The sequence below is a fragment of the Schistocerca serialis genome, chromosome 6 (genome assembly GCF_023864345.2).
Source record: "Schistocerca serialis cubense isolate TAMUIC-IGC-003099 chromosome 6, iqSchSeri2.2, whole genome shotgun sequence".
NCBI classification, from domain to species: domain Eukaryota; kingdom Metazoa; phylum Arthropoda; class Insecta; order Orthoptera; family Acrididae; genus Schistocerca; species Schistocerca serialis.
The window spans coordinates 748,297,105-748,441,283 of record NC_064643.1 but is presented as its reverse complement, the minus strand read 5'-3'; the positions used below and the strand labels follow the sequence as shown (position 1 = coordinate 748,441,283).

General features: G+C 40.0%; 1 protein-coding gene across 7 annotated transcripts; it reads right to left on the bottom strand.

The window, feature by feature from the left end:
• Positions 1 to 41,049: 41,049 nt before the first annotated feature.
• On the bottom strand, positions 41,050 to 137,755 carry LOC126484458 (dTTP/UTP pyrophosphatase). Of its 7 annotated transcripts, none has more exons than XM_050107983.1 (6): positions 137,320 to 137,554; positions 132,486 to 132,581; positions 77,375 to 77,478; positions 59,343 to 59,584; positions 50,735 to 50,881; positions 41,050 to 41,370 (listed from the first exon to the last, which is right to left on the bottom strand). In XM_050107983.1, the coding sequence occupies exons 3-6, from the start codon at positions 77,462 to 77,464 to the stop codon at positions 41,223 to 41,225; spliced, it is 627 nt and encodes a 208-aa protein (XP_049963940.1). In that variant the 5' UTR covers positions 77,465 to 77,478; positions 132,486 to 132,581; positions 137,320 to 137,554; the 3' UTR covers positions 41,050 to 41,222. The 7 variants fall into 7 exon arrangements, with proteins under 7 accessions (XP_049963940.1, XP_049963942.1, XP_049963941.1 ...); XM_050107985.1 differs by having other exon boundaries at positions 132,486 to 132,513; XM_050107984.1 differs by lacking the exon at positions 132,486 to 132,581 and adding an exon at positions 127,741 to 127,836.
• Between the last annotated feature and the right edge of the window lie 6,424 nt (positions 137,756 to 144,179).

Sequence of the window (144,179 nt, the reverse complement as noted above, 5' to 3'; positions counted from 1 at the left end):
CACCACATCATACTGTCACTTTACTAGCGAGTAAAGTGCGCTCATGAACGTCATTAGAATTTGTGTTTGCCCAGTAACAGTAGTTCTGTTTATTCACATAACCTGTGAGATGAAAATGTGCCTCATCTGACATCCAAAACTTGTTTAGAAATTCATCGTCATTGTTTATTTTTGTTATCATTTGTTGACAGAATCCCAATCGTATCCGGTAATCGATGTCCTTCAATTTTTCCACCATCTGTAGTTTGTAGGGATGGAATTTTAAATCAAGATGATGAATTCTGCAAACTCTCTCCTGGGACATTCCAACCGTTGCTGCTTGCTTACGAACTGAACGCCGTGGGCTCCTTAAGACAGACTCGCATACAACATCAATGATCGCTGGAGAATGCACTCTTCTTGGTCGTCCTGTTAGTTTCTTCAGTCTCTTTAAAGTTCTTAATCCAACATTTTATCGCATGTTTCGACAGACTGGTATCGAGAAGTCCTAAATTATAAAAATGTTGAAACTCCCTCTACCCACTACCAACCTATCATTGCTTCTATAAAACATTTTTGTGGCTAACGCACGCTGTTGTCCGTTCCACTGATCCATGATTACTGAAATGGCGGACTGTTTACTCGCTATCTGTCACGAACCCGCAGTGCTGCCACCTGCTCATGGCTGCGACTCCTCATTCCAAACATTCCTGTTGTTCTGTGTCGCTCTGTATTTTCGCATATTGTGAACAAAATTGGTACATTGGTACAGCTGTAGCTGAAAGTACTGTTCTGTGCACCTGAAGCACCCACTTTAGGCTGGTAATAAAAAACTTCTAGCACACTTTGTCACAATAAAACAAAGTAGTAACTGGCGACACAAGTGAGGAGAGGGGGATGGAGGAAGCAGAAGTTGAAATGCTGTTCAGAAAGCACTGGAAGCCATGTGGTTAACTGTTTTCAAAATGTACAGTTCAAGCTTGTACTGAGGTGTCCCCATAGTTCATTGACTGATAGCGATCTCCTGGCGCATCGTATTCTAACTTTTTTGGTACTGCCATCGACGTATTCAGAATGAAGGACAGTAGAAAGCAAGATTAGGTTTTAACTTCCTGGACATCACGTCATTAGAGACGGTGCACAAGCTCAAGATTTTTTCAAGAATTGGGAAGAAAATCAGCAGTGCCCTTTCAAAGAGCCATCCCGCCATTTCCCTGAAGTGATTTAGGGAAAGCACGGAAACCGAAGTCAGGATGGTCAGGCACGAATTTGAACAGTTAGGCCCCCAAAGGTATGTGCAGTGTGCTAACCACTGTGCAATTTCATTTGGTACATGATCAGAAACTCATTCCAGTGCTTTCATGTTTTCGACCACTTTTGAAGTGAGTACGCATTATATTTCGAATTTTCAGCAGTGCCCAAAAGCCAGGACAATTGGCTTATGACCGAGCGAGGTGGCGCAGTGGTTAGCGCACTGGACTCGCATTCGGGGGGACGACGGTTCAATCCCGCGTCCGACCATCCTGATTTAGCTGTTCCGTGATTTCCATAAATCCCTCCAGGCAAATGCCGGGATGGTTCCTTTGAAAGGGCCCGGCCGACATCCTTCCCTAGTCTAATGAGACCGATGACCTCACTGCCTGGTCTCCTTCCCCAAAACAACCCAACCCAATTGGCTTATGACACCCCCCCCCCCCCTCCTAAAACTCAGGACATCCTGCGAAAATCGGGAATCTGCCATTACTAGGCATACCTGTCAGGCATGTTGGTTTAGTGGTGAAGTGCTTGTCTGGAAACCGAAAGGTGACAGGATTGAATCCCAGTCGAACATGAACATTTTTCTGTCTGTCTTTAACCTAGCCTTTACCTCTCAATTATGTCAATATTACAAAGGAACAATGTGTGTTTTAGATTCCATGTTCAACTGTAGGCAATACTACTGGGGTAGATTAGGAACACACCAGTAGCCAAAGTACCACCCAACTGAAAAACCTGCACCAGGCTGTTGGGCCACAGAAAATTACAAACAACTACAGATGACAAAATTTCTAGTTGGTGAGATAAATGGCAGCTAGCTCTAAATTTGGAAAAATGTAAGTTAATGTGAATGAGTAGAAAAAACAAACCTGTGCCGTAAATTAATGTGGGTGAGTAGGGAAAAAACCACTAATGTTCAGCTACAGCATTAGTAGTTTCCTGCATGACACAGTCACATTATTTAAGTATTTGTGTGCATCGTTTTAAAGCGATATGAAATGGAACGAGTACATGACGATTTTTGTAGCGGAGATGAATGGTTGACTACGGTTAAATTGGAGAATTTTGAGAAAGTGTGGTTGATCTGGAAGGAAGACAGCATATAGGATGCTAGTGCAAGGTATTCTTGAATACTGCTTGAGTGTTTGGGATCTGTACGAGGTCGGATTAAAGAAAGACATCGAACCAATTCAGAAGTGGCCTGCCAGATTTTTTACTGGTAAGTTCAAACAACACACAAGTGTTACGGAGATTCTTCAGGAACTCAAATGAAAATCCCTGGAGGGAAGGCAACATTCTTTTTGAGGAACACTACTGAGGAAATTTAGGGAATGGGCATTTGAAGCGGACTACAGGATGACTCTACTGCCATTAACGTACATTTTGCATAGGGAACATGGAGATAAGTTATGCGAAATTAGAGCTCACCCAGTGACACAACATGCTTGAGTTCAACAACTGCTTCACATTCCAGGTCTTCTATATCCTTCTCTCCAGCACCACATTTTCTGAACTACGCAGATGGGAGTTATAGTCATAGCACATCCTTAGCTCCCATGAGAGAGAGAGAGAGAGAGGAGGGTATGTCTATTTTATACCGTAGCTTGAGAAGTATTTGTTCCAAAAGCTAGCAAGTTTTCTTTCTCTTATGTGTGTGCCCACCAACAACTCAAACACTTTTGCTATTGAATGAGGGGTCTCCTTTACTCCTAAATTATTTACATTCTACCAGAATTTCCTTTACTATATTTAGTTTCACTGTGATTTTCCAATAACTTAAGGCAAACGCCAGCATGGTACGTTTGATAATGATTTCCCTGTTATGTTGTTCACGTATTTGTAATCACCAGCATTGTACAAGTGTGTTTACATGAGTAGACAAATGTGTGATGAGTGTGTGGCAATTCCATTCTAAAGTGTTTCCCAAAAATAATGGCAAAACTGAACATATAAAAAAAAACAGAAATCTACCACTTCAAGTGCAGTAAGGATCATTCTAGCAGAATATTTTACATATAGAGAGAACGCAACATGGAAAAAATCATTACTTTTACCAAACTAAGCACAAAACTGCTATAAAACACACAGACATGTAAATCATAAGGGTAAGTAACGAGAAAGATCTCACCACTCACAACAAATACACTATATCTGAGACGGAATAACAGATAATTAACACTTCTCAAATAAGCAGATAAAAGCAATCCATAAATGTTTTGCATAAAGTTCATCTATGGTACAAAATTAGATACAATCACATAATGCCACCCTTCTGTCCTTGATCAACACCACTGCAGGATCCATTCCAGTGACCCATATTCAACCAATGGCAGTTCAGGACTGGTATGGTACGTCCCCAATTATATAGAGAACCAGCCATACATGAGTGCAGGCTGTAATTATAATGGAGTCACCACTCCCAAAGGCATTTTAAAGCTATGCCAGTACCACATGGGAGGGTCTCAGTACATCGTGTGATAAAATATGATAACTGTGCTGCGAATTATAGCCCATTCAAATTCCTGCCCACTTGTTGGCTGTCTTGAATTATACGTGATGTTGTGGTCACCCAAAGGGCAGAGCTTGAGCATTGCCTCTGTAGACAGCGCCGCTGTTTAATGTCATAGAATGGATGATCTGACAGCCAGCTGTACCACTTAATTTTGTTGTTGTTGTTGTTGTTGTTGTCTTCAGTCCTGAGACTGGTTTGATGCAGCTCTCCATACTCCTCTATCCTGTGCAACCTTCTTCACCTCCCAGTACCTACTGCAACCTACATCCCTCTGAATCTGCTTAGAGTATTCATCTCTTGGTCTCCCTCTACGATTTTTACCCGCCACGCTGCCCTCCAATACTAAATTGGTGATCCCTTGATGCCTCAGAACATGTCCTACCAACCGATCCCTTCTTCTAGTCAAGTTGTGCCACAAACTCCTCTTCTCCCCAACTCTATTCAATACCTCCTCATTAGTTATGTGATCTACCCATCTAATCTTCAACATTCTTCTGTAGCACCACATTTCGAAAGCTTCTATTCTCTTCTTGTCCAAACTATTTATCGTCCATGTTTCACTTCCATACACGGCTACACTACATAGAAATACTTTCAGAAACGACTTCCTGACACTTAAATCAATACTCAATGGAACAAATTTCTCTTCTTCAGAAACGCTTTCCTTGCCATTGCCAATCTAATTTTAAAGAAGTTTATATCCATAGACTGAACATGAATTGGCAGTTTATTGAACATTTTGAGTGGGTTTACTTTGTGGGAATTTCCTGTTATTGCTAGTTTGTGGTGTGGTATGTCTAAATTACCCTTAGCCCTGGTGTTGTGTTCATTTATTTCCCCTCGGTATAAGTCGCAGAAAGGAAAAACCATGGATGTAATGGAAGAAATCGAAATTTACATACATCTACAAGATCAGTCACACAGAGTTTTAAATGAGCAAAAAGATCTGTAAAATTGAAAATTCCTAGACTACTACTTCTTACAAGTTCTACGACGAAGTATTACAGAACCATTTAAAGTAAAATTAACTCTACACTCATTAATAAATATGACTGTAGTGCGAAACATCAACCAACCATAAAGTAGTTTTTACTCGACTATCACAGTTTTTCAGTACTGTTTCGCTGGAGCAGTGATAGATTCCACATATGAGATCTTTGTACCAAGTATTCAAAAATGACGTGCTCCTACAGTGAAAGTACAAATATGTACAAGTTATTTTAAAGAAGTTACATATAGTCATATTTACACCAATGATAAACAACAATTAAATCTAATAAAGAACAAAAGCATATGCACGATAATTAGCAAATTTTTGTAAAATAATTATAATCTTCCTAGTGTTACGTACCTTAATACATCGGATAAATTCTATTATCTGTTCATCATAAGAATAAACCTGATGTAAACATTGCACTATGTATTCTCCCGCGTTTGCTGGAACCTCATTGGATTTCCGTTTCACGTGGGACTGCAGCCAAGCTGTCTCGAGTACTGCCAAGTTTTGTTCAGTGCGTTATGCGCACATCGACTTGGTGATGATACGGGACAATAGCTTTACCGACCGAGCGAGGTGGCACAGTGGTTAGCACACTGGACTCGCATTCGGGAGGGCGACGGTTCAATCCCGCGTCCGGCCGTCCTGATTTAGGTTTTCCGTGATTTCCCTAAATCGCCTCAGGGAAATGCCAGGATCGTTCTTTTGAAAGGGCACGGCCGACTTCCTTCCCCATCCTTCCCTATCCGATGAGACCGATGACCTCGCAGTTTGGTCTCCTTCCCTTAAATCAACCCAACCCAGCTTTACCAGCGCATTTCACTTGGACAGCACTGGCCGGTCAGCTGGTACAGCTAGCCTGCAGTGACGTGGCCAGCTGCATTTCACACGTAAGAAGAGACGAGCGGCGGAATAATACAACTTCGAATGACAATTTTTAAGCAGAATGAAGTTATACACTGCCAATCTCCCACAATACGCTCCTTAGACAACTAGATAAAAACCGCAAGACGTTTTCTTTTTAGCTATCGTACTATTGTAATTAAAAACAAGAATGATGAAAACTCCTGACTTAACCACAGGGTAATTTTTCTGAATAAGCCATGTGTAACGTAACAGAGTATTGAAGGATTTCACCGTATAGTTAAATATTGAAGCCACCAAAGGTGTCACTTACAGTCAGTCGACTGGTAATCTCTTAGCTCCTTTATCCGAATCCGAGAAATAATTTCAGTTCTGGAAGTGCCTCCTGCTACGTTGATAATGAACCTATCAAAAACACAATCCACAAAGCCAATCGGGCACGGCATTTTCTCTTCTTCTTTTATGACAAGCCGTTGCACATCCCGCCAGCGTTCGGCATTGACGTGTGAAAAAGCTGCGTGCGTTAGTTCCAGTACGTCTGGCAGCATAATTGTCTTGTTACTAATCATCTTGTGATGTTGCAGTTCTTATTATGTCCGTGCTTGCTCTGAAAATAGGACGAGGAATTCCGCCTTATGCAAGACACCTTTTTCCTGTTTTGTTTCACCCGTACATATTTCAGCACTTTTTTGCACTATCTTCATTTGGTTATTTTTCGTTTTCTAACTTACATGATGCTATTGGACATATATTTTGGTGCATTATTCATAGAAAATGATGAGTTTTATAAGTACCAGACGTAGGTATTTCAAATTGAACGAGGAAAAAAAAAAGATATTGGAGAGATTTGAACTAACGCACTGATAACCCCAGTCCATTACTCTGTAGCGCCCACTACTCACGTCGACTGCTGTGTCCGCACACGTTATTAGTTTCGTTCGCGCCATCCGTAGATACTGTTGTGTCGCAAATTCAATGACTGCACGGCAACAAATGAATGGCGAAAACCGCCAAGTTTGATCCGCCGCTTGGAGCGCTGAATAATGTTGTTGCCTACTCCTTGGAGTTATAACTTTCGTTTTTATGTTTATTCTGTTCCTTGGTTACTGTTTTATTGTTTACAAGTCACATATAGCAACTGTGCTTCCTCTTCTGTAATACCAAGCAATAAGCCGTTCAAGTATATTCTCAGTGCGTGTTTGAATATTTATTAAGGGGCTCCGGAACGCCCTATACTTGCAATGTTAAAATAACGCTTATAAATTACATCTTTCCTCACAAAGTATTTGAGGTAGGAAGTTGAACTTTTTACAGATTATTTATTGGAATATGGGCTACAACTTAACACAGGGATTTTACAAAATTTTAGTTCAATTATTAAAGATGATTTTTTTTCAATTGTAATGAAAATTCACAACATTTTTTTGCAATTTTTTATTTATATATTCAAAAATATACAGTTTTTTGGAAAAAGGCTGTGTTAAATTATGCAGAAGGTACTGTGTAACATTTACTGAAAGTTTGAAACAAATATGTTTGGAAGATCCTTAGAAAACATGTAATTAGTATGAGAAAATAAAAGTTTTGGGAATCGAGCGACAAAGATTGGATTAACTTTTTAGTGCATTCCAGGTCCATAGGATGGATTATCTCCATCCTCTGCAAACTCCTCCTCCAGCTTCCTCTTGTTCCTCCTCCTGTTTACTCTTGCTTGTATTTCTAGACTCTTTACAGCCCTGTCTGCAGCCCGAAGGCGTTCCTTGTCTAAAGCAAGCATCGCTCGTTGTTGTGTTCGTAGATTTTGCCACCATTTTCTTCAGTTGCAGTTACTGCAACACTGTTCCAAAAGGTGGTCATGTATGAACACTTATCACATCTCAGTTGTATTTCACTAGCAAGTCCTACGTGCTTTATTATGGAGAGTTCCAGACCAACTTCACTACAATGAATACATCTTATACAGTTTGAAAAAATTCCTTTGAGAACCGACATATCAAATATTTCATTCACATCCGATTCGCCCATAAAAAATTCATAGTTTTCACTCATTGAACCAAGCTTCTTCTGTGAAGTATTTTCTTTCCCACTTTGACTGCTATGGGCAGGTGTACTTGAGAGGTTACGTTCACTCACTTGGTTATCGTCTTTATTGTTTACAGTAATAACACATACCTTTGGCTTTCCAACATTTCTCCTTTTCTTAAAAGCCTTCAGAGGATTTCTAATAACTTTACTTTACTCATTATTTTACTTCAACAAAACAGAGACTCAAGAAACAGAATTAATTACGAATATTTTCGAGATAACGACAGAGTAAATAAACATGAAACAATCGACAATCACACCAGCGATATATATTGAACCATCACAGGTTAGCCACAACACATACTTTATCTCACATCACTAAAATGTACCTGATGAACACGGACGTTAATAATAACACCATTTGACAGCAGTTTAACAGCGCCACAGTGGGTCACGCCCATGTAGAACACATTTCAAAAAAATTTAAAAATAGTTGTAGTCTTCGGAATTGAATAAATTATATATCTATTAAAAGGTAATAATAGTCTGCAGATTCAGAAAACGCAAAAAAGTAAAAATTGAACTTTTCATGATTTTGAGCCCTTAAGCAAGGGTAGCTCTACACGGCCAAAATATACCCGTCAACGCTATCGACTGCGCTACACGTTTAATGTGCGCTTGATAATCGACTGCATGACATACAGCGCTGGGAAAACTTCAAAGCCGATAGTCTCTCTAAATTTATGAAAAAACATTTAGAACAGCCTATTTCGCGACACTTTTTAACCGTGTTCCACGCGCAGATTTCACTACGGAACACCAAAGCAGCCTCAGTCATTTTTATACTGCGCATTAACAGCGCGACAATCAGAGCACAATGCTGCAGAGGGTGTGACTGCACATGATTTTTGAAATAACCGTGACTAAGAAAAACGTTGGTGGCTGTTAATACATTTGAATATCTTAACGGTTAATTTACGTACCTTAGTAATAAGATATCTAATACACAAGCAGGACCTACTGCCAAGAGTGTAACAACACCAGTGTACGTGTGCTACGGCTTGTGACCAATAACCGCGTTTGTGTTTGTTTCATCAGGTTTATTCTTATGATGTAAATGTCGTGTGGCTATGCACTCCCGTCGGGTAGACCTTTAGCCGGGTGCAAGTCTTTCGACGCCACTTCGGTGACTTGCGCGTTGCGGGCTTTCAAAATGAAGAATGCATGTGTGGATGTGGCCCTCAACTACGTACCCTCCGACTCAACGTTGAAATATCAAAAGTTTTGGCTGGTTTCGTTGTCTAGGAGCTGGGATACGTAGTTGCCGCATTACAGGCCAAATACTGCCGAGTCTACAGTATACGCTAAGAATATACATATGTATCGAATGGTCGAAGGTTTCTATCACTCAGCGATTGCGAATTATGAGAGCAACAAATAAATTTATAAATGAAAGATTGCAATCAAATAAAATCTGCAGATACTATCTTTACGACTTTAAATGATGAGTACAATGCAGTATATTTCTGCAAAACTCTTATTGGTGTCGATGGTCCAGAAATTAAATAAAATATAAGTTGAATAACAAGGAAACAATAGATTCCTACTTCATGTAATTAGTTATGAACAACAACATAGCTCACGAGATATTAACTTCTAAACTCTACGTCTTCACTGTAGACGCCACGGAAATCTCACAAGTGCACAAGTCGGCACTCCGAAGTATTCCTATCTGCCGCGACCACGGGCAAACCACTCCACACCGTGCGTCCCTCGCGCCGCCGCGTCCAGCACTCACCCCCGTGTCCAGTGCCGTACTCCCCCGCGCCGCACTGTTCCGAACTGCCACATGTCCTCTCCGGAAACCATGCTCCTCCCCAACCCCCATACCCCTCTCTTAGTAACGAGTGCTGTGATTGGCTAGAGCGCTCGTGCCATTTCTTCAAGCCAACGCATCCACACACATGTAATGAAACACATTCGAAATATTGGATATACATTTAAATAACATTAAATTAAATAAATATTCCTACGGCTGGACGATAAACACGCGCTAACACACATTATTAGATACATAAACAAATTAAATAAGCATATAAAAGGAATAGAACAAAAGGTAGGCCTAATGTCTCTGTGCTTTCTAAAACACGGTAAATATTTAACCAATTTCTTCATGAATAACTATACCGGATATTAGCAAAGACATAGACGAATAAATATATTTACAAGCATGCTGCGACCGTTTTTTCGTGTAACTGTGGTGTACTTATGGCCTGACGCGATTAGTCGTAATCAGCCACTTTGACCTCCAATAACTCATCTACTATTCAAGTTACACGCCTGTAATTCGTACCAATTTAGGTTTACACTAATAGCTTTCTAAAGATACGTAGATCGAAGAAATCGGATTAACTGTTTAGATTTTGGAAATTCTTTGCTGTGTGTTACTTATATAATTTACAGTCAGATACTAAACTTTAAACTAATAAAGATATTGAAAATCTGATTACACCATCAGAATTGTCCCGTGCAAATAATGCAGAGGTACGTGTTTCTTTTCGAGGTATCATGATTCACCTGGCTACTGTTAACTTCTATACAAACTGTGAAATGTCTGCCATTAAGGTTTCATAAAGTCCGCCGTCTTTGGCACCGTGGTTATAGTGGTTATAGTGGGTGGGGCAGGTAACAGTATTGACAGAGATCCTGGGTACAGCATAGAGTGTGACCTGGCGAAGATTGCATCAGCATCGAGGCATACTAGTGTTGAGTTTGTATCTGTTCTTGGGCGCCATGACCGACCTCATTTGAACTCTTCTGTCAAGAGAGTTAATTTGGAGCTGGAACGGCTGCTCATGTCGGGTGCGGGGTCACACATTGGTGTGGTTCATGTTGATTCTGTCAGTAGGTGGGATTATACTAGGCATGGCCTTCACCTCAACAGGAAGGGGAAGGGTAAATTGGCTGGGGAAATAGCAGGAAAGTTAAAGGGGGGAGGCACTGTCATGAGTGGTAAAATACCAGTGGTTATAGGATTCAGAAAAGACCCTTTTTTAGGGTAGGGAGGACAGAAAGAAAACAAATTTTAAGAGAGGTTAGAACTGAGACAAACCTTCAGTTTGAGAAAGAAATCAAAAAACATAATTCCAGCTTATTACATCAACATAAACAGCCATTGGTTAAGAATTTTCAACTGTCAGCAGATATTTTAACTCCATCCAATTTTAAGTCAGTCAATGTGAAATGTCAGCTATCTTTATTGCATCAAAATATTCGAGGACTGAGAAATAAAATTAATGAATTAACTATCTGCATAGATGAATTAGAGTCTTCAAACCCAGCTGACATAATCTGCCTCTCTGAACATCATGTGACCACTGGTATAGAACTTTTAAGTGTTACAGGGTTTAGGTTAGCATCTCACTATTGTAGATCAGAAATGGAGAAAGGAGGAGTTGCCACATTCATCAGGAACTGTCATAAATTTAAGAACATAGACATTCATAAATTTTGCCTAGAACAGCATATGGAAGCATGTGCAACAGAATTAGATTTTCACAAAAAATCTTTCATAATATTAAGTGTATATCGAGCACCTGCAGGTAACTTTAATCTGTTTGTAAACCACCTTGAAGCTGTACTGGCCCATTTAACAACCAAAAACAAAGAAATAGTGGTTGCTGGTGATTTCAATGTAGATTTCCTTAAAGACTCTCCCAATAAGAACCTATTTGAGTTAGTAACACTATCATTCAACTTAATTCCCACAGTAAAGTTCCCCACTAGGATAACCACTTGCTCACAAACAGCCATTGATAATATCTTTATAGAAAAGTCAAATGAACAAAATTATATTACAAAACCAATAGTCAATGGCCTCTCAGACCATGACATGCAGTTCCTTCTGTTAAATGTTAATACTGAACAGGATATAAAATCTGTTAAATCTGAGCTCAAGAGGGTAATCAGTAAGCCAAAAATTGATTATTTTAGGACACTCCTCAGAGACATTCACTGGACTGATGTTTACAGTGCTCATGGCATGAATGAAAAATATAACATTTTTGCTAATAAAGTGCTTACCTTATTTGAACACTGCTTTCCCCCAAAACTTACCAAGGTTAGAGCAAAGTCTACAAAGAAGCCATGGATTACTCGAGGAATAGGGGTATCTTGTAAAACAAAAAGAAAACTGTATCTGTCAATCCGAAACATTTCCAATGTTGATGCTATAGCACATTATAAGAAATACTGCAAAATATTAAAGACTGTAATACGGATGTCAAAGCAAATATATTACAAGGAAAAGATAGTCATATCAGATAACAAAATAAAGACAATATGGGATATAGTGAAGGAGGAGACCGGTAGAACCAGACATGAAGAGGAACAAATAGCATTAAGAGTAAATGATGCATTGGTGACAGATGTGTATAGTGTTGCAGAACTTTTTAACAAACATTTTATAACTGTTACTGAAAAGATGGGGTTGTCAGGTTCGGTAGATGCTGCTATGGATTACCTTAGACCAGACATTTCAAGTAACTTCCATAATATGAATTTGACCCTCACTACCCCAACAGAAATAATGTCCATCATAAAATCTTTAAAATCAAAAACATCTAGTGGGTATGATGAAATATCAACAAAGTTAATTAAAGAATGTGATTCTGAGCTAAGTAACATATTAAGCTATCTGTGTAACCAGTCGTTTATCAGTGGAATATTTCCCGAATGGCTGAAATATGCTGAAGTTAAGCCACTGTTTAAGAAGGGAGATAAAGAAATAGCATCAAATTTCCGTCCAATTTCACTGTTGCCAGCATTCTCAAAAATTTTCGAAAAAGTAATGTACAGTCGTCTTTATAACCATCTTATCTCAAATAACATACTGTCAAAGTCACAGTTTGGATTTCTAAAAGGTTCTGATATTGAGAAGGCTATCTACACTTACAGTGAAAATGTACTTAATTCATTAGACAAAAAATTGCATGCAACTGGTATATTTTGTGATCTGTCAAAGGCATTTGACTGTGTAAATCACAATATCCTTTTAAGTAAACTAGAATATTATAGTGTAACAGGAAATGCTGCAAAATGGTTCAAATCTTATATCTCTGGCAGGAAACAAAGGGTGTTATTAGGAAAGAGACATGTATCAAGCTATCAGGCATCATCCAACTGGGAACTAATTACATGTGGGGTCCCACAAGGTTCCATTTTGGGGCCCTTACTTTTTCTTGTGTATATCAATGACCTTTCATCAGTAACATTACCAGATGCCAAGTTTGTTTTGTTTGCTGATGATACAAACATTGCAATAAATAGCAAATCAAGTGTAGTCTTAGAAAGATCAGCCAATAAAATATTTGTAGACATTAATCACTGGTTCCTAGCCAATTCTTTGTCACTAAACTTTGAAAAAACACACTACATGCAGTTCAGAACTTGTAAGGGGTGTCCCAAGAGTATATGTCTAACATATGATGACAAGAAGATAGAAGAAGTGGACGGTGTTAAATTCTTGGGATTACAGCTTGATAATAAATTCAACTGGGAGGAGCACACCACAGAACTGCTGAAGCGTCTTAACAAATCTCTGTTTGCAATGCGAATTTTGTCAGACATAGGGGATATAAAAATGAAAAAGCTGGCATACTATGCTTACTTTCATTCCATAATGTCATATGGGATTATTTTCTGGGGTAATTCATCAAGCCAAGCTAAAGTTTTCCGGGCACAAAAACGTGCAGTAAGAATTATATGTGGTGTGAACTCAAGAACATCCTGCAGAAGCCTGTTTAGGGAACTAGGGATACTAACTACAGCTTCCCAATATATTTATTCCTTAATGAAATTTGTCATTAAAAATATATCACTTTTTCAAACCAACAGCTCAATTCATGGAATCAATACTAGAAATAAGAATAATCTTCACAAGGATTTAAAGTCACTTAGTCTTGTACAAAAAGGTGTGCATTATTCAGGAACACACATTTTCAATAACTTGCCAGCAGCCATAAAAAGCTTAACAACCAATGAAATTCAGTTTAAGAGAAGCCTAAAGGATTTATTGGTGGCCAACTCCTTCTACTCCATTGATGAATTTCTGAGGAAAACCAACTGATTTGTATATAAGTACAACATAACTTCTGCACAATTTCAGTGCAGTAATGTGTTCACTGAAAATTTGTGTGTGTGTGTGTGTGTGTGTGTGTGTGTAAGTATAATCTAACTTCTGCAACATTTCAGTGCAGTAATGTGTTCATTGTAAATAAGTATTACAGTAGTTGTATTACATGTTTCTTACCTTATAAATAAATATAAAACTTTTTTATTTTAAATTCAGTGCAATAGTATTTGTAAAATGACTCTTAGTGTTCATTAAAAAATGACGATCATTCCACTTGGGACCTGTGGAATGGTACATTAGCTTATTTGTTTTAGTTTAAATATTTGTCATGTATTGTTGTTTTTCTGACATGTTCCACATCCTGGAGGACCTCCTCACTACGGATCAATTGGAATGAAAGTAAATCTAATCTAATCTAATCTAAACCCGGCGTGTTTCCTTCATCAACACAGCGTCACAATGGAATTCCCAGTCACGTGGCTGGACCATGCGCTGGGGCTACCCCTCTCGTCCGGCTAACATTCCCCATCATGCGTTTGCTGCCTGCCCCGGCTGGCCGAGCGGCGACGCCAACTTAGAATATTTTCACTCCGCCACAACTCGCCCATTACCTCACAGCGTGCTGGGTGCAAGTCTTTCGATTTGACACCACTTCGGCGACTTGCGCGTCGTTGGGGTGAACGGCTTATAGTCTCAGAGTCCACTCGTCGGCTTTTTGCAACGAGGTCACATCTAGGGCAAAGACGCAATGTATGAAGAAATCTATGAAAGCAATGGATCGTACACATAAGCAAACGAATTTAGCATACGATAACATTACAATCACAGTTCACACAGCTATTTAATTAGTCATGAATTATATCTAAACGAATTGAAGATAATGGAAATAACAGAGTACAAGAATTAAAAACAAATTTTCATGTCTGATAAGACGTACTCTCGTAATTTATGCGAGTAGAAAAGCACAGAGAACCTTTAAATTACATTACAAAAGAGCGCATGTTGAAGTCATACTTTTATAAAATAGCGTTAATTTTACTATTAATTATTGAATCTAGTGGGAGAAGACAGGAAAGTTGGGATTTTGGGCGGAGAGGAACTAAAATGTAACAGAAAAACAGGGAAAATGAAATGAGTGACAACAAATACGAAACAATAGCATGAAATGTGGAGGACCCGAGACACTAAATTCTAAAAGAAACGCCAATACACAACTAATGAATACCAACAAAAAGTAATGAATATTGTGATCGATAACTAGAATGAACTAAAAGACTCTGCTATCCAAACAATGAACAGTGTAGAACAGTGGTTCAGCTACAACAAGCTAATTATAAACAAAGAAAAGACAGTAGCACTGAACTTCTATAATGTAAAAGGAAGACACCACCCAAACATAGAAATAGAACTTAGGGACAGAGTCCTTGAAAATGTTGACAGCACTAAATTTCTGGGACTCTGGCTCCAGAACAACACAAAATGGGAGGTACATATTGAATATTTGCAAAGAAAACTAGGCAAAACCTGTTACATGATACGGATCTTAAAAACTTGTTCCAGCAAAGCCAACCTGTTAAATGTATACTACTCCTATGTGCATTCTGTAATTAAATATGGCATAATCTTCTGAGGCAATATAACAACAAATATTAAACTTTTCAGGATGCAAAAGAGAATACTAAGAATTATTGAAGGGGTAAACAATACGAAATCGTGCAGACCCATATTCAAAAAACTGTCAGTTCTTCCTCTCCCTAGCATTTTTATCTGCGAAACATCAGTTTTCATCAAACAATATATCGATAGACACCCGGATATCTTACTAAAAAATGAAGATATACATGCACACAATACAAGGCAAAAATCTACCATTCATGTGAAACAGGTGAGAACATCATTGTGCCAAAAAAGCACACTACATACTGGGATAAAGATTTTCAATAATCTACCTAAACATATTAAATCAATAGGTAAACTCTGAAGTTTCAAGGCTGAAGTAAAGGCATATTTAATTGATCATTGCTTTTACAGTCTGACAGAATATATAAAAGCCAAACAACAAAAATAAAGATGCATTATTAATATTCTACTTTGTACGTTGCCTGTAATGTTTGTTGTATTTATGAATCTGTGCTAAATTACCTCAATATCTAGTCCATAGGATTGCAATACAAACTGTATTTTATCTTGTAAATACCTAACCATGTCCAATATCCTTGTATATATTCTATACATATAGGATTTGAAGGACTAAATAAATAAATAAACCTGTTGTTGTTGTGGTCTTCAGTCCTCAGACTGGTTTGATGCAGCTCTCCATGCCACTCTATCCTGTGCAAGCTTCTTCATCTCCCAGTACCTACTGCAACCTACATCCTTCTGAATCTGCTTAGTGTATTCATCTCTTGGTCTCCCTCTACGATTTTTACCCTCCACGCTGCCCTCCAATACTAAATTGTGATTCCTTGATGCCTCAGAACATGTCCTACCAACCGATCCCTTCTTCTGGTCAAGTTGTGCCACAAACTTCTCTTCTCCCCAATCCTATTCAATACTTCCTCATTAGTTATGTGATCTACCCATCTAACCTTCAGCATTCTTCTGCGGCACCACATTTCGAAAACTTCTCTTCTTGTCCAAACTATTTATCGTCCATGTTTCACTTCCATACATGGCTACACTCCATACAAATACTTTCAGAAATGACTTCCTAACACTTAAATCTATACTCGATGTTAACAAATTTCTCTTCTTCAGAAACGATTTCCTTGCCATTGCCAGTCTACATTTTATATCCTCTCTACTTCGACCATCATCAGTTATTTTGCTCTCCAAATAGCAAAACTGCTTTACTACTTTAAGTGTCTCATTTCCTAATCTAATTCCCTCAGCAGCTCCCTACTTAATTCGACTACATTCCATTATCCTTGTTTTGCTTTTGTTGATGTTCATCTTATATCCTCCCTTCAAGACGCTATCCATTCCATTCAACTGCTCTTCCAAGTCCTTTGCTGTCTCTGACAGAATTACAATGTCATTGGCGAACCTCAAAGTTTTTATTTCTTCTCCATGAATTTTAATACCTACTCCGAATTTTTCTTTTGTTTCCTTTACTGCTTGCTCAATATACAGCTTGAATAACACCGGGGAGAGGCTACAGCCCTGTCTTACTACATTCCCAACAACTGCTTCCCTTTCATGTCCCTCGACTCTTATAACTGCCATCTGGTTTCTGTGCAAATTGTAAATAGCATTTCGCTCCCTGTATTTTACCCCTGCCACCTTTAGAATTTGAAAGAGAGTATTCCAGTCAATATTGTCAAAAGCTTTCTCTAAGTCTACAAATGTTAGAAACGTAGGTTTGCCTTCCTTAATCTTTCTTCTAAGATAAGTCGTAAGGTCAGTATTGCCTCACGTGTTCCAGTATTTCTACGGAATCCAAACTGATCTTCCACGAGGTCGGCTTCTACTAGTTTTTCCATTCATCTGTAAAGAATTCGTGTTAGTATTTTGCAGCTGTGGCTTATTAAACTGATTGTTTGGTAATTTTCACATCTGTCAACACCTGCTTTCTTTGGGATTGGAATTATTATATTCTTCTTGAAGTCTGAGGGAATTTCGCCTGTTTGATACATCTTGCTCACCAGATGGTAGAGTTTTGTCAGGACTGGCTCTCCCAAGGCCGTCAGTAGTTCCAATGGAATGTTGTCTCCTCCGGGGGCCTTGTTTGGACTCAGGTCTTTCAGTGCTCTGTCAAACTCTTCATGCAGTATCGTATCTCCCATTTCATCTTCATCTACATCCTCTTCCATTTCCATAATATTGTCCTCAAGTACATCGCCCTTGTATAGACCCTCTATATACTCCTTCCACCTTTCTGCTTTCCCTTCTTTGCTTAGAACTGGGTTTCCATCTGAGCTCTTGATGTTCATACAAGTGGTTCTCTTATCTCCAAAGGTCTCTTTAATTTTTCTGCAGGCAGTATCTATCTTACACCTAGTGAGATAAGCCTCTACATCCTTACATTTGTCCTCTAGCCATCCCTGCTTAGCCATTTTGCACTTCCTGTCGATCTCATTTTTGAGATGTTTGTATTCCTTTTTGCCTGCTTCATTTACTGCATTTTTATATTTTCTCCTTTCATCAATTAAACTCAATATTTCTTCTGTTACCCAAGGATTTCTACTAGCCCTCGTCTTTTTACCTACTTGATCCTCTGCTGCCTTCACTACTTCATCCCTCAAAGCTACCCATTCTTCTTCTACTGTATTTCTTTCCCCCATTCCTGTCAATTGTTCCCTTATGCTCTCCCTGAAACTCTGTACAACCTCTGGTTCTTTCAGTTTATCCAGGTCCCATCTCCTTGAATTCCCACCTTTTTGCAGATTCTTCAGTTTTAATCTACAGGTCATAACCAATAGATTGTGGTCAGAGTCCACATCTGCCCCAGGAAATGTCTTACAATTTAAAACCTGGTTCCTAAATCTGTGTCTTACCATTATATAATCTATCTGATACCTTTTAGTATCTCCAGGGTTCTTCCATGTATACAACCTTCTTTCATGATTCTTAAACAAAGTGTTAGCTATGATTAAGTTATGCTCTGTGCAAAATTCTACCAGGCGGCTTCCTCTTTCATTTCTTAGCCCCAATCCATATTCACCTACTACGTTTCCTTCTCTCCCTTTTCCTACTATCGAGTTCCAGTCACCCATGACTATTAAATTATCGTCACCCTTCACAATCTGAATAATTTCTTTTATTTCATCATACATTTCTTCAATTTCTTCATCATCTGCAGAGCTAGTTGGCATATAATCTTGTACTACTGTAGTAGGTGTGGGCTTTGTATCTATCTTGGCCACAATAATGCGTTCACTATGCTGTTTGTAGTAGCTTACCCGCATTCCTATTTTCCTATTCATTATTAAACCTACTCCTGCATTACCCCTATTTGATTTTGTGTTTATAACCCTGTAGTCACCTGGCCAGAAGTCTTGTTCCTCCTGCCACCGAACTTCACTAATTCCCACTATATCTAACTTTAACCTATCCATTTCCCTTTTTAAATTTTCTAACCTACCTGCCCGATTAAGTGATCTGACATTCGACGCTCCGATCCGTAGAACGCCAGTTTTCTTTCTCCTGATAACGGCATCCTCTTGAGTAGTCCCCGCCCGGAGATCCGAATGGGGGACTATTTTACCTCCGGAATATTTTACCCAAGAGGATGCCATCATCAATTAATCATACAGCAAAGCTGCATGCCCTCGAGAAAAATTACGGCCGTAGTTTCCCCTTGCTTTCAGCCGTTCGCAGTACCAGCACAGCAAGGCCGTTTTGGTAGGTAAATTCCAGTTACCGATTCCAACCGCTCCATGATTCATATGTAAATTACTTACATTTGTAATTGCTCTCTAAAACTACTGTGGTGTATAACATAAACTGGAATCGGTAACTAGAACGAGCTTCTATGTAAGTCAATTCTAGTTACCGATTCCAATATTGGCAACATTTTTGCAGTACTTCAGGGAGCAATTACAAGTGCAGAAATCCTGTTAGCCCTCAGTTCAGTGGGCACAGCTGCTGCAAAAATTACCTAATTAACGAATCATAGAATTGCTGGAATCAGTAACTAGAATTGAGCTATATAGGAGGTCAGTTCTAGTTACCGATTCCAACTATTCGATGGTTCATAATTTTGGACATTTTTGCAGTAAATCTTTGAACTATGTTTTCGTAGGATTTATAGACTTCTTATTGAATGAAGTCAAGTTCTGAGAAAAGTAAAGATTGAAACAAACCTTCAGTTTGAAAAAGAAGCCAAACAGCCTAATCCTGGCACATTGGATCAGCGAACACAGCTGTTGGTTAAAAACTTACAGCAATCAGCAGAAATTATATTTTCACCCGATTTCATCTCAGTAAAGGTGAATCGCCAATTATCTTCAGTGCATCAAAATATTCAAGGGCCTAGAAGGTTTGTTTCAATCTTTACTTTTCTCAGAACCTGACTTCATTCTGTCCTGCCTATCCTAAAAAAGATGCTGCTCCAACACCTATGACCACTGGTACATAGTGCATGATGAAGTCATAATACTGTGAAATAATTTTAACTTTTAATAATGATTATTAAATCTGACAGGACTAGTGCACAAGTAACAAATTCTAAAGAAGTTGCATCTAACAAATACTGGAATCGATAAGTAAAATTGACCTGTGTAGGTTAAGTCTAGTAAGTGATTCCAGCCATCCCACAGTTTGTTATTTAGACCGTTTTAACAACAAGTGTGTGCACTAAAGTGTTAAAGTATTTCTATGATTGATATTACTCTCTTCACTGCTATGAAAAAGAGAAAAATTTGGAAGCTGTACCTACAATATTTGTTATTTAGCCTCTTACTTCTGTAGATGAAATATGTAGAAAGGAGGAGTTGCCACATTTGTTAAAAACAGTTTTAATTTTAAGAATACTGACATTAATAAATTTTGCTTAGAGCAGCACTTAGAAGCATGTACAACAGATATAGAATTTCATAATAAGTCCTTTATAATAGTAGCCATATACAGAGGACCTTCAGGAAATTTCAACCTGTTTATAAACGGTCTTGAAGATTTATTACCTCATCTAAAATTAAAAAACAAAGAACTAGTAGTTGCTGGTGATTTTTAATATAGATGTCCTGAAAAACACTGTCAGTGAACAGTTACTGAAATCAGTTACACTGTCATTCAACTTAATTTCTACTGTAAATTTCCCAACTAGGGTATACAAATGTCCTTAGACTGCCGTTGATAATATCTTTATAGACAATTCTGGGCAACTAAGCCACATTACAAAACCAGTAGTAAATGGGCTATCTGGCCATGACATGCAACATCTAACATTAAATTTTGAAAATTGTCAGGGTGAAACATCTATCAGAACTGAGTACAAAAGGCCAATAAAACAGTCAAAAACTGAGAAATTTTGGAGATTGCTCAAAGAAATTAATTGGATGGATGTTTACAACATCAAGATATAAACGGAAAATACAAAACATTCATTAATAAAGTTAGCACCTTATTTGAAAATTGTTTTCCCCTGAAGGTAACTCAAATTACACAGAAGTCTAATAAGAAACCATGGATCACACAAGAGATAAAGATATCGTGTGAGACAAAAAGGAAACTCTCTCTGATATGTAGGGACACCTTTGATACTAGCATTATAGTTCATTACAAAAATTACTGCAAAATATTGAAGAAGGTTATCCAGAAATCTAAACACCTGCATTATGAGAAGAAGATTAATACATCCAGCAATTAAATAAAAACAATACGGGATATAGTTAAGTCAGAGACAGGTAGGACCAGAAATGAGGAGGAACAAATAACTCTAAAAATAAATGAAACCCTGGTAACAAACACATGTTGTGTTGCAAACCATTTAAATAAGTATTTTGTCTCTGTTACTGATAGCATGGGGATGTAAGGTTCAGTAAACAATGCAATGGAATATCTGAGACCCATGCACACAAGCAATCTCAGTAAAATGGAATTGACACTTACTTCACCCAAAGAAACAGAATCCATCATAAAGTCCTTGAAATTGAAGCATTCTAGTGGTAATGATAACATATCAACAAAGTTAATAAAAGAGTGTTCATGTTAGCTTAGTCATATCCTAAGTTATTTGTATAATCAATCACTTATCACAGGAACATTCCTGGACTGGCTTAATATGCTGAAGTTATACCTCTCCACAAGAAAGGGGACAAGGAAATGCCTTCAAATTACCGACTGATCTCACTTTTGCCAGCTTTTTCAAAAATCTTTGAAAAGATTATGTTCAAGCGTCTACTTAAGCACCTTAGTGAAAATAACATACTGCCAAAGTCACAGTTTGGGTTTCTTAAGGGTTCTGATATTGAGAAGGCTATTTACACTTACAGTGAAAATGTCCAAAATTCATTTGACAACAAATTAGAGGCAACTGGCATATTCTGTGAGCTATCAAAGGCTTTTGACTGTGTGAATCATAGCATTATTTTAAGTAAATGAAAATATTATGGCATCACTGGTACTGCTGCAAAGTGGTTTCAGTCATATCTTACTAATAGAAAAGAAAGGGTGTGATTACATAACACTTCAGCAGTAGGCAATCAGACATCATCTGACTGGGGAGAAATTACATGTGGTGTTCCCCAAGGTTACATACTAGGTCCACTACTTTTTCTTGTGTATATTAATGACCTGTCATCTGTTACATTACCAGATGCCAAGTTTGTCTTATTTGCAAATGATACAAACATTGCAATAAATATTAAATCAAATATAAAATTAGAAAGGGCAGTTAATCAAATTTTTACTGGAATTAATAAGTGGTTAATAGCCAAGTCACTGTCATTAAACTTTGAAAAGACCCACTATATGCAGTTCAGAACTTGCAAGAGATTTCCTTCTAGTGTGTGTATGAAAATAGGAGAAGCTGAGAGTGTAAATTTTTGGGATTACAACTTGATAATAAATTCAGTTGGGAGCGACATACTAACGAACTGCTAAAGCGCCTAAACAAGCCTGTGTTTGCAAAGCGAATGATGTCAGACATACAAGATATAAATATAAAAAACTGGCATATTTTGCGTATTTTCACTCCATTATGCCACACGGTATCATATTTTGGGGTAACTCCACAAACCGAGAAAAAATTTTTAAAGTACAGAAGCGTATAATAAGAGTAACGTGTAGTGTAAATCCTAGAACATCACGTCGAAACCAATTCAAAGATTTGGGCGTACTAACCACAGCTTCTCAGTATATTTATTCCTTAATGAGGTTTGTTGCAAATAATACATATCTTTTTCCAACTAACTGCTTAGTACACAGTATCAATACTAGGAATAAGAACAACATACATAAAGATTTAAAATCCCTTACTCTTGCCCAGAAAGGAGTCCAGTATTCAGCAACACATATTTTCAATAAGTTACCAGCAACCATTAAGAGTTTAGTTTCAGATAAGGCACAATTTAAACATAATTTAAAAGAATTTTTGGTGGCCAGCTCCTCCTATTCCATCCATGAATTTCTCAACAAGTGCAGTAAACCATTTTAATGAAAATTTATTATACTTTAATTTTTGACAATACTTGGTTGTAACAGCCGAGTAACTAGTTACTGTGTGAATGATGGATTTATTGAAAGCAGATGTAAGTATTAAACCTGTAAATATTAGAAGTTTAATTTTAATTCATGTACATAATTTCACTGTTTATTGACTGAGGATCATTAAAATTAATGAAACTAAAGTTTTTCTAATTACATTTTTGTAATGTGTTTGTCTGACATGTTCCACACCCAGGAGGATCCCCTCTTTTGTGGGTCTGTGGAATGAATAATCTAATCTAATCTATGCTGTAAAGGATTTAAAGGTTCTCCGTGCTTTTCTTACTCTAAATTACGATAATAATTTATTTCAGACCTGTATACACCTCTTTTTCTATTCTTATTTATCTTTGTTACCTTTAATGCTTGTCGATGTAATTTTTGGCTAATTAATTAAATACGTGAACTGTGATTGTAATTTTATCCTATGTTACATTCGTTTGCTTATGACTATGATCAGTTGCTTGAGTGGAATCTGACAAGAGAATTGCCCAAAACATCGACCTTGTATGTAAGAGCCTTGCAACAAATGCCCAAAAATAACGTGCTCCTAAAATAGTGTGAAACCTCTCTAATTTATTTTATGAGCAATACATGGAGTCATGGGACCGTCAACAGATATGGCATAATTTACTACTAAAAATCATATTATAAATAATAATTCAGAATTTATTGGCAAAGGGGAAATACATGAACACAACACCAGGGCAAAGGGTAATTTAGGGATACCATGCCACAGACTAGCAAGAACAGGAAATTCCCACAAAGTAAACTCACTCAAAATGTTCAATAAACTGGCAACTCATGTTTGGTCTATGGATATAAACTTTTTTTTTTTTTTTAAATTAAGTGGTACAGATGGCTGTCATATCATCCATTCTATGACATTTTTAGAATTCTTTGACATGCCTGAGGAAGATATATAAAAGTTGTCTGTAGTTAAAGATATTATTGCATGCTGTGGTTAATCGTGTGTAATTACAGTGTATACAATACACAATACAATACCATATTATATTAGACGATAGTATAGCTTATTGCATTAATTTTTGGATACCATCCTGGTGTAATTTGGTACACTGCCATGCTTAAAATATATTCTGTAATTTACTGACACTAATCTATTTTATTATTGTGTATGTACTACTACATCCTGTATGATGAAGCCAATATCATTGTAAAATGATCTATGGTGAATAAAATTCTTGATCATCCACGTTGTAAGTTATAATGCACCTAGTAAATTTACAGGTATGACTTGTTCCTAAATCAAAGTATCCAAAGTATAATGCTTCCATTTAGATACTTGAAAATGGCTTAAGGCCGATATTGAACAATCGTACATTAAATAAAGAGAATGGCAGCTGAAGGCATCATGAAATCATTCAAAAAAATTCATCGCACCTGCAGACCCTATCACATTGAAAATTATCTATTGTTGTTTTCTGCAAACTTGTAAATTGCTTTGGAATTAAGAATGAACATGAATAGTCACAACCACAGGTTACTGGTTTCGGTCTGTTATAAACTACCTTCAGGCCTACCACCATGATGGTAAATGGTGGTGGTGAAAGAACAAGTGGTATGTCTCCACAAACGCTAGGTTTTCAAAAATAATTTCTGAATTCTTTGTGAAATTATGTCTGCGTGCACAAAAAATTGCACAGTATTATTTTCCTATGTATATGAATTAATTTTGTTACACAATTTAATTGTTATTTCTTAAAATTTGTAATTTCTGATTGTCAATGACTGTTGTAAATCATATAAATACCCCCAGATACTGTACAGAAGAGGGAGGGGCAGTTTGTTAACAACCATCAACAGCACAGTATGTAAAAATTTGTTTATGTATTTTTCGCTGCCGAACATCTTGCGTGCGAATAAAGACAATTTTGTGGAAAATCTGTACCTGTAAGAGCTCAAGAGTATTTGAAGCGAAGCAACATCTCAAGAATTAAAATCTACAAACTATGCAAATTTCATAAACATTTTTGGTAACAACATTTCATCTCTTAAATTAATGAACAGTTCTGCATTTTTCAGTTCAATTAATTTGTTGATGTAGTTGCATCTCAGCTGGTGGAGGTCCATTTTGCAGTTCTTGTGGTTAACATTGTTACTGTGACCATGAAACTTTTGACATAAACTTTCAACTATTGTAAGCTTGCAAGTATTTGAATTATTAGCAATCTATATATACATCCCTCACCACACTGACTTCTTCGCCATCAGCAACTTCATTTTAGAGACAGCAAGCCTTTTTATTATTATTGTTCTATACAGTTGTGTATCAATTATTTCTAGGTTGCTCCAATTCATTCAGCATGCTCTCTTTCTTGTGAGGCAACATTCTTAGTGTTTATCAAGTTTTTACCCCGAGGGCATTTAGTGCAAAATCTCTCTTCTCTTTGTAAACGAATACTTGGTTTATGATTTTGACAAGTGATGATTGGAGAATTTGAGCACAAGCAATTTTCTTTCTGCCTCCTTTTGCTGCTGCATGGATTGTGAACAGATATGTACCAGAGATAGTGTGGCTTCAGAAGGATGAATTAGCCTCTGCATTCGCAATCTGCAGACTGTCGTAAATACAGAGCCCGACTTGACCTAACAGTTTTGTCAAGTGCTGGGGTAGCCTGTCCAGTTATTAGGGGAGTGGCAGGATGTAAGTAGTGCAAGTGCTACAGTTCATCTAGTATTCACTGTAATTGATACATTCATTACATTTTTGGAATTGGGGGTGCCCTCTCAGTCACAGTTGAAGGAGTTAAAAGCCAGGGAAGCACATTACTTAAATCTAGTGCATGACTTAATGTTCCTAAGTAAGAAAGGGGTGAATAATGATGTCCTAGGGGAACTACAAGCAACAGCTGTCCAAATAGAATTGATGTTAAATGTCAGCATCTTCAACACAGGATGCAGTTGATGTTTTAACCTACAGATATTGTATCCATACAATAGGGGGAGCTTGGTGGAAGGTGTAGTCAGGGCACTAATATCACATGAAAGTGTGGAATACTTTCATCAACAGTTGTGTCTACAATCGAGCAGTTGAGATATTTGGTAGATATTCATCATGGACATGATCAAGTTGTAGTAGAGCCCTTTGTGGAATATTTTAGTTAGATGGGAGTGGCAGTGGAGGCATTGTGTCTTCCATACATTGAACTGGTGCTGGTGCTAGGCCTGGTGGAGGAAATCTTGGCGATGCTCGGCAGGCAACAAGCTGTTGGGCACTTCTTACTGCTGTTTCTTGCCTTCTCAGTTTTGTTACTCCTATCACAGTGGTGCTAATAGTATTTGCAACAGCAAAAGAATTGTAATTGCAACAGCAAAAGTGTGTTGCACCCCATGTGTTACAGGTTAAGACGGCAGAGGATTGACTGTTATTATGTGTTGTATTCCATGCCCTGGCTAGGGGCAGCCCTGTATCTATCTTCTAATTGTAAATGTGAGACTGTTTGATAATGTTTATTGTGCTTGCAGTGGTATTTGCTTCTCTCACATTACAATGGGACAGTAAGGGGTTGCGGTGGGGAGGGAGGAGACTGTGCAATGAATTACGGAAAATGCAAATTTACACCCACTTTCTGGTCATCTCAAAAGGTATGTAGTGCCACAGTCACCTAGAGAGTGTGGTAAGACAGTTACGAACTGTGGACAGCTTCAAAGCAGGTCAAGGTGGTTGGTTGCCTGAGGTGGCAATGGACATATTGTGGTGACCAGCAAATGCGTCAGATGGGTCTTTGATTGACTATCAGGTGAGCCATAGAGGCACTCACACCTCAGACAGCAGTACTGACATGTGGTGTACTTCATTCAGGTGCCGGACATCCAGAGTTGTCTTGTGGAAAGCAGGGGCTGTTTGTAGTGCTGTGTGTCCCATAGACAGGGGCAATCACGCAGTCTGGTTCTTGGCCATGGAGTAGCTGGAGCAACTCGTCAGTCAGTGGAGAGTCAGGGAGCAGGGAAAGCAGTGAATGTGGTTGGACAGCACAGGCAGAACTCCAAGTTGCATGGTAAGCAGTGTGACAGCCTTAAATGGACACCGAGCCCAAACCAGCAACTGACAAAAACTTGTTATCAACATGCTGATATCAGTTCCTGAGCCAAGCGGTGTTGTTGTTGTTATTCCTGTCTTAATATTGTCTCTGAATGTATTTTCAGAGCTGTAATTGGAGGCGAAGGACGACACTGATGTTACTGATATAGTGATGCTACTGATCAGGAGCCATTGTTGTGGCCATAAATACATATTGCATGATCAATAAAAGAATCTGTCTCTCTTCTGAATTTGGTTTTTGAAGTCTGATCCAGAATTTGATTTTTGAAGTCCAGTCCATTTAAAGAAGTAGTGCTCTTCTACACTAATGCTGTACCTACATTGTGTGTATTAAACTAGGAACCTAGAAGCGACAGAGAAGCTTCGTTCAGGCGTAGCCCTCCTCAGTGGTTCACAACCCCACAACAGGCCACAGTAGTCCACCCAACCACCTAACCACCCATCCACCCCATCACTGCCCCACACCAAACTCAGAGTTATTGTGCAGTTCGGCCCCCAATGGACCCCCCCACCCCCGCGGAAACATCACATACCGGATGAGTGTTACCCCAATGTTTGAGTGGTAGAGTAATTATGGTGCATACATATGTGGAGACAACTTTTGCACAGCAATCTCCGACATAATGTAGCTGAGGCGGAATAAGGGGAACCAGCCCACATTCACTGAGGCAGATGGAAAACTGCCTTAAAAACCATCCACAGGCTGGCTGGCCTACTGGACCTTGACACTAATCTGCCAGGTGTATTCATGCCTGGGACCAGCACGTCTTCCTCTTCGGAAAGCAGCACGTTAGACTGCACGGCTAGCTGGTCGGACTGTACCTACATTACTTTCCACGGTTATGCATCATTTTATTAGTAGCAATCAGTGCTGAAGTCAGGAAAATTTGTCCCTATCATTAACATAATTCCTTCTTCTCTCCTTTTTAGCTAATCATATGGAACAAACAACATTTAATCATCTACTAAAGAGGAAGGAGGAATTACAATGGCATGACCATGACATGACTTGTGAATGTCTTACACTGTTTCTTTCCATTTGATGTAACATATGTGAACAGGTCAGTAAATTTGAGTATGATTGAAATGAGGGGAACTGTTCCACGAGTGGAATATAAGAGGATCTTCTTGAGAAAACTTTAACAGGAACCATGATAAAGAAACACAGCATACCACAACTTAAGGTACGGACGTCAGAATTCTTTTTTATATTAAAGTGCATACAACTTTTGATATTAAGATGTTCATGCATTACATGTAAGAAATTTCAACTATATGCAAAGTAAATTGTATTATGAAACAATTTTCTGGTCACAGCTTGGCCATTCTTGTAATATGTTTAATGTAATGGCGAGCTCACAGCACACTGCTTTGTACACGTATTTCTTCATTGTGTCCTAGATAAAAGGAGTATATGTTGAGCACTGTTACCAGGCATATACTTTTTCAATTCATAATTTACTCAAAATTCTTTTACATGTTTGTTGCTTAAATTTTGTGTTATGATCAAAATAGGAAAGAAAACAAAAATGGCAACGGAAAAAAATAGTACTACAGAATTTAATGCTGGGCAAAGCAAATTCACTGACACAGAACCTGAAAGTTCAGAACACGATATAGAATCATGCTCTGAAAGTGGCAACATGTTTCAAATGACAATCTTTTCTGTGAAATTGATGCTGACCTACACAACTATTTACATAATGTACCTGTTTAGCATGAAGACGCTTTACAAGAACTGACAATATTTCATGTGAAATGAAAGTACAAATAAGTAATCAACCAGCTGATACAATGGCTCCATCGTTACAAAATTTTAACACAATGGAGAACAACATAACAGTGCAATTACAAAAACAATCCAATGAATCAGAAAAACAATCCCATGATTTAGACAAATCAAATACTAATTTTAACAAATTGTTAGTGCACTATAATACTTTAGCAGATGATGTTTCACAGTTAAATAAGGCTTATCATGGTCTCTCAGAAGACTCTGTCTCAAGAACACAAACATCTAAAAGGAACAAGATGCTAAAGTACAAAAGCAATTTAACGATCAGTGTAAACACATTGTTGATGATTTTTCAGAATGGCTTACATGCCTCCAAAGATTTAAAAATAAATGATCGATTAAACAGTGCTACACAGGATTAGCCGAGCGATCTAAGGCGCTGCATTCATGGACTGTGCAGCTGGTCCCAGCGGAGGTTCGAGTCCTCCCTTGGGCATGGGTGTGTGTGTTTGTCCTTAGGATAATTTAGGTTAAGTAGTGTGTAAGCTCAGGGACTGATGACCTTAGCGGTTAAGTCCCATAAGATTACACACAAATTTGAACATTTTTTTTTATTAAACGGTGACAATATTAGGAAAAGGGCAGTGGCTACTCACCGTATAGTGGAAATTCTGAACAGATAGATATAATAAAGAAAAAAAAATGCACACAAACATGAAAGTGCAACTCATACACATGCGAGTTGTGTTTGTGTGAGTATGTTGTCTATTTTTTACGAAGGCTTTGTTGACCAAAAGCTCACTTTCTGACAGGCATAAAGAAAAGACTATCTGTGACTCAGCTTCTCCACTATATGGTGAGTAGCAACTATCCTTTTCATATTATTGTTACATTCCATTCTGGATTTTACAGTGTTTAAATTAAACTGTGAATTAGAGCAAGTTGTAAGTGAAATGGTTACAGCCACTGTATCTGAGAAAGACAATTCTGATGAGTCGGTCATGTCCAAACTGGCAAAAATAAACACTTTAAGCAGAGATTTGCCAGAATGGCGTGCAAAAGGAACTGTACACATTACAACGGTGCAACACGAATTGTCTGCAGTTAGGGGCATAGTTCAGGGAACCTCATCATTTACTCATGAAGTATGTGATAATCACAGAAGTCGCGCTGTATATCACACAATGTACAGTAACAGAATGGATTCTGGTGATTTATTGCCAAACTGTCTACCATACAAAGTCAGAGTAATGCCTACACCATCCTCAGTACCACTAGAAGAAAGTCTAGAAGAATGTCTCTCCACCAGATATACTTACACTGCATCCTGTTGTGTCCATAAAGGTTTTCAAGGGTGTGCTACCCCAGTCCTGCACTGAACAACAGAAGATCCATTTCACCATAGCGTACATACAAGGTGATGGAGCCCTTCGGGCTATGGACAAGGCAGAACTTTGTCAGACCTACGGACAGTTTGAAAGAGCATTTTTACCTAAGTACTAGTCATGATGCGAGCAGGAAAGACTTAGAAACAGGTACTCCATCAGTACCCTTTCATATTAAACAGGGTAGTCTCTATACATATTTTGAAAAGTATTCAGGCAAAACTCATTATTGGGACAATAAAGACGCGTTAAGAGCCATGGAGGTGAAGGTGCCTCTAGATATTCTTGAGTAACTAGTGCTTGTACTAGATGACATCAGTACTAGAATCAACAGACCTGATATGAGAGGGCATAAAGGCTACTAATGATGGTAGTAATGGCCACAACAACTCATCAGCAGACAGAATCAGCTGTGCGTACAGACACACAGCTTACCTTGGCATGACATCACTCGCAAACATATGTTTTTCCATGTAACTAGATAAACCTGACAGTAGAAAACTCCAACTATTGTAAAATGGCATAGTATTTGTTGTTCGCAAATAAAAATATTTTCTCTGTGTCTTTGTTTGTAATTACATTTTGAAATACAAAAACAAGTGCAGACTCTACATTAATCATTAAGATATTCTTTGAGTAATTGTTGGCTGGTTGAACAGGTCAGTAAACAACTGAAAGTAATAATATCTCTCAAGCAGAGGACAAAACGTAAATTTTTATGGTTTAGTTAATGTTTTGGTATAACAGTACTAATCTCTAATGGCTTGCATTTGTAAAATGAAAACTCACGAGCCTGAATGAGGGAAATTTCTAGTTCTTTAACTGTAATAGATACATAGCTGTAGTTGAGTGATGGATGAATATTTTAGTGTGGAACTTAAGATATGATGCTTCTCTGATTGAGAATTCTGATCAAGTTTCTGGGATTTTTTGCACACACATATGATTTTTCTGCTTTGAGCAGATGAGTCCGTATAGTGGTAAATCTACAAACAAGGAATCAGCTCACTCTAATCAGTAGTTCACCATAAAGAAAAGATACTTTATAATTGTAAATACTTTTGTAAATAATGACAAGAGAATGTGGAATTAATTACCTTCTTGTAAATATAGTGAAATGGCTCTTGGTTACAAAAAGACTAATATGACCTGTGAGCACTCGTTTGAAGTACATTCATGTAAGACACTAAAGTGAAAACCGATGTTGGGGATGTTGTGAAATCTGCTCATACATTTAAAAAAAAAAATAATGCTTGTGACTGAAATAAAGGGGTTAATATCCCAGAAAGTGTGCGAGTGACATCCAGTATCTGGTGAATGCTGTGTAGTGCAAGCAGACAGTTTTGCTGACATCGTTGCTGTAAGGTGGTGAAAGCATCACTTACCTGAGTTCAGACCATGAGCTGCTCATTGCCTGTAGATTGGTGTGTAGAAAATGATGTCCTCATGTTTCTTATGGGGAATCCTAAACAAGAACGCACACGAGCACAGTAGCCACCACACTGTATTGCCAGCTGACTGTGAGCTCTAGCTGCACACACACACACACACACACACACACACACACACACACACACACACACACACACACACACACACACACACACCTGGCAACAATCCCAGTCTTGCAAGAGTAATCTGATTATTGGTGCAGTCAGCATCACTAAAACATGTTCAAAGGATATGAGCAGAATTGATATGAAAACAGGTTTATTGGGGACACATATTGTGCCTATTATGAACCCTAGTGATCTGTGAGACTGACTGAATGCACGCTGTGATGCGTAGTAAATAAGGAACCAATGACTTCCACTACGAAACAAAACAATTAGACTCTTACAGCAGACAGACTCTAAACACCAGTTTATGTGCTGACCACAAATTGGCCATGTTGATTGCATCTGGTGTCACCCTCATCTCTCGCTGTGCATATGGTGATTGGTTGCATGGTGTCATCAAATCAGCTATCCCAAACTATTCCTGCACCATTCAACAGGCCATTAAAAAACTGAGAAGATAAATCCACAGCCTCTTACAGTATCGGATTCTATGGACATTTAGACATTACATTCTCTGTAATTTTTTTTTTTTTTTTGTATGAAAACATTTGAGACTCCTGGCTGCTTCCTTACACTTCTCATCTCTTAGCGGCTTATTTGTATGTATGGATGGCAGATGGTAATACTGTTGTGCCAGTTGGACTAATTGTTATTACTCTTCTGTCCTAACCTTGACTTTCAATATATGTTCAGAATAGTAATCAGGGGCAAAGGAGGACATTGGTGCTACTATAATACAGTAATGCTATTGAACAGTAGCTGTGCATAATGCATGACTCAAAAAAAAAAAAAAAAAAAAAATTCTACGCTAATACCAGCATTGCAATACCTATATTACTTTCCACGGTCATGCATCACTTTATTAGTAACAGACCAAAAATTATAGATTGTGCTGATGCTGAGAAAATTCATATTTGTCATCAATATAATTCCTTCTTTATTCCTTTTTTGCAAATAATATAGAATAAACAACCTTTAATCATTTACTAAGGAGGGAGGAGAAAGATAACTTCCGACCTGGAATGCACTAAATTGAAGTAGACCCCCTTCAGAATGTTGTCATATTGTTGCTAAGCTTGTATTAGGTGGTTTGATTTCTCCTGTTTAGTCCATGATCTAGTGTTTCTGCAGCTATCGAACCCTTTTCATTGTCCCCATATTCCAGCATCATGTGGTCTGTCTCTGAACTACTTGAAATTAAAATTGTTGCAATGTTAAATTTGGACTGCAGAATTAATGTAAGCTTCTGAGGGATTTTTTGTTCTTCTTGGTTTATTTTATAAATAATGTACCTGAGCATGGGCATAGCAGGATTTTTTAAATTATTACAGTCCTTTACAGTAATATATTAATTAGTTATACTTTGCTCTGATTGATTCTTTGTGCTCATTTTATTGTGAGGAACATTCGTAGATTTATTCATTTCTCACCAAGAAGGCATTTACTGTAAGTTATCCTGTCTCTTTCTAAAGCAATATTTGGTTTATGATTATGTTGAGTGATGCTTGCAAAATTTGAGCACAAATAATTTTGTGTGTCGTCGATTCTGAGCACTCTGATTAAAGGTTGTGTCATTAATAAATAATAATAATAATAATAATAATAATAATAATAATGTCTGTAAGTATTTATGCCTCCACACCTCCCAGCCATTTACCACTTCCATCATTTTCTATGCCTCATAACGCTGTACAAAGTGTCTGAAAATCGCGTGTTTAATGCAGAACTTGGGAACCAGTCCAGTATTTACCTCAGTGGTTGTAGAAAACCACCTAAAAACAAGACCAAGGATGGCTTACACAGCAGCCGCCATTGTCAATCTTCCAGGTGTATTTTACTTGGGAATTCCATGCCTCCCATGTCCTAGAAGTGGATGTTTTAACATGCTCAGCTATCTACTACTGAGAAAAACAAATAAACGAAAAATAACAAAACACATGGTGCAGGATACTGAAATCCATTTGAAATTTTGTATTCTGTTTAAGTCCTTTAGGAAATAGTGAAGTGTGCATAGAAAACGGATGCGATTAAGAAAGAAAAAGAAAAACTAGATGTCATTATAGCATACTAAAGGAAGGAAGGAAGATTAGGGTTTAACATCCCATCGACAATAATGTCACTGAAAATTGAGCACAAGTTCAGATTGGGTAGGAAATCAGCTATGTGCTTTCAAAGGAACCATTCTGGCATTTATCTTAAGGGATTTATGAAATCACAGAAAACTTAAATCAGAATGCCTAGATGGGAATTTGAACTGGCATCCTTCCAAATATGTGACCAGTGTCCACCATGAAACCACACTCACACATAACATATGGAAAGGAACATTAATACTTTTAAATAATCTGTATAAAAATATTTCATACTTCAGCAAAACTATTTTAATGTCTGCAATAATACGATCAAAGAAGTACGTATAATGTTTTCATAAAGTTTATATCAGCACTACTCAGGGGGGTTTGCCAATAAAAGTGAAACCAAAACAGAAATTATTATTATAGCAACTGTGAAAGATGACCACCCATGTTGCTGTTGTGGTCTTCAGTCCTGAGACTGGTTTGATGCAGCTCTCCATGCTACTCTATCCTGTGCAAGCTTCTTCATCCCCAGTACCTACTGCAACCTACATCCTTCTGAATCTGCTTAGTGCATTCATCTCTTGGTCTCCCTCTACGATTTTTACCCTCCACGCTGCCCTCCAATGCTAAATTTGTGATCCCTTGATGCCTCAAAACATATCCTACCGACCGGTCCCTTCTTTTTGACCGGTCCCTTCTTTTTGTCAAGTTGTGCCACAAACTCCTCTTCTCCCCAATTCTATTCAATACCTCCTCATTAGTTATGTGATCTACCTATCTAATCTTCAGCATTCTTCTGTCGCACCACATTTCGAAAGCTTCTATTCTCTTCTTGTCCAAACTATTTATCGTCCATGTTTCACTCCCATACATGGCTACACTCCATACAAATACTTTCAGAAAAGACTTCCTGACACTTAAATCTATACTCGATGTTAACAAATTTCTCTTCTTCAGAAATGATTTCCTTGCCATTGCCAGTCTACATTTTATATCCTCTCTACTTCGACCATCATCAGTTATTTTGCTCCCCAAATAGCAAAACTCCTTTACTACTTTAAGTGTCTCATTTCCTAATCTAATTCCCTCAGCATCACCCGACTTAAGTCGACTACATTCTATTATCCTCATTTTGCTTTTGTTGATGTTCATCTTATATCCTCCTTTCAAGACACTGCCCATTCCGTTCAACTGCTCTTCCAAGTCCTTTGCTGTCTCTGACAGAATTACAATGTCATCGGCGAACCTCAAAGTTTTCATTTCTTCTCCATGAATTTTAATACCTACTCCGAATTTTTCTTTTGTTTCCTTTACTGCTTGCTCAATATACAGATTGAATAACATCGGGGACAGGCTACAACCCTGTCTCACTCCCTTCCCAACCACTGCTTTCCTTTCATGCCTCTCGACTCTTATAACTGCCATCTGTTTTCTGTACAAATTGTAAACAGCCTTACGCTCCCTGTATTTTACCCCTGCCACCTTCAGAATTTGAAAGAGAGTATTCCAGTTAACATTGTCAAAAGTTTTCTCTAAGTCTACAAATGCTAGAAACGTAGGTTTGCCTTTTCTTAATCTTTCTTCTAAGATAAGTCGTAAGGTTAGTATTGCCTCACGTGTTCCAACATTTCTACGGAATCCAAACTGATCTTCCCCGAGGTCCGCTTCTACCAGTTTTTCCATTCGTCTGTAAAGAATTTGCGTTAGTATTTTGCAGCTGTGACTTGACCACCCATATAAACATCTAATTAATGTAACTCTTTGAATATGTTTTGCATCCTGGATGATTTCAGATGTTCAGATGCACATGGTTCAGTTTATCACTGAAATATTGACATATGGTTTGTGTTGACAAAAATCTATATCTGGTGCCATAGTCTGCTGCACATGAAAAATTCTCCTACAGTGTGATTGTTAATATCAGTATCTAATTTACTGTATATGATGTATTAGGTGAAGGTACACATTATGCATTCATGATGTCTTAGGAATCACTTGACATGATCAGTGAGATTGGTTATACATGCACACAATGAAAGAAAAGAGAAAAAAAGGGGGGGGGGGGGGGACAGATAATTTTGTTCTGTGCTACATCACAGTATAAAGTAACTGATTTTCTGGTCTCAGATGTGTGTGCAACTTGCATTTATGTGAGTGTGTGTGTGTGCGCGCGCGCGCGCGCGCGCGCGCGTGTATGTGTGTCTACTGCTGACAAAGGCCTTAATGGCCGAAAGCTTTAATTGTGTGAATCTTTTTATTGTGCCTATCACGACTCAGCATCTCCGATATATGGTGAATAGCAACTTTCCTTCTCTGATATTATTGATTTTCTACTTTTATGTGATAATTGCTATCTCGATCTTAACCTTCACTGGCTATTTCTTCTGTTGTGCATCCTTTTACACCATATTACTTTTGAATTAAGATTTACAAGAAATGTTACTGTAATGATTCTATATCTACATGTGACACTAGTAATCTGTGTACCATATCTATCTACACTAATAATAAATCTGTAAAACTGTCGTGTCCGTGTGTTTGAACACACTTTTTCAAAACTACTAGGCAAATTTTCATGGGGTTTTTGCTGGTACCTTAAACATAGCTTGGGGCAGCATGTAGGCTTTATTTACATCAAAAGCAGATCACAGAGAAAAATATATTACAATCGAAAATTTTCTGCATGCTAATATTATAAACGTGAAAGTAACTGCCTGTTAAATTTTGCTGCTGAACTGATTTCCATGAAATTTGATATGAAGATAGCTTAAACCCTGAGAAAGAACACAGGCTACTTTAGAAATTGTGAATTACAAGATATATATTGATTTGAAGAAAATTATGTGAATTAGGGAAAAATATTTAGTCTTTTGAAAAGCTAGTTACTCTCTGACTTTTTATCTTTATCACATTTGTGAAAATGTCTTAATTGTTGATATGTGCTACATTATATAATTTAAAGCAATTAATACAATGCTTATACAGTCTTCAGTGTGTTTGATCAACACTTCCACACTATTTATTGCAAAATATACATGTTGTATAATGTACAGCAACTTCAATAGCATGATGCATATTCCTGCTCATGTTTCTCTGTATGCACTGCTCAGCTGCAACACTGTGCATGATGATGCATCATGTGTTGGGACAGCTTGGAAGGGAGGGGGGAGACAGTGAGGCACACAACATGAGCTATGTTTACCCAAACAGGCAGGTAGGTGAGGGCACATACAGTACCTAACTTCCTCTCTATCACTCATCATAACAAAAACAGCCACCGATAACAGGTGTTGTTGTGGTCATCAGTCCAAAGATTGTTTCGATGCATCTCACCATGCTATGCTATCCTGTGCAAGCCTCTTTATTTCCAAGTAACTCCTGCAACATGCATCCTTCTCAATCTGCTTACTATAGTTATCTTGTGGTCTCCCTCATGATTTTTATCCTCCCCCCCCCCTCCCCCCCAGTGCCAAACTGGTGTTCCCTTGATGCCTGAGAATGTGTACTACCAACTGATCCCTTCTTCTAGTCAGGTTGTACCACAAATTTCTCTTCTCCACAATTCTATTCAGTACTTCCTCATTAGTTACACGCTCTACCCATCTAATCTTCAGCGTTCTTTTGCAGCACCACATTTCAAATTCTTCTATTCTCTTCTTGTCTAAACCATTTATGGTCCATGTTTCACTTCTATACATGGCGACACTCCATACAAATACTTTCAGAAAAGACTTCCTGACACTTAAATATATTCTTGATGTTAACAAATTTCTCTTCTTTGAGAAACGCTTTCCTTGCCATAGCCAGTCTACATTTTATATCTTCTCTACCTTGACCATCATCAGTTATTTTGCTCCCCAAATAGCAAAACTCATATACTACTTTAAGTGCCTCATTTCCTAATCTAATTCCTTCAGCGTCACCTGATTTAATTCAACCACATTGAATTATCTTCATTTTGCTTTTGTTGATGATCATCTTACATCCTTCTTTCAAGACACTGTCCATTCTGTTCAACTGCTCTTCCAAACCCTTTGCTGTCTCTGACAGAATTACAATGCTGTTGGCAAACCTCTACATTTTTATTTCTTCTCCATAGATTTTAATTCCTACTCCAAATTTTTCTTTTGTTTCCTTTACTGCTTGCTCAATATACAGATTGAACAACATCGGGGAGAGGCAACAACCCTGTCTCACTCCCTTCCCAACCACTGCTTCCCTTTCATGCCCCTTGACTCTTATAACTGCCATCTGGTTTCTGTACAAATTGTAAATAGCCTTTCGCTCCCTGTATTTTACCCCTGCCACCTTTGTAACTGATAGAGAATATTCCAGTCAACATTGTCAAAAGCTTCCTCTATGTCAACAAATGCTAGAAACATAGGTTTGCCTTTCCTTAATCTATCTTCTAAGATAAGTCATAGGGCCAGTATTGCCTCACATGTTCCAATATTTCAATGGAATCCTAAATGATCTTCCCTGAGGCTGGCTTCTGCCAGTTTTTCCACTCATCTGTAAAGATTCATGTTAGTATTTTGCAACCATGACTTGAATTGATAGTTCAGTAATTTTGACATCAGTCAACACCTGCTTTCTTTGGGATGGAATTACTACATTATTCTTAAGTCTGAGGGAATTTCGCCTGTCTCATACATCTTCCTCACCAGATGGAAGAGTTTTGTCATGGCTGGCTGTTCCAAGGCTGTCAGAATTCTAATGGAATGTTGTCTACTCCCAGGGCCTTGTTTAAACTTAGGTCTTTCAGTACCCTGTCAAATTCTTCACGCAGTATCGTATCTCCCATTTCATCTTCACCTAAGTCCTCTTCTATTTCTGTAATATTGCCCTCAAGTACGTCTCCCTTGTACAGACCCTCCATATTCTCCTTCCACCTTTCTGCTATGCCTTCTTTGCTTAGGACTAGTTTTCCATCTGAGCTCTTGATATTCATACAGGTAGTTCTCTTTTCTCCAAAGGTCTCTTTAATTTTCCTGTAGGCAGTTATCTATCTTACCCCTATTGAGATAAGCCTCTACATCCTTACATTTGTCCTCTAGCCACCCCTACTTAGCCATTTTGCACTCCCTGTCGATCTCATTTTTGAGACCTTTGTATTTCTTTTCGCCTGCTTCATTTGCTGAATTTTTATGTTTTCTTCTTTCATCAATTAAATTCAATATCTCTTCTGTTATCCAAGGGCTTATACTAGCCCTCGTCTTGTTACCTACTTGATCCTCTGCTACATTGACTATTTCATCTCTCAAAACCACCCATTCCTCTTCTACTGTATTCCTTTCCCCTGTTCTTGTCAGTTGTTCCATAATATTCCTTCTGAAACTCTCTAGAACCTCTGGTTATTTCAGTTTATCCAAGTCCCATCTCCTTAAATTCCTACTTTTTTTGCAGTTTCTTCAGTTTTAATCCGCAGTTCATAACCAATATATTGTGGCGAGAGTCCACATCTGCCCCTGGAAATATCTTACAATATAAAACCTGGATTCCAAAAAGTCTGTCTTACCAGGATATAATCAATCTGAAAACTTCCCATGTATCCAGGTCCCTTCCACATATACAGCCTTCTTTCATGATTCTTAAACGAAGTGTTAGCTATGATTAAATTATGCTCTGTGCAAAATTCTACCAGGCAGCTTCCTCTTTCATTCCTTACCCCCAGTTCATATTCACCTACCACTTTTCCTTCTCTTACTTTTCCTATTATCGAATTCCAGTCCCCCATGACTATTAAATTTTTGTCTTTCTTAACTTTCTGAATAATTTCATTTATCTCATCATACATTTCTTCTATCTCCTCCTCATCTGCGGAGCTAGTTGGCATATAAACTTGAACTACAGTGGTGAGTGTGGGCTTCGTGTCTATCTTGGAGGAAAGAAGTAGTCTATACTAATAATAAAACTTTTGTGCCTATCTGTCTGTCTGTCTGTCTGAACACACTAACCTTCAAAACTACTCAATGAATTTTCATGGGGGTTTTCACAGGTAACATGAGCACAGCTTGGAGCAATGTATAGCCTTCATTTCATCAAATTGGATCACAGAACAGAAAATATTGTAATTTAAAGTGTTAAGAAATTAAAAACATAAGAAATTAAAAACATCAACCTCTAAAAGGGTGAAGTAAGGAGAGGAACATTCTTCTTTTTTACAACAGAGAACATAAACCATGTTAAAAATTATTAAATTTGTTGCATGATGCACACATTGTATAATGCACAACTCTTTCCATAGCAGGATGCATAGACATGCACTCCTGGCTGTACATCTCTGCACACACCACTCAGAAGTGCTGCTGTGTTGTGCATTGGGTGGGGAGAGAGGGGGGGGGGGGGAGTATCACAGGCTATGCTTACCCGAACAGGCAGACACATGCGGGCAGCTGACATTATTGCACATACAAATGGCTTACCTACTCGACATCACAAAACTACTGATATATGAGAACAGCTGTGCGTAAAAGGTAGTATGTTACTAGATGTGGTTTCTCATTCACTAAAATTGATGGTACAATATGAGCCTGTTTCCAGAAGAGTGTACATGAAGTGAATCTGATTTACCCACTTGTTTTATTGTTATTGTTAGTTATTATTTCTTCTTCTTCTTCTTCTTCTTGTTCTTCTTCTTCTTCTTCTTCTTCTTCTTCCCCTTACCATTCTTGTTCGCTTCACTCTTGTAGTTACCTCTTATGTATACTGTTATGGTAATACAAATGTTTTTAGAGTCACTGTTACTCTCAAATTTCATGGCCACTTAGAATGTTTATTTTATGTTTTGCACAAAAAAGTCTTGATGCAAGAGAAACATAAAGAAGAAATCTTCTTACATACCTTATGCGAAGAAACATATGTGAGAAAGCTGTGTTCACTATCAGTTAAAAATGTTAAAGTGCAGTGCCGACTAACAGATGTAACAACGCACGTGGAAACGCAATCTTTCCATATCAAACATTAAGCATATATTGGAGATGTTGAGTGGCAGAAAGGCACAACAAAAAACTGCTAAACAAGCAAGCTATCGGCCAAAAAGCCACCTCCTGAATTAGACATCATACAAACACACATTCATGCAAACACAACTCATACACACATGAGCACTGTCTCTGGCTGCCGAGACCAGTTGGCAACTTAACATCTACTTTATATTGTGAATAGCAATCTATCCTTTTCAAGATATTAGTTACTCCATCTTGGATATTCTATTTTTTAATATCAAAATTATGTGAGCTACAAAGAAAAGTGGGAGAGAAATTTAGGTGAAAATTAATATGGTACAACAAGAAATACTAAGAAGGTGCTGAAGAAATGTATTGTTGTGATTCTTGTTCTTGATAATCATAAACTCACTCACATCAATTGGCTGAACAGCAAAAATTTGTACATCACATATATCAACTCTATAAAATATCACTTACACTTGCATAGGCTCAGGCAATGTGAAATAAGCAATGACCTCAAAAGAGTGGTTATATACTATGAAACTTCTGCATCTTTATAAAGAGAAAGGATGTGTTTACACAATGAATGCAAAGGTAGTCCCATAACCGTATAATAATCTCCTTCTATTTTTTCAATTAAACTTCCTCCCAGACCTTGAATCCCATAGCCTCCAGCTTTATCCCTGAAATTAGGAGGAAAAAAATTAAAGAAATAACACAATTCACATACTTCTTTAAAACATATATCTATTATATTGAAATACTGTAAGAAAGTTACTTTCTGAAAAGAGACAAAGGCCATGAAAGAGCATGATTACGTTAGTTACTCTCAAACCTGTTCCTTTTAATTTTCTCTATCCTTAATATCTATCCACAAAAAAATATTTCCCTTATTCTGAATGCTATAATTAACAGTTCACAATCTCATTAAGTTTGTTTAAAGTCATTCACAAAATACCAGGTGGAAGGATGTAGTACAGAACATGGAGGAACAAAATTTTGGTCAGACTCTTTCTTGCCATAGACTCCTGAACAGTCCATTGCTTTTCACCTCAATCTCTCTTTACCTAACTTGCTGCATAAAGAAAACACTGATAATATAATAATTTCATTTAGCTCAATTACCTGGTCCAAGTATTTCAATTGGACACGACTTTGGTGACTTGTGTGTCCCTAACGTTCCCCAGCTGTCCAACCGGGGAAAGGAGACCTACAGTTTAACACTGAATACAAACTAAATGTCATTTCTGGTTACTCTTCACATCAATGAGACATGAAGTCTACACTAAAATAAAGACTGAAAAATCCATGGTTAGACCAAGATTCGATCCCATGGTCTTCGGGTTTCCAGGCTTACGCATTACCGCTACACCATCAGGATTGATGTACACTGATTATGAGGAACTGTACAGCAATCACCTGCTGCACAAAACTTTTATTTTTCTCCTATTATTTTTACCTAAGTGTCACTTTCTGTGTATCTACTCTATCAATATTCTGTATTTACACAATTTTTTTTTTATTTTGTCAATAGCTGCCATATCAAATATTACATTACACATAAAAAGAAGACATTAATTTTAAAATAGGATTTTAATTTATGATGAACTCAATGTCCAATAAAAGTAAAGTGCTTTAAAGGTAATTTTATACTGTCAAAATTGAATTGTGATACTGAAAATTACGAAGTACTGTGACGATACTGTCTTTCACTCTTCTCTCTCACACTATGCGCTCTGCTCTCTCTCTCTCTCTCTCTCTCTCTCTCTCTCTCTCTCTCTCTCACACACACACACACACACACACACACACACACAGAGAGAGAGAGAAAGAGAGAGAGAGAGAGAGAGAGAGAGAGAGAGAGAGAGAGAGAGAATGTCCAACAAAACCAAAACTTAGTATTTATGAGTAGTTTTGTGGGCAGATGGTATAGGGGAGTGGGGCAAAGGAATTTTAACAACTGTGAGGGGGAAGATGTATAGGACAAAGAAAAGGTACAATAGTAATAAGAGCTCTCAGTGGTAAAATGCAGGTTAGAAGAATTAACTGACTGCAGCTGTTACATGGGGGGGGGGGGGGGGGGGTTGGTTGGTGGGTTTTGGAAAAAGAGAGGTCATCGGTCTCATCGGATTAGGGAAGGAAGTCGGCCGTGCCCTTTCAGAGGAAACATCCCGGCATTTGCCTGGAGCGATTTAGGGAAATCATGGAAAACCTAAATCAGGGTGGCCGTACGCGGGATTGAACCGTCGTCCTCCCGATTGCGAGTCCAGTGTGCCACTGCCCCACCTCGCTCGGTGGTGGTGGTGCTGGTGGGGGGGGGGGGGGGGGTGGGGGGCTGTTGGAAAAGGAAGTACAATGCCACGACATGCATGGAAGAATGGGGTTAAAAAAAGACAGCAGAAGAAAAAGTAAGTGCAAGAGAGTGGGAAGGTGACACATGACAATTGCGACTAGCGGAACTTTAGGCCATGGGGATGAAAGAATGGAGAATGTGCTAAAAGTATAGTTCCTACCTTTGCAGTTCAGTTCAGTTCGAAGGATCAGGAGGAGGGGGGGGGGGGGGAGGGTTTGTAGTTACCCATGCATTACTATGCCTCCACCACCACTCCACCACTACTAGCACTAGCATGCAGCTTGCCACACATTTGAGTAGTACGCTGTTTGGCTGCTCCCAGCCCCCACCAGAGGTTGGCAACCAAGGTCCAGCATCTCAATTGCCTGCAGCCGATAACCAGCAGTCCCTGATGGGCAAATATTCTTTATATTATCATGCACTGGCTCTTGCTGGCAGTCTTGTACATGTCTATAATCTGTGTTATACTACTTATGTTTATGCTATCATGCCATGATGTAATAAACAGTGGATTTCTTATAACTGTGTCTTTTACTGTGTTTTTAATTAGAACAGCAGTGACAATGAGTGCACATTCCATGTGCCCAACTTCAATTATTGTTTTTTCATGTAACTTCAATCCCCTCTCCAGCAGCAACAACTTACTACAGCCACACTGGAAAAATTCGTGGCTACACTGACTGTTCCAGCTGCGCTGTATCAGGTGCACCCACCAGTATGACGACTGAGCTGAAGACTGGGAAGCTTATAAAAAATGTCTCCACAAAGCACTTCATTACATTTAGCATGATGGATGTGGATACTTGGAAAGCTTTGTTTCTGCCTCACATGCACTAACTATTGTGTCAATTAGCCCTTTTGCAGGAACTGGCCTCACTTTCTTTTGATGTCATTTGTAGTCTGTTATCTTCTTATCATTGAGAGTGCACACATGTCATTGCTGCTCATGTAGAATTTTACCAGTGCTGAAAGCAGCCAATCAGGGTTTGGTAGCACAGCTGCAGGGTTTGAGCTGTAATAGTCACTTTATTACTATACTTCCAAGGAATCCTATGCAGACGCTGTGATTAGATATGTGATCATCTGCCTAACACCCGATAAGGAAGTTCATCACTGAGCCCTTCAGTGTGAGCATCCATCCTCAGATTAAGTTTTAAACATTACTCAGTCCTTTGCAGTTTCCTGTGGTGCAAAGTACGGGGGGATGTCACCTTCATCAACAATGAACCACATCAATGCGTAGGAACAGGCTCACCAAGCAAAAAGGAAGTTGATGTAATTCAAATCACCAAACCTAGCCGCAACGGGCAACCCCATCAGCAACAACAGCCCCGGCACTGTGCTGCAATTCTGTCATACCTGTCTTGCTATGTGCAGCATGAGGAAGCAGCATGCTCCAGGTGGCGGGTGTCATGCTACATGCATTAAAAGAAAGGCCACGTTGCTCCAGTTTTTCATGCTCAGTTTTCCTCAGAAAAAAAAAAAACGAATGTTGACATTCATTATATTTCATCATTGTCTGCTTCATTCTATTCCCTCATTGTCTGCAGGTCAGAGTAACCTCTTTAATAGTTTCTGTGCTGAACATATAATTGTTATTTCACGTGGGCACCAGAGTGGTTGTTTCGCTCCTCAACTATCAAATATATGCAAGGCTGGGCTCCCCACTTTTGGCTCCCATCAAACATCACTTGGCACATTACAATAAACAGCATATTCCAGTTCTTTGTCGATTTAGTGCCACCATGACTTACAAATTTGTAATCTATCCTATCACATACTTGGTTGTTAATGATACTGATACTGAAAATTTATTTGGATTACACACTTCTGTTGCTTTTGAATTTTATTTTACTGACAATGAACATCTTGTATTGCACCAAGTTCACTATCAAGACCTAGATTCATTGTGTAGCGGTTCACCTACTTCGTTTCTTGATTTCTTGTCCTCGGTGTTGACGTACACTTAAGACCTGTGGTTTGCAAGACTATTGATGGCTATTGATTAACAGCACCAGGATTGCATCTGCAGTAGCTGTAGACCTAGAGCTTAAACAAGTGGTGGACATGATACGACACAGGTGGCCTGATCATCCTTTGGGCCAGGTGTCCCACCCAAGCATAATTTCTACACTTTCAGTCATCATCTTTTCCTGTTAGATGGTGTATTCTCTTGTCGACCGAAGGGGGTACACTCCCCATATTATGATTCCAGCAATGTTGTGTAGGGGCTAGGGAGGTCTCAACCTGTTACATCAAAGTCACTGAGGAGCCTCCCACACTAAACAGTTGGCACATTGTCATGTGTTCTGGTCTGGTACTAATCACGAGGTGGAGTGCCTGGTTGTCAACTTCCACAAATAATCAGATCAATAGACAGCACTGTGCTAGTATCCATGCTACCTCAAGAAAGAATTCATATCAACTCTGTGGGAGCATTTAGACACTTTCTGTTTGTTGGCTGTAGGTGCCTTTTCCAAGTTTCCTTGTGCTTTTCACTGCCCATCTACCACAGAAAATGCAATGGTCAAGGCACCATCAGCCATTTTCTCTATTGAAGTCCTACCTAGTACAGTGGTTTTGTGGACAATGGTCATGAAGTTTTGGCTCGATCCTTTCAGTATTTTTGTTCACGCAATGGCATCTGTCATGTCATGGCACCTCTCTTTCATTTACAAGCCAAAGGCAAGGCAGAATGTCTCATGCAGACTTTCAAACCCCAAATACACAAGTACACCACAGAATTTCCAGTGGAAGAGGCCCTTACATTCTTTCTCAGTTCTTACAGAATGACTCCAATCAGGCACAAGAGCCCAGCCAAACTCTTGCTTGGCCGCCAGCTGTGGACGCTGCTCCATCTCCTGCTGCTGAACAGGCATCCTGCAGAGGTACTGACATCACTGTAGTCTGCACCCGAAACACTATTCTGGGCCTGAGGGTTCAGAAGACACCAGCATTGGACTCCAGGTATCATCCACAGCCAATGTAGGAACCATGTGTTCATGGTGTGTACAGACAAGTGCCTTGTGGCATGCCACTACAATCAGGTGGGTGCTGATGCCTCCGGGCAGACTGTCGTGCCAGTATCTCTTCCACCAGCATTCCTATTCACTGTGGGCAGCATGCCGGCTTGACCATCCCCACCCCCAGTCTTACCGTGGTCTCAGGCTACTCCACCAGTGGTGCGGCCCCGTATGGACAATGTGGCTCTGCCTCTCAATGCCCCTGCAGAGTCTTCACACAAGGAGAGGTGTGAGGGGATGCTGGAGCTTCATCGGCACACCCACAAGTACCTCCTACAGCAATGCAGGTGCCTCCTACACTGATGCAGATGATGCCTGCACTGACATCAACACACACTGCCCTCCTGTCGATGCCACCTACTTTACCTCCAGACACCACAGCTCCCCTGCTCACAACACCTAATGATGAGCCTGAAGTCAACATGACCCCTGCCTACAGGGTCACTTACTCTCCTGCAGGTGGAGGAGGGGGAGGGGTACATGTCTATGTTCATACTGCTTACACCCCTACTCACTGGTTTGCACGGACCAGGAACTGTTCATGCTCAGGACAACCACTTCATACACTAAGAATGTATCTAATCACCAGTGCATCGTGGAGGAGAAGACATCTAGTGGTCACTGCTGTTCAGCTGCTTCTGGCTCCCACCAAAGGCTGGTGACCGTGATCCAGAAGCATGATCATTGGTAGCCGATAGTGAGCAATCCTTGGTGGGCAAATGCTCTTTATATTATCTTGTACTGACTCTGGCCGTCAGTCTTGTACATGTTTCTAAACTTTATTATACTACTTATGTTTATGCTGTCATGTAGTGACCTAATAAACAGTGGATTTCTTATAACCATGTCTTTTATTATGCTCAGAGTTAGACCACGGGCAGGAGTTAAGACCTAAGTGATACTAGTGATAGAGAAAACTGGCCAGTGGGTGGCACAAAATGGCCATGCTTTGTTGATGTCAGGAAATAAATATAGCAAGAAATCTGATTTTTGACTAGCCGTCTTGTAAAGACTATGAAAAGGATATCAACATATTTGATAACTCCTATTTCTCATTGCAGATGCAGCACCCACAGATGTCAAGGCTGTAGGGGACGGACTTCTAAATATGGAACAGGTGACAGTTGTCAAAATGGAGGTACTGTTCATGGGCAGAGCTTTTGATAAGGACAAAAATGTTCATGAAGCCACTTTCATCTATTCTATTACCAAAGTGTATAGATGAAAGAAGTATCATATTCTTTTTCTTTTTTGGCACTTACAAGATGACTGTCAAACCATTTTGATATCTAAACTACTGTTTATTTCATGCTATTTCCCGCTCACAAATTCAGGAGGAAGTTCAGTTTTATTTTTATGAACAGTTCCAATCAAGTTGAGTTTCTTCTTGCTTTTTTAGATATTTGTGTTCCCTGTCACCCGCTTCATTTGCTGAACTTTTATATTTTCTCCTTTCAACAATTACATTCAACAATATCCAAGGATTTTTACAGTGCTTTGTCTTTTTTAGTTGGAAATTAACAGTGTGAATATCTCCCACTCGAGCAGTCATATTCAACTACCATTTCAATGACTTATGTGGATATACTGGTTGTTATGATGATGAAGCAATCCTTTAGCCAAGCTGCAACTAGTAAACTGCTATTGTATTATGGTTAGTCCCCTCAGTTGTCTTCCTCAGGTGAATTACCACATATTGCAGTGAAACTTTGTAGGGCTCAATGGAGATTTCCTTGGCAAGGGCATACCAAGTCTTGGCATCAAAGAGCATTAGATTTTTCAGCTCATACTTCAACGGTTTGCTTGACTTATATTGGTGAAAACTACGCTTTCAGAAGAAAATAACTAACCATTCATCCACTGTAGTATATTCAGACACTATATAGTTCTTGTTGCATTTTGTCTCTAACAGTTCAAGTATTTACTTAATAGGTACAAGTTTATGTACTTTCCTTCTCTCTTGACAGTTTTGAATGTCAACAAACCATATGTATCTGAACAACCAGTACTCATCGTAGTGTGAAATCTCTCCATTCCTAAACCATCCATATCCCAAAGGTAATTTAGATTCATATTTCCAGAGCAATAAAAAAGGCCTGGTTAAGTAGTAGTAATATTAGTAGTAGTAGTAGTAGTTGTTGTTGTTGTTGTTGTTGTTGTGTTTGATGCAGCTCTCCATGCTACTCTATCCAGTGCAAGCTTCATCATCTCCAAGTAACTACCGCACCCTATGTCCTTCTGAATCTGCTTAGTGTATTCATCTCTTGATCGCCCTCTACAATTTTTACCCTCCATGCTGCCCTCTAATACTAAATTGGTGATCCCTTGATGCCTCAGAACATGTCCTACCAACCGATCCCTTCTTCTAGTCAGGTTGTGCCACAAATTCCTCTTCTCCCCAATTCTATCCACTAACTCCTCATTAGTTACGTGATCTACCCATCTAATCTTCAGCATTCTTCTGTAGCATGGCAATTCGAAAGTTTCTATTCTCTTCTTGTCTAAACTATTTATTGTCTGTTTCACATCCATACAGGGCTACAGTCCATACAAATACTTTCAGAAAAAGACTTCCTGACACTTAAATCTACACTTCATGTTAACAAATTTCTTCTTCAGAAACGCTTTTCTTGCCATTGCCAGTCAACATTTTATATCCTCTCTACTTCTATCACATCAGTTATTTTGCTACCCAAACAGCAAAACTCATCTAGTACTTCAAGTGTGTCATTTCCTAATCTAATTCCCTCAGCATCAACTGATTTAATTAGACTACATTCCATTATCCTCATTTTGCTTTTGTTGGCTTTCATCTTATATCCTCCTTTCAAAACACTGTCCATTCCGTTCAACTGTTCTTCCAGATCCTTTGCTGTCTCTGACAGAGTTACAATGTCTTCAGCAAACCTCAAAATTTTTACTTCTTCTCCATGGATTTTAATTCCTACTCCAAATTTTTCTTTTGTTTCCTTTACTGCTTACTCAGTATACAGATTAAATAACATCAGGGATACGCTACACCCCTGTCTCACTCCTTTCCCAACTACTGCTTCCCTTTCATGTCCCTCGACTCTTATAACTGCCATCTGGTTTCTGTACAAATTGTGAATGGCCTTTCGCTCTCCGTATCTGACACCTGCCACCTTCAGAATTTGAATGAGAGAATTCCAGTCAACATTGTCAAAAGCTTTCTCTAAGTCTATAAATGTTAGAAAGGTAGATTTGCCTTTCCTTAATCTGCCTTCTAAGGTTAAGTCCTGAATAAGTAAAGCAGCAAAAGCCTCAATTTCAGCCACATCTGTCTCTTCGGCATTTTGTTTCTGGGCAAAATTCCCCAAAATGGATTTTGTTCATATATTAGATCAATTTCACACACCTGGCTAAACCTCTTACACCTGTCAAGTGGATAACAGCATTCTGAAGTTGTGTCTCTACATTTCTTGGCGGAGAGTCCTTTGTAGGTAGTGAGGGCAGGCAGGGGAATTACAAGGATAAATAATCACTCAAACTCCCGTCACTTACTATGAATACTTTTATTCTTGCAATGTATACACAATGCATTTAGCATAGAGCTCGTACTACAGAGAACTGATCTGGCAAAGGTACAGTTGTTCTTGCTGTGGTAGGGCAGCGATGTTATTGGGGGGTGTATGATTATGATGATGATGATGATTATGATCTTTTACACAGTCCAGTTTTTTTACTCAATCCAATCTTGCCACTGTTACGAATGATGATGATGCAATGATGAGTACAACATAAACACTCAGTCCCCGGGCAGAGAAAATCCCCAACCTGGCCAGGAATCGAACCTGGGACCCGGTGATGAGAGGTAGCAATGCTTGCCACTAGACACTGGGGAGGGGGGTAGAGCCAGCGGTTCTACATCCCCACACCTTCATCCATTTCATTGATTTTTCTTTTCCCAGTTGAAATTGTTATAGTCAAGAATTATTTCATTCTCATCGCCATTCATCTCTATATCAGTTACATGTTCCAATTTTCAAATCATGAGATGACTCTGAAACTGATTTATCATTTTCCATTGTTTGATTTACAATACATTTTTTCTGCTTCACCTTCTTCAAGTAATCTGTATTCATCTTTCATTTTCCTCATATGTGCACACATGTAGATTGAGTTGTTACCATACACTAAGAGAAAGCAAACTAACTTCAGGACTTTCTCACTTGAAAAGCAGAATTGTAGTACTAGACAACAATAAGTTCATGTAACATAACATGAAATGTGACAACAATGAAACAGTTGCAAAATTTTAAAAACTTGCAATTGGTGTTATTTTGATTTTTGTTACAATAGGACAGGAATTGAGTGTCCTGAACACCCCAGGGTATGTTTTTGGCAACTCAATAAGAATGAAAACTGAAACTTAGTGTATTCTCATGTTGTTACTTACATAACTGTTAGACAGAAATCAACTGGCAGAACTTTTACAGAATTATGAAAATTTAAACTAATAATACAAGTAGCTTTTAATTTGCGTGGTGTCCACAGCACCTTATGACAGCACTTAACAGTTAAGGAGGAGAAGATGATGAAAATTTATGTTCTGTGTAATTACATGAGCTATTACTTATGTCTATGCTTCAGTCATCAAGGTGACTGGTTCCTTAATTTTTGTTTATCGAAAATCATGAAGTATGTACTCACATTGGCTCTCCTGTTTTTACGTAGCCACTGATTATCTCAGGTGTAAGGTGACCAAAGTAAACTTTGGTGCTTTCACAAAATTTCACAACTTTATCCTTTTTGACTAGAATTATTCCTGTGTACACAGTGTGTGGTCTTCCACTAAGCCTACAAATAGAAAAATAGTCTATATGACAAGGACTCAAATTAAGTAATTTGTAATGAGAAAACAAAAATCACTAATGAAGATGTTTGTTGTTATTTTTACCTTCACATTTTTGAAAGTTAAATGCTACTCTTCATTATCCTCTAAATTGTAGGACTTGCTTAGTTTTCAAATTATTATTTCAATTATTCTAATCACAATCTTGTTTCATTTATTCCTAATTTTTCTGGAAGATCGTTCAAGGAGAATGTGTTGGGTGATGGGACACAAGTGGGTGAGGGCATAAAGGAGGCAGAGTGTGGAAAGGAGGGCTGGGAAAGTGTGGCTGATGGTGGGAACAAGAGGTTCCCAGCAGTTTGGTCCCATAAGCCCTGGGAAGGAGGGAGAGGGGGAGATAGAACAGGGAAAGGGGAGATGGGATGGAGGTGGGGGAGGGGGGGGGAAGGTGTGGGTGCAATGTGAGTGAATTTAAGGAGAGGGACAGGTGCTAGTGGAGACTGAAACAAGGAAAATTACGGGACTGAACAATGTGTTGCGAGAACAGCTCCCATCTCTGCAATTCAGGGAAGCTGATACTAGAGCAAAATATCCAGGCCATATAGGTTGTGAAATAGCCACCGACTCGAGCATGTTGTGCTCAACAGTGTGTTCTGCTATTGGCTACACTACTTTGCAGGTGTCCATTCAGTTGAATGGAGAATTTGTTGGAGGTCATGGAAATTTCTGGTAACGGCTTATGTGACCAAACTGCTGAGGTCATCGGTCCTTAAGCTTACACACTACTTAACCTAACTTACACTAAGGACAACACGCATACACACTCATGCCGAAGGAGGACTCGAGCCTCTGACAAGGGGAGCCACGCAGATTGTGACAAGATGCCTCAGACCACACAGCTACCCCGCACAGCTTTGGAGGCCATGCCCACATAAAATGCTGTACAGGAAGTGCAGCTGAGCTGGTATATGATGTGGTTGCTTGCACAGATGGCCCTCCCTCTAACAGGATAGGATGAGTTGGATGTCCTGGGTAGTTTACTGGACAGCTGCTAGGACTTCCCACATGGGTATGACTCATGTGGCAAGACGTTAGGAGTGGGTGTGATGTAAGAACTGATGAGAATGTAGCATAGACTGGGTGGATGGCTTCACTCCAGACCCCAGTGTCCAACACTGCGAGACCACAAGCTGCGGACACTATGTGGGTAGTTATCTTCATTTCTTAATTTATTTATAAAGCTGACCTAGTTCTCTTTGCTTATGATGCAAGTATCCCAACCAAGTCCTGCAGAGTGTCTGCACCAAAATCACTGAATGGTTTTCAGTAGTTAGTCTGTACCTCAGTGCCATATAGAATATATCGTGAATAATAATAAAGCATGGAAAAAAGAAAATCATTATCAGTATCACTCTGCAGTGATGAACAAGTTAACAGTTCACTATTGGACAGAGAAACAGACATTGGATTCAATGTCCCACTCAGAAATTATCTCACTATCCAAGTCTTAGCTACACACCCAGTAGAACACTAATTATGATCAAGCCAAGCACTTGTGGCAGAGAAAAGTCGAGGAATATTTCCATGAGAATAACATACAAAGAATCGCCAAAAGAAACTGGTATAGGCATGTGTGTTCAAATACAGAGATATGTAAACAGCTGAATATGGCACTGCGGTTGGCAACACCTATATAAGACAAGTGTCTGGTGCAATGGTTAGATCAGTTACTGTTGCTACAATGGAAGGTTATCAAGATTTAAGTGAGTCTGAGCACAGTGTTATAGTCAGTGCAAGAGCAACGGGACACAGCACTTCCAAGGTAGTGATAAAGTGGGGATTTTCCTGTTTGAGTGTACCGTTGAACACCAGGAATCCGGTAAAACATCAAATTATCGACATCACAGTGGCCGGAAAAAGATACTGCAAGAAAGGGACCAACGACAACTGAAGAGAATCATTCACCGTGACAGAAGTGAAACTCTTCCACAAATTGCTGCAGATTTCAATGCTGGGCCATCAACAAGTGGCAGTGTGTGAACCATTCAATGAAACATCATCAATAGGGCTTTTGGAGCTGAAGGTCCCCCTTGATGACTGCACGACACAAAGATTTACACCTCACCTGGGCCCATCACCTGTTGATGACTGCAAACGTGTTGCCTGGTCAGACTAGTCTCGTTTCAAATTGTATCGAGTGGATGGAAGTGTACAAGTATGGAGACATCATCATGAATCCATGGATCCTACATGTCAGCAGGGGACTGTTCAAGCTGGTGTAAGCTCTGTAATGGTGTGGGGCTTGTGCAGCTGGAATGATATGGGACCCTTATTCATCTACATATGACTCTGACAGGTGACATGTGCGTAAGCATCCTGTCTGATCGCCAACATCCATTCGTATCCATTGTACATTCCAATGAACTTGGTCAATTCCAGCAGGACAATGCAACATCCACCCCATGTCCAGACTTGCTGCAGAGTGGCTCCAGGAACACTTTTCTGAGTTTAAAAACTTCTGCCAGCCACCAAACTCCCCAGACATGAACATTATTGAGCATATCTGGGATGCCTTTCAACGTGCTGTTAAGAAGAGATCTCTACCCCCTCCTACTCTTACGGATTTATGGACAGCCCTGCAGGATTCATGGTTGTCAGTTCCCTCCAGCACTACTTCAGACATTAGTCGAGTCCATGCCACATCATGTTATGGCACTTCTGTGTGCTTGTGGGTGCCCTACACGATATTAGGCAGCTGTACCAGTTTCTTTGGCTCTTCAGTGTACTTGCACCATTAGTGAAATTCCTGCGACTTTGACAAAGTAAGTTGTGATACAGTCATCAAATCTGCATGCCACATATGGAACCAACCAGTAGACCACACACAGCTGGATTTTTGTAATGTTTGATGTTAATAATATTTTCTTCAGAAAATCAACTTTGGAGTTTTCCAAACGTCTATAATAGCCTGAAGGATGTTGATATTTCAACAGGCAGCATGGCTCTATGCTTGCCTGCCGTGCGAGTGATCCAGGTTTGATTTCTTGCCACACAGCATGTCGAATAAAAGACCTTTCTCTAAGGTATTAAAGACCCTCATAAAAATGGAAAGTCCATTTTCTCATGAATTTTCGAGAGCTGCATCATACTGCTTAGGGAACTTATGAACTTTACGTACCATAAAATAAAAAAAATACAAAAATCCGATTGCCATTTGGTCTCCTTGTAAGACAAACTGAAGACGAAGTAATTCCCTATATAGACCGAAGAAATACAGAGAGAGAAGTGCATGTGTTTACTGGGGATAATAATTCGTGAACAAATCAGTCTACCAGAGGCAATTTGGAGCAGTTAGTCAATGGGTAGTGCTTCTTCCTCTGCTCTCTTTGTGTGACAGCACATGTTCTAAAAAAAACTACACAGTTACATGGAGACAGAATGGCTGGCTCACACTGCTGATAGATACCTAAAACTATCGATCTTCCAGAAATAGTAGTTCCTTCCTCAAGGAAGAAAGAGGACAGGTACAGGTAGGTTAGAAAGGAAGGACAAGTCACTCAGACCCCAAATTATTAGTGACCAACGTCTTGTGAGGATGACTACAGGAGTACAATCAGCAACAAAGCAAAAACGTAAGACTAAACTTGTAACCAAAAACTTCAGAAACTAATGCAGGTCATCATATTTGCCTTTTAATATGTCTGCTTGTGTCTGTATATGCGTGTGTGTGTGTGTGTGTGTGTGTGTGTGTGTGTGTGTGTGTGTGCGCGCGCGAGGGTATACCCGTCCTTTTTTCCCCCTAAGGTAAGTCTTTCCGCTCGCGGGATTGGAATGACTCCTTACCTTCTCCTTTAAAACCCACATCCTTTCGTCTTTCCCTCTCCTTCCCTCTTTCCTGATGAAGCAACCGTTGGTTGCGAAAGCTAGAATTTTGTGTGTATATTTGTGTTTGTTTGTGTGTCTATCGACGTGCCAGCGCTTTCGTTTGGTAAGTCACATCATCTTTGTTTTTAGATATATTTTTCCCACATGGAATGTTTCCCTCTATTATATTCATCATATTATCTGTTTGATTTCAGTGTATTGAAAGGAAGCTGAAATTATATATTTCCAGAAAACAAGCAAGGGCGCATCAGACTTCCGTATAAATGCAAATTGCAGTATGTCTGAAGAAAATTCATATAATGCAGCATTAGGAAAATATTATAAAATAAATAATAAAAATATTTTAACAGTTGTTGGCTTTTTCTAGAACTCTAATGTGATGCTGAAAAGCTTTTCACTGTCTGTCAAGCTATTAATCTTCTTAAATTTCAATAACACTGAAATAAGAGAGCAATCATAGCCATTGTAAGGAGGAAAAGTAAGTGTCTCTAAAGAAACATTAAGATTATGGAAACAGTTTCTAGAAGAACTATGAAAGATTTTAAAATTTTGAACTTTGCTCACATGTGAACCATGATGGAAACTCAGCAGCTTATATTTTCTCAGCCAGATATCAAGACTAATTTTCTATGACACATTTATATAATCTTGGACTACTCTCTCATTAATTAATTTTGTGACTAAATTACGATCATGTCCATAAATTAAGAGATTTTTGAGATCTATGAAGCAACTTGTAGCACCGTGATAGTGGGTGGCAACATTTCGATATGAGACACAGTGATACTGGCCATCGTCCATGGGTAAAATTAAATGTGACTCCAGTGACTGTTGGCAACTGTGTCAGTTCTGTAAAGAGTTTTCAGATGAGTTAGCTACCATTTTAACTGTAATAGGGCACAGATCTCTGGAACAAAAAACTTTAACTAGTGATTGGAAAAATGCACACATCACACTCACCTCTAGAAGGGAAAAATATTTATCTACAAAACCACAATCCAAACTTATTGACAATCATCTGCTATAGAATCCTAGAATATATTCTAAGCTTAAACGTAATGACCTGCTCCATGCCAGTCAGCATGGAATCTGAAAACTTGTATCATGCAAATCACAGCTTGCACTTTTTACACATGTCATCCTGAAATCCTTGGGTCAAGGAAACCAGGTAGAGGCAGTATTTCTTGACATTTGAAAAATCTTTTACTCAGCACCAACACAATGTTTATTACAAGAAGTATGCTTATGTGGGATATCAAACAAAACTTGTAACAGGGTTGAGGATTTGTAAGTAGGCAGGACACAGCATGTTATCTTGTTTGGAGAGTCCCTGTCAAGTGTGTTGGGATCTTTGCTGTTCATGTTATGTATTATTAACTTGGCAGACAATATTAATATGAAACTTTTCACAAATAATGCAGTTATCTGTAATGAAGTAACACCTGAAAAAAGCTGGAGAAATGTTGAATCATATCTGGATAACATTTCATAGTCATGCTAAGGTTGGTGTTTTGCTTTAAATGTACAAAAATGTAAAATTGTGCACTTCATAAACCACCAAAATATAGTATCCTATAACTACAGTAGCTATGATTCACATTTAGAATCAGTCAGCCTGTATGCCCACAGGTTGATCTGATTCACAGAGGAGTACCAAAAAAATGTTGAAACACCTGAATTTTGAAGGTAGATGCAAATTATCCCACACAAGCCTACATTCATCATTTCAAGATATTATTATAAGTGAAGAATCTAGGGATATTCTTCATATCCATTCATATCACACCCCCAGGGACTGTGAAGACAAGATTACATTAATTATAGCATGCACAAAGAGCGGTCATTCTTCCTGCACTTCATACAACATGGTGCCATGCTGCATATCCTTTGCATTACACAATGGTTTGCACAGTGCATATGTAGAAATAGATGGTGTCTTTTTCTGTGTCTAAAGTGTTTAATAATGTAGATGTACAGAAAATTCTTACTCATAACATTATGTATAAGAATAAGTGAGTAACATTCCCTTGACACTGTCATTGTAACTGCTTAACTTCAGCATTTTGAATTGTAGTTTCCAGAGTCTGTGTCACATTTTATTTTATTTGTACAAATAACCAGGTTCACCATACAGAGGAGATGTTGAATCACTGACAAGTACAACAAAAAGATTCTGCACATGTGAGCTTTCAGCCAAAAACCCTTCTTCCGAAGTAGGTGACACACACACACACACACACACACACACACACACACACACACACACACAAGCATGACTCACACACACGACCACTATTTCTGGCAACTGAGACTGCACAGCAAGGAACTGCGCATGATGGGAGAAATAATCTGCATGGAGGTGGTGAGGACGAGGCTGGGGTGAGGAGGTGGAGGCACGGCAGGGTAGGGCTGGGGGATGGTAAATTACTGCTTGTGAGAGCATGCAGGGACATGGAAGTAGAGACAGTATAGGGCTGCTATGTGCAGTCAGAAGGCTTGAGGATGGAGTGGGGAGAGGGGGGCGGGGGGGGGGGGGATGAGAGTGGAAAAGGAGAGAAATAGAGAAGAGGAAAAAGACTAATGGGTGCATTGGTGGAATTGAAATCTGTGTAATGTTGGAGTGAGAGCAGGGAAGGGATACATGGGGAAGAACAGGTAGTAACAAAGGTTGAGGCCAGGAGGGTTAGAGGAATGTAGGATATATCATAGGGAGAGTTCCCACCAATGCAATTCAGAAAAGTTGGTATTGGAAGGAAGGATCCAGATGGTGCAGACTGTGAAGCAGTCACTGAAGTGTAGTCAGACAGCATGCTTAGCAACTGGGTGGACCATCTGTCTCTTTTGTCAGTGGCCACTAATGTGGACAGACAGCTTGTTGGCTGTCATGCTCACATAGAATGCAATACAGTGGTTGCAATTTAGTTTGTGGATTATGTGACTGCTTTCACAGGTAGCCCTGCTGGATTGGGTAGATGATTCTTGAGCTCAGACTGGAGTAAATGGTGGTGGGAGGATGTATGGAGCAGATCTTGCACCTAAGTCTATTACAGGAATATGATCCACGAGGCACGGGTTAGGAGCAGGGGTGGAGTAGGGAAAGATCCCCACCATCCATCATGCACAGTTGCTTGCAGTGTGGCCTCAGTGGCCAGACACAGTGGTGTGTGTGTGTGGGGGGGGGGGGGGAGGGGGAGGGAGGAGGGGAGAGAGAGAGAGAGAGAGAGAGAGAGAGAGAGAGAGAGAGAGAGAGCGTATTCCTGTGAATGTGTATGTTGTCTACTTTAGAAGAAGGCTTTTTAGTCAAAACCTTACATGTTAAGCAGTCTTTTTCTTCTTTTGCCAATCTGCAACTCAACATCTCATTTATAGGGTGAGTAGCAATCTAGGCTTTTCATAATACTGTTATTATTCCATCCTGGATTTTCCATTGTTTGGTTTTTATAACCAGGTTCAGCATTACAGCCATTGTCAGATCTTACAAGGTAACAAAACACAGTATGCAGAATTTTTATTGGCTATATGTCCTTGGTATGACTGCCTTATAAGCTAATAAGCTTATTCATTTTCTGTTTGCTGTAATGGGTTGATGTTCATATTTCCCAAATACTGAAATAGCTTCACTTTTATTCCCTCTTGCAGATCTGATGATGGCTGTAAAGCTGAAGCCAGTTACCTGTGCAAATAAAGTAAAATGTGGTCACACTATGAATTATACAGTGGCTGTACTTTTGCTAGAAACGGAACAAGAGCCCAAAAGCTAGTGTGAATACTGTTTCCTTTTATGTGTGTCTGTGTGTGACAGATCAATTTGCTATACAGTAAGTGGTTGGCCTTTCCCTTATTTTAAGTATAATTCTACAATTAATTGCTTCAAAAAGAAAATTGTCTAGGGTAAAGTACAAAGTTATGAGACAGAATTTCTGGCCAGAACTTACCTATAGAAGACAGATACATATTAAAGTACATGACAGTCTCCTACCTTTTGGAACTATTAGTTCCTTTCTTGGAAAGGAGGGAAGGATATGTTAGAGAACATTAACAGGAAGAATAGGTCACTCAAACACCCAGGATATGAGGGACCTCAGCCAAGGAAAACACAAGAGGAGACAAAAAAAAGGGGTTGAGGAGAGCAAAATATTTGTCTCCCTTCTCCCCCCAACACATTTAGTCCCTCTCATCCTTGAATTTTATGACCTGCCCTTCCTTTACGCCTTCCCCAATCTATTCCACTCTCCTTTCCAACTGCAGAACTAACAGTTCTACAATTTATCTGGATGCCAAGGTTGCAGGTCTCCTCAAAAGGTCAAAGCTACCCAATTTTCTTCAATCATTTCATATTCAGTTTGTATAGAGACTTTTTTGTAGGCTTTTGGTTTACATACCATGTGGCTAGCAAAAGTACAGCTCAACTGATATCTCCCAAATATTTCACTTAACACAGCATTGCTCTGTAAACCTCATAGGGATTTTTCAGTGGATAATACAGTGCTCTCACAGTCAGTTAAAATTGCAATGATTCTTGTATGTCACACTGTTAAGTGTTAAGTTAAACAAAAAACAGAGGAAGAAGGATGAACTCACTTTTCAAGAGTTTGAAATGCATTTTCTTTGGTTTTTGGTTTACCAAAAATTTTTCCATCTAGTGAAACAACTGTATCTGCACCTATTATTAAATCAGGTGGCCTAGAGTCTGTTTTCAATCGGTCTACTACTTCCATAACTTTATTGTAAGCTGTTTCCAAAACAAAATGTGAGGGGTCAGGAAACTGTGATGGGTCTAAATTTTCCTCATACCTGGAGCCACAAATTTCAAAATTTAAACCCTGAAAAATAGGAAAAGAAAAAAAAAATTAGGAAACTTCATCAGACGTAAGCAGAAATCACAAATGTAAATGTAATAAATGAATTATTTTAAAACTGGCACCTATATGTTCAACCATTATAGAGTTGGTTGAAGACTGCACACATTCATGAATGATGATGAAGACAAGTGTGGGTATTACTTACCAAAATGCTGCGCAGGCATTGGACAGAATAATGGTGGGACTGATGACTGACTCATCCGATAAGAGGTGTTCAATAAGCCCCCACCCATCTCAATGCACTTAATGCATTAAAGAGTGTGTTGTAATGCACGTCAATCGTCACCTCAGCGAGCTTCAATGTAGACAACAGCATCAGTGAGGTGAGCCCCAAGTTGTTCCTGTGTATCCACCTTCGTAGGGTACATATCCCACGTTAACCAGCCCGGTCCGCAATGGCCAATCCACCATTGAGGTGATGTGTTATTCAGATACTAGGATACTCGTTTGGTACAGTGAATCGGTGATACATCATGATGCAGATATATTTGCCATCATTGGGCTAATGCTGCATCTTCCAAAAGTGCAGGTACGTCTTCCCTCAGAAAATTTGTGTTTGCAGTGGCTGTCAGGCAATATGGCAGGAACACAAGCCCTATCACTAGGCCACCTATCATACCACACCAGATGGTTACTGAGAACCTAACTTGGTATCTTGTTTCACCAGCATCATGTGCATTATCCTTATGTAGCCTCATCTGTAAATAAAGTGTATTGCACAATGTCTCTATGTACAGCTAACCATTCGCAAAATTATTGTCTGCTTACTGAGTCGTGGATACAGATGTTACATGGGCAGCACATGGAATGGGTACAATCCCTCAGAATACAATGTATGATACACTCACGTGGTGGAATATCGAGCTGATTGCTAATGCGCTGTGTACTGGTGGTGGTACTGCAGTGTATCACTGAAATAATGTCTTACCTTTCCTCAGCTGACTGTGTGGCTTCATGTTCTGATGTTATGTGTACAATGGGTAGTGTTCCAGATTCACATAATGTTTGCAAAATCCTGGGAAATACCCTGGCACAGTGGAATTTGTCAATCAGGGAAACGTCTCTGATATTCTGCCACAGCTGCATGGGCATTGCCATTACAGTACCCGTACACAAACACCATGTCTGCATAATGGATAAAGGTATGAGGCATATTGGTATTCACAGACACAATGGAGTAGCTCAATTAAACAACACTGAAGCACGTTACACTTACGGCCTCACAACTGCTCACTGATCCAACCAACGACTGCACACTGGTTATGATTGCAGCTGTTGGCCTTGGTGCAACATCACACTGCTGCCATCTGTTGGAGAACCCCACATCTCTTGTAGGATGTACCAGTCATCTGTCCAACCATGATTCTGTCAACCACAGCACCTACACAGCATTTCAGTACATAATATTCACATTTGTCTTCATAATCATTCATGGAAGTGTGTAGTCTTCAACCCACTCCAGTTCTGTAACAATCGGAAATTGAACACTTGTTCACAGGACATTTTTGGTTTATTTTCTTATGTAGAATCATCTCAAAAATTATATGACATTCTCATTCTCTCTCTCTCTCTCTCTCTCTCTCTCTCTCTCACACACACACACACACACACACACACACACACACACACACACACACACACACTTGCAAATTCAAGCAGCCTGCCAGATAAAATTAGTGTCAGTTGTTGTAATAATGCAGATGATAGTGCATGAGACTTCTCAGCCTTTGGTTTGGATTCAACCTTTACCGCCGTCTCATATCCAATTTTTGTATTGCTCTCTCATTCGGTTTTCGGAAACCAAATGAAGACTGCATTTGGCAACACCCCATTTGGTGGGCTGCTTGAATTTGTGTGCACAATGGCCTGATTGTCTAAATTCAATACTAATTAATTTGGAAACAGTGTGACATATCACTTTTTTTTTCTTAGCAGTTGTTTCTCAGCACAACCTACCCTACAACACCCTCACAAGCTTTACAGAGTATTTCTGACCACCTTGTATACAAGAGAAAAAAGTAAACAGAATTAAAGTCCATGTCTTATCAGTATAAAACTGTTTTCAGTTCGAAGAATATGCAGCAGTAACAATCTTTGAAACTGTCAAAATAAGAAATCCTCGATAATAAGAAATCAGTCTGCACATGAGTACAGAAATAATGAAGTTTATATTCAGCAATTATCACATACAGCATTACATTACAAAGATTAAAAACACACACTAAAAGGCTACAAGTTGCATCTATGAAGAATGTCTCACTGTACGAAGTCGAAAGTCTAAGTTTCAAAAAAAAAAAAAAAAAGTGCCATTGTTATTGATCTATTGTAATTTATGGCTTACATATTTTCAGTTTGTATATAAACTCTCCCTACTTGATTTTTCTCTGCTCCTATTCACTAAGCTTGTCACTTTTACATCACAAGACGATCCCACAAGCAGTATATCAAAAATTACACATGAATAATAACAAAGCATAAGAATGTGGATATGAAGTCTTTCACAATGGAATCCTTGGATAAAAAATTCTTGGTAAACATGCCAAACCGAATTTGAATAACAATCCAAGTTTTTGATGATGGACCCCGTTATCATGGTCAAGGACTATGTCTCATCATTGAGAGACTGGCGAGGCTCCCACTTTTATGCTCAAAAGGTGGCACCTGATTGGCTTGATTACACTATGGCAGCAGCACAGAAATGGAATGTACTGATGCGGTACCCACTATGTCCACAGATTACATCTGCGCACTATCCAGAATCGCTTACAGTGCCATCATTTGCATCGGGTGGTAAGCTATAAGAAGTCTTCCCCTGTGCTCTTTCTTCATTAAATGCACACTTCCATGCACTGCTAAGTGCTTAATCAGTGTTTCTACTGAAGTCTAATTTCCACTACATCTCTAATCACACAGTCCCAGTAGTATGAAGTGTGGACCAGAATTCTCTTAGTTCAAACACAGTCTTGTGTTTATTGAACAGGCTGCCTCAGCCATCAATGATTTTTCAAAATTTTTGTACTTCATGTGATATTGATATTCAACACAGCGAGCAGTGTCAATCAGTACAGATTGAGCCACATAACAGCTTCGACACTCACAAGGAATATTATAAATCCCTGAAACTCCCTAGCTGACAATCTTTCACAAGTCATTAACATTTCCTTAATTTTCCTGGATGGGCAATATACTGGTCTGATTCTTTGCCTGTTTAGAATTCCACTTATCTTACTAGTTTTTGCACCACAGAACGGAAGCTGCGCTATGTGTTCGTATGCCTGACTTTGTTGAATGGTATTGATCTTGGTACTCTCAGCAGCATTGACCTAACATCACATCATCAAATGATTCATCTCAGAGTCAAGGTGTTCCTTGACCAAAATACTCCTGGATCAGTGAATTAGTGTGCTCAGCATATATCTCTTCTCTGTTGGAAGATGAAAGCTGTGTCTACTGAGATACATGTCTGTATGCATCAGTTTTTGATATACAGAAGGTATTGTGTGTATCAAAAACAAATTCATACAGACCTGTATCTCAATAATAGTAAGATAGGTAGATTCCTAAAAAGGCTAGGAATTGGAATGATGTTTTTCCCACACAAGAATATTAAGGAAAAGTTGTGACGTGTTAAAGATAACCTCAGTGCGAGAGTGCCACGGATTCATAATATTCCTTGCAAGTGTGCCAGCAGATACATGGGTCAGCCTATACAGACTGTTGCTGATCACTTTGATGAACATCAGTGTTGTCTGAAGTACATAATCTATGGACACAGAGGGCACCGCCTCCGTATGCTGCATTTCCGTGATGTCACCATCATGTAATCTAGCCAATCAGATGCTATCCTTTGGGTGTAAAAGTGGGAGCCACAAAAGTTTTACAACAGTCAGATACATAGACCCTGATGATGATGATGATGATGATGATGATGACAGAGGTAGCCATTAAAATCTTGGGATTTAGTCTGAACTTGACACAGAAAATTTACAGAAATTTTTATCCAGAGTATGAAAATGGTCCATAACATTAGCAGCAGCATGCAGCTATTTGGTAAGACATAATCACAGATACAATAGTTTCTCTAAATATACCAGTTCCTTCCCTCTTATTGAAACCCTTTGTTGAAGAGGAAACAATAGTACATGGCAGTTCACTATGCGAACTTACGTAAAACATGTATGGCTGGGGAATTGCATCAATGGAAAAATAATGGGTGTAACCAAAGTGTGCACAGCAAGAGGCAAAATTATACTCTCTGTTCATTTGAAAGACACCTCTGCAGCTAAAGCAGCATGAGACAAAATAAAAACCAAGTCTACGAAAACTGTGGCCTCTTCCAACTAAGAGGATTACTAAATATGCTGCTCTAAGAGGATTACTAAATATGCTGCTAACAACAAGCTGTGAAAATTCTTCATCAGTAAAAGAATATGTCTCAAAGATGATTTCTGTATCACAAATATTAAATGGCTTAAAGTCTGAAGTTAATTAAGAATTGCCTAGGTGTATTCTACTTGTAGAGCTACCAGACAAATATAAACTTATGACTATTGGCTTAGAAAATTCAAACTTTATAACCACAGTAGACTCAAACAGTAATTTGCTTCAAGAAATAAACAATGACATCTGTAATAAACCAGCAACACTGCTCTGCAAGTTAACAGGAAGAAGTGTGATGCCAATGCATTATGAAAAGTCCCAGGCGCTTTAATTACAACAAGCATGGACATCTGTCAAAAAGACCAACACTGATGAAAAATATTCAGCAAAAAAAAAAAAAAAAAAAAAAAAAAAAAAAAAAAAAAAAACCTAGAATACACTGAAATCAATTACAGCATCAGGTAAAGATACACAGATGGAATGGTATGTAGACTCTGGCAATTCAGAGCCCATGTTCCAATATCTGTGTGATGAAAATAATGTGACACCTGTGATTAGCTCACAAGTTGTAATAGAGAATAATGGCAACCACCTGCAAAAGGAATAGGATCTTCACATGCATATGTTATCATAGTCAGCACAAAAGATACGATTAACATAGAAGATAAGATATTCTGTACATACCTCAATGAAGCACAAGACTACTATCTTTTAGTAAAATATTAGAAAAAGATCATTTGATTTTATCTGACAGGCAGGACTGTCATTAGACACAATCAAAAATGTGCTTGCTAGTACATCACTAGCAAATGGAATGCATCACCTCAATCAACCACATGATCAGATTTTTGAAGCAAAATCAGCAGTGCAGTCATTCAACACAGTTTTGTGGTGTAAGACCTACGTAATTGCATTATGAAGCAATGCATGCACTGTGCAAGTCTGACTAGTGGAATTTCATCTGAAGGAGCAGTTACTTTTCCAAGTGCAATTTCCTTCGAATGCAAATAAAGACTTCCTTTTTCATAATCTAACTCTAGAGCCAAGGAAATTCTCACACTTCTACATTCACTTTATTTTACAGGACCATCTTGATCGCACAAACTTTTACAATTCACTATTACCAGTTTCAGCTACTGCTATCTTCAGATAAGTTTGGTTTGCTGGAGATAAAACATAAAGGAATATCTTCAACCTGTCATTTCTGTGTTAGAAAAGCAGCTGGGGAAAAAAAGAGAATGCTGATATTGTTGCAAAGTCTGTACAAGGTGTTCAGCAAGAAATGGCACTCTAGTACAAAGATCTTCCTGATGAACAAGGCCCTGGACAGTTAGTGATTTTGATGTCCCAGAAGGCTATGAAGCTTAGCCTGCACCTGCAAGGAGGAAGCATACATTTTACTGTGCTTAATTATATAGCAAGTCTAAGCACACTATTGCTTAAAAGTGAGGAGGGTGATCGGCGGGGATGCGGCTCAGGATGTTGCAGGGCCTCATAATGATCCAGAACAGCTTTTGAAACGTCTTTGTCCAGCCTTGGGGCTGACTGGTGGTGCCACATGGTAGAAAGAGGAATAACATTTCCAGCAGCACAGCTGATTGCATCAGAGACGTCTTCTACAACCCCATCAATGCAACCTGACAGAAGACATGAAGGTGACAGCGTATGCTTACAACTCCCAGTGGCTCCTCAAAGAGCCCATCATGGTAACGTCCATTGGGTGGTGATAAGGAAGTGACAAAATCACCAGGAAGTGGTCACTGTCACAAAGATCATTGTGGAGTGACCAACATGGCAAAGCTACAAGTCTGGGGGAAGATATCATAAGGTCAATAGCTGAAAAGTTGCCATGAGCAGCAATGAATTGGGTAGAAGTACCATCATTTAGGAGACACAGATCACGATTGGAAAGGAGTAGGTGAATCTGAAGCCCCTTGCCACACAAAGTGTTAGCCCTCCACAGGGGTGGTGTGCTTTGAAATCACTGAGTACGAGAAAAGGGAGGAGGGCTATTGGATTAAGACAGTCGTCTCATTGGAAGTAAATGCCCCGTCTGAAGGAAAATAAATGTTTCAAATGGTGATTGCTGGCACAGTTTGCACTCACACTGCTACTGCTTACAATGTGGCATGGAGGAGAATTCACTCTCTAACGACATCTGTGCGAATCTGTGCCACTCCAATTGACCTCCAAGGGCCAATACAATTCCAACAAAATGCACAGTAACAACAAAGTGTTGGGGAATGGTCATCAGTGACGTGAGTCTCTAGGATGGTGACTCAGACTGCAGGATAGGATCAAATTAGTGTTGCAGTTCAGGCAGGTGACAGTAGTATACATTACAGTTCCACTGGACCAGAACACTGAGGGTGACCTGGTTAGGCACAAAGGGGTCAAGTTGACTGGTGATGTCCTGTTTCAGTCACCGGTTTGGGTAGGGTAACATCAATGAACATCGGCACAAAATCTGACAGCATAGGGAAATGTGATGCACTGACTGTGAGCAGGCAGCCCTTGGACCCACAGGCCACAGCTCTTTCAGCCACTGGCTGGTGTCATGCCACTGATCAGTAAGTTTCCAGGGATACAGTTGCTTCTCTGGCCAGACAGGAAGTGGTTCCTGAAAGTGGTGCTGTGGGACTAACATTTTCTGGGTGGACATTTCCTTCAAAGACTAAGATGAAAGTGCCTGTATTTGTTCAGTTATCCTTGGGACCTTTTTGTATGTGTCAGACAAAATGGGCACCTTGCTGTTCCACATTAGCTCATAGTTCCTCGCCTGCCTGGAGTGTAAGGTCTCTGTGAAAGATAACTCATCACACCATATTCAAAAGTTGTGTGTGGAGCAACAGTCACTGGTAAGTCACCCAGTTGTTCACATGTATGAAGAGCTCGAGATTGTGCAGCAGAGGTGGCCTTAATCAATAGCAAACCACTGTCCAATTTTTTCCGGTGAGTCATCTTCTCCAAATTTGTCTTCAATGTGTTCCACAAAAAATGTTGATTTTATCACCATAAAAGTGTCTCCATTTGTTCTAGTACACACCAGGTATTAAGTAAATTGTTTTGCTCCCAGTTGTCTGGCTTGTTGTTCTTCCTGCGAGGTAGCCAGGATAGCGTAAGCATTAAGACTGCAACTGCCCACACTGCAATATCTGGATCTCTCATAGAACCTCAATCTCTCATATGTAGTTCACTTTATGAGATTGTAACTCCTCTTCTATTGCCTACAGTCATTTTTCAGTGTTCTCTGGCATCAGTGATTTATTCCAGTAACAAAGGATCAGAATCAGTTGACTGTTTGGACTATTAACTAACACAGCCATGCATCTTCTTAGACTTTGGAATTCTGGATGACTTTTGTATCTGCTCTCATTATCTTTTTAACATTTTCTGGGATTGACTCCTCATTGCAGTTATTATTCTTCAAACTACTGTTTGTTGTGACAATGTCAGTCACAGTATCAATTGCTCCTAGTTCAGTCATGATCATTTTATTCTGGGAATTGAATGAATAATTCACTTGATTCCCGTGACTAAGGTTTTTCTTTCTACCATTTAAACGTACCTTCGTCAAAAGTAGCACCCTCTAGTTTTATAATTCTCCAGAAATTTGGTTCAAAAAGCCTCTGCCCTTTCGATTCTTCGCAGCATCCTACCAAGATGCACTCAATACATTTTCAGCCCATTTTCATCTGATGGCTCATTGAATTGCTTCCAAATAATTTGAGATACCAAAGTTCTGGTGTCTTGTTTGTCCAAGTCTGATAAGAAGTGTTACTTTTACTTACTTAGTTGTAGATCAATTAATAATTTGTGGATCTCAATAGAGAGTGCTTCTGTCTAGATCTATTTGACAAATTCACTTCAGAGGGTAAATATCTTGCTTTTTCTACTATTGCACAATTTTAGTATTCAGCTACTCTTTTTTTTCTGTTATATATGGCATTGTAGTCTAATGCTGGAGCTATTCTTCTCTGAAGGAGTTAATCAGATTATTGTCCACGTATTCTCTGGTGTCACCTGTGAATAGCATGGAAATCCTTTTAGTTGTCTGCCTTTCAGTTAAGTTTTCCTCCTCAGAGGACTCCTGTCTCTTTCGTGAGTTGTGTGTGGTAAGCCAGAGCCCCCAAATTACTGCAACACTCACTTCCTTTATTGTGCTGCAATCTCCCATCTCTGACTATCCTTACTGCTCTTTCTTGCTCATAGTCCCAAATTCGAGTCTCGGTCCAGCACACGGTTTTAATCTGCCAGGAAGTTTCATATCAGTGCACACTCTACTGCAGGGCGAAAATTTCATTCTGGAAACATCCCCCAGGCTGTGGCAAAGCCATGTCTCTGCAATATCTTTTCTTCCAGGAGTGCTAGTTCTGCAAGTTTCACAAGAGAGCTTCTGTGAAGTTTGGAAGGTAGGAGACGAGGTACTGATGGAAGTAAAGCTGTGAGGACGGGTCTTGAGTAGTGCTTGGTAGCTCAGTTGGCAGAGCACTTGTCTGTGAAAGGCAAAGGTCCTGAAAATTTCATTCTTTGTATGAATTCATTTTATGCTTGAAAAAACCAGTGTCACTTAAAGGGTTAAAAGATTAGAAAAGGCAGTATATGGATTAACACAAGGTGGTCACAGCCAGAACTTGACATTAGACAGTATATTGTTGAATCTAAACTTAGACCAGTCAACAGTTGATCCATGCCTTTACTGCAAAATTCAAGCTCCATATATTTTGACAGTTTACATGTATGTAGATGATGTGCTAATTTTCAGTAAAGTACATGACAGAAAGATGTCTTCGGAAACAAACTAAGTGATAAATTCAAGCAGGATTATCTAGGTGAAGCCATCAGATTTTTAATAATATTACGAAAATGATAGATTGCTTCTAACCATAAAGATGAAGTGTTGGGTTGCAGACAGGCACAACAAAAAGACTGTTACACACCGAGCTTTTGGCCTAAAACACACACACACACACACACACACACACACACACACACACACACACACACACACACACGACTGCATGACTGGCCACTACGGCCAGAATGCATTGGTGTCCTATATTGAGCAGAAGCGGCAAACTGGAGTTGGCAGGGAATGGCAAGTGAGCAGAGTAAAGATGGGAGGAAAGGAGTCAGTGCTGCTTGACAGAGTTGCAGGGACTAGACTGCGACCAGACAAGGCTGTCTGGTGTGGCGTTAGGAGGCTGTGGGGGAGTGGTAATCTACTATCCCCACATCCTCCACCCAACAGCTTCCATCCCCTCTGTCCTATCATCTCCTCCCAATTCATGTCTCCCATCCTCACTGTGTTCCTCTCTCTGCCAATGCCACCAGTCTTTTCCTTTGTCTGCTAACCTCCTTTTCCACTCACCAATTGCCCAACCCCCACTCCCCCACAGCCTCCCGACTCTAAACGAGGCAACCTTGTCTGGCCACAATCTAGTCCATCCACATATTGTCAGTCAGGCGGTGCTGACTCCCCCCCCCCCCCCCATACCCTGCTATCCCGGGCCCTTCACGCCCCATTTAAGATCGCAGTTTCCACTCAGCATAACATCACTGCATTCTGGCCACAGTAGCTGGAGACAGCAGTCACTTAGCCAGCCGGAGTGGCCGAGCGGTTCTAGGTGTTACAGTCTGGAACCGCGCGACTGCTACGGTCAGAGGTTCGAATACTGCCTCGGGCATGGATGTGTGTGATGTCCTTAGGTTAGTTAGGTTTAAGTAGTTCTAAGTTCTAGGGGACTGATGACCTCAGAAGTTAAGTCCCATAAAGCTCAGAGCCATTTGAACCATTTTTGAAGAGCAGTCATGTATGTGTGAGGGGTGTGTGTGTGTGTTCTTTTCTTTTCTGAAGAAAGTTTTGGCCAAAAGCTGTGTGTAACAGTCTTTTCTTTGTGCCTCTATGCAGCTCAACAAGTCGTCTTTATAGTGGGCAATCTATCCTATTCATATTTCAATCTGGACTTCACATTGTTTGATTTTTCCACTAGATTTGTAGGTATCCAAATAACTGGGAACTATAAAACAAGGTTGTCTATGTACAGGTCAAATTCTGTCTTGAGAAAATTCTCATCAGATTCAATATGAAAGACTGTAGTCCAATATTTATGCTACTCTATAATAACCAAGTGCTTACTCACGATAAGAGGATCCCCCCCACCCCTACAAAAAATAAGAGAGAAAGAATCTATGAGGAACACACCCTGTCATTAATGTATGTGCCATCAGAAATTAGAACAGAACTAACTTGCTCAAAAGGAAATGTCAGTCACTTTTGTAATAATCGAGGGATACTCCACTGGCAGGCAGTCAAAAAGTTCTCTAGATGTCCAAAAGGTACCAAGAATATGAAGCTACTGTTTTCTAAAGCAGAGGACTGTCACACAATAGGTTCCTGTGCTGCAGACGGGGCCAGAGATTCTGAAGATAGACTGTCAACAACTGTACATCTACAATATTGCAGTGCCTGTGTTATTGTGATTATGATGCACGCCCAGAGAAGCTTCGCATGGTAATCAGAACAACACAGGCACTGCAATACTGTATTTACCTGCTGATTTCAGGCAAGAGACTTTCAAGTACAGGAAGATACGTAACGGATGCACGAGTTCAGGTCATAGACGCTTGATTGATGACATACGGAAGTTTGGATCTGGCCATGGGTCGTGCACAGATAGCCAAATGGTAAGGCGATTGCTTACCGTAAATGAGAAATCAGGATTTGAGTCCCAGCCCGGCACAAATTTCCTTGTCGTCATTCCATTCTACAGCTGATGGTAGTCCTTAATTGCAATTGTGAATTCATTTCAATTGGATACCTGTTTAAATCCCAAGATGCTATTATATCCTGGCATAGTAAGTAAGCAGCATTCTCAACAACAGAGGATTGACATATGGCTCAGACCTCAATATGTCAGGAGGGTCTATGATTTCAAAGATTAGATACCAAAATATGTCTGACCACAAGAAGGATCCTTCAGACTACTGCATGACAATGAAGCAGCAACTGAATTGTCTAAAGCAAGTGACTATAAGAGTTAAATCAAAAATGTAGACGTAAGAAAAAATAGCCAGCCCACACCTCTGTGGAGCACACACATTCAGCTGAATGCTGGAAGACATGACAAAACTCAGACAAAGCCTCCTCATCATATGTTGTTAACAAGATTTAAGACCGCAAACATAGTTTTTTTTTTTTTTTTTGTGCATATTTTCGCATATATAATTTTATTTGTTAAAATCAAATAATGAAATATCCAGGATGGAATAGGACAATATATGAAGAGAATCAAACAATGGGAAATCCAGGATGGACTTTAACAATATTATGAAAAGGAAAGCTGCTACTCACTACATGACAGAGATGCTGAGTCACAGATAGGCCAGACTGACAGCAGCAGCGCACGATGGGAGAAGTGACCAGTTGGTGGTGGTAAGGAGGAGGGTGGGGCAGGGAGGAGGAGGGACAGCAGGGTAGGGATGCGGGATGGTGGAGTACTGCTTGTGCTAGCATACTGGGATGAGGTGGAGAGAGGGTAGGGCAGCTAGATGCAGTCGGGAGGCTACACAGAGGGGGAGGGGTAGCAGAAAAGGAGAGTATTCTGTGGGTGGGTTGGTGGAATAGAGGGCTGTGTAGAGCAGGAACGGGAACTGGGAAGTGCCTAAATGACTAATGAATACATTACAAACACATTTAATGTATCAATAATGAAGGCTGAGGCCAGCAGGATTACAGGAACATAGGATATATTGCATGGAGAGTTCCCATCTGTGCAATTCAGGAAAGCTGGTGTTGGTGGGAAGGTTCCAGATGGCACAAACTGTGAAACAGTCAGTGAAATAAAGAACATCATGTTGGGCAGTGTGGTCAGCAAATGGGTGGTCCAGCTATTTCTTGGTCACAATTTGTTGGTGGCCATTCAAATGGACAGACAGCTTTTTGGTTGTCTTGCTCACATAGAATGCAGCACAGTGATTGCAGCTTAGCTTGTAGATTACATGACTGGTTTCAGAAGTAGCCCTTACTTTGGTGGGATAGGTGGCACTTGTGACTGGACTGCAGTAATTGGTGGTGGGAGGAAGTATGGGAGAGGTCATGCTTCTATGTCTATTTCAGGGATATGGGCCATGAGGCAAGGGGCTGGGAGCAGGGTTGTATAGGTATGGATGAGGGTATTGTGCAGGTTCAGTTGGTGGCAGAATACCATTGCTGGAGAGGTTGGGAGGATGGTGGATAGGGCACTCTTCACTTCAGAGCATGACGAGAGGTAGTTGAAACCACTGGTGGAGAATGTGATTCAGTTGCTCCGGTCTGGGGTATGGCTATGGGCACCCACATGGCACCAACCTACTCATAGGCCATCTAGAGTAGTCATTCCTAGACACCCAGAATCCCAAACCCCTTACCTGAATGATTCACTGATACGTTTGTGATTTGGACTGAGGGCGAGGACACACTATCCACATTCCTCCAGAACCTCAACATCATCTTCCCCATACACTTCCATTGGTCCTACTCAACCCAACAAGCTACCCTTCACAATGTTGATCTTCAACTCAAAGAGGGTTACATCAGTACCTCCATCTATATCAAAACTATCAAGCAATAACTTCACTTAGAAAGCTCCCACCAATTCCACACCAAGAAGTCCCTTCCATACAGCCTAGCCATCCAAGGACGTCACATCTGTAGTGACAAGCAGTCCCCCTCAAAATATAACAAGGCTCTCACTGAGGCCTTCACAGATATAATTACCCCCCCCCCCCCCCCCCCCGTCCAAACCTTGTAAAGAAACAGATCCCTAACGCCTTATCTCTCCAGTCACCTACCACCTCCCAAAGACCCACCATCCAACGACAGAGGAGCATTCCTCTTGTGACTCAGTACCACCCAGGACTGGAGCAACTGAATCACATTCTCTGCCACAGTTTCGACTACCTGTTGTCATGCCATGAAATGAGAAATGTCCTACCTACTATCCTTCCCAACCCTTCCACAGTGGTGTTCTGTCACTCACTGAAACTACACAATATCCTCATCCATCCCTATGCAACTCCTTCTCCCAACCCCTTGTCTCATGGCTCATATCCCTGAAATAGACCTAGATGCAAGACCTGTCCCATGTGTCCTCCAACAACCAGCTACTACAGTCTGATTACAAGCATTACTTATCTCATCAAAGACAGGGCTACCTGTGGAACCAATCATTTGATCTACAAGCTAGGCTGCAATCGCTGTGCTGCATTGTATGTGGGGATGACAATCAACAAGCTGTCTGTCCACATCATCAAGGCCACTGACAAACTGCAAACTGTAACCAAGAAACAGCTGGACTACCCAGTTGCAAAGCATGCTGCCCAACATGACATTCTTCATTTCCATGACTGCTTCACAGCCTGTGGCATCCACACCCTTCCCAACAACACTATCTTTTCTGAATTGCGCAGGTGGGAACTCTCCCTACAGCATATCCTACATTCCCGTAACCCTCTGGCCTCACCCTTCATTTGTCATACATTAAATGTGTTTGTATCATATTCGTTAGTCATCTAGCCCCTTCTCAGTTCCCTTTCCTGCACTACACAGCCCTCTGTTCTACCAATGCACCTGCAGTCTTTCTACTTCTCTCCTTTTCCGCTACCCCTCCCTTCTCTGCCCTCTTTCTAACGTCCCGACTGCAACTAGCTGCCCTACCCTCTCGCCACCTTCTTCCTGTATGCTCTCACAAGCTGCACCTTACCATCCCCCACCCCTACCCTGCTATCCCTCCCCCTAACTGCACCACCCTCCTCCTTACCGCCAACACCCAGTTCCTCCTCTCATCATGCGTTGCTGCTCGCAGTCTGGCCTCAGCAGCCAGAGACTGCAGTCATTTGTGTGAGAGTTGCATTTGTGTGAGTGTATGTTGTCTATTTCTAATAAAGGCCTTTGTGGTCAAAAGCTTACTTTCTATCAGTCTTTTTGTTGTGCCTATATGCGGCTCAGCATCTCTGCTGTATGATTTTATTTGTTTATTTAGTTAACCTGATTTTACTGAGTCTGTGATAATTTAAAAGCTATACCTCACTAATAGGGCATCTTTTGCATTGCTTTGGTGTAGCTATGGACAAAATATGTTTTTTAGACTGTATTATACCTTGTACTGTAAGTTCATGTTACAGTTTTAGCTTGTTAATGTGCGTTCAATAAATGGACATGTTCCAGTCAGATACCATCTACAAAATTTGCCGGCTAAAAACACCAACTTTAAAAAATCAAGTTACATGTGGACTACATTATCATGCAGCGTGTACCATCATAAAAATCCTTAATTTCACTGATACCAATGCCCTGATAGTGTTCCACCCATATTGATCCTGACCACATGTCCAACAAACATGGCCTTTTTTGTCTTATTTCTTCTGTTATTATCCTCATGCTCTGGTACAGTTCTTCCCTAGCTCATCCATCTCTCACTATCTCTTTCATGGCCTAGAATTTTCTTCATTATTTTTCTCTACTTGTTCAGCACCATTCACCATTTCTTCCTAGTGTTATCTTCCTAGGCTCTATGTTCAACCAGTTGTTTCAGTGTCAAAATTATTCTATGCATCATGTTCACTTCCTAAATTTCACTTGATAGTCTCCAACTGTGCTTTCTATCTATTCTTCTAATCTCTTCAGTAGTAGTTTGAACAGCACCTTGCTAGTAGCAAAATTTCTCTGCAATTGCCTGCATCTCTCTTGTTCCTCTTCTTATGTACTGGCAATATGATCACATTCTTCAATCAAAAATGGCTCTGAGCACTATGGGACTTAACATCAATGGTCATCAGTCCCCCAGAACTTAGAACTACTTAAACCTAACTAACCTAAGGACAGCACACAACACCCAGTCATCACGAGGCAGAGAAAATCCCTGACCCCGCCGGGAATTGAACCCAGGAACCCGGGCGTGCGAAGCGAGAACGCTACCGCACGACCACGAGCTGCGGACTTTCTTCAATCCTTCTCATAACTTCTTTACCCTGCAGATAATTTTGGCAATGCTGTCTACTGCCTTGTCACCTCCCCACTTTATCATTTCGGCTGCTATCCCATTTTTTCCAATTGCCTTATTAGTCTTTAGACTGCTTATCACCTGTCCAAACTCATACCTCTCATACCTTGCTCTCTCTCTCTCTCTCTCTCTCTCTCTCTCTCTCTCTCTCTCTTTCTCACACACACACACACACACACACACACACACACACACACACACACACACACCAATTTGCGTTTGTCTTCAGCAGGTCATAAAAGTGCTCTGTAAGTATGTACAGTTATTTTGTATAAACAGTTCTCTTCTCCTGTATCCAGTCAGATTCTAATTTAATTTCTCAAAAAGTCTCAACTGTTGTTTTTCCTAAAATTGTTATCAAACTCATCCACTCCATGTTTCATCCTCTGTCTTTCGGTCCATTTAATTGTTCTGGCTGCTTCCTTTTCAATTGTTTGGGCTGGCTTCTTCTTTTTTCCTTGAAAAACTTCCCATTCTTTTTGGGTCCTCCTTGCCATTCCATTCTCTCTAGGCTTTCCTGCTAGCAATTTGCTAGTTGATGCCCCAATTAGACATATGTTTTTAATGCTGTCACTGAACCTTGCTTTGCAAGTTCTACAATTTTTTGATATCTGATTACAGTAGAAGCCAAAACAGCATAACTAAAGAAATTTATGACGCAATCTAGACAGTTTTATTCACAAAACGAAGATTGTTGACAAGCATAGTTATCCTCTTTTGTGGCAATATTTGAGCTCACACACGAAATATTACAAAATAGATTCTCACAAACTTTCAGCATTCAGTCCACATGCTGCAAGCCATTTCTGTGCCTAGTGGAGCATCTAATGAGTCAACAAATTCACAAAATTATTTTTATTAAAAGAAGACTTTCAATGAGTTTCCACTTTAGTTTTGTACTCCATCCACCTCCACATTTCTGACACTTCAGAAATAAGCAGAAAAATGAGCAACTAGCTGTGTTTGCGTAAGTACGCCACACAAAATTATTCAACATACTCTGGAAACTATAACATCATGTCTAATAGTGCAATTCAATTTCAGTGCATATTGTCTATAAACAGTATCACTCGTTCCTTGAGCAATCTTTTACAGCAATAGGAATGAATTTCTCGAGAGGTCTCGGAGTTGGAATGTTCTGTTGTTACAATATAAAACAAGTAATTCATAAATATTGGTTATAGATTCTGCCATCTATAAAACACCAAACGATTCTCTGTTCTTTATTTTCTCAGACTCATTAAAACATCCATGTGCCACCAACAGTCTTCTTCTTCATCTTCATCATTGCCTTGTCCTGTTTGATTATGGGCTGAACTGTTATATGGGCTGAAACAATGTTAGTGACAGATGTCCTTGATGCCGCCCCTTCCCCTCAGGATGGAATTCGTGCACCCCATCTGTCTGTGTCTAGAGCAAAGCACATGTTTGAGTGAGAGATCATTTTCAAAATGTATGAATGTTTGTGTATCATCAGAGTGGGTGCACAAACTTGGACAAAAAAAAAATCCCTCAAAATTCCAGGTTTGTGAGGAGCAAGATGGTGTCCAGAAGCTCCTGATAAATTAATAGTTGTTTTTCCTAAAATTGTTATCAGCTAAGATATACTACCTATAAGCAGTAGATCAAATGGAGTTTTTAAACATCAATAATTTATATGGAATAATATTCACGTAACTAACACACACTGAAATATTAAGTAACTAGAACTTTGAGATTTATAAAACTCAATAAAACTAAATTTGAAAGCAAGGCTAAAAACACAGAATTTCCTGAATCCCAGTCATGTTATGTTAACGTGCTCACCTATCTAGACAGGTTGGCACCAACAGTAGGTCTCACTTATTTCTAAACATGAATCTTTTATGACTTAGATTTAACAAGGTGGAATATATTGATGAAACACATATGTGACTAAACTTAGCTGGATAAATGAAGAAAAGGGAAACAGTTGGTGTCCTGCTGTAGAAGTCCGCAACCCATATTTATTCCACAAATTGTGGGAGAAAAATAATGTAACAGAAGCTCCAAAATTCAGTAAGATGATTAAACAATTTATATTATACAAAATTGTTTTCAGTGACCATGGCATGCAGTAAGTCAAGAAAAGAAGAAGAATACTGTCAACTGTAAAAAGAACACAAAATAGAAACATCCATTAAAGTCAAGGGATTGAAAGTGCATTAAATCTAAATTTATGTTTCATTGTGCCCCTGTAAGTAAGGATATAAATGGGAAAGAAAATTTCTTTTGATTGTTTTATAAAAAGACAGTCTTACAAGCGGAACAATCACACAGTTTGGGAAAACAGATTATTGATTTTACTTACTATACTGCTTAGTATCTCTTGACGCCTTGGTGATGTACTTGCCAACACAATCCTTTGACTGTTGAGGACATGTTTAATAGGTTCTAGCATTTTTATCTGCTAACCTACAGAAAAGAAAGAATCCTTTATTAATTTCTTACTTATAATCGGAAATAAAATTCAAAGCATAGTCACCAGAGATGTAATTAAATTTGTGATAGGTACAACCACACATATGTTGGTTCTGTACCTTTATGCTTCTCTGACATTTCTTTGCTTGTTTTCCAATTGGACCTGCTTCTTCCATTTTCGGGATCCACACATGATGTACACTCATCCATCCTAAATTTAGCCATTATTATTTACTGTAGCTAGTCACCATCCATATTACTACATTGTGATTTACATTAAGAATGGAGGGAAAGCCATTGACTGTGAAACATGGATAGTATGTTCCTTGTGTTTTAGCATGTCACTGTTTGTATTTAGAGGTGAAGATATGGAAACAGCTCAAGCATTTGCATAAGAAATGTGAGAAGCCACCTAAAATCACATTAAAGCTGGATGGTATACAGATTCAGTCTGCCTCACCTTCTTGTTTATGAAGCTAAAGCACTATTTGTTAAGCTATGCAAGTAGTCATTTTTTTATATTTCAAATTATTTATTTTCACACTGCCCACAATATGTAACTCACATGATGGGAGAAGCTGTTGGAGCTACTGTATGTGTATGATTTATAATTATTCTGTGCAACTTTCTCAAAATGCAAATTTTTATCACTGTACACTTTTGTTCTGTTGATATAAAACATCATCAATGGTGTCATTTTATGTCTGAATTTTGTTTACACCAGGAAGAGTCAACTGCTTGCACATTTTGAGCTATTCCTTCATTTGACATTGATGTTTTTGCACAATTTCACACTGCTTTGCAACACTATATATTTTCTGGCATGAAATGCAACACAATGCAGCAACACTAGATTTGCTTAGATACTCCTGGCTAACATGAATAAACATGCTAAAGCTGGATGGTTACAGTACAGCAACCCACTACAGTAGAAAATGTTTGTTGATAGATGGAGTTAAATGTCAGAGAAAATATAGTGTACAGATTGGCAATTTTAAGCAAATACTGCATACAGTAACACAATGAAGCTTGTGTCTTTGTCATAAATGCAAATGCAGTAATCAATATGCTCACAAATATATAGGGTTGCTGTAGGGAAACAACATTTTCTTGAAAAAATAGAATATCTTCTAAATTACTAGCTGAAAATAGCAAATAGAACGATCTCACACAGTTCATCTCATTGCTATTGTAAACAGGAGTCACTGATTAGTAAAGTCTTTTCTTGACAACATTTTCATTGACAGGACCAGAAGCCAAAAAAATATAATAATAAAGCAAATTTTAAACAGTCTTTCTGATCAATATGCACAATTGCTTTATTATCAGAGGTGTTATTCCACATATCAAAATTTATTTCTGTATTACAACTTTCAGATGAAAATCTTATAAGTTTCATAAGTGCTTTACAGTATATGGACTGGGGTTCAATCTATAAAGTTGAAAACATAGATGATGAGTTTAATCAAATTTTAAGACATAAACAGTTCAAAATCTTGTATAACAGAAAGTGAGGTCTGTTTGCTTCATTCAGAAAATGCAGTTTGCCTGAAAGACACACACAGTAAAAGTTCCTCCTCCTCCAATGTGCTAAGCCTTTTGGGGTTACAGTATCATCAAAAAGTTCTCCTGCCATCTTTCCACTGATCGATCCTGTGCTCTCCAGCAATTGGAGTGGTAGTGTGGAATGAATTTTGGGATCCTCTTTTGAGCTCATTTGTTTTAGATATTTCCTCCAGCTGTTTTGTTAATTTTTATATAGTATGTGACGGGCTCTATTTTAAGTCTCTTCAACACATCTTCATTCTCTGAGCGAGCTCATTTGGTGAACCAGCTGCACATCTCAAGAATATTATTTATCTTTTCACATGTATTGTCCATGCTTCCATAGCACAACACAGAACTTGCTAAGATCTTATAAAGGTCTATTCTCATGTGCTTCTGGAACTGGAATGGTTTCATTACATTATCAATGACAACAATTCTTTTTGTACATCTCGTGGCTTTTGCAGCTAGCCTGTTTCTTCCAGAAAGCATAGTTTATAGTCTAAATATATTAATGTGTTCACTCTTTCCACAATTTTATTTTCCAAACAAATCTTACTTTGTACTGAGTATTTTCCACTGAAGGTCATAGTCTTTGCATTTTTTGTATTGATATCCAGGTTTTTTTTTTTTTTTTTTTTTTTTTGCATACAGGCTGCAGGGTCATTCTCTGAAGATGCTGCAGTAACTACACCACCTGCAAAAAGTAAGAATGAAGCTATGTGGCATTTGACTTCATTATAGGGTGGTGAAAGGCCATGTCCCTGACTTGTATTATGCCTCAGGTTTGTCCCTTTCTTAGCACAGATTCAATTTGTTCTGTACATTTCATGCATATTTTTGATAAGTTTCTGGGGTACATGATCATCTGCAAGAATTTTTAATTTGTTATCAACATCATTTTTTTAGTCAGCAAAAGCAATGTGTGTGCTTCTCGATTCAATTCTCTCTTTTTCTTCTAGTAATTACAGGGAAAAATACAGATAACAGCATGATCTTCCTTTTGGAAAGCCATTTTGCACCTCATGGAGATGGGTTCATAGTGTGTGGGGAATTTATTTTTGATGATGGTGGCAAAAAATTTTATATGTGAAGTTCAACGAGCTTATTCCTTGGTAGTTTTCACAATGTTTCCAGCTTTCTATTTTGAGGATAGGGATGAAAATTGACTTAGCTCAGCTCCCAGGTATATCTCCTCCTGACAAGAACATATTTAAGATTGGGTTGTTTGGGGGAGGAGACCAGACAGCGAGGTCATCGGTCAACATATTTTAAAAGTTTACCAATATTTCTATAAATGACTCCTAGCATATGTAAACAGCTTGACCAAGTCTTCTCCTGGGGCTTTATTATTTTTTATTTTGTTTAATACTTCTTTACGTTCACACTGTGAGCTATCATTCCAAAGATGTTCGGGCTCATGTGTGGTTCCTCTTCGTCAAAATGTCTTGGCTCAAACTCATCTATGGGTTGAACTGCAGATGTCGCATTACATGCCCTAAATTGGACTCTTGTGACCTTTGGTTAAATTGTCTGGCTGACAGCAAATTTGGGAAATACAAAGTTAACATAGCATGTAATAACAGTAATAATAATATTGGGGACTAAATTAATGACCCATAAATGATGTAGGCCAGACAGTTGCAATTTGATTAGAATAATGCTTATTCAGAAAGCAAACTAATAGCGAAAGTGGATGTATTTAGAATTACTGTTACACTTGAGCACATATCCACTTGACACAGTTTGATCATTCACAACCTCATTGCAGAATACAAGTTATCTAAGCGAAAAGTTACAAATCACACCAGGCGCGTGGTTGCTCACCACTCAGAGACTAAGTCCCACGATACCACACAATGCGAAATTTTCTAAGTCATTCCTCTCCCTAGCTGCCTAAAGACTGACCACCCGCTTTCGTGTTTGCATCAGAACTGTACCCTTTGGTCTCTCCAGACAAACTATCCATTTTCCTATCTCCATCCGAACTGTCCCCTTTGGTGGCTTGACCAGAACTGTTTGCTTTTGCATCTGCACCAGCACTCCTTCCGCCTGTCCCTGGCTGTGTTTCCCACGCGCCAAATATCCTCGCTCAACTGACTAGGGCAGTTCCCTTTCCTGAAACTGTCCATCTGATTGGCTACAGCTTATTCTACATTATTTCACATTTTAACATAGTTAAATAATCAAAGCTAGACCACTTTCATGTTCTAAATAAAGTAACAATAATATCCATTACATAGTAAACGTTAAATTCTTTTACATAAAACCAATACAATTTCCTTCTCATCGGTAGCTTTGCACCAATGTGCTTTCTGATAAATAAATAAAGAACAAAAGAAACTATTATGCACTTAACTTTATAACAAATATTCTACTACCTAATGATTCAATACGGTGTCATGCTGTCATCGTTACATGTGTTTTGTGTGGACAAAATGATGATCTGATGCTTAACTAAAAATACTGATAATTTAAATTTACTATATCTTTTAAACAAATAATGTTACAGAGTTGATATTGACAACATTTGTCATTTTAATGATGTGCTTCTATACGAAATATCGGTCACTGAGATCAACCAAACAGTTTAGATTTTAGCATTCAGGTCTTTGTTACACAACTTGTTAATGTCACTTTAACAGTAAATCCTAAACTATTATAGATATGATCAATATTCAACTTTTATTAGGATCACCATGAAACTATATGGAGGATGGCAGATTAAAATTACTGTGGCTCGATTCCCTGCATTACTACAGAATTAAATAGTTTTCATAAATGTTTCCCTTTATGGCCAATCTTAGGTCCACCATATTTAACACTGCTATGTCTCCTTGGCCACAAAAGCCTTCTACTGAGTTCCCTATGACGTAGGTTCTCATCTGTCTCACTCACACACCATTGTGCTTAGGCCTCAATAGACAATACACACCTGTGAGTTTCCCCATCTCGTGGTGAATCTGCGCTCTTTGTGGCTTGCGGCCCTGAACAACAGGGTTCGATTCACAATTCTTGTAGGCTGACTCTTTCGACCATATATTTAAATGAGAGTGCAATGCTCATTATCTCACAACACTTGGAGTTGGTTTCTCTTGAACTGTTTCCTGAGAGCTGGATATGTATGAGGTTCTGATGTTTGAGACCATAGATTCTGAAATTACTGCAGTCATTTGTTTGAGACCATAGATTCTGAAAGTACTGCCAACATTCAAGTAAAGTGATGAGATTCACTTTCATGTGCTTTTTTATGTTTACTACAACTTATACTGAAATATTGTAAAAGTCATTCTGAGAAAGGCACATAGTTTGTCTGCTCAGTCTGAAGTTGATGCTTCCAACAATAAAATAAATAAAATATGAGTATGATAAAAAGACAACCAGGAAAATTTCAGAGGATAGCAAAAATCAGTTAAGTTGAACATAATGGGATTATTTTTAATAAAAGCTAAGACGACGCAAAAATTTTCAATGATTGTTTCCTGTCAGCTGCATCCTAAAACGTAAGTGCTTTGTTGATGAAAATGGGTCTCTCGAATTTTATTCAAACGTCTTGGTCACTGTAAATGAAACTGAGAAGATAATTAATAGAAACAAAAAATAAAAACCTTCACTGGTATTGATAAAATATCAATCAAAATACCTAAATGCTGCTGTTATCCTATAAATGGGATACTTTGCCACATCTTTAATGAATCACTGCAACAAGAAACTGTCCCAGATAGACTTAAGTATGCCATCACTAAACCTCTTTAGAAAATTTAAAAAGGGAAATGGATAGGTTGAAGTTAGATATAGTGGGAATTAGTGAAGTTCGGTGGCAGGAGGAACAAGACTTTTGGTCAGGCAAATACAGGGTTATAAACACAAAATCAAATAGGGGTAATGCAGGAGTAGGTTTAATAATGAATAGGAAAATAGGAATGCGGGTAAGCTACTACAAATAGCATAGTGAACGCATTATTGTGGCCAAGATAGATACAAAGCCCACACCTGCTACAGTAGTACAAGATTATATGCCAACTAGCTCTGCAGATGACGAAGAAATTGAAGAAATGTATGATGAAATAAAAGAAATTATTCAGATAGTGAAGGGAGACGAAAATTTAATAGTCATGGGTGACTGGAATTCGAGTGTAGGAAAAGGGAGAGAAGGAAACGTAGTAGGTGAATATGGATTGGGGCTAAGAAATGAAAGAGGAAGCCGCCTGATAGAATTTTGCACAGAGCACAACTTAATCATAGCTAACACTTGGTTTAAGAATCATGATAGAAGGTTGTATACATGGAAGAACCCTGGAGATACTAAAAGGTATCAGATAGATTATATAATGGTAAGACAGAGATTTAGGAACCAGGTTTTAAATTGTAAGACATTTCCAGGGGCAGATGTGGACTCTGACCACAATCTATTGGTTATGACCTGTAGATTAAAACTGAAGAAACTGCAAAAAGGTGGGAATTTAAGGAGATGGGACCTGGATAAACTGAAAGAACCAGAGGTTGTACAGAGTTTCAGGGAGAGCATAAGGGAGCAATTGACAGGAATGGGGGAAAGAAATACAGTACAAGAAGAATGGGTAGCTTTGAGGGATGAAGTAGTGAAGGCAGCAGAGGATCAAGTAGGTAAAAAGATGAGGGCTAGTAGAAATCCTTGGGTAACAGAAGAAATACTGAATTTAATTGATGAAAGGAGAAAATATTAAAATGCAGTAAGTGGAACAGGCAAAAAGGAATACAAACATCTCAAAAATGAGATCGACAGGAAGTGCAAAATGGCTAAGCAGGGATGGCTAGAGGACAAATGTAAGGATGTAGAGGCCTATCTCACTAGGGGTAAGATAGATACCGCCTACAGGAAAATTAAAGAGACCTTTGGAGATAAGAGAACGACTTGTATGAATATCAAGAGCTCAGATGGAAACCCAGTTCTAAGCAAAGAAGGGAAAGCAGAAAGGTGGAAGGAGTATATAGAGGGTCTATACAAGGGCGATGTACTTGAGGACAATATTATGGAAATGGAAGAGGATGTAGATGAAGATGAAATGGGAGATATGATACTGCGTGAAGAGTTTGACAGAGCACTGAAAGACCTGAGTCGAAACAAGGCCCCCGGAGTAGACAATATTCCATTGGAACTACTGACGGCCGTGGGAGAGCCAGTCCTGACAAAACACTACCATCTGGTGAGCAAGATGTATGAAACAGGCAAAATACCCTCAGACTTCAAGAAGAATATAATAATTCCAATCCCAAAGAAAGCAGGTGTTGACAGATGTGAAAATTACCGAACTATCAGCTTAATAAGTCACAGCTGCAAAATACTAACACGAATTCTTTACAGACGAATGGAAAAACTAGTAGAAGCCAACCTCGGGGAAGATCAGTTTGGATTCCGTAGAAACACTGGAACACGTGAGGCAATACTGACCTTACGACTTATCTTAGAAGAAAGATTAAGGAAAGGCAAACCTACGTTTCTAGCATTTGTAGACTTAGAGAAAGCTTTTGACAATGTTGACTGGAATACTCTCTTTCAAATTCTAAAGGTGGCTGGGGTAAAATACAGGGAGCGAAAGGCTATTTACAATTTGCACAGAAACCAGATGGCAGTTATAAGAGTCGAGGGACATGAAAGGGAAGCAGTGGTTGGGAAGGGAGTAAGACAGGGTTGTAGCCTCTCCCCGATGTTGTTCAATCTGTATATTGAGCAAGCAGTAAAGGAAACAAAAGAAAAATTAGGAGTAGGTATTAAAATTCATGGAGAAGAAATAAAAACTTTGAGGTTCGCCGATGACATTGTAATTCTGTCAGAGACAGCAAAGGACTTGGAAGAGCAGTTGAATGGAATGGACAGTTTCTTGAAAGGAGGATATAAGATGAACATCAACAAAAGCAAAACAAGGATAATGGAATGTAGTCGAATTAAGTCGGGTGATGCTGAGGGAATTAGATTAGGAAATGAGACACTTAAAGTAGTAAAGGAGTTTTGCTATTTGGGGAGCAAAATAACTGATGATGGTCGAAGTAGAGAGGATATAAAATATAGGCTGGCAATGGCAAGGAAAGCGTTTCTGAAGAAGAGAAATTTGTTAACATCCAGTATTGATTTAAGTGTCAGGAAGTCATTTCTGAAAGTATTCGTATGGAGTGTAGCCATGTATGGAAGTGAAACATGAACGATAAATAGTTTGGACAAGAAGAGAATAGAAGCTTTCGAAATGTGGTGCTACAGAAGAATGCTGAAGATTAGATGGGTAGATCACATAACTAATGAGGAAGTATTGAATAGGATTGGGGAGAAGAGAAGTTTGTGGCACAACTTGATCAGAAGAAGGGATCGGTTGGTAGGACATGTTCTGAGGCATCAAGGGATCACCAATTTAGTATTGGAGGGCAGTGTGGAGGGTAAAAATCGTAGAGGGAGACCAAGAGATGAATACACTAAGCCGATTCAGAAGGATGTAGGTTGCAGTAGGTACTGGGAGATGAAAAAGCTTGCACAGGATAGAGTAGCATGGAGAGCTGCATCAAACCAGTCTCACGACTGAAGACCACAACAACAACAACAACAACATATGCGAGGACATCAGAACGTAAGTTGCTGACTATTTAGGCTGGCCAAGAAACTTATTGGATGCTGTGTTATACTTTAACATGACACATATACACGACACTATTTTCTAACAAAATAATCAAGTCTCTGTAATGATGACAGAAATTTTTGGTCACCGAACGATTGGAGAACTGCTGGGTGGACATCCTAACCACTGGTAAATTTCTTTCTCCTGCATATATTATTTTAGCTCACTGTAAAGACAAAAACTGCATAATGCAAGATATGAACTCTGGTGGATGCTTCCAAACTTCCCTCTGAAAACTTTGAAGCAAAGTCTGTGCTGTGCATGCCCTGTGGGGTGTTGCATTCTTATGCAGAATAACAAACTTTTTGCTTAATTTTCCATCCCTTTTGTTCCTTATGGCCTTGCTCAGAAACATCAGTGTTGCACAGTACAAAACAGCAACAATGGTCATGCCCTTTGCTATAAACTCTGTGTACACAACTCCTTCACAGTTGAAGAAATCATTTCCCCTTACCTTCCCTGCTTATGATGCAACTTCGCATTTCTTCTCAGAGGCAAAGAGGTGTGACTTAAATCCAAAGAGACCCTCTTTGGTGCTGGTGAGAAATGATGGACTGATGTTTCACTGTCCATAATTATGCAGCTTAGGAAATCATTTCCACCCACAGAGTAATGCACAAGAAAGTCCATAGATGCCACAAATCTTGTGACTTTGTGTGCAGATGATGGTGGTCATGGATTTTAGCACAAGTACAATTTCCAATACTCCAGATGATCTCAGATGTTGGAATGAGCAATGCCTATTGCCTTGAGCAATGAGCAATTTACACAATATGACATTCTGCAAATGCTGTGGATCAGTTCCTCGATTGCCTCGACATTTTTGTCTGTCCTCAATGTGAACAGCCTTCCTCCCCAATCAGTATCACCCATGTCTGTATGGCCTTGGACAAATTGTTGGCATCATTTTACTGTGGCTGGACACAACACTATGTTGGGTCCATAAACCACTACAATTTCATGGTGAATCTGGTGCAATTTAAATTTTTAGTCCACAAGAACCATACTTTGGAGATGGCACGTCATTTCATGCACTTGTTATCCATATCACAGCAGAACTGTGTGTGCACGAAACCTAGAACATATACTCTCTTCTAACAATGTGCCAATCTTGTTGTACTATAGTCTTAGCATTGGAAGAAACATTTAACTTGCTTTCTTAAGCTCCAATTTAAAATGGGTAATATTGTGGAAGTAATTATTCAGCTTCCCTTCTTAGATGCTTCAAAAACTTCTGGGAAGGTTGTTTGTAGAGGGTTAGTTAGCCACCTCAAACAACTGAAACTTACTGGACAATAAAGAATTTGGTTTCCAGCACAGTATATCAAGTGAACAGGTTTTACTATCTTTTATCGACCGAATATTAGAGTCTGCTAATAGAAAAAGTTCACAATCCCACCAAAAGCACAGTCATTAGAGTCAGAGCACAAGCCAGATTATGAAAGGAGTGTTCAATGCTCTTCCTCCTCAAATCTTCTATAAATGAAATGACAAAATTTAAACATTTTTTCAAGCAGTTTCTAATGGAAAAACCATATATATTTCCGATTAATATCTAAACCAATAGGAAAAATGTTTATCAACTGTTGTTAAATCTGCAGCTTTCTGCCATTTGCAGTGAGACCATCCCCAAGAATTTTGTTTCCTGATTTGAGAGACAGAAGGCGGCAAACAAAAAAGGTGGAAGATGAGAATGAGGAGGAGGTGAGGTGGGGTGGGAATTGTTGTTGGGTGGAAGGTATGGGGACAGTATGTTACCATAGGTTGAGGCCAGGGTAAGTACAAGAGCGGAAATGTGTTTTAAGGATGACTCCCACCTGCACAGTTCAGAAAAGCTGGTGGTGGAGGGGAGAATCCAGCTGGCTTGGGTAGTGAAGCAGCCACTGAAATCTGGCATGCTATGTTCAGCTACATGTTGTGCCACAGGGTGGTCTACTTTGCTCTTGGCACAGTTTGGTGGTGGCCATTCATCCTGGCGAGCAGCTAGTTGGTAGTCATAACAATATAAAAAGCTGTGCTATGATTGCAGCAGAGCTGGTAAATGACATGGCTGCTTGCACAGGTGGACCGGCCCCTGATGGGGTAGGATAAATCTGTAACAGGACTCTAATAGGAAGAGCTGGGTGGGTGGATTGGGCAGGTCTTGCACCTGGGTCTCCCACAGTGGTAAGCCCTTGTGGCCAGGGGTTTGGAATTGGGAGTGTCATAGGGATGGACTAGGATGTTGAGGAGGTTAGGTAGGTGACAAACCACTTTAGTAGAGGTGGGATAACATCAGGTACAACGTCACTCATTTCAGGGCATGATGATGGGTAATCAAAGCTCTGGCAAAGGTTGTGGTTCAGTTGTTCCAGTTCGGGGTGGTATTTGGTGATGAAGGGGCACACCTTTGTGGCTGATTTTTGGTAGTAGTATGAGGTTTGGGGATGAGAGGGGAAACTGCATGGCAAACCTGTTTGTGGACTAGGTCTGGAGGAAAGTGCCTGTCTCTGAAGACCTTCGTGAAACCTTCACCATATTGGGCAAGGGAGTACTTGTCTCTGCAGATATGCCATCCCTGGGAGGCCAGGGTGTATAGGAGGGACTTTTTAGTGTGAAAGGGATGACGATTAAATGCAGGCACTGTTAGTGTTTGGTGGGTTTAATGTGGACAGAGGTACAAATGGAGGCATTATGGAACGTGGCACGCTGGGTTGAAAAGGACCAGTTGAAGCAGATGGGTCAGAAAGTGCTTAGGTTGTGAAGGAATGAAGGTAGGGTGCCTTGGCCCTGAGTCCAGATCAGAAGATATCATCAATGAACCCAAACCAGACTAGGGGTTTAGCATTTTGGAAGGCTAGGAAGGTCTCCTCTAGATGGCCCATAAGCTGGTTGGCATAGGAGGATGCCATGCAGGTGCCCATGGCTGTGCCACAGATTTGTCTGTATGCCTTCCATTCAAAGGAGAATTAGTTCTAAGTTAGGATGAAGTTAGTAACTCGTGTGAGGAATGAGGTACTGGGTTTGGAGACTGAAGGACGTTGGGAGAGGTAGTGTTCAATAGTCATAAGCCCATGTGCATTAGGGATGTTGGTGTATAGGGAGGTGGCATCAGCAGTGATGATTAGGGATCCAGAAGGTCATGGCATGGGGACGATGGAGCATTGATGCTGGAAGTGGCTGGTATCTTTGGCATGGGAGGCTAGATTATGGGTAATTAGTTGGAGTTGTTAGTCAATGAGGGATGAAATTCTTTCTGTGAGGGCACAATAACCAGTCACAATGGGGCATCCAAGGTTGTTGGGTTTATGGATTTTGGGGGAGCATTTAGAAGAGGTGTGTTTGAGGTGACACAGGGATAAGAAGGAAAATGGACGCAGGAGAAGGGTTCTGGGAAGGGCCTAAGGCTTTAAGCAGGAATTGGATATTGCTGGACTACTGGGATGGGATCACACTGGCAGAGATTATAACTGGAGGAGACAGATAATTGGCAGTGGCCCTCAGCCAGGTAGTCATGTGATTCATTATGACAGTGGTGGAACCTTTGTCTGCAGGCTGGAGGACTAGGCCAGCATTTGTTTCAAGGTTGTGTATGGTTGCCCTTCCTTATGCTGAAAGGTTAGTGTGCTGAGGAAGGGACTTGGGGAAGAATGGTGAAGCTAAGTTGGAGGTAAGGAATTCCCGGAAGTTTACCAGAAGGTGGTTAGGAGTGGATCACACTTGGATGCTGGTATGAACTAGGAAAGGCAGGGTTTAATTCTGGAATTAGATTGGTTTTGGTTGGAGGAACTGGCCGCAAAGAAGTGTTTCCATTGCAAGGATCGAGAGAAGGAGAGTAGAAGTTTGACAGATCCAACATGGTTAAATTTGGATGTAGGGCCATAGGTGAGGCCTTTGGATAGGACTGAAACTTCTGTGGTGCTGAGAGTTTGGTGGATAGGTTAACACCAGTGTTACGAGAGTGTTCCAGCTCTTGAGTTGGTGGAGTGCTGGTAAGGGGTTTAAGGAGATGTGGCAAGTTGCAAAGGTCAGTTAGAGTTTAGGTGCAATGAGGATTGGACAAGCAAAGTATACCAACAAATCCGAGGCATAGCCATAGGCACCCACATGGCACCCTCCTATGACAACATGTTTATGGGCAATCTAAAGGAGACCTTCCTAGCCTTCCAAAATGCAAAACCCCTACTCTGGTTCAGGTTCATTGATGAAATCTTAATGTTCTTGACTCAGGGCCATGACAACCTGTCTTCATTCCTTCACAACATCAATACCTTCTCTCCCATCCACTTCACCCGGTCCTTCTCACTTTCCTAAACGTTGACCACCACCTCTCTCATGGCTCCATCTACATCTCCATCCTCAATACACACACTAGGCACCAACAGTACCTGTATTCCACAGCTGTCACCCCTTTCACACCAGAAAGAACACGAACTTGGTTGTCCAGTATGCTGAGGGTCTCACAAAGGCTTTCACAGACAGGCACTAACTCACACCTAGTCTACAAACTGATCTCCCACATGCCATTTCTCCTCATGTCCTTGATCCTCCCACGACCCCAAAGAACCAGCCACAAAGGAGTGTACCCTTCATCATCCAATACCACCTTGCACTGGAAAAACTAAATCACATCCTTTTACAGGAATTTGATAACCTATCATCATCCTTTGAAATGAGATCTTTACCACCACTCAAAGTCATGTTCCATCGCCCATCCAACCTCCACAACATTCTAGTCCATCCCTTTGACACTCCCATACCCAACCCCTTGCCATGAGAATCACATCCCTCTGGAAGACCCACGTGCAAGACCTGCCCATTCCATCCATCCAGCACTTCCTGTTCCAGTCTTGTCACAGATTTATCCTACCCCTTCAGGATCGGTCCACCTGTGAAAACAGCCATGGCATTTACCAGCTCTGTTGCAATCATCACACAACTTTTTATATTGATTTGACCACCAACTAGCTGTCCACCAGGTTGAGCAGCCACCGCCAAACTGTAGCCAAGAGCAAAGTAGACCACCCTGTGGCACAACATGCAGCTGAACATAACATGCTTGATTTCAATGGCCGCTTCACTATCCAAGCCATCTGGATCCTCCCGTCCACCATCAGCTTTTCTGAACTGTGCAGTTGGGAGTTATCCTTACAACACATTGTCTGCTCCTGTAATTACCCCAGCTTCAACCTAAGGTAACATACTGCCCCCACACCCTCCACCCAACAATTTCCACCTGCTCTGTCTTATCACCTGCCCCCCATTCTTGACTTCTACCCTCATTGTTTGTTGCCCCCTGCCAATGCACCCGCCCATGTTTTCCCACTTTTTCACTATTTTCCCCACCTCCCTGACCCACAATCTTCTGACTATGCCGGTTGTCATTCTAGTCCCTGCACACTAACCAGAGAGTGTTCCTCTCTTGCCCCACCCGTATACAGCTATCCTCTTTGCCTTCCCCGCACCCTCCAGTTGCTGCTTCCATCCCATGTGACAGATAGATTCTTGTCCAAGCTGCTGGACTTGGCAATCATATGTTCATGAAGGGTGCTTGCTTGTGTGAATTAATGTTGTCTGTTTCTCTTTTTCTGTCGAAAGCTGTGGCCGAAAGCTTTGTGTAAGTGTCTTAACTGTACCTATCTGCAACTTAATGTGTCATCTTTATGGTAAACAGCAATCTATCTTTTCTTACAGCGTTAACTAAATATACAAGATTTGAAATAAATACAACTGTTCTTGTTTCGAAGTTGGCTGGTTTGTAGGGCTGAAGGGACCAGACTTCAAAGGTCATCGGTCCCTTTTTCCACAACCATGAAACATCCACAACGAATAAAAACAAGCAACGGAGAGGACAAGGGACGACACAGAACAAGAAAGACACAGACAAAGACCAGAAAAGGGGAATTAAAAAGCAAACAGTTTTACAGTGGTTAGCCGATCATGGAAACAAGAAAAGGAAAAGCCACCCACCAAGAGACACACAAAGAACGCCAATCAAAAACTGTAGGCCAAAGGCCAGACTCAACACACAAAAGAGACAAACCCTCAGATTGAGTGATAAAAGCGCCCTGCTTGAATAAAACTCAACACTAAGTCTGCCATTGCAGCATGATCCATGAAAAGTGGACGGAGCATATCAGGCAATGCAAACGTCTGCCTGAGTGCAGCTAAGAGCAGACAGTCCAACAAGATGTGGACCACTGTCAACGCTGATCCTCAGTGACATAGAAGTGGGTTCTAGCGGCGCAATAAATGACTGTGCATCAACCAGGTGTGGCCAATGTGTAGCCAACAGAGAACAACTGAGTTCTTGCGAAAGGCTCGCATGGAGGAGCACCACACACCTGTAGTCTCCTTGATGACCTGAAGTTTACTGGGTGAAAGCAGGGTGCGCTGTTCATCACCCCAGGTACGAAGTAATTTCTGCCGCAAGACTGACTGGAGATCACGTTCCGAAAGGCCAATCTCCAGGGCCAGTTCACTGATAACCTGTTTGGCCAGCCTGTCAAAATGTTCATTATCCGGAATGCTGACATGACCCGGCGTACACAAAAATCACGGAGTGGCCGCAACGGGCAAGAGTATGGATGGACTCCTGTATAGCCATCACCAAATGAGGGTGAGGAAAACACTGGTCGATAGCTCATAAAACACTCAGGGAGTCACTACAGATGATGAAGTACTCACCCGAGCAGGAGCAGATATACTCTAGGGCACGAGAGATGGCTAACAGCTCTGCAGTGAAAACACCGCAGCCATCCAGCAACAAGCATTGTTCAGACTGATCCCCAAGAGTAGGGGGCCTCAGGAGGGACTGAGTCTTTCAGGTCTTGCACCAAATCCAGCTGAAGGCATGGGCAGGGCACACACCGTGGGGGTATACATATATGAGCCCGGAAAAGAGGCGGGAGAGGAATAAACTCGAGCCCAGAGAGAAGAGGCCAGATGAGAACCGCAATCGTACACCCTGACCGGAAAGACGGACAACCGAATTGGGGAACAGGAGACGGCAATTTGGATGCCCTGGCAAGCTACAAACATGTGCAGCATAAGCGGCCAGCAGTCGGTGCCAGATTCGCAATGGAGGGACACCAGCCTCCCCAAGTAGGCTGATCACAAGGCTCGTGCAGAAAGCTCCAGTTGCGAGTCAGATCCCGCAGTGAAGTATGGGGTCAAGTAACCGCAACCCAGAAAGCGATGCCGAACCGTAAGCCAGGCTCCCATAATCGAGACGGGACTGAATCAATGCCTGATACAGTCATAGAAGGGTAGACCAATTGGCACCCCCAGCTGGTGTGACACAAGCAACAAAGAGCATTAAGATGCCACTAGAATGTTTGTTTAAGTTGCTGAATATGAGGGAGCCAAGTCAACCAGGTATCAAACAGGAATCCCAAAAACTGGTGTGTTTCAACCACTGTACGAGGTTCACCGTCAAGATAAAGCCATGGCTGAGGGTAAACAGTGCGACATCGGCAGAAATGCTTGATGCAAGTCTTGGCAGCCGAAAACTGGAAGCCGTGCGTTACAGCCCAGACTGTGCCTTGTGGATAGTGCCCTGCAGCTGCCATTCAGCAACTGCAATTCCAGTGGAGCTGTAGTACAGGCAAAAGTCATCAGCATACAAATAAGCTAATATGGACGTTCCCACAGCTGCAGTTAGCCCACTGATAGCAATTAAAAAGAAGCAGACACTCAAGACAGAGCCTTGCAGGACCCATTCTCATGGACTCAGGAGGAACCAACTTTCATGCCAAAGGAACTAAGCGACAGAAAATTTTGAATAAAAATCAGGAGCGGCCCCATAAGACCCCATCCATGAATCATGGTGAGGATGTGGTGTCGCCATGTTGTATCAAATGCCTTCCGCATGTCAAAAAAGATGGCAACCAGATGCTGATGGCAGGCAAATGCCATACAGATGGCAGACTCCAGGCTGACCAGATTATCGGTGGCAGAGCGGCCCTTACAGAACCCACCCTGAGATGGAGCCAGAAGGCTCCGAGACTCAAGTAGCCAACTCAACCTCTGGATCACCATGCATTTGAGCAACTTGCACAGAATGTTCGTGAGGCTAATCGGGCAGCAGCTGTCCACCTCCAGTGGGATCTTGCCAGGCTTCAACACCAGCATGACAATGCTTTCCCACCATTCTGATGGGAACTCACCCTCAACCCAGATACAGTTGAAAAGGTCTAGGAGGTGTCACTGGCAGTCCATCAAGAGGTGTTTGAGCATCCGATAGTGGATTCGACCCGGCCCGGGAGCCGTATAAGGGCAAGCGGCTAGGGCACTTTGGAATTCCCACTCAGTGAATGGAGCATTGTACAATTCGAGGTGGTGTGATGTCTCCAGGCAAGACATTTACAAAATTATTATAATATTAATAAAAAAAATAATAAAAATAAACATTTATCTGTATTATTATTATTATTATTATTTCATTACTGTATGAATGGTTGTAGATTATGTATAGAAGGAAATAACAAATTTTCATTTTTTATGTTTGTGCAATATTTATGTATCTATATTTCACAAATAACCTCTGTGGACGGCGAATGTAAGTATCAAAACAGATAACGGAAAATAATTACAATTGTATGCTTAGGTAGGCTTCATTTGTCCTTTGGTCGAGAAAGACGACATTGGAGGTTGATATTTGTAAAAGGTGTGTACTTTCAATTTATGTTGTTTTTTTGAATATAGAAATTGTTAAAATTATTACCTGTAATAATTTATTGCTAGCTTGCCCAAGATTTCATTCCACATTCTTAGCCATTTTCAGCATATTAGGAATTTTTCATGATGCAGAGCCGTGCGGCGATCGTGGGAACCTCTGCCACGGCAAATTCAAATTAAATGAATGAAAGCAGTTTTCCCACAATATAGCAGACAGGTAACGGTACATTAAAATTATCTCTTTCAGCTTCCTGGAGACTTCAGAAAGAAATTGTGGATTTTGTTATGTCATTTTCAGGTGGACATGGGCAGCTGCTATTATGTTATCAGTTACGTAAATAATTCCATGAGTGATAAAATTTAACTTGTGTGTGATCAAAGACTGCTGTGCAAATCCTGTTCTGGCTGATAACATAAAAATCAATTTTCTTTTTTTTTTTTTTTTTTTTTTTTTTCTTTTTAGTTTCATGCCCACTGCAGCTTTTACGTTTAGTGAACATAAAATACTGTAACTTCCTTACAGGTAATAGGAGTAATTTTCAGTGCGTTCAAGAGATGAAAGTAGTGAAGGGTATTTTTTTTTCCATAATTAGTTACAGTAATGATATCATGTTCCATATCTAACAAGCCAGATCAGTATTATGTAAAAATAGTTTGCAAATTAAAGATCATACGTCCACAGCAGGAAATCTTACAGTGTTGTGCATATCCCCACATAATAGGTCAAAGTGCATAAAGTTAAAATATTTTCAACTGAAGAAACTAATAGTGAAAATCTTATTTTATCTGTCGTGCTCGCAACAATAAGCAATATAAAATTAATTAAAATACTATGCCATATAAACTGCATATAAAGTAAAAAGGGGGTGCGATGGGGATTACGCGATAGTGGCATGTATGGAATGAATGGCTACGACGTTCCAACCGCTCTTTCAGGGAGCGGAAGGCCAGCGGGTAATTCGGAGAAGTGGAACTCTGAGCATAATGCTCTGCTAAGATTTCTGCAATTGTGTCTGATTCAGTGCAGACTGCTCCATTCAGGGAAAGCCCAGGTATGCTGACGGGGGTCTGATATCCAAACCTGCGATGGAGAGGTACAGATGCCAATGGTGGAGACGTATCTTTCCCAGCACTCCCGCCTCCGTCAGCAAATAAGGTGGCGGGTCTGGCACGGAGCAGCATAAAGGCAATGAAATGTTCCAGTGATGGGTGTCACTTATGATGTTGGAGGGCCTGCCTGCAATCTTTAATCACTTCAGCGATCTCAGGGAACCACCAAGGCACAGTCCTCCACCGAGGGCACCCGGAAGAACAGGGAATTGCAGATTCCACTGCACAAATGATGTCGGTGGTTATCGTGTGAATCAATGGCATTGTGAGAAAGAGGCTCAATAGTAGCAAGGGAGGCGAACGAATCCCATTCAGCCTTATTCAAGGCCCATCCGGGAGAGGGGGGGGGGGGGGGGGGCGCGCAAAAGAACGATGCTGTGGCAATGACAGAAAGATCAGAAAGTGGTCACTACTGCACAAGTCGTCATGCACACTCCATTGGACAGGTGGTAGAAGACCAGGGTGGCAAACCAAAAGTCGATGGCTGAGTACGTGCCATGCGCCACACTGAAAGGTGTGGAGGCACCATTATTTAAGACAGTGCCTTGGCCTGTTGCCACCAATCCACCCCACGAAGGGTTATTGGCATAAAAGTCCCCCAGTAACAGAATAGGTGGTGGCAGGTGGGCTATCAGTGCAGCCAATAGATGCTGTGGGACATCACCATCTGGTGGAAGATAGTGACTGCAGACAGTAACAGCCTGAGGCAGCCAGAGGCATCCACCCCGTAACAGTGACAGCCTCTAAAGCCGTGTGAAGAGGTACACACTCGCTGTAAAGAGAATTAAGGACATAGACGCAGACTCAACCAGGCACACTTGCATAAGCTGCCTGATTCTTATAACAACCCCGATAGCCATGGGGGGGCACATGTTCACATAACCAGAAACCAAGTTTCCTGGAGAGCAATGCAGAAGAAAGGATGAAGGCTGATAAATTGTCGGAGCTCAGCAAGGTGGTGGAAAAAACCACTGCAATTCCACTGGAGAATGACATTGTCCACAGCTGAAAAAGGTGTGAAGGGGTGGAGGAGGCAAATTACACCATTGGGTCATCTACTGCCACCCAAGGAGAGTCAGAATCGAGAGCCATTGCATCTGAGGTAGGGGCCAGATTGAGGTCGTTGGGGGACACCAAAATCTGCAAATCGTCCTCAGGCACAGAGCTGGTAGTAACAGGTGGCACAGAGGCAACCTGAACCTCTTCCTTCTTACCCAGCTTTTTCTTCTTCTTCTTCCCCTCCTCCCACTGCTCCTTAGGAGCAACCTGGCAGGGAGTCGCAGAAGAACGGTCAGGGACAGACGAAGAGTGGGAAGCTCTTCGATCTGCCACTCGTGACTCCTTGAGCCACTGACCGATGTCAGCTGTTGCGCAGGAGGATGCCTCAGAAGGTAGACTTCCAAGGAACCCTTTCTGTGCGAAAGGAGCCGGAGGAGGCTGGTGTACCTCCAGATGGGGGGGGGGGGGGGTTCCGACATCCTTGTCAATTTGGGGGGGGGGGGGGGGCGCGGGGTTGGTCTTCCAAAGGAGGAACCTTGGGAGCACCAGATGAAGCAGTGTCCCCCATCATGAACACGGGGGCAGCCCTGAGGGCCCACATGCTGGGACAGCTGTCGCCAACGGGAGCAGTGAAGTTTCAGTCGCAGCACATGATGTAGCCATTGGAACAGGATGAAGTCTTTCATATTTCCTCTTTGCATCTTGATAGGTAAGCCTGTCCAGGGTTTTTATTTCCATTATTCGCCACTCCTTATGGAGAACAGGGCAGTCAGACGAGCAGGGGGAGGGGTGCTGCCCACAATTGACGCAAGTGTGAGGAGGCACACATGGAGTGCCTGGGTGCAGACGACGACTGCAATCCCTGCAGGTGACGCTGGCGTTGCAGCGAGATGACACGTGGCCAAACCTCCAGCACTTGACGCACCACATAGGAGGAGGAACGTATGGTTTCATGTCACAAAGGTAAACCATCACCTTGACATTTTTGTGTAATGAGTCACCCTCAAAAGCCAAGATCAAGGCACCTGTAGCAACCCTATTGTCTTGGGGACCCCTATGCACACGCCAGACGAAGTGGACACCCCGTCGCTCTCAGTTGGCGCATAGCTCGTTATCCAACTGCAAAAGAAGGTCATGATGGAAAATAATACCCTGGACCATGTTAAGGCTTTTAAGGGGTGTAATTGAGACAGGGATGTAACACAGCTTGTCACAGGCAAGCAATGCCCCTGACTGGGCTGGGGAGATCGTTTGGATTAAAATCGACCCGCTGCGCATTTTGGACAATGCTGCCACTTCCTCAAACCTATCTTCAAGATGATCGACAAAAAACTGGGACTTCATTGCCTGAAAGGTCACTTCGTCAGTCCTGCTGCAAACTAGGTAATGAGGCGAATACAGCTCACGAGACCTGGTTGCCCTACAGTCCTCCCAAGGTGTGGCCAGGGAGGGGAACGATTGAGAATCATAGGTCGCAGCATCAAAACCATTCCTTACATGCTTTGAGATAGCTGGGGCCAAGTGATCACCAGCTTGATTCAATTTAACCCATTTCATTGTGGGTCATCCGCCTTGATGCCATCCAACCAGGGGCTCTCCCCCTGGACACCACCCAGCCTTAGCAAGGGCCACCTGGCAGGATGGCCATTGCCGGGATTCCTGGTGCCCCAGAAAGGATGTGCACCTACTCCTTGGCATATGCGGGGAGGTCTCAGCACTGGCATCAGCAGTGCGATCGCTGTGTTGTCAGGGGGCTACCACCAAGAGGGTACATGACAACCCCACTACGATGGACTAGCTACCGCACCGGATTTCGGGTGCTGAAATGGTCCAGAATTGTCGTGGGTGCGAAGGATGGGACAGCGCAGGAAACGAGAAGTAGGCGACCCATAAGACATTGGGAGCAAAGCCCGCTACATGACAATAAGTAGCATGCAAGATCTTGGTGAACGATGAACAAACAAAAAACACCAAATAGGGCATCCTTCCCCACATGGCATGCACTATCAACAGAAATTTGGAAAAGGTGGAGGTCAAACACAAGAGGGGACCATCATAGAAAAGCCGAATTGTTGGAGTCACCTAAACGACAGACAGGAGTACCGCAGGCCAATTCTAACCCCCGAACCTGCAGGGGGGTTGTTTTGAAGTAGCTTGCAATAATTGTATCCTCAGATCACAGTTTGCATATATAAAGTAATACACAAGCTTCTGTGGGTTTAAAAAATGTAACATATTACTTAAACTTAAGCAGATGGATACCAAAAATGTCTGGAAAAGGTTTACCAACACTGTACAGTAACAACATACTTGTGGATCAGGTTTTGCTACTGGTATGTGACTTCATCATCATTAAAGCCTACAGCCCTCTTCATTTGTAAGTTGCACTTCAATGCAATGATTATTTCATCATAATTCCAAAGACACTATGAACATACATTGAAGAAAAGACACTTTTAAATGTTAAATGCCAAAGCTGCTATTTATTTACTGGCTGACTAGTTTTGAGCTTTGCCCATTTTCACAAGCCACATATTTGTATTTAGGAGATGTTTGTTGTAGGCAGTTCTATTTACATCATCACATGTAAATGAATGTCAGATCTTCATTACCCAGTATGATGTTATCCATGTGACAATGATATTTTATTTTATATACAATGCAGAATTTTTTTCTCAACGAATACACTGTGTGTCATGCTAGCTTATTTATTGTACACGTTATCATAATTTTGACAGATGCTGATACAAAGAATCTGTCAAAATTATGACAACACCTATGATCAAAAGTCAGTGTGACACACAGTGTAATCCAAAAAGAAAAATATTCCATTTTATATCAAATAGAATATCACTATCACGCGGATCATATCATACTGTATAATGAAGATCTGAGACACATTTAACTTTGATGACATAAACAGAGAACTGTACACACAAAACATATTCTAAAGGCAAATACATGGCTTGTGAAAATGGGAAGACCTCGAAACTAACCAGCCAGTAAATAAATACCAGCATTGGTGTTCAACATTTAAAAATGTCTTTTTTTCAATATTTGAGAGCTGCACATTGCGACAAACTGAAAATATTAATAAACATATGATTCGCTAAGCTTTAGATGCGCAGTAGAACTAGGTTCATTTTTGTGGGGCATAGTTTTCATTTAAGCTTATGACTTGGGATTCATTTCCACATACTTAGTATTTGTTAGTTCGATTTCTATAAATATGTTAGTAGTATTTGAGGTTCAGCATATGTTTTGTAGCTGTAGCTCACAAAATAAGATTTCCCTATCCATTTGTTTTCTTGATGCAGCAGAATAATGTATTTATCTGGATGTTGGAAGAATTACAGCAATATTCAAATGGATGATCAAAAACTGAGTAAACGTCAATCCAACAATGGAAAATTGAAGATGTAGTAATAATAATAATAATAACAATGATGATAATAATGTGTGAAATTTCAATGTGGAGAAAATAATAGTTTCCGCGTTTGTGGACAGCCAAAGCTGTTACCAAATTGTCCAGGCTTTTGCAGTTATCAAATAAAAAGTTATGAAAGTTAATCTGCTGCTATAACCATTATCAGGCTTTTTTGTTGCTGTGAACGGCATGCAAACTGGCACATTTCATTATGTGTACATTTGGATTATATGACAAAATGGAGGTTCAAATAGGAAACAGTGACTCTCAAAGGCAATTTTTTTTTTTTTTTTTTCCTATTGATGGTGCCAAAATTTTTATAAATTTCAGAAGCCTCTTTAAGAAAAAAAAAAGAAAAAAAAAAGGAAAAAAAAAGAAAAAGAAAAAGACTGACCGCAACACCATGAAGACAGTTAGTAGAGACACATACTGTGTGTGGATAAGCATTATCCTATTGAAAAGTTGCACCATGCTACTGCCCCATAAGGGGTAATACATGAGGAACAAGACATCTGTGATATACTGTTTCACTCTGAGGATTCCCTCAACCATTGCCAGCCATGACCTGAAATCATATGCAATGACTCCACACACCAGGACACAATAGTCCGCCCTTGGTGGCTGAGTGGTCAGTGCGACAGAATGTTATACCTAATGGCCCGGATTCGATTCCCGACTGGGTCGGAGATTTCCTCTGCTGAGGGACTGGGTGTTGTGTTGTCCTTATCATCATCATTACATCCCCATCAACACGCAAGTCGCTGAAGTGGTGTCAACTCGAAAGACTTGCACCAGGTGAACGGTCTACCCGCCGGTAGGTCCTAGCCACATGGCATTTCCATACCATGACACAATGAGTAACACCATTGTGCCTGTCCAAGACATGGAAGGATAGGACATTTCTCCAGGTCAACATATTTTCTGATGATGGTCATCCAAGGTAGTACAGAACCATGGTTCATTGCTGAACACAATGTGACACCATTCATCAGCAGTCCATACTTCACAGTCAGGATGTCTTTCCACATACAGCCATTTTTGTTGTTTTGTTAACAGCAGCCTCTGCATGGGACAGTAATTGCCTTGTCTGGCTACTGATAGTTTCCAACCAATGGTACAGGACGACACAGAATGTTGCAGGCAGTCCATCACTTGTTCCCAGATGGTAGGCACAGATGTGAAGGGGCTGTGGCCAGATCGGATCACTGGAACTTTGGCGATGAGCAGAACTGCCCTACTGTTCCCATGCGGTCCATCAGGTCACTGTCACATCCAAATGCCCAAAAATTTGGATATTGTATGATTCAACCAGCCAGCCAAATGGAAACAACAATGAAGCCCCTTTCAAATACAGTCATTTGGTGAAAACGCTCACCCACAAGAGTACATGGCATCCCTCTGTCTCCCACACTGATCACTCAACATGATTGGTTGGCTGGTTGGTTTGGGGTATAAAGGAACCAACCTCAGGGTCATCAGTCCCTTTTTCCTCAAGCAAACAAATCTCAAGGTGAAACACTTTAAAAAAATGGAGTTGGTGGAAGTAAAAGGGTATAAAACTAATTGGGAAGCACACTGAAAGAGGAAATGAAAGAAGCAAACCAAAGGAGGAAACGTAAACTAAAACGATCACTCAACATGTAATGCTGTTATGACCCTTACATACCCTACCAAGCCTGCTAACAACACTGAACCAAACAATACTAACACACTCTGGTGGTTGTTCTCTCACAAATAATTGCAGTTATAATCATTTACATAATCACCCACAATATGTATGTGTATGATGGTACATTGATATCTGACCATGTCTTCTGGGTGATTTGCTTTTTTTCTTTTTTTTCCTCTCCTCTGGCAGTGGATGTTCAGAGTGGACCACATTTACCTTTCTATCCATTATGCTAACATCATGTAGAGGGAAATCTTTTGCCAATTAAGTCTAATTTGTCACTGCTGCAGATGTCATATGAACTTTCATAGCCTTTTTAATCCCTAACAATGGAAACTCCACGTTTAAATATATATAATTTAAGGAAAAGACAGATTTCTCCTTACCATAAAGGTGACACATTAAGTTGCAGACAGGCATGATTAAATGACACTTACACATTAGCTTTCTGCCACAGTCTTCGTCAGAAAAAGAATGGGACACACAGATGCATTCATCCACAAAAGCAAGCACACCTCACGCACATATGACCACCATCTCTGGCAGCTTGGTCCAGATGCAGCTGTCATATGAATGGATGCAGCGATCTGAAGGAGCGGGGAAGGAGAAGCGATAAAAGTTTACAGGTGGGAGAGAGAAGAGTGCTGTCTGGCGGAGTGTGCAGGAACTAGACTGCCAACAGGCATACCATCGGTAGGTATGGAGGGGGGGGGGGGGGGGGGGAGATAATCAAAAAAGGACATGAGCATTGAAAGAAGAGTGAGTGCATTGGCAGAAGATAACACACACAGTAGGTGGGAGAAGGGAACAGGGAGGAGGCGATAGGACAGAGGGGGTGAAAACTGTCGGGTGGAGGGTGTGAGGAGAATACATTACCATAGGTTGAGACTGGTATAATTTTGGGAGCAGAGAATGTGTTTTAAGTCTAACTCCCATCTGTGAAGTTCAGAAAATCTGATTGTGCATGGGAGTATCCAGATGGCTTGGGTAGTGAAGCAGTCATTGAAATACAGAATGGTACATTCAGCTGCATGTCGAGCCACAAGATGATCTACTTTGCTCTTAGCCAAAGTTTGGCAGTGGCCATTCATCTTGGTGGGCAGCTGGTTGGTAGCCATACCAGTGTACAAGGGTGTGCAAAGATTGCACCAGAGCTAGTATATGACATGGCTACAGGTAGCCTAGCCTCTGATGAGATGGGACAAGCCTGTGACTGGATTTGAACAGGAAATTCTGGGTGGATGGATTAGTCAGGTATTGCACCTGGGTCTTCCACAGGGATATGATCCTTGTGGCAATGGTTTGGGATTGTCAGTGGCAAAGGGATGGACTAGGATGTTGTGGAGGTTGGGTGGACAAAGGAACAACACTTTAGGAGGGGTGGGAAAGATCTTGGCTAGAATGTTCCTCATTTCAGAGCATGGTGATAGATAATCAACACCCTGGCAAAGGATGTGGTTCAGTTGTTCCAGTCCAGGGTGGTAAGGGTGAGAATGGGGTGCACTCTTTTGTGGCTGGTTTTTGGAGGTCGCAGGAGCATTGGGGGTGTGAGGGGAAATGGCACGGGACACGGGAGATCTGTCAGTGGACTAGGACTGGGGCATAGTGCCCAGACTGCATGGGAGGGACTTTTTGGTGTGGACGGGATGACAGCTGTCAAAATGCAGGTACACAGAGGTATGGGTGGACCCATCAGAGAGGAAGAAGTCAACATCTAGGAAAGTGGCACACTGGATTGAGAACAAGGTGAAGTGGATGGGAGAGAAGGTGTTGAGCTTGTGATGGAATGAAGACAAGATGTCTTAGCCTCGAGTCCAGACCATGAAGATATCATCAATGAACCAGAACACCTGAACCAGACTTGGGGTTTAGCATTTTGGAAGGCTAGAAAGGTCTCCTCCAAATGGCCCACAAACAGATTGGCATAGGAGGGTGCCATGCAGGTGCCTATGACTGTTGCCTGAGACTGCAGTCTTTTGTGTGTGTGTGTGTGTGTGTGTGTGTGTGTGTGTGTGTGTGTGTGTTGTCTATTGTTGATGAGGGCCAATGACAGAAAACTTTAATTGTGAAAGTCTTTTGTTGTGCCTCTCTACTACTCAGCATCTCCACTATAGGGTGAGTGGTAACTTTCCTTCTAGTAATATTGAATAAAGTTAGTAAGTTGAATAAGAAATGAGGTAGTGGGTTTGGAAACGGAAGGACACTGGGAGAATTAGGATTCAATAGCAGTAAGACTATGGGCATGAGGGATATTGGTATACAGGGAAGGGAAATCAGCAGTAATGAGCAGGGATGCTAGTGGTAAAAGGATGGGATAGTGGTGAATCAGTGACGAAAGTGATTGGTATCTTTGATGTGGGACACTAGATTATGTATCACTGTTGTTTACCCTTCCACCTAAACCCCAGCCTCACAGAAGATTCAGTCATATCCAAAGGCATCACCTTTATCTCTAAACCAAAATTTAACCATGCTGGACTTGTCAAAGACCAACTCTCTTTCTCCCGATCCCTGCAATGGAAACACTTCTTTACCATCAATCCCTACAAACACAAAGCCAACATAATTCCAACATTGAACCATGCCTCTCACACTTCATACCACCATCCAACCAACATCCTCCCCCTCTCACCTAACCACCTGCTGGTCCTTATCTCCAATTTGGCCTCACCATCCTTCCCCAGGTCCTTTCCTCACAACATCAACCTTTCAGCAGAAGAAAGAACAATCACATACAACCTTGAAACAAATGTTGACCTGATCATCCAGCCTGCAGACAAAGATTCCACCACTGTCAATGAATTTCAATGACTACCTGGCTGAGAGCCACTGCCAAGTATCAGGCTCCTCCATTTATAAGCTCTGCCAGAATGATCCCATCCCACAATCCAACAATCTCCAACTCCTGCTTAAAGCCTTAGACCCTTCCCAGAACCCCTCCCCTGAATCCATTTCCCTTCTTATATGTGTGACACCTCAAACACATCTTCTAAATGCTCTCCAAAAGCCATAAACCCAATAGCTCTGGACGCCCCATTGTGACTGGTTATCATGCTCCCATGAAAAGAATATCATCCCTCATTGACTAAGAATTCCAACTAATTGCCCGTAATCTGGCCTCCCATGTCAAAGATACCAACCACTTCTGTCATCAATTCTCCATCATCCCCATGCCATGACCTTCTGGATCCCTACTCATCACTGCTGACACCATCTCCCTATACACCAAACCTATGGTCTTACTGCCATTGAACATTATTGCCTCTCCCAGTGTCCTTCAGTTTCGAAAGACACTATCTCTTTTCTCATACAACTTACTAATGTTATCCTAACTCATAACTACTGCTTCTTTGAATGGAAGGCATACAAACAAATCCGTAGCACAGCCATAGGTACCTGTATCGCTCCTTCCTGTGCCAATCCCCCCCTCAACCCAGCGTGCCACCTTCCTGGGCATTGACCTCCTCCTCTCTGATGGCTCTATCTGCACCTCTGCCCACAATGAACCCACCCCAGAACAGTACCTGCATTTCAAAAGGTATCATTCCATACACACCAAAAAAATCCTTCCCATACATCTTGGTTACCTGGGAAGAGTGCATCTGCTGTGACAAAAACTCCCTGTACCCAGTATGGTGAAGTCCTCACAGGAACTTCACAGGCAGGCACTACCCCAGACCCAGTCACAAACTAATCTCCCACGCCATTTCTTCTCACATACCCGATCCTCTCACCACCCCAAAGAACCAGACACAAAGGAGTACTCCTTCGTTACACACATGATATCTCACACTCACTATTCATCTGCCCACAGTCCCAGCCATTATTGCCAATTTTCTAGAACAAACAAAAGATGGGGGGAGGAAGATCATGATTTAATGTCCTATCAATGACATGGATCAAACCCAGGTAGAATAGGGATAGTGAAGGATATCAGCCAAATCCTTTCCAAAGGAACTGTCTTTACATTCTATTTGCTCAATTTACAGATATAAAACTTCAATGCTCCAGAATGCAAGTCCAGTGTGTTAACCACCATGCCATCTACTTGGTAGTGTGCACAACAGATCCTGAGGGACCATTCACGGCAGACATGAGGACATAGCATCTATGGACATGAGGATATAGCATTTACATTATGTAACAGGTGTTCATGTAGGGACAGACCTTTCTCGGGTCATTAGTCACAAAAAAGGAGGGGTGGGAGGGGTGGGGGGAGGAGGAATCTGGAAAGAGAGACAATTTCTTTCTTTCAACAAATTTTTGACCATTTAATTCATCTTTTGTAGTTCTATTTTCTCTAACAAATTTAATTAGGAGAACTCAGATTTTCTTTTCCCTCAATCTCAACACAATACACAGATGGACATGGAAATTGCTATACCATTAAAGAACTATCATTTATCAAACAGGTCCTTACATACCTCAACAATAAATGTAAGTGGATTTCTCTCCTGTTAACAGTACTTTATAACTAGAGATTGGGGACCGTGCTTGATTTCCAGTACCCGCCTAAACTCTCATCACTCAGTCACTCCCTGTTCTTGTCTTCTTCCTTTCCACTGCAAGCAGAGAATTGATTAATCTCCTTCTTGGTCTTGGCCTGTACTTTTTCCCTTTTCCCTTTTCCCTTCCCTTCCCTTCCCTCTTATTTAATCCTTAGAAATCTCATTTCCTCCAACAATTTTCTCTCATTGGCCATATGAAACAATCTCTAATTCTTCTACCTTCTGTTTTTCTCTCTGTGTGGGGATGCATTTAGTGCTACTTTGTAAATTTCTATTCCTTGACAACTGAGAAAGCACACTAATATATCCACATTTGTTACTGTGTTGTCATGATATCTTCACAATGAGTTACTGGTAGAATTCAAGCCTGTGGGCTGAGAATATAGGAGTTAAGTGAAGATAGACAAATTAACTGTGGTATCTCCAGGAATATGAATACGACACTCACTACACCAATAGCAGTATTATCCACTAAAAATCTTTAAAACAAAGAGACTGGTGATTATGGCAAAGTATGAACAACATTATTTAAAGAGTATTCTGACTTTAACTTAAATGTGCAACCACTCATTTATAAGTTGAACATTTCCTGAACGGTTGAAACATGCTGTAGCTAAGCCTCTGTGTACAAGAAAGGAGATAAAGAAATACCACCAAATTTCCATCCAATTTCACTTCTGTAGGTCTCAAAAATTTTGGAAAAGGTAACATAAAATCAATTTTTTAACCATTTGAATATAAATAATATATTGTCAAAGTCATAGTTCAGACTACTAAAGGGTTCCCAATTATGAAAGCTATTTACACATGCAGCAAAAATGTACTTAATTCATTAGACAGTAAATTAGAGGCTACAGGCATATTCTGTGTTCTGCTAAAGGCATCTGACTGTTTAAGTCACAATATCCTTTTAAGTAAATTAGAATAATACCGGGTAAGAGGAAATGCCATAAAATGTTCAGATTGTATATCTCAAACTGGATGCAAAGGTGATAAACATGAAAGAGTCATATATTGAAGTATCAGTTATCATCCAAAAGGAGAACTAATTACATGGGGTGTGTCACAAGATTTCATGTTTATAGCAATGAACTTTCATCAGCGACATTACCACATGTCAAGTTTGTTTTGTTTGCAAATGATACAAACAATGTAATAAATAGCACAAGTACAGTATTAGAAACGTCAGTTAATGAAATTTTCATGGACATTACTAAATGCGTCCTAGCCAATTCTTTGTCACTAAACTTTGAAAAACACACTACATGCAGTTTTTTCTGCTGCTTGGATTCTGGGTGCATCCTCAGCTCCTTTCAGCAGATGGCTGATTTGCTGAAGCATCGCATGCAGGGTGCAGGCTATGCCGTCTATTTGTAGCATTGTACCCAGGTTGATCACAGTCCTCTGGTTTGGAGCAGAGTGGATGGTCTAAACCAGAGTCTCAGATAACTCTGTGATGGTATCGGATGCAAATTTCCCAGTTAGTCACAATGTCTAAGAGAATGTTCATTGTTGCAGATCAGAGTTAGAAAAGTTTAATACAATATTAGTAAATTGCAGGAAAATCCAAGGAAAGGTCCCAGAATTAGTATCACTTACTGAAGTTTATAATGTATAGATAATATTATGAACAGAAAGATGGTTGAAACCAGAAATTAATGACAACAAAATCCTGAGGTCAGATTGGAATATTTATCAGAAGGATAGGCTAGTCACTAATGGAGGTGGTGTGCTCATTGCAGTAAGGAATTCGATAAAATTTAGCAAAGTTACCACGATTCTGATTGTAGATTAATCTGAGTGAAGTGAACTATCAAAGTTCAGTCAATAATGGTAAAATTGGATGCTTTTATAGATCACCTGAGTCAGAAGCTCTAGCAGTAGAGTGCTTCAGACAAAATTTAGAGAATATCGTTAATAATTTTCCTGAACTTGTCCTTGTAATAGGGGGCAAGTTGAAGTCATTCAACTTGCCAGATATAGATCGGGAGTGTCGTGCTACCAAAATGGGCACCAGAGACAGCAATTCGTGTGACATTATTCTTGATGTCTCGTCCGAAAATTACTTTGAGCAGATAAAGAACCACCTCGTGAGGATAACATCTTAGACTTTCTGGCAACAAACAGACCTGAACTTATTGAATCAATTAACATAGAAGGTATCAGTGATCAAAAGGCTGTGATAATATCTATGACAACAGGCCTGAAAAAGAATGTTAAGAAAGGTAGGAACATATTTTTGTTTAGTGACAGTGACACGATACAAATTTCAGAGTATCTGAGCAGTTAGCACCAAATATTTGTAGATGAGGACAAAGATGTGGAAAACAAATCGAAAAAATTCAAAGGAATCATGCATTATGTACTAGACAAGTATGGTCCGAGTAAGGTCTTAAGGAATGGATAAGGCCCACCATAGTTTAATAACCGTGTTATAACAAAGAGAACCTCATCTCGGATTCAATAGAAGTAAAAAAAAAAACTAGCTGACAAACAAAAGCTGAATGAGGCAAAAATGAGCATAAGCAGAGCAATGAGAGAAACATCCAATGACTTTGAAAGTAAAACTTTGTCACCCAATCTGAGTAAAAACCCTAACAGGTTTTGGTCATGTGTAAAATCAGAAAATGGGTCAAAATGATCTATTCACTCACTCGGTGACCATTCTGACACCAAAATGGAAGATAACAGAGAGAAGGCCAAAATACTGAATTCGGTCTTCCAAAACTGTTTCACCACTGCAGTTCATACCAAGGTCCCTGCTTTTAATCGTCGTATGAATGTCAAAATGGCAGATATTGAGATAACCGATTGCAGAATACGGAGGGGAAAAAAAAAAAAAAAAAAAAAAAAAAAAAAAAAAAAAAAAAAAAAAAAAAAAACCTACAATCTGTTAGTAGTGGAAAGGCATCAAGATCAGATGAGATAACTATAAAGAGCCTATAAAGATTATGCAAAAGAACTTGCTTCCATACTTCTTCAGTGCAGAAATGTCATCAATGTAAATCAGTGTTATAAACTGATGTTCTCTTTGATATTGTGTAGCTATGATAGCCTAAGAAATATTATATGTACCTCAGTGTATTGTACACTTACATGTTTTGCAACAAGTTTGTTGTTACCTTTTAAATGGGGGATGTATTTAATACTTTATGAATTATTGCCAATCCATGAGCATCATTTCACTTGGGATTTTTTTTTTTTTTTTTTTTTTTTTGTTATGGTTTTAGGGCACAAAACTGCTACGAACATAAGCGCCCATTCAGTGGCTTAGGGAACAGTAAAAAACCGAATGTTAAATTAGCAGCAATGGGAGTGAAACTCAAGGAGGAGAGAAACTAAAAACAGAAGGAAATCAAACAAAATTACTATTAAAGGGGGGTGGTTTTCCCCAAAAAGGAGCTTCAAATGATCAATGTCATCTCACTGACACTGATAAAATCAAGGACACCATCGGCTGCTAAAAGGGAATATAGATCAGGTGACAGGTGTAAACAGGCACGTAGCAGATTAAAATACGGGCACTGAAGTAAAAGGTGTCTCAGCGTCCATGGTTGAGACCAGTGGGGACAAAGCAGGGGAGGATTGCCACTTAAAAGATGTCGATGGCTAAAAAGACAGTGCCCTATCCGCAGTCTAGTTAAAATGAGGCCAGGAGGAAGAGGTCCAAGCACAGGGATTAGATTTTATGTCAGATCTGTTGATAGACATTAGCTTATCTCTTTTTCTTTATAAATACATATTGTGTATTGCGCTTTATGACATGTTCTACATCCTTGACACTCTCCTCACCAACTCACTAGGCACATAAGGAACAAAACAAATGTCTAAACTAATCTAAACGAGAAAAACACCTATCTAGGAAGGAAGATTGTCAAGAAGAAAGATTATTTTTCTATTGCAACTCAGGCTTCCCATACAGTCACCCTAACACTGCCAGTGGAGGAGTATTATCCGCTCTCCCTCATGAAATGCAACACTTTGGTAGTGGCTGTCTCGTCATCCACAAGAATCTGAGGCAGTGAGATGGGCCAGCTGAGAGTGCGCTGCAGATTGGCCCTGCTGCAGAAGGAACTTGTGGGTGAGTTTTGTGTGGCCAAAGTATAGTCAGCACAACATAATGGCATTTTTCTGAGAGGCCTGGAAAGCTATATGGCACATCTTAGTGGACCCTCTAATCAGTCTCAAATTGTTTTCGTCACAGTAGCCTGCTCTTCCAATTTCCAGAGTCTCAAAATATTGTGTTGAAGTTGTAACCATAGGTCGGTGCCCGGTATTCCAACGTCAAGTTGATCTCCTGTAGTTGCACTTTTAGTTAGATGGACGGTGAATTCATTTCCTGGAATGCCTAGGTGGGTGTCCAGATGAAGGTCACTGTTTTCCAGAACTGTATTGGTCAACCCGTAGGTCCTGGATGTTACCCACCAAAAGACTTTAGGGGATAGCACAGGGATACATCTTTCAAGCAACTCATGGAATTGCTACAGATCAGAAAGCTCGTCACGGCCTGGAATCACTACAGACCAGAAAGTTTGTTGTGGCCAGGGATTTGGTGTACTATGAAGCCTGAGATATGGCAAACAATTCTGCAGTGTATACACTGCAGGCACTCAGAAGAGAGTGCTTCTCATGTCCCCTTGCATGTGCAAAAGCGAAACCAACCCTGTCATCGACTTTCGATCCATTCATGCAGATACATACCGGACTAGAATAATCGTGGAGGATTGTATGAAACTGGTATAAGAGAAGGGTAGGATCGGCATCCTTCTTTGGGCCACAAAAGAGGTCCATCTATATCACAGGACAGGATACAGACGATGGGGATGTCGAGAGGGAGCTCACGGAACACAGACTAAAGGGAGGCTGTTGGAGGTCCTTCAGGAGAGTATCAAGTCAGTTTTGGGTGATGTGCAAACAGTCTGAACTGTTGTTGGTAAAACAGAGTTGAGTGATGTGGATGAGTATGCATCTGACAGATTGTGACTGCATAATTTGCCAGAAGCTGCTGTTGCCTAACCTGCAGTGTCGGACACAGGCTTCAGCCAGGAGGCTGTCAACAGGACACGTATGGTAGGCCCCATTGCCAACCCCATGCCAGTGTGGTGAACAGGATCCAGCAAGCTCAATACAGATGGTGCTGCTGACCCATAGGCAACACATCCATAGCCCAAGCTGGATAAAATTAGCACATTTTAAATCTCAGAATAACTATGGAGTCAACACCCCACATGGAGTTTCTAAGAAAAGGGAGAGCATTTAGCTTCTTCATACAAGTTGCCTTGAGCCAGCAGACATGTGGCAGCCAAATTAGTTTGTTGTCAAATAAAATACTAAAGAAATGAAAAGTTTCAACGACTTCAAGTAACTGCTCACGAAGATAAATTTCTGGGTGGGTGCACACTCGAGTCGACAATAAAGCACAACTGGTGATTCTGCAGGAGAAAATTGATAACCGTGATTCAAGGCCCAATCATATACTCTCAAGACAGCCCCTTGAAGTTGGCACTCAGCCATGTGCAGTGATTCAGAGGGGTAGAAGAGGCAAAGATCATCCCCATACAGTGACAGAAAGACTGTGAGGTCCACTGCATTTACAACACCATTGATGAAATCTGCCAGGAAATTTCATATCAGTGCACACACTGCTGTAGAGTGAAAATTTCATTCTAGAAACATCCCTCAGGCTGTAACTAAGCCATGTCTCCGCAATATCCTTTCTTCAGGAGTGCTAGTTCTGCAAGGTTCGCAGGAGAGCTTCTGTGAAGTGTGGAAGGTGGGAGACGAGGTACTGACGGAATTAAAGCTGTGAGGACGGGGCGTGAGTCATGCTTGGGTAGCTCAGTTGGTAGAGCACTTGCCCGCGAAAGGCAAAAGTCCCGAGTTCAAGTCTCGGCCCGGCACACAGTTTTAATCAGCCAGGAAGTTTCATATCAGCACGCACTCCGCTGTAGAGGGAAAATTTCATTCTAGAAACACCATTGATGGCAATGGCGAACAGTATTACATTCAGAACCGATCCTTGAAGACTCCAGTTTCCTGTACACATTGGTTGCTGAGATTGGAACCTATCCAGATCCAAAAAAGTCAGAGCACTAGGAAATACTGGATAAAAATGGGTAAAATGCCCTGGAAACCTCACATTGCAGTGTAGACAGGGCATGATGTCACAAGGTGGTATCGTACGCCTTCTGTAGGTCAAAGAACACAGCAATCAGATGTTGACATTGTGCAAAAGCATTACACACTGCAGATTCCAGACAACACAGATGGTCTGAGGTGGACTAGAAAGCCTGAAAGCCTCGTTGGAATCATGATATATGACCTCCAGCTTCAAGGCACCAACATGGATGGCAGTTGACCAATTGTTTGAATAATTTATACAGCCCATTCATTATAGGGATTAATCAGTAGTTAGTTAAAATATGTGGGTCCTTTTCGAGATTCAGAACAGGAATAATTACACCTTCCACTGACTGATAGGAAAATTCTCCTTCTTGTGAAATACGATTAAAAAGCCTGAAGATATGTTTCATGCTGTCAGCACAAAGATGTTTGAGCATTTGGTTGTGGATCTTGTCAAATACAGGACCTGCCGAAGTGCTGCAAAGTTCCCATTCATTAAAAGGTACACTGTATGATAGAGAGTTGTGTGCATGGAAGGACAGTAGATGGTGCTCAGTAAAGTGCTTCCAGGTCAGGAAATGAGGATGGTAAAAATTGCAAGTGGACACACCAGTGAAATGTGCCGCTAAACATTAGGCAAGTTCCATGGGATCAGAGCAGATGTTACCACTGCAAGGAAGCCAGGAACCGCCATAGGTGGTGGATGGCCGCAAATGCGGTGGCGTTTAGTCCATACTTGGGACAATGGAGTGTGGGAGTGCATAGATGATACATATTTCTCTTAACACTCCTGTTACCTCTTCTTTATTAAAAACTGTGCTTTCACCCCGTGCCTCTTGAATGCCATCAAATTATCCATAGGGGGCAGTGCTTGTGCTGTTGAAACATCCTGTGACATTCCCTGACAGCTGTGACTATATCTTGAGATCACCATGGCACCAGCAGTCATCTGATGGGCTGGAAGAGTAGGATACTGTTGCTGTTGCAGCATGAATAATAGCATTAATAGTATCCTATACCACTTTGTCGATATCTGTCACACGCCCGGTTGTGAAAGTGGCTCTAGATGAGAAAGCCTGCCAATCAGCTTTATGAAGCTACCAACATGGAGCATGTTCCCGATATCTGTGAGGGGAGAGAACGGTCGCCATGGACACACCACTGACTCAGGGATAAGATACTCAGGCTGAAAACTGTGAGATCAATAGCTGAGTATGTTCTGTAGGCCACAATGAAATGTGTTCCAGCTCCAGTGCTGAGTAGGCAAACATCCAATCGCGAAAAGAGGCCTTCTGTTATTCAGCTTCTGTGAAAGAGAGTGTAGTTGCCCCACAGAGGATTATGGGCGATAAGAGAAAGGGGGGAGGTAGCTCCACTAATTCTAACAGCTCATGATACTGGAAAGGTCCATCTGGGAGCAGAGAAAATTACATATTGTCATCTGAACTGGCAGGTAGACACTAACAGCCATGGCATCTAGCGCAATGGGAAGGTGCACTTGCTCACTGTAAGTATTAGAGTGTATGAGGACATAGAGCCCACCAGATGCTCTCTTGACATTAATGTGATTGGTACAGTATAGTTTGTAGTTTTTCAGAGCAGGGAAGTGTGTTTCCTGAAGTGTTATACCAATTACAGAGGAAGTAGCCATTAAACGCCAGAGTTTAGTCAAATGGAAATAGCAGACATTACAGTTGCACTGAAGATGGACATGATTATTTTGCTACCAGGTTGTAGTCCACCTAACAGTGTGATCTGTCATCAGTGTGCTTAAGCTCGACCTCTGCACAGATAGGGTGATATTTGTGACAGCGACCATTTTCCTATCGTTTTCTCCCTCTGCTCAAACTGCAGGGCAGGCCTTGGAATACGACCAGGGCCAGGAGGTGTCATGTGAGAGACCTTGCCATCGCATGAGGTATGGACTGTGACACAACAGAGTCACAAAATTTGAGACCATATCAGTTGGATAAAGTCTTTCAAACTTTTTCTTTGCATCTTTATAAGGCAGGAGGTAAGCGTTTTATACTCTCGAGTTTTCTTCTCCACCTTAAACACTGAGCATTGCGGTGAACAAGAAGGGTGCAGTTCCAGACACCTGACACATTGAGGGAATTGGTTAAAAGGACTGCCCTCATGGGACACCTGTCCACATGTCCTATACATAGCATCATTAGAACAGTGGGAGGACATGTGCCATCGTAGGAGGAAAATAAAGCCTGATGTCACACGTATATACTATGACCTTAACCTTCTCATGAAAAATGTTGTCTTCGAAGACTAGGCTAAAAGCTCCAGTGTTCATTCTATTATCCTTGGGTCCCCTCTGGATGTGGTGAACAAAACGGACTCCACACTGCACCAGATTCGTATGCAGCTCTTCACCAGTTTTTTGTGTTAGGTCCCGATGGAATATGATACCTTGAATTCTACTGAGCTTGGTATGAGGAAAAATAGTGACTGGTATATCTCCTACCTTGACACAGGCCTGAAGTGCTCAGGATTGGTTGGCATGCGATATTTTCATCAGCAAAGATCCATTTATCATCTTCTCTGGTGCAACAACCTCTCCAAACTGATCTTCAATATTTTCAATGAAAAACAGAGGCTTTGTTTAGCAAAAGATTCATCATCAGTTTGAGAAAAAAACCAAGATTTCAGCAAACTGTCCACTTCCATTTCTCCTTATCTGGCTCTTGTCTTGAGGCATGGTCAAAGGCAGAAATGCCATAGGATTTTAAACTTCTGCATTAAAATCACTGTTCCTGGACTGTTGAGACAGCTGTGTTGGCACAGCCACCAATAAGTTTGATCCCTTTCATTGCAGATCATATGCCCCTACTACACTCACTCCAACCAGAGGCTCTCCCCATGGGCACCACTCCGTCAAGGCAAAGGCCACCTGGAACAGTAGCCATTGCCCAGAGTACTGATACCCTGAAGTGGATAGGTACGTAGTCCTTAGCTGATGCAGGGAGATTACAGCTCAGGCATCGACAGTGCGATTCCCTCATTTTCAAAGGGCTACCAGCAAGAGAGTACATGACAACCCAACCACAAGAGACTGGCTACCTTGCTCAATTTCAGTTGCAAAGCTACTTGATCGGTAGGTACAAAAGATAACAGTGCTCAGTGAAGAGTTAATGCACCACAGTAAGGCATCCTCCCCCAAATGGCCTGTGCTTCTGCAAAAATTTGTAAAGTGGAGGTCAAACCCAAAATGGGGACCAGAATTTAAAAAGCCAAAAAAGGTTTGGGGAAAAAGCATTTAAAAGGCCAAAAAGAGTGAAAACCTTCACAAATCCAAAGAACAGTCAAAATACCAAGGTAAAAATGTGACCAAATAAAGAGGATCTTATTAGCCAGCTCTTATGACAGACAAGGAATGGCCATGGATATATTCTAGCCCCCAACACTGCAGTGGGTGGGGGAGGGGGGGGGGAGACCATATTGTGCACTTTCTTGGTATTTTCAAGTGTAATTGCAGTATTGTGTTATCCTTCAGGTGAATCACCTTCAAGAGTCAAGAGAAGTACGATATATTTCAGTTTAGTACCTATTTCTTAATTGTCTCCTAAACCAAATTCAGTTAATGAAAATGAAAATAACAGCAGATGATCAAAGTGTGCAACTTATGAGAGATGCTTTCAAAGAAGATTGTTGTATAAACATGACAATTTTTTGAGACAATTGTCAGTACTCAGGATTTTGGTAAATGATTGAAACAAAAGAGAAATATCTGCACAATGGTCATACATTAGCTGACTGCTGAACAGAAGCAGAAATAGGGCATTTGAGGCTTGCTGAAACAAGGTTCTATATTAAAGGTAAATAATTCTATCAAACTGTCACTGATGATGCAACATGAACTAGAAATATTGAGTCAGAGTTGGAATTACAATCTAGTGAGTGGCATGAACCAGCTTCCTCACAACAAAAAAAAACCTCTAAAAAGTTTAATCAGAGTGTAAAAACTTATTACCCTTGCTTATGATCCTCAAGATTTCAGTATGACGGACAATAATTTATTATTACAGTTTCAGGTAAAAACTGTGCAAAATAACTGCACAAAACCTGAATTCATTTTCCTAAGACTGGACCATTTATACTCCATGGCAATGCTTGCCCGTAGTGTTACCTTACACTCCTTGAAGTCCAGTCAAAAGTCTAACAAACTTTATTTTCAAATTTGGAAAAAAACTAGGTATGTACATTGTTTACCCTTCCTGGAAGGGATGCAATTATCCATGCCATTCAATATATGAGAAGAGACGGTGTCTTAAACAAAATAGTAAAGCTTCCCAGACACTGGACTTTATTGCTGAGTTCCAAGGACACTATTGTGAAGGACAGTAAAGAACTGAAGACGGCATCAGGCACAGAACTGAGAGTTCTCCGCATATTAATGTCGCTAAATATAATAAGACATGGCATAGAAATAGGAAATGTGCAGCAGACTTTACCTGTGGGTAGAAAGGAGAGAAAAAATACAAATGTCAGGAAGAAGAGTACTGCTGCTAGGTAGTAGTTATGTCTGTTGTGGAGGACCTCAGTCACAAGAAAAGTTAGGGGAGGAGTCTCAGGTCACATGCATTTTGAAGCTGAGAGCTCAGTCAAATCAGCTTTGGGGAAAGATTTGATGAACGACGATCACTTGATGAAGGTGGGTGAGGCAGGGAACAGCTTGGATATGGACAGGGTGTACAACATAGGTGAGTAAGATAGCATGCGTCAGCGGTAGCACTCCTGTGAGCACAATTTAGCTGTTCCGACAGCATGATCAGTCTTGTCTTGGCAGTGCTGTATGGCAATTCAATGTGGTGGGGATGCTACTGCTGACTGCTGATTGGGCACACATTGCACTGTTGCTGATGGGGTGTAACAGAAGATGGAGCTACACTATGTATGGTCTGCTCCTCATCAGGACTGGGAAAGGGAGATTGGTAGAGGTAATTAGTGAGGGTATAGCGGGTGGGTGAGGGGATGTACATGGTCAAATACCTGTTGTAGCACGTAGGATGACTTGGCCTTTTTTTTATATATATATATATACATCGCGACACCAGGCTACCCTCCCCAGTAACTACAGGCATCTCAGCCAGTTTAGAGATTCCTTCAACATGTACACAAAAGATAGGATGTACCACACAAGAGTGCACAAACGCCACAGAAATTTGCTGAGAATGAGCAGTCTATTAGAAATAAAGTGCACCAACTTGAAACTGAATTACAGTACAGCAATAGTGTTAGCATCATATGAATGTGCAAGATGCTACTTTAGAATTACCTTAAAGGATGGGGGATGATGTATTTATGTCAGAGGTGGAACACAATTTTAAGTTAGAGAAGATCTGATCACAGTTAACCCTTGGATGAACAACAGCAGTCTTTGGACCCTGCAAACCTCCTTTAATTAAAACATTATTTGGCCCAAGTCCGCTTAACTATACTTCTTTACTAATTTTGTAGTACTATACATCAAATGCATGGCAGGCATCTTTTAGACACCTTAGCAAACAAGCCATCTTTAAAAAAGTTTGCTTATATTTGGTCTGAATGGTAATTATGTTGCCAAGATTACTAACAACAGTTTGGCACATCTATACTCCACACTGAAAAATCAGAAGTACTGCAAAAGCTACAGCTGCGTATTCCTTAGGAATGTATGTGTATTTTTTTATGCCATAATTGTTTCAGTTGAGCATAAATTTAATTACATAAACAGAAAATCAGGCAAGATACTTTTCTCGTTTACTACTTACAGCATGGATTATACATTATCTGTCAGAAACAAAATATACTATTTTCATTTTATCTTAAGTTTTGTAAATGGCATGGTCCTTTGAAAAACGTATGTGTTGTAAATAACTCTTAAAAGAGTAGAGAACAAAAAAATATAACTTACAAACCAAAAGTATTGGAGACCTTACAGATGTTTTGCATTAAAGCTCCCTCTCAGTGTGCTGAAATATAGTTGACATCCGCACACTTATGGTCTTCCTTTAACTTAAAAAATTTAAGGCTAAAACATGAAATTTAAGTTAATTTTTCCACCTAACTTTTTTTCTAATTTGGAAAGTCACAGAACACTGCCTTTTCTGTCACATTACCAGATACTACTGATGTAATTATAAACAGTATCTTCTCTGCTCCAGCTATTTGTATTATATAACTACACTCCTGGAAATGGAAAAAAGAACACATTGACACCGGTGTGTCAGACCCACCATACTTGCTCCGGACACTGCGAGAGGGCTGTACAAGCAACGATCACACGCACGGCACAGCGGACACGCCAGGAACCACGGTGTTGGCCGTCGAATGGCGCTAGCTGCGCAACATATGTGCACCGCCGCCGTCAGTGTCAGCCAGTTTGCCATGGCCTACGGAGCTCCATCGCAGTCTTTAACACTGGTAGCACGCCGCGACAGCGTGGACGTGAACCGTATGTGCAGTTGACGGACTTTGAGCGAGGGCGTATAGTGGGCATGCGGGAGGCCGGGTGGACATACCGCCGAATTGCTCAACACGTGGGGCGTGAGGTCTCCACAGTACATCGATGTTGTCGCCAGTGGTCGGCGGAAGGTGCACGTGCCCGTCGACCTGGGACCGGACCGCAGCGACGCACGGATGCACGCCAAGACCGTAGGATCCTACGCAGTGCCGTAGGGGACTGCACCGCCACTTCCCAGCAAATTAGGGACACTGTTGCTCCTGGGGTATCGGCGAGGACCATTCGCAACCATCTCCATGAAGCTGGGCTACGGTCCCGCACACCATTAGGCCGTCTTCCGCTCACGCCCCAACATCGTGCAGCCCACCTCCAGTGGTGTCGCGACAGGCGTGAATGGAGGGACGAATGGAGACGTGTCGTCTTCAGCGATGAGAGTCGCTTCTGCCTTGGTGCCAATGATGGTCGTATGCGTGTTTGGCGCCGTGCAGGTGAGCGCCACAATCAGGACTGCATACGACCGAGGCACACAGGGCCAACACCCGGCATCATGGTGTGGGGAGCGATCTCCTACACTGGCCGTACACCACTGGTGATCGTCGAGGGGACACTGAATAGTGCACGGTACATCCATACCGTCATCGAACCCATCGTTCTACCATTCCTAGACCGGCAAGGGAACTTGCTGTTCCAACAGGACAATGCACGTCCGCATGTATCCCGTGCCACCCAACGTGCTCTAGAAGGTGTAAGTCAACTACCCTGACCAGCAAGATCTCCGGATCTGTCCCCCATTGAGCATGTTTGGGACTGGATGAAGCGTCGTCTCACGCGGTCTGCACGTCCAGCACGAACGCTGGTCCAACTGAGGCGCCAGGTGGAAATGGCATGGCAAGCCGTTCCACAGGACTACATCCAGCATCTCTACGATCGTCTCCATGGGAGAATAGCAGCCTGCATTGCTGCGAAAGGTGAATATACACTGTACTAGTGCCGACATTGTGCATGCTCTGTTGCCTGTGTCTATGTGCCTGTGGTTCTGCCAGTGTGATCATGTGATGTATCTGACCCCAGGAATGTGTCAATAAAGTTTCCCCTTCCTGGGACAATGAATTCACGGTGTTCTTATTTCAATTTCCAGGAGTGTATTTATTACTAAAAATGTAAAAAATTGCATTTTTACAAGTTTTTATCAATTATTTACTCGAAAACCCCATCAGAAAACTTTTGAGAATTACACAAATTATTGTTTGGATAATATGTTGGTAGACAGTGCAAACACAGTGGGCAATATTTTTGTGTGTAAAGTGTTGAAAATTTTTCAACATTTTGGTATTTTGCATCACTGAATTTCTAGTGTAAAATATGCATGTTGGCAACACTGTTTCCAATGCTCTTCTGTTTATAACAAACGAGTGAGAAGTTGCACATAAATAATTCTGCATCAAGTTTTGTGTTAGAACTTTTTGTTCAATACAATGTCCGTGGGGAAATACAGTAGTGAAAGAGTGAGATATGTGGACTATGAGAAAAAACACAAGAAGTGGTGTTTAAGGAAAGTGAAAAAAACACTTCACAGTTGTTGGAAATCAGTCAGAGGTACTGCAGAAATATATTGGTCCTCAAGTAATGTATTAGCATCACATCCATTGTGCAGGAATTGCTACACTCACTACAAGAAGAAATTTAGTGACAACCCATATGAACGATCACAATCACCCGAATGTGAAACTGAAGAAGATAGTGGTGATGTTTATATTCCTGGGTGTGAAACTATTAATGCACTGAATGTTAGCATTTCTGCTGTAGCCCCTACTATATCCCCCCCTCCCCCCCCCCCCTCAAACATCCAGGAAAGGTAAGAAACACAAGAAGAAAACTGTATGAAAAAAAGGGGGAGAAATTGAAACAAGTTTTAGGCAAGCAACATCTTCAAAATTTTGTAAAGTGTATAATGTAGATGCACTAGGTGCAGAACCTGAAGATAGTAATATGTGCACAAAATATAAGTGTGGTTTCAAAACCTAAATACTGATGTCTCAGCAGCCACCTGTACTGAGAAGGTACATTTAGTGTCACTGACACCAGGAAGCTACTCTAAGCAGCAGATACAGAAATACACACCCACTTTCAAAAGCTCATAAAATAAAGAATGAGAAAGCCACTAGCACATGTCCAGATTCTTACTGTGGGCATCGACTGCAAGATGATATGCTTACAGTTGCTCTGGAATATTACCTAAGTGATGACAAAGACTGCAGAAGGCAAAGTCCTAACCAGGATGATGTTATCTCTTTAGCGAAAATAGTGAAAAAGGTAAAAAGATATACACTATGTGATCAAAAGTATCCAGACACCCTCAAAACATATGTTTTTCACATTAGGTGCATTGAGCTCCCACCTATTGCCAGGTACTCCATATCAGTGACCTCACTAGTCATTAGACATCGTGATAGAGCAGGATGGGGGACTCCGCAGAACTCACGGACTTCGAATGTGGTCAGGTGATTGGGTGTCACTTGTGTCATACATCTGTACACGAGATTTCCACACTCCTAAACATCCATGGGTCCACTGTTTCTGACTTGATAATGAAGTGGAAATGTGAAGGGACACGTACACCACAAAAGTGTACAGACCGACCTCGTCTGTTGACTGACAGAGACCGCCAACAGTTGAAGAGGGTCCTAATGTATAATAGCCAGACATCTATCCAGACCATCATACACGAATTGCAAACTACATCAGGATACACTGCAAGTACTATAACAGCTAGGCAGGAGGTGAGAATACTTGTATTTCATGGTCGAACAGCTGTTCATAAGCCACACAACATGCCGGTAAATGCCAAACTATGCCTCACTTGGTGTAAGGAGCATAAATATTGGACGAATGAACAGTGGAAAAATGTTGTGTGGAGGGACTATTGAACAGTGGAAAAACATTGTGTAGAGTGATGAATCACGGTACACAATGTGGCGATCTGATGGCAGGGCGTGGGTACAGTGAATACCCGATGAACGTCATCTGCCAGCGTGTGTAGTGGCAACAGTAAAATTCGGAGGAGGAGGTGTTATCATGTGGTTGAGTTTTTCATGGAGGTGGCTGGCATTCCTTGTTGTTTTGCATGGTACTATCATAGCACAAGCCTACTATGATGTTTTAAGCAGGCGATTCCATCTTTCAACACGATCGAGCACCTGTTCATAATGCACGGCCTGTGGTAGAGTGGTTACATGACAATACCATCCCTATAATGGACTGGCCTGCACAGAGTCCTTAATTGTATCCTATAGAACACCTTTGGGATGTTTTGGAACGCCGACTTTGTGCCAGGTCTCACCGACCGACATCGATACCTTTCCCCAGTGCAGCACTCCATGAAGAATAGGCTGCCATTCCCCAAGCACCTGATTGAACGTATGCCTGCAAGAGTGGAAGCTGTCATCAAGGCTATAAGTGGGGGGACAACACCACACCGAATTCCAACATTACCGATGGAGGGCACCACGAACTTCTAAGTCATTTTCAGCCAGGTGTCTGGATACTTTTGATAACACAGTGTATGATAAGATTAATAGGAAAAGCATATCTTGTAATGAAAAATCAGAAACCAAATTTAAAAATTGGTCTCACAAAATTCTACTCCTTACGACTAAAATGGGTAAAATACCAGCCAGTGAAGGAAGTATCCACATGTATTTACTGCACTAATTTGAAACTTGTATTTTTTCATCATAAGCAGTGACACAGGAAAGAAGTACACAGATATGGACCTGATGCTTTTGTGTATACGTCAAGAGCCGCAAGGTAAATGTTGATTGCAGGAGTGTGCACTGTGTCCTGGTGCTGAAGTGATGATTGACGAAGCATTACACTTTCAGGATTCTGCCAATGATACAACTATGCATTGTAGGAGGGAGGAGGGTTGGTAAAGAAGATAGTACAGCCAGAGAACTTTGTTACAGAGGTTAGGTTTTTGTTCATGAAGGGAATAGCTCACCATCATATCAAGAGGATTCACAGACTGGCCATAGCAGAAGTAAAATCAGCCACATCCCAGAATACTGACACATTAGTTCTTCATTTTGACTTTGCTGAGAACTGGTCTGTTGCTATGCAGAACAAAATTCAAAGTTACCACTGGCACATATCACAGGTATCAATATTCACATGTGTTACTTCCTAGGAACATCACACTGTTTTGCTATTGTCAGTGATGATCTCGTTCATGACAGTACACGTGCAGGCTACGCTGTCAGAATGATAATTGATGAAACAGCATCTAGAGGCATTTATTAAACATGTGTGTGTGACTGAGGGTGCAACATCTCATTTTAAGAACCATTTTTAGCTATATGAGCTTTGCCAACACTGCAGTGCAGGGATTAAAACAAAAAATGGTTATTTACAGCAATAGTCCATGGAAAAAGTGCATATGACAGGGCAGAAGGCCTCTGTAAACATCTTGCAACAAAATTTAATCTCTAGCATGAAGCTGATGATGCTATAGGAGATGCTAATGGATTTGTACACATCATATCGACATTAGTAACAAACATGAAACTTAATTCTAAATGAAAGTACTCCTTACGGGAATTCCATTAAAAAAAAAAAGGGGGGGGGGGGGGGGGAAGAGTGGTCTGCTGTGAAGCCTGTGGTAGGAATTCAATCAAGTAACTACTGGTTTGCATCCCAGAGTGCCACACACATCGCAAGAATGGTGCAGCCTGTTACTGTGTGTGAAATGCAGGACCATAGATAATAAGTCTCTCTCATGACCTGCAAGACATAATCATCTCCTTTATGACACCTCATGGTCCTGCTAATGATTTCAAATGGCCATCATCAAAAGATCAGTGTGCAGCTGCCATTTCCCAAGTACTGCTGTTGTTGGATCATCTTCGTCCGTCTACAATTTCAGCTCGGCTATACAAGTTCAATGAGAAGCAGTTGGGGAAAAAAATGAACTCTTTTCAACAGTGCAGTGTTGATTGTTACATTGTAGGCAATTTTAATTCATGGAAAGTCATGAAATAGGAAAATCATGACAGAAACTATAATAATTTGTGAATATCATAAAAAATGGGTATAAGTATTCTATGTCTCATTTTTGTTATAAAATGCTTTCTAATAAAATTATGAATTGTTTTCCCACTCACTTATAATGTTGTAAAGTATTTTGTTTCAGAAATACCAGTTTTGAATGACATTTACTTAAAATAAACGATCAATTTAAATATTTAAGCATCCATGAGATTCTGACCTTGCAAGTAGAGCTAGATCTACCTAAAATATTTCTCACATATTGTACAGACAAGTATTGCCTAGTCTGATAGCATTCACTACGTACAATGACCAACTAATGTACCATGAAATTTTTAAAACATTTAGGATGAAGGTTTTGGAGAAAACAATTTCCAAACAATCCAAAAAGTTTCAGTTTCTTTCATGTTTGTACACTAATACTTTGACAGTTTAAACATGATGACTGTTTTTTCAAAGAATATTCCACTACCCATTTTCTGTGCTATTTCCTGTACTGAGATTAACTTGCTGTTTGGCTTCCTGAATACTGCCAGGTCATCAACAAATCCAAGACAATTTTAACATAAGTTTAAATGTAAGTATGACATAATTTAAACATAAGTTTAAATTGCCTAGGATTCGCTGATGACCTTACTGTCTTGTCCAATAGTATTCAGGAAACCAAACAACAAGTTATCTCACTACAGGAAATAGCACAGAAAATTGGTCTTGAAATATCCTTTGAAAAAACAGTCATTCATGTTAACTGACCCATCACTCATAAACAAAATTGCCACTGCAAACCAAGAAATCAAAATTGCAGATAAATTTAAATATCTGAGAGAAATCATAACATATAACCTCAATGAAAAACCAACATGGCATAACAGAATATCAAATTTACTATAACAAAATATATCACCAAGAACACCTACAACAAAAAAGCCTGTCAATAGCAACAAAATTAAAACACTACAAAACAGTCACTCAATCAGAAATAACTTACACTAGTGAAACTGTGGTGTCACCGCCAGACACCACACTTGCTAGGTGGTAGCCTTTAAATCGGCCGCGGTCCGGTAGTATACGTCGGACCCGCGTGTCGCCACTGTCAGTGGTTGCAGACCGAGCGCCGCCACACGGCAGGTCTAGAGAGACGTCCTAGCACTCGCCCCAGTTGTACAGCTGACTTTGCTAGCGATGCTACACTGACCAAATACGCTCTCATTTGCCGAGACGATAGTTAGCATAGCCTTCAGCTACGTCATTTGCTACGACCTAGCAAGGTGCCATTACCAGTTTATATTGAGATTGTAAAACATGTACCGTCAAGAGCGATGTACACCAAGTATGGATTAAAGTTAAGTATTACATCAACTACGTAGTTTATTTGCTACTCTAAATTCCCTTAACTGTTCCAGACCTCACGCCAGTCTGCGTGAGCTTAACGCGTGCCTTTCGGCATCCTCGCATAGTGACTTGACTGTCTTGCCAAGTCACAACAGAAACCATCTTCAAAACAACTAACACTGCACAAATAGACAAAATACTCAAAATAGAGAGAAGAATTATCAGAACGTGCATCAACAAATCATACCAGAAAGATGGAGACTGGAGAGCGGCTACAAATGAAACAGTCTACAAGCAAATAGAACTGGTAATGAGTACAATCAGGAAGAAAAGCATTTTATTTTTTTAGACATCTCATCAGAACACCAGAGAACAGGATCATCCGGAGAATAGTAGAAAAATTGTGGAATAGTAAGTGCAACATTAAGCGGATTACAGAAATCAAGGAAGATGTGGATGAGCTACAGATTACATTGGAAGACCTACGAAACAAAACTCACAAAATCAGGAAACTCCTAGACAAACAAATCAGACTGCAAAAGAGAATCAACAAACAGACAATAGGAAGGGTGATTTCGGATGAAGAAAGAAGGATGAGATCCAAGAGAATGAAGAAGTACTGGGCTGACAGGAAACTGAAAAATTCTTTGTATAAAGTTGGCTAGAATGGTCCAATGAAGGCCGTAAAATGTAAATAATAATAATAATAATAACATTATACCAATTGTACTATCAACTACAGGAGTCATACCAGACAATATCCACCAGTACATCAGCGCAATACAGCTACATCCAACCGTATATATTCAACAACAGAAATCTGTAATTATTGATACATGTTCAATAACCCGAAAGTTCCTAAATGCAATGGAACATATACTGTACAGTTAAAAGGAAGTTACACTTGATCAAGGTCCGTGTCACTTTCCATTTTTAACCAGACGTAACGTCTGAGACAGGAAAGGGAAATAATATTAATAATAATAATGTTCTTCCACATTATCATGTCTCAAGACAGTTAATTCCTGTAACTATTCATATTTTCAAAACATAATATAGAAATCCGCAAAAAAGTTACAAATTTCACAGTTTATTTTTCCAAAAAAATAAAAATGAAAAGCTCAGAACTGTGAATGTATTAATAATGTCTCATAGTATTGGGAATAAAGTACTGATTGAAAATAAATTCAGACCTCTACAACTTTAGGTTTCTTTATTACAATTTTTCAAATTTCCTTTTGTTACTACATGTTCACGAATACTCTCATTTAGAGAGATGTGTTGCGTTTTAGCAAATCATCAGAAAATCAAAATATTGTCAGCTTTGAGAGGTATCATGTACAACTTCAACATATATTTTTTCAGCAAACTTTGAAATAGTGATGCGACACATTCACTCTTAATCTGTATGATTCGAGACGAAATCACCTAGATCATCATCTGAAGTAACCAAAGTGATCAGAATTTTGAATCAATAGTTCCTCAATGGCTTGAAGATGATGATCTTTTTGAGTGGTAAGATGGCAGCGATTCAGATACTGACAGCCTCCAGGATATTGAATCTGTGTCTTCTAGCATTCCAAGTGATTACAAACAACAGAAGTACTGATTTCCGTATTTTTCATGATGGAGCTCAGCAGAATAAAACACCGCCACCACACAGCAGTATTTGAGTCCACAATATCATGACAATTCAACTTGAACCAGTAACTGGTAATGTACCTGTCACTAAGAATGTAGGAACTATTTTATCTCACAAACAATGCTAGAAGAGATCATTCACTATACTAATTTAGAATGTAGACACATTCCATGTATCAAGGAAAAAATTGGCAGGATATTGCACCTGAGGAAATGAATGCATTTTTTTGGACTCTGCTCAGAGAACACAAATCACTGTTGCTTCTACTACAGTAAGGACACTATCAAAGTCATTGGGAATAACCTCAACAAACATTAAATCATAATTTCTTCCCCAAGGATTCCATTATTTGAAGAAATATTGGAGCAAAAGATTACAGCAATGCAAACTTAGAGATAAACAACAAGGTAATTCTACCAGAAATGACAACGTTTAAGACCAGAGAAGTTTTATCCTTATCAAATTGTTCTGAAGACAATTTGATAACCGTAGTTTATGTGCAAAATAGATTTTAATAATCATCTGCAAGTTATTTACAAATTTATGTCAGCATTCTTCCTCCAAAGAGTTCATGCACACTGTGCTGGCTGTAGTTGCAAACAAATATTCAGTTTAAAAACACTATTAAAATACAAAATGCCCAGGTATAACCCAATCATATGCTCCTTTGTGGAATTGAAGAAGGTGTACGAGTCCATCGCTCCCTTTTTATCGGCCTCAAAGAACCCTAAAAAACACACACACACACACACACACACACACACACACACAACCTCCGATTCAGCAGAGTGACATTTTGACCCCTTTCATCTTTAACCTGGTTTTGGACAAAGTCATCCAGGAGTGGGAGAAAGAACTTAAAAACCGAAACTACTGCAAACCAAACAACCAGCAAGAGAAAAATAAGATCCAAATTTCCTGCCTAACTTTCACAGGTGATCTGGCAATATTAGCAGACAATGAGACAACAGCAACTAAACAGGTACAGGCTCTGAAAGTATGTACTAAAAGAGCTGGCTTTCAAATATGCTTACAAAAAAAAAACATGTAAATCTGCTAAAAACTGATCAAAAAATATGGACAAATCAGAAGAGTTCCATACCTCCAGTATGTAGGTGAAATCCTTGAACCTATAGGGGCAGGGAAAATGACAGAAAAAATTCAGTGCCAAAACTTTAGGAGAGCATAGTGTAAAAATCTGCAACACAAAAATCATGCACTATAAGAAAGTTGCACCTGAAGTTTCATATGCTAGCAAATCACTTACACTTCACAGAAAAGATAACCTAAAGAGATCCTAAAAGAAGAATGCAAATTCCTGTGATACTGATGCTATTCTTCAGCAACTGAGAGAAGAAAACGAATTACTGTGTGAAGAAATTAGATGACTCAAAGAATGCTGTGAGCAGAGCGACCAGGAATTACGTAAAAAGATTGGTTAATAGTGAATCATTAGAAATAGATTATAGGCCTAATATCGACGCCAACTTGCCGCCGCTTAGAAACAGGCCTGATACTAGTCATGTAGAACAGTGGAATATTGTGCCTTTAAAAAACAGCACAAAATTTGTTAATAACCAGAAAAACCCGAAACGTGATCTAACCCTTTCAAATAAGTATGGTATTTTGGAAGCTATCGATGGGGCAGAGAGCATAACCCCAGTCTGCAACCAAACCAATTCAAGGTCTAACCTACAACTGAAGCCAACAACAAAGACTACTAAACAAGTCCCCTAGGCCTAGAAGATCCATAAACATTCAAATTCATGCTGATAGCCAAGGTAGGAATGTGTATGCTGGAATAAGGGAGAAAGCAACCTCAATGTTGCTGCGGGAAGTGTCAAGTCAAACCTCGACGTTACTGTACTGCTGGCGGGAACAAACGATGTGGTGAGAAATGAAAGGCAAATCTTATCTCTTCACTGGAGACAGGCTGCAAGATCTTCGGAGTGCCAAACTTATCTGTGTTTTTTCTGTTCCAACACGGTATGATCTACCTGTATGGTCAGCCATCAATCAAGAGGTGAAGAAGCCTAACCAGGAAATATTTAAGATGTGTAAACGCTTTAAGAATGTCACTTTCTTTGACCTCAACAACATTAAATAGGTTAGGTAAAAGATTTGTCTCAGATGTTACTGTCAACATCATAGAAAAATTATGTCTGAATCAAGCTAAGTACCATAATGCAATAGCCTTAGAATACAATGTTAACAACCCTGTACACTCTGATAGTACTTTTTTAGTCTAACCAAGCGCATTGATTTAGCAGTGAATAGTAATATCAGTGCCGATTCTAATTCCTCACAAAATAACCACAGTCTCAGGCTGAGTAGTAAATCCCTAATATTGAATGAATTTGCCTTAGAAAATCAGTTTGATGTGATTTGTGTTAATGAGCATTGGTGTAAATATGATGATATTTGCTTTATTCAATTTGATGACTTTAAACTGATTAGTAACTTCTGCAGGCAGGGATAAGTGTATACACGGTGGTACTGCAGTCTACGTTAAAAACTCTTTGCTGGGTTATAGTAGCAAGCTAGATGTGAGTTCTCTGTGTAAGGAATTTGATTTTGAGGTATCAGGAATATGCATAAATGACACAAAGTTAGTACTTTCATCTCTGTACAGATCCCCAGATGGTGATCCCTCTTTGTTTGTTGAAAAATTGGAGGAATTATTAGAGTTTTTTAATGGTAACAAGAGGAAAAACTATGAGATACTAATTGGGGGGTGGGGGCTAAATGCTGACTTTGATGTCACGGAAGATAAACCCAGTGTACAAGAATTTAAAAATTTACTTAGGCAATTTAACTTTGTCTACCACAATACCAAACCAACCAGAGGCTTGGCCTGTCTTGATAACATCCTAACAAACTACTTAAGATCAACTTTTTCATGTGGTGTAGTCAACTTTCCCTTTTCTGATCATGATGGTGTATTTCTCACTTTTGAAAATTCTTTTGTAACCCACAATACATCTCATAAGTCCAAATTAGTTGTAACAAGACCTATAGATGACACAAAATTGTTTAATTTTAGATCCCAGCTTAGTTTCTTCAATTGGTTTGGTATGTTTGCTAAAATAAAACATTTGTCAGCTGATTGTGTTTTTGAGAAATTGTTTTCAATATTCAATACTTTGTTTGAAATGACTATTCCGCAAAGAAAATGTAAAATTTAATTGACCGCCAGTGAATCTAAAATCAAAAAGAGAAATAAATAGTGGCTTACTCCCGAATTAGCCAATTTAAAGAATAAAGTTATGTTGTTTTTCGATCTAAATAAAAAGATTAATATTCAGCAATCCAAATTTTTCTTTGCAGAAGCTAAGAAAAAATATAGGGCAGCTATTATTGAGCAAAAAAACAACAATACACTATAAGTATCAAGGCATCAAAAAATAAATGTAAAAAATCTTGGAATATAATAAACTCAGTCGCCAAAAATAAGAAACCAAAGGAGGTAGCTGCCTCAGCAAATGATTTTAACAATTTCTGTATACAGTCAGTCAGGGATATTCAGAAAAATATCATTAAACCCACGGAAACTGCTGCTCAAATGATGGAAAATTGTAATTTGGGGTTTAGGCATGACAGACATAATTTTGTGTCCTCTGAAGAGACACAGCAGGAGGTTTTAAATATTTTAATGTAAATTAGTTTAAGTCTTCAAGCAGTGCTGATATATACGGCATATCCTATAAGATATTGAAAAATGTTATTGAATGCATTGTTGGCCCTCTAAGTTATGTTATAAATTAGTGTCTGACACAGGCAATTTCCCCCAATGTACTGAAGTTATGTAGAGTTGTTCCTGTGTATAAGAATGGAGATGGGAAATGTTCATCTAGTTACCGCCCCATATCCCTCACTCCTGTTTTTTCTAAAGCATTAGAAACTTATGTATAACCAAATGTGTAACTTTCTAGATAATAATTCTATTATTTCCAATGAGCAATTTGGTTTTAGGAAAAATAGATCGACCACTCATGCTATTGATTCGCTCGTTAAAAAGGTTCTCCAGGTATTTGAAGATAAGGAGTTTGCTCTGGTCATCTTCTGTGATCTGAGTAAAGCATTTGATTGTGTGAACCACAAGTTACTTCTGCATAAATTAGAGATTTTAGGTTTTCAACACAGTGGCTTGGGTATTCTTAGGTCTTTTTTGGAGCACCGTAAACAGACTGTTTGGATTAATGAAGATAGATCCAATGTAGCCGATGTCCTGTGTGGTATGCCTCAGGGCTCAGTGCTTGGCCCATTGCTTTTTCTGATTATGATTAATGATTTACCATCTAATGTAAGTTCCCATTCAATCTTATATGCTGATGATACAACCTTTATCAACAATGACTCTGACATTGAATTGTTAAAAAATATAACAGAAAATACCATCAGTGAAGCATCAAAATGGTTCAGAGCAAACAGTTTTTTATTAAAAGAAAATAAAACACAGTTCATGTTTTTCAGCTTAAGAGATACCTTATTTCTGAATGTTTCAAATAATATTAAATTTCTTGGTATATATTTAGATAGTAAACTTAATTGGAATTACCATATTAACTATATATCTGCTACGCTTTCTAGAGTAATCTATTTGTTGAGAAGGTCAAAAGGTTGTGTATCAGATCAGTATGTTAGATCAGCATATTTTGCCTTCTTTCAAAGTATTATTTCTTATGGTTTACTATTATGGGGAAACTGTAGCCATGTACCTGATATTCTTCTACTGCAAAAAAAAAAATATCACTGATTCTGGTAGACTAGATTCCTGCAAGCCACTGTTTGTGAAACTTAAAGTTATGACTGTTGTTAATCTATATATATATATACTGTTGTTCTACATACCATGAACAATTTACCAAACCAGCAATTAAGACAAAATATACATTCGTATAATACGAGAAACAGGAAACACATTGATGTACCTTTTCAACATTTAACAAGTCTTTAAAAAGCTATCATGTAATAGGTTCCAAATGTTGCAATAAAGTTTCTCTTTGTAAATTTGATTGTCCTATTGAAAAGATCAAGCCAAAACTGTATGAGTGGCTAGTTGAGCATCCTTTTTATTCCCTTGATGAATTTCTTGATTGCAATCAAAAACAAATAATATTATAAACTTTGACTGCTCCTGATATACTATATTAATTATTTCATTAGCAGTTCTAGTTACCTATTTGTTAGTAGCTAGTAATAAGCATTATTCTATTTTTCTCTGCACAGTTGCAAAGGGCAGTTACTATAATCTGATGTAATATTTCTTTGTATTAATATGTTTTCCTGTCTTGGTATTCTGACCTTTTCCTGTATTTTGTACTGGTACATTCTGATTGATTTGGTTGTACTACCTCACTTTATATATTTTATCTCCTGTCTATTGACTATTTATAAAACTATTGTAATATTGTACTTATAACTCCTGCATATAACTTTGTAATTTGATGTTGTCTATTGCTTCTGTAAGCTTAACGACAATAAAATCTTACCACCACTACTACTACTACTACTACCATTACACACACACACACACACACACACACACACACACACACACACCTGGTTTTGGACAAAGTCATCCAGGAGTGGGAGAAAGAACTTAAAAACTGAAACTACTGCAAACCAAACAACCAGCAAGACATAAAAACAAGATCCAAATTTCCTGCCTAACTTTCACAGATGATCTGGCAATACTAGCAGACAATGAGACAACAGCAACTAAACAGGTACAGGCTCTGAAAGTATGTACTAAAAGAGCTGGCTTTCAAATATACTTACAAAAAAAACATGTAAATCTGCTAAAAACTGATCAAAAAATATGGACAAATCAGAAGAGTTCCATACCTCCAGTATGTAGGTGAAATCCTTGAACCTATAGGGGCAGGGAAAATGACAGAGAAAATTCAATGCCAAAACTTTAGGAGCGCATAGGGTAAAAATCTGCAACCCAAAAATCATGCACCATAAGAAAGTTGCACCTGAAGTCTCATATGCTAGCAAATCACTTACACTTCACAGAAAAGAAGAATGCAAATTTCTGTGATACTTGGCCCCAAATGAACAGAAGGTGGGTACACACTACAACCCAAAAAGAAACTATCAAATCTCATTGTAAACATCAGAAAAAGAAGATTAATATTTTAGGGGCATATCCACAGATTCCCAACAAGAAGGCTCAGTCACAAAATTGCTGCATAAAGAGAAAAACTCCAAACTGTACCATGGATCCAGCAGGTCAATAAGAATTTAGAAAAGTCCATCAAACATTTTCAAAAGAAGCCTATACAGACAAAAAAAAACAGCAAATAGGAAGTAAGACTTGGAAAAGAGAGAGAGGTGGGGGGGGGGAGAGGGGGGGGAGGGGGAGAGCTGCTTGGAAACTCCAAAAACAGACGCCTAATAGCTTTGTGTGATCCAATAGATTCCAGACACACACAATAATAATAATAATAATAATAATAACAACAATAATAATAATAATAATAAATCAGGAGTTGATTCTCTTAACCATAAGGCACATACAGATGCAATAGACAGTCAAGAAGATAACCTTCTCACTGATGAACAAATGTAATGGATGGAGTGCCCACATTTTCAAAGGAACTTCTCAACTATGAGGAAAACAGATCTGATTAAAGGAGAATTTTCCTCAAGGAATTAGGACAAGAAATAATACGTCCTCATATGGTGAAGAGTCAACAAACCACAGCTCGAAAAGAATGTTCTACAAGTCATGACAAGTTGTGGAGTTACTCATCAACAGCTGAAGATAACCAAACTGGAAGACGACCAGAAGAAGATGGGAAGATATTTTGTGTGACCATATACTTGTAGACTAGACAGAAAAATGATAAAACACGCAAAAAATCTAAATATCTGTAAAAAATATAGTGTAATCATCAGTAAAGTGGATATTCATAAAAGGACAAGTTGCTATACACCAATAGAGGAATGTTGAGTCACAGAATGGCACAATGAAAAGAGTGCTTTCAGTCAAACGTTTGTGTTCTCTCTCTCTCTCTCTTTGGCCCCCCACTCTCTCATATGCGTGCGCGCATACACACACAGCCACTGTCTCTGGCTGCTGAGGCCAGCAGACTGTGGACCATAACTGTGCCTTATGCGAGATACAATCTGGCATGGGTGATGGAGGTAAGGGGGAGGCTGGGATGGGGAGGAGGGTAATAGCATCGTAGAGACAGCGGAAGGTGTAGTGCTGCTTGCTGGAGCTTGCAGGGACATGGTGGGAACAGGGGAGGGCTGCTAAGTGTTCGTCAGAATGTTTGAGGGCAGGGGGAAGGGCAGAAAACCAGAGAAGAGGAAAACAACTAGTGGGTGCACTGGTGGAATAGAAGGCTATGTAGAGCTGGACTGGGAGCTGGGAAGGGGATAGGTAGGTGAAGGACAGGAGCTAGTGAAGCTTGAGCCTAGGGGGCCTTCAGGAACATAGGGTATGTTTCTGGGAGAGATCCCATCTGAGCAATTCAGATAAGTTGGTGTTGGTAGGCAGTATCCAGATGGTGCAGGCTGTGGAGCAGTCACTGAGCTGAAGCACATTGTGTTGGGCAGCATGTTCAGCAACTAGGTGGTCCAGCTGTGTCTGGGCCACAGATTGTCCGTGGTCATTTATGTGGACAGACAGTTTGCTAGTTGTTAGGCCCATGTAGAGAGCAGCACAGAGGTTGCAAATCTGATTGTAGAGCGCGTGACTGCTTTCGCAGGCAGCCCTGCCTCTGATCGCATAGGAGATCCCTGCGACTGTACTGGAACAGATCGTGGTGGAAGGATTTGTGGGACAGGTCTTGGATCTAAGTCTATTGCAGGCAAGGGGTTGGGAGCAGAGTAGCGATGTACAAAGATATTGTACAGGTCAGTGGGCAGCAGAATATACAGTGTGAGGGGTGGGAAAGATAGTAGGTGGGAAATCCTCATTTCAGGACACAATGAGAGGTGATTGAAACCATGGCAGAGAATGTGATTCATTTGATCCTGTCTGGGATGGCACTGAGTCATGATGTGGCTGGATAGTGAATATGTAGGAGTTGATAGGTGACTGGAGAAAGAAGGCACAGGAGATTTGTCTCAAGGTCAGGAGGGTAATTTCAGTCTGTGACGTCTTTACAGACTACAAATATTTAGAGGGCGCTACAGAGCCACAAAGCTTAAAATACTGTTACTTCTTTCCAAAAATTTGTTTTAAGTTGTTCATAATCTAACACAATCTCATAATTAACTGGCTGAATATATTTTCATTTACCTGACTGTCAAGCAACAAAAAATGCACTACTGAACACAGATATTGGCTTTTGCTCTGCATATTATGGAACACAATTTGTTGAATAGCAAACTGAGAGAAACCCATCATCAGCTTTTGACCTGTTAAGGAAGCCCAATTTTTTACCATTGGTGGATTAAACAGATGTTCCAATGGTGCATTGCTGTTGTATTGCAGCTAGCACAAATATTGAATCCTTGAATCTAAAGAATTTCACTTGAAGCAACAAGTTTACTATTAGCCACATTAATTGCAATTTAGATATCTTTTGATTTCACAGAAATGCTGAATGTCTTAAATAGGTCTCTACAAAAATTATGGTTTCTCCTTTGCACCATGTTCTTTTTGCTTGCTTTTACTAAATGTGTGTTCAACACTTGAACTGTATGGTTCCAGATGATAACTCCACACAACAACATGGAGTGAAAGTATATAAATTCAGCTAGTACCCTGGTCTTAAAGTCACATCATAAGAGTTTCAAAAAGTGTAAAAAATTCTTATGGAACTTATATACACATTAATCTATATGTTGGCATTTCAGTGCGTTATCGAGCTGGGCCCCAAGGAATTTTACACAAAAGTTTCACTTAAGTGTATGAACATTAATGTCTGTCTCTTGGTGGTAAGAAAGTCTAGTGTTAATTGTACATAACTGCATGTTACATCTTTGTGACATGCAGACTGATTGCTTCCAGCCAGTTTTAGCCCTGTTCCTCAATAATTTGGGGTGCGTATTTTATGGTTGAATTTGAACCTTCGTTTAGTATCTTCTTGTCATCACAAACAATAGAATCTGAATGTTCCTTTAAAGACTTAAGAGAATTGTTTTTTCCCATTTCAAAAACAGACACAGACCCAATGCCAAATCTTGTACAACTCTACACTTTAAATCTCCCATTCCATGCTCAATTTATTCCCAGTGTGCAGTTTGTCAGTGTGATCATCATCTTCACGTTATGATGGAAAAACAGTAGTAAAAAGCCAAGTGCTGCAAATGGTATCTAAGACAGTAGAAGCTGCATATTTATCAGTCACCAAAACTGAAGTATTTATGCCATCATCCCAAAATAAGACCTCTACATTTTAGATGAATAATTACCAGACTAAAATAAAACTAGGTAAAAAATGTGGTATGTGGATTAAGTAGTATAAAATATTCAGAACCATCAGGCAAGCATTATACAGCATGTGGTAGAGGAAAATGAAAGAACTTGAAATGTGTCACATGAACATGTGCTTGCCTTTCAAGCTTACTACTGCAGTTATACCTATTGCAAATGCCTTTTGTGTGTCTGTTAGCCCAATTTATATTTCTGTAACCAATTTAACAAGAATACTTTGTTTCCGTAAAAAGTTACGTACAGGAAACCCTTGCATTTTTCAGCATGGTGCAGACATAAACATTACGTTTCACTAGTGGCCAATTTATTACTTATCACAATCTTTATTTGGATTTAACATTCATTGGCCTCCTCAACTCACAACAAAATTGCTAACTTTCAACCTAACCTAGACCTCTGGCTGTGCTACAGAGTAATCTGTCACCACAACCCAGATTTTGGTGGTGGTGGTGGTGTGGAGGGGGGGGGGGGGGGGTGTCCTGTACCACACTTAACCCAGTTTTCTCCATGCCGTTTGTATTATACACCTGAACTAAAAAGTTAGCTGGATCACATAGTAAGGTACTTCACTTATTAAAAGTCTGCATTTTCTTCGTGTGTTATGACCAAAAAGCTGGCGATAAGAAAACTACATATCTACACAGTAATTCTACATTTTGTCTTTGTCCAAGAAAATAAAATGCAATGTTACCACACTGGACGATGAAATGATGTTTGTATCCTTTGGGAAAATTAATATTATGATGAAACATGTTAAATCTCATGGATTTGACTATTTTATTAATATTAGCAAGATCATGTGTGGGAAATCAGACAAATATAATGCAAATGGGCAAAGAATATACGAATTGATAAAGTGGCTATTCTACGTGTATTTAAGATTAAATGTCTTCTAGGGTAGTACAGGATTTTCTCAACAGAAATCGAGGAAGAATAGTAGCAGTAAAAGTTTGCTGTAATTATTCAACAGCTTTACACTCAATTAGGCCTATTAATGTTACTGCTGAGTTATTTTCAACATCGCTACAAGTCACCGTAGATATTCACAATACGTGATGTGCCACATGAGCTATTATTACGCATTACTGTCATGTATGTCTCATGTCGTAATGTGCAACAGCTAGCACATGCTAAAACGCGTAACTGACAACGACCTAGGCTTGATAGGCTGACTTACGTATCATAAACACTTGTTAATCATTTTCAATACTACCTAGGAATTTATAAAGTTACACATATGCTGGGAAAAAAAATCAATGAAGGTGCTAACCATTGACTTACTTTCCAATTATAGGAACAAGAACTTTCAGAATCCTGAGTTATCACAGCCACTTTAGACCATGCGCTCTGACGCCAAACCATATTTGCCATAGTTCATCATCAATCGCATAACAAGTTTTATGACAGATTACGTTAGGACAGAAACTCAAACATGTAACTTTATTCTCATTTATATAGTTTTACGAATTGTAGTGGACTTGATTCATACAACGTATTTTCTCGCAAATCGCATCCTCTTTCTTGCAGTATCGACTTGGAGTTCAGAGTTGAAGTGTATAAAAGCCAAACTTCTTACCTCCAAGTTGTTCGTCGCTGTTCTGCGCAGATAGGTGTATCGACAACCATTTATTTCGACATCGTTACATGGCCAAGTTTTCTGCTAGTTGCAAGAGGGCGTAGTATGGTTCAACATGAAATAGTGTGAGAGATACTTTTCTTAAAGGACCATAGGTTCTTTGTCAGTTGAATTGAAAATATGGTCCAAATAATATATCTGACATTTCATATTTACAAACAAATAGACTTTCACATACAAATTTTGTTCCAGAATTAAATTAGTGTGGTCCCCAACTCCCAGTTCTGAGTCGAGGGATTTACCTTGGTTGTAAGTCAAACGCTGTCCCACTACCAGCTCGCATGTAATTGGTTGAAAAGTCCCAAACTTGAACAGCCTGCTTACCTAGAGGGCGAAAAATATTCAAATGAAATTTTATTAATGGCAGGGGACTCGTAACATAGACATACATGGTGATTCAGCTGCCCCTGCATATATGTTTTATGCAACCCGCAATGCCTTCAAAAACCACGTTCGAGATTTTCATATCCTCTTGCTCGCTAAGTGCCAACTATTGGTCCTACAGAAAAAATGAACATGACCTTTCTGTAGGAAATGTAAGGTACTTACATTTTGTAGCAGGATATGTTCTCGCTGGAGGCCTTGGTTTTCTAGTTATTCAAGGAAAACGCGTTTTGAAGGTCACTTTTGTACGTTTTTCTTGAATAACACGGAAACTACAATCTCTAGAGAAAGCTAATAGTTTGCGCTTAGCAAGCGAGAGTGTATGGAAATCTTGCAAATGATATATGAAGGCGTTGTGGGTTGCACAAAAGCCATAGATAGGGGCAGCTGAATCACCCAGTATAAAATTTTCTTAAATTAGGCCCACACTTTTTACATGAAACATACCTATTAACTAAACTGAAAAGTATTAGTTCTTGACAGATGCCATCTAATTTAAAGTTTGTAAAATATTTCCTATTGCTGACTTTCGATCTTTAATTTAAAGATCAACTTCAGTTTGGAATATATTGTCTCTCATAATAATAATGATTTCTTTAAATTATGTAAGAAGCTTTCTCTGTTGTTGGAGCCAATCACACATAGTTCAAACATATTCTGAATCAGTAATAAGATGATATTTGATTAACTAGATACATTTATGCATCATTTGCTCAAGGTACAGAAAAGCGCTACACAAATCGTGATAACTAGCAGCAGTAGAGCTCATTGTGTTGAGTTACTTAAAATGCTACAAATTCTGTCTACCCCTTGTCAGTATATTTTTCGGAATGTAATGTACGCTAGGAAAAATAATAATCTGTTTGACAAACAGTTCAATAGATGAATATGGGGCCTTGTTAAATATTAGCGATTTCAGCTGTTTCTCAATGCCACTGACACTAATGCCATACAGTGCTCATCTTAACACTGGTGTGAATCGAACTGGGGCAGTAATCCTTGATCTTCCTTTATAAAAGATCATTTGAAAACAGACTTGAGCATTTATACTTTTGCTCTGACGTCCTCAGTTTCGGTTAATGTACCTTCTATAAGTTCTAGAGCTGAACACTAACTTCATTACAGCTATCAGCCTCATTGTGAGAGGTCTGTCGAAGGCTACACATATTGACTTTTTGACAACCAAACACGTTTCATTTATCATATGTATAAGTAGAGCCCTATGTTTAATTTTACACTTCATTTGCCACAGTCTCTTCAGTAACCTCTCGCAGTAATCTCTCTGTGTAACATGAAGAGTTCATCCCATCATGAACCATCTTACTATACACACCGAATGTTTCAGAAATACGTTCAGAAATTTTGTGGGATGACAGGTTGGATATAGGTAACCGTTATAAGTATACAAACATGGAATCTCTGACTCAATAGTCTGTGTGCTAGAAAACGCCAAAGCACAGTCACTATGCCTGGAAGAAACATCGCTGTAGCTTTTATTACTCCATTAAATACTCAAAGTGTGCGCCGCTGACTTACTGGCATACATCAAGCCATTGAATCAGGGAATGGTGGATACTGGATGATGTTTCATTGGCTTGATGCCTGATGTCTCTTGCAGCAACAGCAGTTCGAACTACGAGTTCTTCCACAGATTTTATAGGAATTTGATATACAAGAGCCTTCAAGTGGCTCCACAGATAAAAAACAAGTCATGTGCTATCTGAGGATCTTGCAGACGAGTGAACAGTTCCATTATGTCTAATCTTGCGTCCACAGTATTGTCTGTCCAAAAATCTTCTCACTCGACTTGTGAAATGTGGAGGTGCACCATCAAGCTCGAAGAACTTCCGTCTTCTTGTTTGAAGCAGGACATCTTCAAGATACTGGGAAGTATGTGTTCGAGAAATATGTGGTAAACACGACCAGTTACACAGTTTGATTAGATTAGATTAGATTTACTTTCATTCCAATTGATCCATAGTGAGGAGGTCCTCAAGGATGTGGAACATGTCAGAAAAACAACAATACATGACAAATATTTACAACTAAAACAAATAAGCTAATGTACCATTTCGCAGGTCCCAGGTGGAATGATCGTCATTTTTTAATGAACACTAAGAGTCATTTTACAAATACTAATGCACTGAATTTAAAATAAAAAAGTTTTTTATTTATTTATAAGGTAATAAACATGTAATACAACTACTATGATACTTATTTACAATGAACACATTACTGCACTGAAATGGTGCAGAAGTTAGATTATGCTTACACACACACACACCCACACACACACACACACACAGACACACAAACTTTCAATGAATACATTACTGCACTGAAATTGTGCAGAAGTTATGTTGTACTTAAACACAAATCAGTCGGTTTTACTAAGAAATTCTTCAATGGAGTAGAAGGAGTTGGCCACCAATAAATCCTTTAGGCTTCTCTTAAACTGAATTTCATTGGTTGTTAAGCTTTTTATGGCTGCTGGCAAGTTATTGAAAATGTGTGTTCCTGAGTAATGCACACCTTTTTGTACAAGACTAAGTGACTTTAAATCCTTGTGAAGATTATTCTTATTTCTGGTATTGATTCCATGAATTGAGCTGTTGGTTTGAAAAAGTGATATATTTTTAATGAGAAATTTCATTAAGGAATAAATATATTGGGAAGCAGTAGTTAGTATCCCTAGTTCCCTAAACAGGCTTCTGCAGGATGTTCTTGAGTTCACACCACATATAACTCTTACTGCACGTTTTTGTGCCCGGAAAACTTTAGCTTGGCTTGATGAATTACCCCAAAAAATAATCCCATATGACATTATGGAATGAAAGTAAGCATAGTATGCCAGCTTTTTCATTTTTATATCCCCTATGTCCGACAAAATTCGCATTGCAAACAGAGATTTGTTAAGACGCTTCAGCAGTTCTGTGGTGTGCTCCTCCCAGTTGAATTTATTATCAAGCTGTAATCCCAAGAATTTAACACTGTCCACTTCTTATATCTTCTTGTCATCGTATGTTAGACATATACTCTTGGGACACCCCTTACAAGTTCTGAACTGCATGTAGTGTGTTTTTTCAAAGTTTAGTGACAAAGAATTGGCTAGGAACCAGTGATTAATGTCCACAAGTATTTTATTGGCTGATCTTTCTAAGACTACACTTGATTTGCTATTTATTGCAATGTTTGTATCATCGGCAAACAAAACAAACTTGGCATCTGGTAATGTTACTGATGAAAGGTCATTGATGTACACAAGAAAAAGTAAGGGCCCCAAAATGGAACCTTGTGGGACCCCACATGTCATTAGTTCCCAGTTGGATGATGCCTGGAAGAACGCAATGCCCGACAACTTGGTTGTGAATAATTCCAGACCAAACATTAACTGAAAATTGTTCCTGAAAATGGTGGACAGCCGAATCTCGGGGATTTTCACGAGGCAAAACATGGGAGATGTGACCCGTGAAGTTTCCTTCACAGGTGAAAGTCCACAGAAAAGTGTTTGAAAAGTCGGGAGTTAGCATTCTTTGCTGCAGAAACCATATGACAGAGTCGTTCTGAATCGGAAAATCAGTGGAAAGAATCTCTTGTGCCTTACACAGCTTGTAGGGATGACGATGATCTCATGACAAATTTTCTGGACACTGCTAGAACTAGCATTTAGAGCACGAGCAATGGAGCGCACGCTATCTGAAGGATTGTTGTAAAACATCTGTAGCACTCGTTCCTCAGAACCAGGACTATGAACACTATGTGGTCAACCTCGAGCATAGAAATTTCCCTCTAATGTGCCCCTTTCATGGAAACGAAGGTTCACAGCAGCAGACGTTCTCTAATTTTGTATTTGTCTGTCTGGATAATGTTCTGCATACAAATGCTGTGCTCCTTCCATAGTTCCTGCTCCACCAAAGCCCAAGTGCATGTTTGTAAGTTCATTCCACTTGAAACGTCCCATGTTCTGCCTGATAACACAGGGTAAAGAATCCATCTACATTTGTAAGTGCATATCATTGTTCCATAATACACTACCTTAAATCTGGTAAAACAATTGATTACGAATTACGTTAAGGTGAAAGTGATGTACACAGTTCACTTCAGGTACACAGCACAGAATGAGGAAAAAGAGTACTGGTACAGAGTTTCCTCATTAGGGTGTGAGTATCAATGAAAACAAATGACACAAGATATTCAAACTTATTGAGACTTACCGCCAGTTACCACTCTACCAGGTGCGTCAATGACTTTTTGAGATCGCCTACCATCATAAATATGCGCCAGAGGCCCTGTGTTTGTGTACTTAAAATAGTTGCCTATATCCAGCCTATCATCCCAAAAAAATTCTGTGCTTATTTCTGAAACATCCGTTATTGGTCAACTGTTGTTTTAAATTTGAGCCACAGATCCTCTACATGCTCCTGTCCAGAGCTAAATATTTAGAGTTCCTTCTTGAGTTATGAGACTCTTGCCTCTTTATCTTGTATATTGAACATGTAAATCTTTGTATTTGTCTTTCTTTCATTTTGTACTTTACTACTTATAATTGCTGCAACTGTCTCATGGTCACTGACACCAGCCTTAATTTGCACATCTTCAGGGAAGTCAGGCCTGTTAGACGCCATTTGATGCAAAATGTTTTGTTCAGAATTTTCCGTTCCCAGTAGTTTTCAGGGAAGCATGTAATATCGTTTTGCTAGATATCTTGGCATGACCACCACTTACAAAACTGTAAACGTCTCAATCGATTGTTGGATGAGTAATGTTTCCTACAATGATGACAGTATGATTAGGGGACATAATTACGTACTAGTGAGCTGAAGTTTACCCTACAGTTTTCGATTATATATGTGCTGAGCAGGGTGGTCGATAGGAGAACCAAATCAAAAGATTTTGTACACCCATGATACTGAGTCTTACTCAAACAATCCCACAAGCAGCTTTAATTACTATCTTCATGGATTTTAGTCTCTGTTGTAGTTGTGGTGAATACATCACTATCAATGCCCATTAGCAGAGCCTTTCAATGTTTACTTATAATCACCTTAAAAATTTCACTGATGTCCATTCTGGACATTAGCTAGCTTTCTGTAGGTACCTATTTTTATGTGAGCTTCACTACTTTTTAGCAGTAGTTCAAACTTCGGCACTTTCTCACTAGGAGTTTAATAGTATCATACGTAAAGGGGATTTCTTACAGTATTGCAATAACATTTTGGGTCGTCATACAGATATCATTATCTAGACTGTTTGGAGAGACACACATGTAGCTATCTAGGTGGTGATGTGTAGTGAACTGAGTCATTTATAGGAAACCTACAGTTATCAACCCTATGGCACAAGTCTAGGAAGTTACAGCCTAGCTTGATGAAGTTTCTAATTCAAGCCTCCCAGTCGATTTAACATCAGAGAACCACAATGAGTTTTATAGACAATGCTGCAGATTGTGGGTTTTAGTGAAATTCCAGGAAAGGTGCTGGTCTTTTCTAATAGTCACTGAAATGATCCAAGTATGACCTTAGAATCTGGACAAGAGGCATTATTTGTTTTAATTTGCACCATAATATGCAGCTGGTTACATCCTGTTTATGTATTTGCTACTGTGTCCATTGGTGGTACAATGTGCAAGACAATATTGGACTTAATTCTAATTCTTACAGAGAACAATGTATTTCTACATTCTATAAGTTATGGATGTATACATTTACTGTAGTTTAAGTATTTACTTACTGAATAGAACTGTGATACTGTAGCTGATTTCTTATACGTAGATCTTTCAACAGCATTAATATTTAGAATACTTTTTACATCATTTGGCAAGTTATTAAATAATCTTCATTGATCCATTGTGGATTGTGGGATGACGGCTGTGTTGCCTGGCCACCAAGAGCTGTTGCAGGACGATTGATTCACAGATCCAGTTATATGGCTCCTTCAGTGTATAACGATTTTACAACTATGACGAGTGGGACCTGAAGATGGCCTCAATGTAATGCCGAAACTGGTAGCACATAGAAGTTCATAAAATAAAATAAATTTCTACAATACATATGGCTGTTGGTAAATTACTGCATCAAGAAGTTATTAAATAGTTTTATTCCCATGTAGCTTGTACCTTTCT

Coding starts and splice junctions, on each gene's coding strand:
- LOC126484458 (XM_050107981.1), bottom strand. CDS start 77,464: ATGCTAGAACCTATTAAACATGTCCTCAACAGTCAAAGGATTGTGTTG. Junction 59,585..77,374: donor AAGAGATACTAAGCAGTATA/GTAAGTAAAATC, acceptor CCTATTTTTCAG/GGTTTAAATTTTGAAATTTG. Junction 41,371..50,734: donor GTAAAAACAGGAGAGCCAAT/GTGAGTACATAC, acceptor TCCTAATTTCAG/GGATAAAGCTGGAGGCTATG.